General features: G+C 40.2%; 2 protein-coding genes and 1 long non-coding RNA gene across 14 annotated transcripts; 1 reads left to right on the forward strand and 2 right to left on the reverse strand.

Moving 5' to 3' along the window:
* Nucleotides 1–13,681: 13,681 nt before the first annotated feature.
* TFAP2B (transcription factor AP-2 beta) lies at nucleotides 13,682–76,122 on the reverse strand. Of its 11 annotated transcripts, none has more exons than XR_015696794.1 (11): nucleotides 75,992–76,122; nucleotides 74,567–74,828; nucleotides 69,796–70,254; nucleotides 61,880–61,940; nucleotides 46,352–46,571; nucleotides 42,325–42,443; nucleotides 37,060–37,201; nucleotides 22,507–22,766; nucleotides 20,695–20,757; nucleotides 17,814–17,960; nucleotides 13,682–13,871 (listed from the first exon to the last, which is right to left on the reverse strand). XR_015696794.1 is itself a non-coding variant. In XM_087716788.1 (11 exons), exons 3-10 carry the CDS (start codon nucleotides 74,645–74,647, stop codon nucleotides 20,717–20,719), a joined length of 1,383 nt encoding a protein of 460 aa, XP_087572914.1. In that variant the 5' UTR covers nucleotides 74,648–74,703; nucleotides 75,804–75,853; nucleotides 75,992–76,122; the 3' UTR covers nucleotides 13,903–17,960; nucleotides 20,695–20,716. The 11 variants fall into 11 exon arrangements, 9 of the variants coding, with proteins under 9 accessions (XP_087572912.1, XP_087572914.1, XP_087572910.1 ...); XR_015696795.1 differs by lacking the exon at nucleotides 13,682–13,871 and adding an exon at nucleotides 19,995–20,105 and having other exon boundaries at nucleotides 13,903–17,960; XM_087716788.1 differs by lacking the exon at nucleotides 13,682–13,871 and adding an exon at nucleotides 75,804–75,853 and having other exon boundaries at nucleotides 13,903–17,960; nucleotides 74,567–74,703.
* Nucleotides 73,614–81,947, forward strand: LOC148045622 (uncharacterized). Its single transcript, XR_015696796.1, has 3 exons — nucleotides 73,614–74,637; nucleotides 75,429–75,652; nucleotides 79,328–81,947. It is a non-coding gene; the product is annotated as an uncharacterized LOC148045622 (long non-coding RNA).
* An 11,814-nt stretch (nucleotides 81,948–93,761) lies between these two features.
* Nucleotides 93,762–141,874, reverse strand: TFAP2D (transcription factor AP-2 delta). Of its 2 annotated transcripts, none has more exons than XM_087716792.1 (8): nucleotides 141,717–141,874; nucleotides 140,222–140,719; nucleotides 137,034–137,094; nucleotides 115,057–115,222; nucleotides 114,343–114,461; nucleotides 107,255–107,396; nucleotides 104,979–105,092; nucleotides 93,762–97,519 (listed from the first exon to the last, which is right to left on the reverse strand). In XM_087716792.1, exons 1-8 carry the CDS (start codon nucleotides 141,753–141,755, stop codon nucleotides 97,300–97,302), a joined length of 1,359 nt encoding a protein of 452 aa, XP_087572918.1. In that variant the 5' UTR covers nucleotides 141,756–141,874; the 3' UTR covers nucleotides 93,762–97,299. The 2 variants fall into 2 exon arrangements, with proteins under 2 accessions (XP_087572918.1, XP_087572919.1); XM_087716793.1 differs by lacking the exon at nucleotides 141,717–141,874 and adding an exon at nucleotides 141,273–141,527 and having other exon boundaries at nucleotides 93,791–97,519.
* Nucleotides 141,875–144,179: the final 2,305 nt, after the last annotated feature.

Here is a 144,179-nt window from a genome sequence, read left to right on the forward strand (position 1 = left end):
CAGCATGACAGTTATTTGTGTACAACCAGAATTAGGATTCACCTCTGGCACAATATTTCCTAAAGATAAGATTGGCTTCAGCCATTTTCTCCACCACCACCGCTTAAATTATTTTCATCATAAAACACAGGCCATACTGTTCTTCTGGAATTCTTAATTAGAATTTTCAGATTCTTTTTATCATTTGGCATTCTTTGCAACAAATCAAGAGCTTTCCAGTGTGCTGCCCCCAAATAGAACCACTCCATCCCTCTGCTGTAGAAAAGGGTGGGAAGGCCAAGTCATGGAGGTACCTTTTAAACAAATAACTGGTTGAGGCTCTGGGTGTGCAAGAAGGAGGGGAAGGCAGTGGTTACAATCCAAACTTAATTTGTGGAATCAATATTTGTCACAATTTATGACACGTCTTATGGCTGTTCTTGGTCCCTAGCTCATTTGTGAAGCTAAAGAGCAAAAGTCAGGTTTTGTTTATAGTATTTCATCTTGACAGATGAGTATACATAGAAGCCTTATTATCACCAAAGGTGATGTACATAGTTTGCACTAATTTACTATTTGCTATTTTGCTAGGATGTCTCACCAGCTGGATCTTATCCATACTGTCACTAACAAACAAATCTGCTGAATATTATCTGTCTCTCCTACTCATCCTACTTGTTCTTACTTTTTTTTTTGGCTACTGCCATTGTTGCTACTATGTTGCACATTCTATTTTGAAATTTCTACTCCCAAATTCCCAGAGTTTGAATGTTTCCTTGCAAAAAGGAGATGGATTTGATTTTTAGCTACTTGGCTTGGATAAAGCTGTTTCTACAGGTAGAGAGGGGGGAGGGAGGGAAAGGGAGGGAGGGAGGGAAAGGGAGAGGAGGAATCAAAGTACTGTATTAATAGGAAAAAGCTGTGATCTAGACAGTCTTATCACTTGCTTGTTTTCTGTATGTAAGATTTTTTTCCCCCTCATCTCTATGTGATTCTGGAATTTCTTAGAAATTAAGAGGTCCACCAGTGTTCCTCACTGCTGAATTCTAGCAATATGTGCATAGTCAATTGTTCTTTTGAAGGGATTCAGGTGCACAGCAGCTGAGATGCTCAGCTTTTTAACTACAATAATACAATAATTGTCTATTATTTGTTCTTATTTTTAACTGTTAAAGTCTAATTTTATTATATGGAAGTACTGCCTTTTTTTTTGCTGTGACTGTTGATTCATTCACATATTTTGTAAACTGCCTGAAGCACTAGCAAGGAGCTAGAATATTTAAATAAATAATCTGGTCCCAGAAATTGCACCAGGTTACCAGAACAAACCCAGCCCTGGTTTTGATATATCAGAAAATTAAAGTCAGAGGAAAGCTGGTTTTTCTAAACCTTACCACTAGGAATGAATTTTTCTCCCCAGGGTTTTTAAAGGCTTTTAAATAAACATTTGGAACCAACTGACTGGCAAAAACTTGGGATATCTTTTTCACTTTAAAGAAAGTCCTTCATGGTTAGGAAATATAAACCTCTCATCACATTGGCCACAACAAGGATTACAGCTTCATGCAGCAATATATTTTTCCAAAAGTACTTTGTGCAGACCTTAAACAAACCCACACTGAGACCTTTTTGTTGACCTTAACCACAACTTTCTAGACTGACAGCCCAATCCTGAGAGTATATTTAGTCAAGATGTTAAACCTGCTGTGTTGAATAGGATTTGCTCCCAAATTAACTTTAGGATTGTAGTCTAATTCCATTAGTAAGGGTGGTCTTGATCTGAAATTTCAAACTCAACTTTGTGTACATGCACACACAGATTCTTTGTGGCTGCATATTGTCTTCTGGCCTCATAGCAGTTGTCCAAGACTGGAATGCGGAAGATCCAAAGAACTTCTGCTTAGATTGTTAACAGACTAAAGGGAAAAAAAGAAAGAAAAATATATAAAATGAAAATGAAAACAGCCTGGCTTTTAATAAGACCCTAAAGTTCAATCAATAGGAACAAAGTTTTTTCATAGTCTGCAGATAAATTATCTGCTCTTTTGAAGTATTTGGTACTTAAATACTGCACTATATGAAGGGACAAGAATGAATGCATGGATGTAGATACCAACATCTACAGTGACTACTGCTCTTAAAATTTATGTTTGCCTTCAGTCTGTAGCAAATGTGTATGTGTCAAATGTCAGAACAGTCTGTAACACCGTCTATTACCAGTTACTAATATAAAAGATTACTATATTTCCAAAAAATATTTCTGCTTTTAAAGACTACTCAGGTTTCTTTAATCTTGAATATAGTCTTGCAAATGATGCACTTGTCAATTAAAGTTAAAGGGTTTGTTTTCTGAATCTTGAATCATACCATTTTAGTACCAATTTTTGTATGCTTTCATTGAATAGCATCTTCAATTAATTTTACTGTTAACTAAAGGGTGTAATTTAAACATTAAAAGTTTTTTTAATATTCCATGTTATATGGATGATTTCAATCAATGCTGGGATTTTAGATCAATTATTATTCCACAGATTTTTACTATTTCTTGTATTAAAGATAAATATCATTTGTTGTTTGCAACCCATTTGCAATATTTACAATTACAGCTCTTATTGGGCAGATTCAAACGTGATTCTGGGCAGCACATAGAAGAAGAAGAAATAAATCAAAAGAAAAAATCATATCATAACAAACAAATATAAAACATGAATATAAAATGGCAACAGAGCATGTTACAAAACAACAAAAAGTGGGACTTTTGCCCAAGGCAACTGGACCGCATTGTGAATGTATGGAAAAAGAATGTTGAAGATACAGAAAATAATGCTTCACTCATTCAAACAGGTTTTGCATCATCCTAACATTTTTACATCCTGGAAAAAAATTATATAACCCAATTTAGCTTTGGGACAATTTTTAATATTTTAATATAAGTAAATTCCTATGAATTACATATCTGCTACCTAGAAATTGATGGCTGGACTACAGACCTATAGATTCTCTATGCCCATAATATTGTCAACATTAGGAAGATAATTTTATTATTCTAGTTGGTGAATGAACAAAAAATGTTACTTGGAATTTATGAACAAGTTATTTACAGAAATTATCAAAAAATTGTAAGAAAAATCCATCACCCAGAAACTGCAAATTTACTTTGGTAGAAAGTGTACTAAAGATGGGAAATGGATAAAGCAATTATAAGATATGCAAATGTTTGTAGAAAGGGAAAGGGTTTTAGAGAACTATTGCAAGTAATTCATTTTTGTTAAAAGAAAAGAAAATGGCTGTGTATAATGACTATTCCACTTTGTTATATAGAACAGGAAGTGGTATAAGTCAGGTGAAACAGAAGCAGCAATAATGGATTACTTTTAAAAGGTATGTGGTAAAAGTGTCAAGAATGAATGGGTGATGAATGAATCTAAATTAAATACAAAAGGGAATGACTTTTGAATTTGTGCTTTGGATCTCATTGAGAGTTTGATGAAACATATTAATTTCTCATAAAAGTGTAAACATACGAACAAATCTAATTATTTTTAAAATACAGTTGTTAAAATATTTTTAAAAATACAAAATATACATGCTTCCTTATTAAGATTCCCAAGTTGAATTTAAAAGTTTGGGGGGGGGCTCTGTGAGGTGCTTTTGTATCCCACCTTTCCTCTAAGAAGCACAAAGCAGTATATATGATTTATCTCTATCCCCCACTCAAAACATTTTATTCCAACAATGTTTTGTGTTCTATTTGACTGAGAATTTGTGGCTGGCCAATGGTTACCCAATGAATTTTATGGCTGAGTGGGACTTTGAGCCTGCACCCGCTTGAACTAATTCCATTGGTGATCTAGGGATATAGGTCAATGGACTTGTACAGAAATGGTCCAGACACAATCATTTGCTGAGGCTCTATTTTTGTAGCAAGCCTCACTCAGCTGCTACATTTATCTCCCTATAAGTTTGACTACAACTCTCATTAACCCAGCCAGTATAGTTACTGGATTGCTGACATGAAGCCAGCAAACCCATTCGAAATAAAATTTACCTTAATAGTTTAATAAAAACTCATTGATACTGCTTCATAGAGGTTCAGTGAATAGGAACAAGATGCTATGCAAGTATTAACAGGATGACAATACACTGGAGAAGTAAATTGTAAAGTAGATAGATTTGGAGTAGGAATTGCATATGAGATGGAAAGACAAGAGTAGCATCAATAATAGTTCAATCCTGTTTGTGTCATTATTATTCTATTTAGATTCTATTTGCAGTCACGTAGCTATTATAGTATTGGGTTTCTCTGCCTCCGTGTAATGGCTGAGTCATTAAAAATATAGCTAGGAAAGGAAACTGAACAGTAGCTGTTGCAGAATAACAAGAAACGGAAGAGTTGGTGGTTGCTCTTGTGAGATCACGGTGCCCTTTCCTGGCGTCCACAGCTGGGGAGATCCCCAGTACGGGACAGGCCAGCTCGCCTTTCATTTCCGAAGTGCTGTTTTGCCGGCCCGCGCCATGCTTCTCAGTTCAAACACGCTTTGGCTCTTTATTATTCATGGGCCTTTTTCTCAGTCGGTGGTGCTGAATAATAAAACAGCTCAGGATCAAATGGGCCAATTCTCCACGCCTGACACCAACTGCTACTGTTCGCTGGGCTCTGCCAAGCGTTGCCTCTGATAATGAGTGGGATTTGGTTAAACAGTAAATTAATGAATAATGAAATATCCAGGTTGATCAGTTAGAGAGCACGCTTGCTTGGCCCCGGGCGGAACGCCGGGGGCAAAAATTACTTTCAAACGGCGCTTGCCTGTCTGCTGGGCTGGATAACTATTTTACAGCCTATTGCCTGACAGAATAGGCGGGGAGGGAGAAAGGATGGAAATGGTGCGGGGGTGGGGGGAAAGCTAAGTAGCCGAAAGAAAGCAGCCGGGGCGGGGGAATACTGGAGGAAGCCGGCGGGCCCGTCTAGTTATTACTTTGCGGCCTGCCGCAAGAATGAATAGCCTTAACACTGGGAAACTCTACGGCGTTGCGAGGCAGGAAAAGATCTGGATAAAAGCGCAGGAGAGAGGGGGCACCATTCGCCGGAAGAGCTCTCGGAAAGACTAGCTTTGTTTCAAACGCTCATTTCGCCCCAAGTGAACCTTAAAAGGCACCGGGTGGCAGCACCAGGTAAAGAACTAACAAGGCCACACCTGTATAGAAAGAACACCTGAATACCACCTTGCTTCCAATCGAGGGGAGCCGGCGGACACAGGTGCTGTAAAAAGCAAGCAATGGGGCACGAATGGGAGAAGAAGCGGGAGCAGCTGTGAGTTTGAATTCGGCTCCAGCTACCTGAAAAACAGCCTGGAGCTTAAATCTTGACTATTTCAGACCGAGGAGAACGATCTGCTAGTTGTGTCTGTTCCTGCAGGTTTTTTTGTATTATTTTACTACCAGAACGCTATGATTTAAATGCTTTCTCTAAGTCCCTGATCTCATTGAAAGGGAAGGAAGGTGTATAAATATAAATAATTGGAAGCTACAGCAGTCTTCTCAACCTTAGGGGAGTATTTAACTACAATTCCCAGCAAACACGTTCAAAAATCTCCGGGCAACCGCAGCACGCCAGAGCTGGCGTACAGCTGCCGCGTTGGCGCGCCTCTCCGCGTTGACGGCGCGGGACCCAGAAAGACTGGGCGGAAACAGACAACCTCCCATCGTCCCCTTGTTAACTTTCCGCGAAAACACAGCACCTTGAGTAACGGCAGCGGGAGTAATCTTTCCATAGTAATCGACACCCGCAGGTTGCTTTACAAATCAGCAGCACCGGGGAGGGGCGCTCAGAGGCGAGCATAGTCCAAGCAGGTTAGGGGAACGGAAAGGCGGGCTTGGCACCCCAAAGGAACCACCCCACCCCACCCTTTCCCTATGGACGGCACGGCCTGCCGGGGCAGGAAAGGCGGGACCACCGGATAAGCCGTCGAGCTTTGGATTTCCAGGTTTTGGATTTGCTCCAGCTGCTGCCGTTGCGCAGGGTCGAAGGGAGGGGAAAAGGCTGCGCCCTTTCTCGGAGTTCGTGCCAGCCCGGGCGAGAGGCGAGGCCGCCCCGGTTGCCCTCGCTCGGCGTGTTCCAGCTGGAGAGTTTAGGAGGCGTAACTGCTCCTGAATTACAGCAATTCTTGCAAAAGGTTCTCAAGCTCCCGCCTGGGGCTGGCTCCGAGGTTTTGTAAGCCTCGGGCAATGCCGTAAACGTACCCTCCTTCATTCTTGTTATAAAAACATCTTATAAACTAATCGACATAAAGCGAATTCAGATCGATTTAGTAGCGTCTGTTCCTTCGTTTTGAATCGTAGACCGCGAGGCAAAAATTTCCAGGGATTATTGGGAATTCGCAGGCCCCGAGCGCTGTGCTCCTGGGTCAATATAGACCATCCAGCCCTGGTCCCGCTACTATGCAAAGATTGCTGAGGAGATCGGATGGGGTCTTTCCTTTCCTCCTAATCCTTTGGGGCACAACGAGAGACAGGATTATTGTGCTGACATGTCTGCGGGGCAGGACAGCTTCAGGCAAAGCGAGGCCTCCCCTTCTACAATGGCTCCTCATTTAAGATATGATTATTGTTACGCAAAACCTGACGGAAGCAGTGAAAATAAATGCAATAAGAACATTCTGTTTTAGCTAGAGAAATCTTTCCAAGATGAATATTGGGTGTTCCTGATAACATGGTTATTTATTATATTAGTGTCACAGTTTGCCATATATTTCACAACTCTATTGCATCTCCTGTCTTAAAAATCTTAGGGAGATCCCATTGTTAGCATTCCTGAGATTCTGAGCAGGTCACCCAATTCAGTGGCAAGCTGATCCCAGAACTTCTATTTATCCAGGATACTTTTGTTTAAAATGAATAATAAGGATCCTTGACTCTTGCCGACTCCTAAACACTGGATCCAAAATTCAGTTTAATTGCAGTTATTGCACTTTTACTTTTCTCTGAATGAAAAGTAAAATCATGGTACCATGGTCCCAGTGTCATCTAAAGGGCAAAGCAAACATCCCATGCTTGGATGCTCTTCTCTTAGCTTTCCTTTTATTATTTATCATAAATTATTTATTTGCTTGTTTGATTGTATCCCACATTTTGATCAGAAGCTCAGGGCGGTCTACCTACTACTTCCTCCTCTCTTTTCCCCAGCAGCAACAACAATCTTTTTGGGCTGAGGAAGACTGATTAGTCCAAAATCACTCAGTTGGATTTCAGCCAATACATAGCTTCTTTTTCTTAACAAATCTGCCAGTGGAACTAGGCACTAGGGTAATTTCATTTGTAAGACAAGGATATTGGTTATTGTTACTTTTACAGTAGGATTTACATTTTTCCTAGACACACAAAAAGCAACAGCTTTCAAATCTACTAATTTCATGTGTGTGTGTGTGTTTCTCCCTTTCTGCTCATGACACCAACAATAAAAGATGAAAGATTCAAATCTAATACAAACATTAAAAAAAACGATTCAAACTGGAAAGAATGTGGGCTGAACTACAGGCTGTGCAAGTTGGGATTTCAGGTGTTTCCTGGAAATCAAAAAGGAAGCATGTAAAAATCCAAAGATTCACTTAAATTCTCTTGCAAGTAATTTGATGTATCTACATTTGGGTTATTATTAACATTGGGTTGCTTCTCAGTTCCCCATAGAAAAAGCTTTCTAGAAAGCTTATCTGCAAACCTGATAAGAGAAAATCTTAGGTTTAAGGTTTATCCAGAAAGTGGGTGATAAGGCATTTCAACTTACTTTCTTAAGTCACATAAAGAGATCTATGAAAATATAAACCACAAGCTCCCAAAGGAGCATATTAAGCAAACGTGGAAGTTTTCAAAGACCAACCCGTTTGTAGCAATTAGAAACAGAGATTGGTACCTTGCCTTTCTAAACAAAAAAAATTATTCCTGGAGATGAGAAAACAAAACAATCCTGACTGTTTCCTAACTGACAAGGAATTCATATATTTAAAATATTCACCTTTCCAACGCCTAAGCTTCATCTTTGGTAAAGGAGTTTTAGCCATCTGATGATGGTAGGATTCTTCAATAAGAGCTCTTGAAGATTAGATCAGACTTATGACATCACACAGTTTTAAACACCCTGCTTGTACTGTAAATAGGCTTCAAGTGGCAAGTTCTTCCACCTGATAAGATTAGGCTAGACAAACCATTATTTACTAAACTAATAAAATTCTCCAGGATCTTTAGCAATGGGCAAGTTGAAGAGGTGCGATGGGATAGTTACACTTAGGCAAAGGGAATGGATGTGTGTGTAGATGATTGTATGAAATAGGTCAAAGTAAGAATATGTGTCCCTAAGAAACATGATTTTGATTTAAGCTGTGTGGGGCCCTGGATCTAAGTTTGCTTGCCGTTGCTTTGGCCATGATGATTAAGATTTATGAGAGTTGAGGGCCAGTCTGCTGTAGTCATACTTAGCAGCACCAGACCTCTCTAAGTATGTCCCATTGATTTGCACCTGGATATAGAATCCAGTCACCCTCTTATCAAGGACCAATTCCACAGGAAATCTCTAGCAATAGTGCAGGGGTCAGAACAAAACTTTGAGGAATAATGCCATATCTCTACTCAGGAGGAAGAGCATTTTGCAGAGAGATACAGAGGTTTGCATATTGGAGGCAGTAGTTTTTAAAATGAATAGCTGTCTCTTTTAGTTTATAGTTGTAAAATGAGACTCAGGCAGGCTCAGGTATCTTCTTGTCTGGACTTTCATTCAGTTTTCCTTTTTCCTGCTGCTACTCTCCCACCTTTTATATTGTCATGGAAGTAAAATCCCACTGGGTTCCATAAAAGTTGCTATCTAAATTTGCAGCCATTTCTATTGGCAATATGCCAAGTCTTACAGGTTTAAATTGAACAATCCATTTTTAAGACGATACTGGACCCAATAAATATCCAGGAGAGATCATTGGGGGAAGCAGCTGAAAGAGTATGCTAATCCTGGAAACTAGTTTCAGCAGGATGAAAATCAAAAGTGCACCTTCCCTTCTATCTTGCAAGGGAAAGTAGAGTTAAACTGGATTTCATCACCACTTATAAACTTCATAATGGTTGCCTGTACCAACACCTCTGTACTTATCTGTAGCTGAGACCATTATGGCTATGAATTATGGGGGTTATAATCCAAAATATTTGGAGGGTGCTGGTTTGGGAAGATAATTGTGGTGGTGGGAAATTTCTGCATTCTCTCTCTCTCTCTCTCTCTCTCTCTCTCTCTCTCTCTCTCTCTCTCTCTCTCTCTCTCTCTCCCTCCCTCCCTCCCTCCCTCTCTCTCTCTCTCTCTCTTTCTCTCTCTCTCTCTCTGTGTGTCTGCAATAACTGACATATAGAGCTAGAAATAATATAAAAGGTGTTACAGCTTGCAGTTTTATTTGATAGTCTCCACATATTTTTAATGGATTGTTCTAAGGGAAAGGAAAACTTGTTGGTAAAGGTGAATTTTAATGGATGGAGCTGAGGCACACATTTTTAAAGTTTAAGCCTAATTTCAGCCTGTTTAATATACTGTTCTAATTTGATCATCATACAAATCCCAGCAACAATAATTGCTTATTTCCAAGTAAATCTGCATAGCTCTGCAGTCTTAGATTATATATAGTGCAATTTATTCAACATTTTTCATTATCTCAGAAAAGGTGTAGTTTAACTGAACTATTTAAAATCAGTAATAAACAAAATTCATTTCATCAGATTTTTCTAATGAAAATAAGACATTAGCATTTTTCTGAAGTGAATAATTAAGCCACATCATCTTTTCCCTTATTTAAAACAATGGAAATTTTGAATGCTTAATTGATTGATACAGTTCTTCAGATAAGTCTTTTATAATAGTAATAAATATAAGGCTATGTACCAGAGGCACGTATTGTAAGACATTTCAGATAGAACTGAGTAGGACTACTCAAATATAAATTATATGTTACAGCACACATTTGCCTGTGACTGGGGGAGGAGGAGTAGAGGATTGATTTGCTCCACTAAAGTCAGTGATAAAATGAACACTTGGTGAATCCAAGCTTTCAATCTTTTGTCTTTGATTTCAATGGAATGTACATCTTCGAAAATAAGTATAATGAAAGCAGAATTCCTAATTATTTCAAACTGGCTGTTCATCACATCACTCAGTGATACTATTTACAAGGAAACCTTACAAAGCTAAGTTCAAGTTAAGCCTAGAGGAGAGTTCTCCCTGAGGTTTTCAAGGAACAAAATGCTGCTTATAGCTATATACATTAAGGCAAAGCTTTAATGACCAAATTGCCACTTCAAAAAGAGAAAATAACAGTTTAGTGTATGCCTTTTCAGAAATAAACTCATTTCTGGATAAATGTGTTTAAAATTGTAACACTGAGAGCACCACATGTAAATCAAAGTTTTATTCTAATTCTCTTTATATAGTCATTCTCCAATTTAATTAAAGATAATCCTGGCCAGGTTCTCCTTGGAAATCAGTCCTCGATTCCACTTAAGTCAGGATTAAATTTAGCTATATAAGAGTTCTTCTGCTGCCACCACATAGGAGGGCATTTACTGTAAATACAAAAGCTGAATAGTTACTAGAAAAGCTTAAGAGCAGAGTCTTTTTTAGATTTTGAACTCTTGACCCAATTCTGTCATAAGAAGTCAAGACTGTATTTTACTTATTCAAACATCCAAACTGCCTTTGTCTCATCTATGTCAACTTTTCCACTAAAAGTAAAATCTCTGCTGATTGGAACTCAGCTCCTGGCAACGTGGCCCTTGGCAGCAATACTGATGTGGTTTCTCATTGCCTTCTGAGTTTTTTTATGTCAACTTCACAGTATAATCTATAGCCCTGGGGTATCATATGATCTCCCATTCAAATAGTAATTGGGTCCATCTTAGAGATGGAGATGAGCCTCATTCAGCTGGTTGCTGCCACCTGTTTTAGGGTTTCAACAATCCACACTGCAGTCTCTACTGCTTGCTTTGGTGTTCTGGCCATTTCCCCTTTATCGATTTGAAGCCTTTTCTAGACTCACCCAAACAATCCTACACCCTTTCAGAAATGAAGGTGGTTTTATATTGCCACAAGATTGTCAAATAACACTTTAAATCCCCAATATATACTTTATGACCGCACTATGCCAAGGATCACATTCTAAGGGGCAATTAACTGTGGATAAAAAAATATTTTGTTCTTTGGTGTACTTTTGATTCTGTTTCTCCTGTTCTATTTGATACAGTGTCAAAACCTGAATGGGAAAGAGACATTTTCTCCCTGCCTAGTAAGAGATGCTATTGTGCTGCAAGATTAAAAACTTTTTCTCAGTCACAAAAGTAGTCTTCTTTCTATGAAATTCTACACAGGATTAGTTTTCATTAATTAACCATTTAAGAAAGCATCAAGTCTACAAAACTTTACACCTCAAGAAAAGCTTTCCAGCATGACATTATCTTGGTATTGGCCAACCATGTTGGACTTCAATTCTGTGAAGGGATTGTGGATTGTGGATTGTGAGAGTTGTAGTCCAGGGCAGCTGGAGGCCCCAGTTTGGAACACTTTGATTTGGAACACTGGGCTCAGAATGAAAGAATGAAAGAAAGAAAGAGAAAGAAAGAGAGAAAGAAAGAAAGAAAGAAAGAAAGAAAGAAAGAAAGAAAGGGAATGACTGGATTTTGGCACAGTGTCCTACAGATTTACATCTTTCATCATCCTTAACCAGAGGCTATGCTGGGTAAGAATTATAGGAAGGAATTATAACTGAATATTTCAGGGAAGTGGGTTTGGCAAAGATTGCTTAGATGCACCATGGAAGGAACTTTTGCAGAAAATTCATTTGGAACAGGAAGTATAGTTTCTGTTCCTGTTCCAGTGAAATGTTCTGGTTTCTTCCTACTCCCCTTCCATTAGAATAATAAAAAGTGTAGGCATTTAAATATTTGCATATTATTTTGTTTAGAATTGAAACCGTATGTGTACACAATGCAAATTTGTTATTCCAAATATTTGCCCTTCGTTTGGTCATATTTTCATCTTCTTTTCTTTTAAAAGGCTTTCCACCTGATAGTTTTGCAAAGGACCTTTTAATAAACTTCAGTTAACAAAATGCATTTTGTTGGCCCATTCCAAGAACATCAAAGTTGATGACATCAGTCCTATGGTGCACTTTCAAATAAAACTTGATGAATTCCCTCCTCTTCCCCCCCCCCACCCCGATATTTGGGACACTGAGTAATAAAAAGGTAACCCGCGTAACCGGGAGGAGGATTAAAATGAACATCTTGCTTCAAATGAAAACGGAAAGCTTCCTTCAGTCTTTGCCCTCAACTTATCCTCGCCTTGAAATGCAAAAAGCTTTCTTTGGCAGATATCCCGATGCGGCAGTTTACTGGGCTTGGTCTCTTGGGCTTAACCCTCTGCACTATCTGATTGAACCGCCAAACTACAGTCTTAGGGCTGAAGGGGGCTTGGGGGGGGGAGGGGTTCTTTTCTTTTCAAATGAGCAGAGTACGACTTTGTTCACACCCATACGCCCGCACTAATTCATTTCAGTGGAAAATAATACATTGGGACCGTCTTCTTATTGGTAGATCATGTCCATTTAATAATAATTGTATTTACTTGTGAGATTCATATGCCCTCCCCTCGAAAGACGTCTAAAAATGAGTAAGGATTTATTTCACTCTATAGGGGCCATTTCCGTTAGTGAGAAAGTCTCTTACAGTATCACTCGGTGGTATTGCCGAGTTAATCTAAAGGCAGCCGACAATACGACTCAAATCTTTTATTTAACTTCAAGGAAAAGCAAAAAAACGAAGGTTTGAAGCCTCTTGGCGCTGGAGTCAATTTCAGAGAATCCAACTTTAAATTCGAAGGTAGATTGCTTTAAACAAGGTGCTCAATCCTATCCCCGTCTCCTGAAAAAGAAAATCCAAACGATTCCAATTTTGGGAATAAAACTGATCGAATTCAGTTGGAATTACTCCTACATCACCCGTTTCGATTCAAAGCTGGGCTCTGCAGAAGGTAAATAGCGTTAAATTCGGGTTCTTCCTCCCTCCCCCCAAATCGTCCCCACAAGCCCTTCGGCCGGAGGTTTTGTTCCCTTGCTGCAGGCAACTCAGCAAACTGCCGGGCGCTCCAACTGAATTTAAATGACAGGCGTCAAGTCCATTCCCAGAGTTGGGACCAAAATCCAATGTAAATCAAAATGCCTGTCTTTAACTCAACCCCGTTAATATTCCTACTCTCCGTGTTTTTTTCTTCTTCACCATTCCGTCCATAGGCTCAACCATGCAGACACTTGGGGAGGTAGACAGGGCCGAACATAAAACTTGGGGGGGGGGGCAGCAAGCCCTCCTTTACACGAAATAAGGACTCGAGGGACAATCTGCGGTTTTGGCAGCGAGAGGCTGACAACTCTCAGAGCGTTTAACAAAAGGAGCCGGCTGCGTCTGCCTGTAAATGCCGGTTTTGCTGAAAAGGCAACGGGATTGCGGGCTTCGGAGCCCGGACAATCGCCGCCACCGCCCGCCCCCCGTCTTGGTCCTCGCACATCTGGCCGGCAGTGCGGAAGCAGAAACTCGTCAGAAAAAAAAAAGGAAAGGGGAGGCTGCTTGTTTTTTGGGGGGGGAGAGACGGTCAGCAAGTTCAGACAAAGTCAAATGGTCAAACACTTCTGAGAAGCAACGTTTATTATTATTTTTTTGCTTGTTTTTGTTTTCACCGTAGAACCAGGTCCTGAATTTCCCAGAAGCCCAGAATGGGAAAGCTTTTTTGTTTGTTTTCTCGGCTGCAGAAGTAAATCCATCTTCAGCACTGAAGCAGCACCAATGTTTTGTTTTGGTTTTTTGTTAAAAAAGAGAGAGGGAAAAATCTGAAGAGGAAAATACAACAAAACACAACAATCTTTTTATTCTTCTTATTTATGTAAATCAGGTCATCACTGGACAAGAAACCAAGTTCTACCCATTACCATAACAGTTTGTCAATAAAGAATGAAAAAAAAATCAGATTGGGTACTATCTAGTATCAAGCGCTTGTATTTTTTTTGTCTTTTTCTCTATTTGATCTCAACCCTCCCGAGATTTAAATTCCCCGCCCATTCACAGAGGTATAGTCACAGATAAATAATCCCCAAACTACTTGCTTGCTGTATTTACACAATCCCATTAAATTAAGCATAAATAAATATGTACAAACTCATCATTGAATACCTTTCCCATTTTTTAACCCACCCCATTACTTTTCTGGAAGAGACCCTAAAACAATTGATATTTTTTCCACTGTTAATGGAAAGACTATTCAAGAATAGGAGTCAGTTTTATGTTTTGTGATAACATAAAAAGATAATGTAATTGATTTCCCAGTCCTTTTTTTTTTTGTATAAGAATTTGCCTCATTTTAGCTTTACTCTTTGAGTCCTCAGTTCTTAAAAATTCACTGTGAGAGCACAGATTCCCTTCTATGCTCACAAGGGTTTAACTTTCCTCGAATGGGTTTCATAGAACAGGTGGGTGGCAAGGGGTTACACAGACAAAGTTCTTAGCCACCCATTCTTTCTCAGCACACATCATTGTTCATTTTAAATGTTCTTTAAAAAACATAAGATAGAAAATTGGAGAAAACAAATACCAATACTGGAAAACATATACTCACACATATATTTTAATAAACATATGGCCGAGAACATACATCAGTGCAATTAAAGCATTAATTTGTTAACTGCAGATAAGTTGCTTTTAAGACGGGTGGAAAGTTTTAGTCAGAGCTGTCCCACAAAAAAGGGGGGGCATTCAGTGCTGAAGACATATCATCATCATTGGAAAAAGGAGGAGACTCTCTTCCTTAGAGACACTCTTTCTGGGTAACAAAAATCCACTACATGGAAGAAACAGCTAAGAAATCTCTGTTGTATCTCTGCTGCCATCTAGTCATCATCCAGATTTTTTTTTCAGCCAGTTATATATTTGAGTTAACAATATGCTTGTAAGAATCCCCTGCTCCATTATTTCTATTAGCACTCAGCAAAAGAAAGATAAAGGTTTTAATAATACATGGAAATGCCTCTAAGGTAAATCCAGTGGAAGAGCAGGAATCTCACCTAGGTCTAATAAGCAACTCTAGAGCAAGGTGCTTGTAATTGATTTAGCAGCTAGTTTGTTCCACTAGTGGATGGTTATCCCTACCACTTTGGCAGTTTTTCTTTTAATGAAAATTTAAGCAGATAATTGGGCAGAAAAGAGGGGGCAAGGATGGAATGGGAGGATGCCTTTAAATTGTCAACAGAGGACACTTTGTTTCCCCAAAGTGCTATTTAGATCACCAGTGACCATTCAGGGCTTTGTGGGGGCAGGGGATTTAGGGTTGGGTGGTGGTTCATTCCTCCCTCTTCCCCCCCCCCCACTCCCTTTGAAATGTCTTGAATTACTACTGGTCCATTGTCCTTCCCTTCTAGTCATGCTGCCATTGTAGTTCCATTACTATTTCAAGGGTGATGTTTTGCCCCCTCCCTCTGGAAAACTGCTGAGAACTCAATCATCTAACTGGATGAATTGATTGAGCCAAAGGTGAAAAGAGAAGGCTATGAATTCAGAGCTTTCCTTCATTCAGACTGATTGCCAGTTTGGCCATAGGGAAGTTGTGCTTTCCCATTTTCCTTCCCTGTCTATGGGATGTACCTTACAATAACATGTAGTTTTTCCCCAGGTGTACCAAAGTGGTTGCAATAGAGAGCTTGGACAGAAAGCAAAGGGAGGCCATTTCAAAGAGAAACCACCCCAAAGGGAAACAGGCAAAAGAGTCCTTTCTTTCCTGATTGCTGGTTTCATTTAAAGGAAGCCTGATGTGAGAAATTGTCACATACTTGTCCATCCATATACTAAACCTAAAGTGAAAAAGTTTCATTTAAAACAAATTTCAGAAATTCCCTTTCAAACCATTTTCCTTAAGATGCAGATCTTAAATATTCATGACTAATGCAACCTTACTCTCTAAATTACTCTAGAAATCATATAGAATGTTTCCAGTAAGGCGATTGTATTACTATGTGGCTCAGAGACTTTATCTACTGCAAAGCTGGCCAAAAGACAGTAAGAGGAAAAGTTGCACCTGTTGAATGTGAAGCTGCTGACAGCCAGAAGAAACAACAGGTGACAAGAACCTCTGTTATTCATAGCATCAATTCTTCTTACTTCATGTAGCTGAAAAACAGACTGGGAACTATCAGAAATAAGATTCCTGGGTGAGAATAGCAGCTTTGCAGATGGTATTGACCATTCTATCAGCTTTTGCCATTGATTGATGATGCTAACTGTACTTGTCAGAACTGGAGAGCTATGTAAAGGGACATTCCAAATTATCAGAAGATTACACATGGTAGCACACCTGTTTGGCTTCAGAACAACTACCAGTGGTATCTCTTTTAAATTTGGGGGGTAGGGGATGGGTTATAACAAAACTACTCCAGCCATATGTGTATTTATTCATACACAACAGAATATTTAAATAAAGAACAATTCCCAAGCATAGAACGAGATGTGCAGGAAGCACAAGAGCCTGAGCACAGTATTTGTCAGTGTGTTCCAAATTTAGTTTTTAAGTGACACAACCAAGGAGCAGCCAATCTTAATTTTATAATAATGGAGAATAAGGTTGATTTAACAATTGGATTATTAAAGAGGGAGACAATTGCTTTATTTCAAGTGACTTTGGGGGAGCCTTTGGTAAAGCCTCACATCATTTCTATGCCTGGGAGGATCTGTTCCACCAAAGACTATGATCTATTGCAGGTCATAGTCTTTGGTGGAATGGTGTTTAAAATACCAGTAAGTGCAATAGATGAAGCATCATAATGCAGAGAATGGGAAAACGTTACATTCTCATCAAAGAGCAGAAATGAATGGCAAGAGAACCAACAGTATACCTGCTTTTAGCTGTCACAAATGTATATAATTTCAAAACTATATTATTTTTCAACAGAATTTTCTCTGAATTTAGGAATGCTGGTTTTCTCCTACTAGATTCTTTTACAGCAGTTTGATACACAGGAATTTTCAAATAGTTTCTTCTGCTAAAAATTATATTATGAACTACTTTTAATGATATTGCAAATTTGTTTCTTCCTATTTAAGTATTAGCTGAGACAAGAATTTCATTCTTACTCCCCCAATCCTGCAATAATACTGGGAAAATTAAATGAATTAAATGGCAATGCTATGTTTTCCCTGTGTAATCAAAACATTCAGTTTTCCTCAGACATTTTAAAGAGTTTTGATCAAAGATATTTTTTCTACAACTGCAGTCCATGGGGATACCAAACTGTTTCCTCCAGTTATACAATACCACCCTTTAAGCAGGGGACACAGTACAAAAGTGCTGTGTAAGACAAAATTTTGTGCACTGACTTCATGATGTAATTCATCAGTAGTGGAACTGTATATGTAGTGCTGAAATGTCATATGGTTTTACAGGATTTAGAAAAGTGAGAAATACTGTTTTATTTTTATTTCACCAAGGTATAATTGATTCATAAATTAATCTTACCATAAATTTATTTTACTCATAAATTAATCTCATGTGTTTACTCATGAGATTTAAATGGTATCAATTACTTTTAAGACTGTATTGATAACTAATATTTTAATACATTGCTTCAAGAAAAAGGTGGGTCCTGCAGCTGTAATGTAACAGTAGCACGGGCAGCCAATTTTTTATATACTTGAGTAATTTACAAAGCTCTTTAAGAAAAAAAACTTAAAAGTAGATGGGTCAGATTATTAGCTTCTAAGAACACTGATGGGATGAGGAATAAAATTACCAAAAATAAGAGATGGGGGAAGAGTAGGGCTTGGCATAGCAAAGGATGGATTGCACAAAATGTATCTCTGAAAATATGAAGATGCCAATCAGTGTGTAGACAATACTGCTCAATCCATTTGTGCATTCTGCTGCAGGGTCACAGAATCTGTTGGTGATACCAAAAAAAAAAAAAACACCTTGTGAAAGAATATTCTCCTGGAATAGTTAACAAGTTATTGGGGCAGAAGATCCTATCCAGTAAAAAAGCACTTCTTTCTATTTCCTTCTGTCTTTCATATGTATACACAAAATTAGTTTGAGGGTCAGCAAGCTGAGATTGGAACACGCTTACCAAATAATGCCTCCAAACACCTGCTCTTTAAAGCTAAATAATAATTGGTCTTCCCATACCCAAATAATCGTTCAATTTTTATTCTAAAACAGCAAATCAGGTTCCCTGGGATGTTATGCAACAAACTTTAGCAGCATTTAAAAGTAAAAGGCAAGTGATTCAGTAATCGATATCAGTTACATGTCCATTAAGAGCAAAATATCTCCTGATTAGCTGTTCAGCTTTTCAATTCTTCTGCCTCAATGTCTTGTTTAATTTAATGATAATCTGTATGTTAGGCACAAGCAGTTGAATTTTAAGTAATGGAATATTTCCTCAGTAGGCCTTTTTAATGTTAATTAAATTTGGATCTTTCATGTTCATATCAACAGGATGAATAGTAAATTATTTTTATTTTGCAATAGGAAACTTGCTATATTTATAAAATTGGGCAAGAAAGCCTAAATTCAGAGAAAAGATAAAAGCAATCAATACTGCAATTGCCTTCAAGTACCATAAAGTGTCCTCTAAAATAGTATGAACATAAAGATCCATTGTCTTTCCTATCTTCTTTCTTTCTGGATATTGGAATGGACAAGACATACAAACAAGATACAATTTTCAAGTATGTCGTATAAAGGAAGCTATTTTAAAAGAATGCTGTGTAATCCAGTCAATATTAAACACATTTAAATTCCATTGGCTTTAATAGGATCAAGTCAAACACATACTCAATTCTCTGAAAAATAAATATAGCAAACTGGGTAGATGGAACTGCAGTTTTGACTTTACTGTGTTTCATGATGAACACATTTCTTTTTCCTTAGGGACAGTTCCTACTAAACTGCAATATTTAATATATTAATTGTTAATTGCCTATTAATTGCCTTGTTAAATTGGGCAGCTTTTTAAAAAAACACTAGTACTCAAGACAGCAAAAATGAACCAACATTTTTTTCCTCAAGTAGAGTACAATGGCTACACTAAGATATCACTCTCCAAAAAATAAAAAAGTATTTTGACCATAACTATTGTTTTACTACATTCCTAATTAAAATGAATTAATGCCATATGGAAGCTCAGTTAATATTTTTCAAGTTTTGCAATAGCCATGATCACAATCTTATTGTAAAAATACTGTGTTTAATTACTCATCCTCCTAAAACATCACTGAAATTGGACAGATATGAATTAAGATCAGAATTTGCAACTTCTCCCACAACTGAATTTAGTTAGCATTAAATCAATTCCTATTAAAGTCAATAGAACTGCAATTTTAGTAATTAAATGCTATATATGGATGGATGCTTGATAGATTGATGAACTTTCCTGCCTAGATAAATATACTCAGAAATGGTGCCTTAAGATGTCCATAGATAAAAACAAACAAAAAGGTGAATTCATGACACCAAAATCACTTGATGTGAAAGAATAGTTTCAAGTACATCTTAATTGGCTTGGTTGGGAATTAGGAATCACAGGGTCACCTTTTAAATGCACAATGTATAATTTAGCACCTATGGTATATAGCTTGCTATATGGAAAAAGTACTAACAATTATAAATTAAAAATATTTCAAGCATCTGCACATTGATACATTTCTGTATATATGCTGCAAAAGATGCAACTGTCTGGCATATGATATGTGCAGTTGCTTCGAATGAAAAATTAACCACTGCTGTATTATGTGATCGCAGTTTATAGTGTGAAATGATCTAACTTTTATTGAAAACTGCAAGTACCCAAATAGCATTTGAAAACTGCATTTCAAATAAAAAATTGACTTCCGCATGGATGATTAGCCATAGACCCAAGCCTTCAATGTTCCCTTAAGTGGAATTAAATTCCACCAAAATTAATGGAACTTACAGCCATATAATGTGTTAAGGATCAGGGTGGCAGGCATAATACATCTTTATCCTATTCTCATCTTCTAGAATGAATTCAGTATATGAGGCCAAAATGAAGCATAGACACAAGCTGTTGTGACAAAGGGAAACAATCTTTCAAAATGCATGAAATACCATAGCCACTGTCAAATCAACAAAACTTTTGCAAAGTGATAACATGCAGGGTAACATTCATTTTCCCCTTAAGGATGGTTTATTTTCCTACCTACTCCAAAATAGGAGTTAATTTTTTTAATGTAATTCATACTTAATCACTGCAAGTTATTGGGAAATGGCCAATTCCTCCTCTTCCACCCCAGGGTCAAGACAACTATTTGTCTTCCAAGGCAACACTCCTTTGATAACGAGGGGAAACTGATTTCCTTAAATTTAGATAGTAATTTAATAATGAACCATGATTCTTATATTTCCTCTTTTAGAGAAGGTAATATCTGCTTTTACTCTGTGCATCAAACACTATTGCCCCACCATATATTATATATATATAAAATTTGGAGGACATAGTATTTCCTTCTAAATCAGCATCACTTGTTCAGTTAGTGAAGCCTTAATCTATTCCCTTTGAGCTTCTTTAAAGAAGTACACCTACAGAATTCCAAAACAACTGACTTTGATTTGAAAAGGAAAAGTGTCAGAATTGTGGATTTTCATCTCAGTACCTGATGAAATGTGTACGGAGCTCTAGTCCTCTTTGAAGAAGCTCATAAGCCAAGCGGGCAAAGCTTTGGGAAACAGAAGAAAATTAAAAAGGTGCATACTTCTGAGAAGGTTTAACATACTTATCAAGACATTCTTCTTATTAACATTTCTTTAAAAGAACAAAGAGTGTGTCTGTGATCTGAGACATTTTAAAGAGAGGCAGTCATTGCTCAAATTTTAGTATAAAAATGTGACATTATCTGTACCATTACTGTTCCCAGACTAGGAGGCCTAACTGCACTCCAATGCATACATGAGTCTCTTCCATACATGGATTTTCACTTTTGTAGCACACATCTGTGGCTCTTGTTGGGGCACTGCCAACCCTCCCCTTCAATAGGACAAGTTATTTCATAGAAATGTAAAAGGTAGTGTTCCAGGTGAGAGCTCCATGTGTATTTTAGAATTTTTTTTATCAAACAAACTAGGAATAAAGATTACCAGTTTCAGGCACAGGGCCATTTCAGTAGTAACATTTGCCCTCCATACAACAGTAGTTATGAAAAAAGTTGCAATTGAAAAGAAAAGGCATGTTGATCTTTATATCTATCCACAAAAAGAAATGTTCCTTTTCCCTTTCCTGTTCTTCACAGTTGTTGCATCCCCGTGCAACTTGTTTTTCCACAGGTACAACTTCATGAAAATGTTTACTTCATGATAGGCATATATTATTATGAAACAAAGGTTTGACTCATGGTCAGTTATTTGGTTTCAGACTTAGTCATGCTGAGTTGTAGGTCTAGAGTTATAATGGCTAATTTTGATTACAACAGATCTCCTCCAAATATGACCAAGTCTGGATCCAATCCAATACCTCAATGGAGCATATATACACAAATTATACACATCCTTATGGATAGAAAAAAATGATTATTTGCAGCCCCCAAGTTTCAGGATTAAATATGTTAAGTGGGTAGTTTTTGATTAACACTTTAGGTAGGTATCCAGAGCAAGCAGAAGCACCTGGGAGCAATCCATTAGCTCTTCCACTTACTTATCCATATACTGTAGTTGGTTACATTTTAACATTTTCACAGCCAGAACCCATCCCCTCTGTGTGTAGTTACTAACAATTCTTCTTAAGGACTCATGGTTTGGACAGACCCATATTTCCCCCTTTTTCCTCACTATTAGGAAATACTTTGGCCAAATGCTACTGACCAATTTGAGGCCCAGCTATTCAGACCACACAGAGAGAGAACAGCAAAAATTTTGCACAAAATCAGGAAACTTGCTCTGGATGGGACAGTCCAATATAAAATATATCCATCCCTTAGGGGTTTTTTTCTACTTTAGATAGGTTTTTTTAAAAATAGTAATAATACAGAAACAGACTGTGTACCTCGGCCAACATAGCAACATTATCAAAATGATTCTTCCAATAAATTATTGATTGCTTTTATCTGTTATAATTTCATCCCCACCAAAAATTATTTTAAAAAAGTATTGTGGGATGATAGAAGTGAAAAATCCTGGATGTTATCTTCAAAAGTTCCTTTGCCAGAGCCACTCTTCCTGTTCCACTGTGCGCCTCTGAACCTTATTTTCTTTTAAAAATTACTTGCAGATGTGACCTACCTAGTGTAATTCTTCCAAAACCCAATCCAATATTTTAAAGCTAAAATTAAATGTTTTTCCTCCCAAAGGATCGCTCTCAATCTCTCCTTTTCTTTCTGTTTTACCCCCTATTTTCATTAGCTTGTTTTCTGATTTCTCTCTCTCTCTCTCTTTTCATTTTCTGTGCTTTTCTTCCTTGTCTCCGGTTTTACTACCTGGTCCTTCCCCAGAAGTGTGCCTGTTAGCAGAGTTGTTGTTCAAGAACATCTTGTCCATGCCTTTGAGAGCTTCCGTCAGGTAATTCTGGAGAGCAGTCAGGGCAGCACAGATGGCTGGGGAACCAAAGCCATGAGTGATGAGACTGAAGTGAGTCAAGCAGCTCTGGATCCCTGGCTCCAAGATGGGTGTTGGTCGGCTATTGCCAATGGGTGTCCGGTCTTGGGCCAAAAGATCAGTAAATTCTTTACACATTTGCCTGGAGATGAAGAAAGCAGATGACAAGAGGATTAGATCAGTCAGGATTAGAGAACTCTGATGACTATCAATATTTTGGGGGAGGGGGGTGAATCTATCAAAATCTGACAATTAAAGCATTCTTTCAATTTGGTGAAGATATTTCCTTTGAATTCTATTATTTTAGAAATTGTTCTTGTGTAACAAAGTATCTCACTTCAAATATCCTTTGCATTCAGAACAATGAAAGCTAATTAATGATCAAGACCAGGGCTGTCAAACTCACAGCCCACCGGCTGGATGTGTCATGTGCCTACACCTAGTTTAGCAAAGGGGGAAAAGGTTCCGATATGTCATGTGAGGCTGCTGTGACAACATGAGTTTGACACCCCTGATTTAGACTGTAAAAATCAGGACAGTCATCAGACAATGGGGTAGAGCATTCTGTATCTCTGCTCTTTCTAGTAATCGTCTGGTTTTCTGCAGCTCAGATCTGGTACCTGTAATAATGTAATAAGGAGAAACGTCCTTATGAAGTTTGACATTTCAGGTAATCTATAGATCACAGAGATAACACAAGCGGACTTGTTCAAGTGAACCAGTGTATAACAGAATGGTTAAAGAGGCATGATGGACATGTCTACAATTCTTTTATCAGCATAACCTGTACAAAGTTTAAAGAAAAAAGTAAAAACTCCTTCAAGATGAGCTGAACTCAGCTTGATACAGACACAGTTTTCTGGAAACAGTACAGAAATGGTTTGGTATTGCCTTCTTTTGGGCCATTTTTTTAAAACTTCCAGGTCAGTATACAGTCCTATTAGTATCTCCGAGATTTAACCAGAATGGCCATTCTTAGTTTCATAACTCAATGTCAACATTATGGTTCCATCAGCCAAGGCAGACTTGTTTTACACTTTCCATAGCTTCTTTAATTGATATTAGTTAAATAAAGTATTAGTGTCTGGCTCTTCACCATAAACCATGTTTCACAAACTATAATGGCTTGGTTCACAAAACTTCTTGGCCCAAAATTAAACAAACCAGTTCTTAAACTGCAACTAACAGGTATTTTTTTTTCTTTTTATGGCAACCTGTGTCTGAACCATCAATTTTAGCAGGGATGATATTAGAGTTAGAATCCTGTATCGCCTTCCTCAACAATAAATAAGTATTTATAAGGAGAGTTGAAAAACAATAATGTCAGAGATACCAGAAGTTGAATCTTCAGTGTGCTTTCTGGATTTGGAATCATTATGAGAATAGAAACTTTAAACAGAAAGAGCTTTTTATAATCTCAAATATATATTAAACACTCATACATACAATATGACACTGAAAGCTATGCAGGTTGAATTCATGCAATTGTTTCAATTTTGTTAATTTATTTAGTATCTCTCACTGATGTCAATAATCCATAGGGGGACTTGGATTTCACAGTTATGCATACATATTTTATTGATATTGCTGTACAGCTACCTATTAGTCCTAAACAAAATACAACAGCATGCACACATACCCATATAACATACATTCAGATTAAAAGAAGTACAATGATTGCTGGTTACCACTTTTAAAACATTACAAGGCTTGGTGCTAGGGGTTTGAAGGACTGCCTCTCCCCTATTATATCCATCTGACCCACCAGGACAAGAGGGCAGAGTATCTTCTGAGTTCCATCGATTAGGGATGTACGCCTAGTGGGACCATGAAAAAGGGTCTTCCCAATGACCGCCTGTTCTCTATGGAGCATCATTTCCTCCTAGGTAAACTTAGCCTCCACCTGTTGCTTTTCAAAAAGGCCATAAAAATCTGATTTTGTCAGTGGGCCTGGGGGCCATGAATGGAGATGGAGCTGATCAAGTGGCTGATTTGATTGTGTTGCTGAGGCCATGGGGTCAGTAGGGTGAGATTTTTATCTGTGGATTTTTAAATGTTGTATGCCACCCAAGTAATGTATGTGTGAACTAGCTGACCATATGCCATGAATTCTATCTCTTTAAGGGAGAAATATAATTAATAAATAAATAAATAAATAAAGAAAGAAAGAAAGAAAGAAAGAAAGAAAGAAAGAAAGAAAGAAAGAAAGAAAGAAAGAAAGAAAGAAAGATCAGTAGTAGGCACCAGAGGTCATTCAACTGTTGGATTCAATTCCTTACAATCTTTTTTTATTTTAATTTATTTGATTAGCCTTAGAACGATTTTTGTCCCAATTTCTGTACTAAATGAAAAACTAATTACCAGGAATGTTAAATTCCATTGACTAATCGATACATAACTATTTTGACCTTGTTCTTAGTTCTGATGCATAGAAAAATTCAGACAGAATGTTAGTCATGCCTGCTCATTAACGTCCCACTGGTAACACTCTAGTAGTTCCTTCCAAGTTGTTCAAGACTTCAATTAGACAAACGCAGTGCCAAAGTAAATAATAAGTAGGGTAAAATGTGTCACATTTTCTAAATTCAATGATTTATGCTGACTATAGAAAGTTGATTAAAATTGACAAATTGATGCAATCCAGAAGCTGAGATGACAGATGTGCCAGTGAGATGGATGCACGCCAGTGTAATCCATCCATTATACAAACATTTAGAAATATGGAGCAAGGCAATTGATTGCAACATCCATTTTCTACACAGAGGAAAGTGATTTACAGGAAAGCACTGTATATAAATAGTAATTCAGCATGAAATGAAGTTATAAATAAAGCTGTATTACAGTATGATGGCTCAGTTGTGATACTTTGAAAGTGATAGCAGGTGACAGTGAAAATTTAAAGAATCTTATTTGTGGATCTCAACTGTTAGAAATATTAAAATGGTAAAAAATTAAAAATGGAAATGTTGAAGTTACGTGCCAAATGATAACACATTTGCATCTTCAAAAACCAAAGGCAGGAGTTGGGGGTTTGCAAGCAGTTGAAGTTTTGAGACATTAATATTGCCTGGCCTTGCAGACAAGGGCAATGTAATTCCAATCATGTCTAAAAAACATCTGGCCAAATTTGGGCAAATGATTTCTCAGTCATCCATATATCTCTTTAAATTATGCTGTCAACAAAGCAACCACATTCTAAGGCACAAAATAAATGAGATCTCTTTGGGACTTGCCTGCAAGATAGGACAAGTGGGGAAACAGGCAGTGCATACTGCAAAAGGCCTAAGTCTGATGTAAAGCACCAAACAATATGGGCATGGGAGCCAAAGGGAGGCATAAATCAAATAAACAGAAAAGCTATTGTAAAAGTTTCAATAGACTAGGGAAAAACATCTAAATATAGCCACAGATTTAATATTCCCCCCTGCCAGCTCCCAGCTGCTGTAGTAAAAGCATCAGATCTATGGATGATTAAATATTGGGAAACATGCATTAAAATTTATTTTGTCATCTTGAATGGATAGCTACAAGCCAGGAAGTTTACGGAAATGTAGATTTTTATGTGAAAGGGAATTAGGCCCAAGATCAACCTTCCTAAGGAAAAATGGGGCAGAGAAGGTAGCATATTCTTCTAGGTCTACACAATACATTTGGGGTGATAGCAGTACACTTAACAATACCTCAACTGTTATGGAAGAATGGCAGAGTAGCTAAAGCCACATTTGTCACCACTTTATTTAGAAATATCCATGTAATAAGGTAGAGTTGTGATACATTTTTGTCCCAGATGCATGGGACTCTGACTCAAACTCTCATAGTTTCAACAAATATGTCCTCCATGATGGCAGCTGGCATGCTGAAATGTGTTAAAACTGGCTTGTGTGGTTGTTCCAATGTCCAAGAACAACCACTGTAGAATATTTATATGCCCGATACTAAATTTGAACATGTTTTTTGCTTCCTCATTATCCTGCCTCATTACCTCAGGGCAGTGGAGGGTTTCAAAATTTTTTAGAACCTCTTCTGTAGGTGTGGCCTGCTTTGTGGAAGTGGCTTGCCAGCCATGTGACTGGGTGGGAGTGGCTTGCTGGCCATGTGACTGGGTGGGAGTGGCTTGCTGGCCATGTGACTGGGTGGGAGTGGCTTGCTGGCCATGTGACTGGGTGGGAGTGGCCAACTTGTAAAATGTGGTGAAACTCACTTAACAACGCTCTTGCTTAGCAACCAAAATGTTGGCTCAGAAACTCTGACATTTGAAGCACGCAAGTCTTAATGCTGTCCAGTTACAAGACCCTTGCACCCCTAACCCTTTAGAAAAAAAAAACCCAGGGGTATTCAAACTTGACAGCTTTAAGACTTGTGGACTTCAACACCCAGAATTCCTCCTCTTGCTCTTCATCTTGATGATGTGCGGACAGGCGGGGAGAGGGAGCTGGAACCGGTTCTAAACGGCAGTATAGATTTGTGGAACCTCTTCTATAGAAGAGGTTAGAACTGGCAGGAACCCACTCCTGCCTCAGGGTAACATTTCAGTGCAGTAATAGTATAAGGCAGTGAAGGATTACATATTTTCTTGCCACATCCATATCTGGATGAGACAGCAGTGATCAGAAACTTTGGGTCAAAGGTTACTTCAGCAGTAATAGAAATAGGATGCTGTCTGCCACCATACAATAGGACTACTCAACCTTTTTGCCTGAGGTGTTGAAAAGGTTAAAGTCAGTTCTGACACACTCATTTTGCAGTGCCTACAAAACAAGCAGGTCTACTTAGCTACAATTCCACAATTTCACTATATTTGTGTTGATCTCATCCATACAAGAGGCAGGTTACTCACAGCTCAAACCATGGGAATTAACACACTCAAGCAGAAAAGAGGGGAAACTGCAATAATGTTCACAAAGAATGAAGTCTATGTAACATACAGTACATGGAATAGAAAGTTATTCATATGAATAAAACATTTAATTAAGAAACATCAGTCATAATTCAAGAACAAGGTAACACCGTGGGATAAATTATCATATTATCAAAATTGTCAAAATTGTAATTGATTTTATAATTCTTCAGTACATCAGGAAAGAATAACAAACCAAAGCACCAGTTAGAACTGGAATAATATAGCCATCCAGAAAAAAATCAAAATATCAGAGTGACTAAAGAATTATTGTAGAAGTGGTGTAGATGATTATAAAACTCCAAATTAAAATGTGGACTTTGTTCACATCTTGCCAAATCATTTTTATAGAACAAGTTGTAATTAGGGGTTGAACAACACACAATAATCCACAGTCACATATCACATTTTTTACACACCACACTGATCCAATATCTGATTGGGTTGGTTTTGGTGTAGCATATTATTTAAATTGAACCAATTCACAGACAACTGTGTAGGTAGTCCTCAGTAATTAAGAATGGTAATTCAATGGTAGCTCTATTGCTAAGCAACCCATCATAAAGTACAATGTCATGTGACCAAACTGACTGACAATGACAATTCCAATTGTCCCAAATTCTGTTCGGTCATTAGATATGAAATCAGATAATCACCATTTGCAAGCTCCGGCCAACTTCCCAATTGACTTTACTTTGAAGGTGGAGGTGAAGGTTGCAAATGGAGATCATGTGATCACAGGATGTTGCAATGTCATAATTGCAAACTGGTTGCCAAACACCCAAGTCACAATCATGATTGTGGGAATGCTGCAATGGCCACAAGAACCAGTCATAAGGCCTCCTCACCCCGTTGTTGTAACTTTGAACATCATGAGCCATAGCATCTACAGTTCCTAGACAAGATATAGAGAAGTTCAGTCACCAGGCCAAAAACAGTTATTATTGTTACTTTACTTCCTAAATACATGCCTCAAGAGATTCCCCCCCCCAAAAAAGTTTTGTATAACACATTGAATAATCCAAGCTTTTCATGTTTATTATTTCCATAGCCAATATTAGAAGACTTTTATTAAGTTTATCTATATATTATCTTCCCTGAAAATAATATGTTTTGCTTCCAAGTATAAGTACAGAAAGGAAGGAGGGAGAGACAATTTCTTCTGGCTTTTATTTCACCAGCATTGTAGAAGAGTTCTTAGTACTAAGGTATGGCCACCATATGCAGGCCCCTATTAAATTCTAGCAGCTGTCTTCATAAAAGCAGAAATGAAGTATGCATAGCACCCCAAGTAATCTACCTAATATCTTTAAATAGGTCCACAAAAATAATGCCTAGAACTTTGCGATGAGCCTGTACTTAAAAATTTTAAACATGTTAGAATATATATAATCTACTGTTAGAATATATATAATCTACTGTAAGAGTGAAACCAAAGATTTTGTTAGATTTTGTTTGTCCTCAATTTATGACCATAACTCAGCCCAGAATTATGGTTATAAGTTGTGCTGGTTGTTAAGTAGGCCATCACATGAGTGACCCAATCTTATGATATTTGTTGCAGCAGTCTTTAAGCAAATCACCATGGTTGTTAAATAAATGCATGGTCATTAAGTGAAACATTGTCCACAATGGGATTATTATTTTTTTTTATTTTTTTTTTGCAGGAAACAAGTTTCTGGTAAAAAAAAACATGATTCACAATCTTATGACTGTGGAATACTGCAAACTCATAAGTGCAGGCCAGTTGCCAAACACCCAAAATACATTAACATGAACACATGGGGAAGCTGTTGCAAGTTCAAATCTGGGGCATAAATACTTTTTTTTTTTGGGGGGGGGGGTCTATTGAAATTTTTAAATCACTGTGGTTGTTAAGCAAAACATCACATGACTTTGATTTATGATTTTAATTTCACATTCTCCATTAACTCTGCTTCTCACAACCCACTCACAAAGCACACAAACGACAATCATGTGACTGTTGTTGGATGTAATGATTGCAAATGCGAGAACTGGTCACAAAGCTGCTTTTTTTCACTATTGTAATATCAAATTGTCATTAAACGAGGCAATTGGTAAGCAAAACTGAACTCTAGCCCTTTGTTCTTCCAGCTGTAGTTTTTCCTCTTAAGACGATTCCCACTGATCTCCTAATTTCTCCAGAGCATTTCTTCTTATTCAAGCTCTTACTTTTATTTGCTAAACCTCTTTGTTTTGTACATGCATTCCTTTATTTTATTTACTCATTTACTTATTTGTGGACTCTTGGCAACTGCCTGAATTAGTCCCTATTGTTTTCTTGTCAAGGTTTCCAGAAGCAGCTTATCATTGCCTTCTTCCTATGGCTAAAATGGGTGACAGGCCCAGGGTCACCCAGCTGGTTTTGTGCCTAAAACATGATTGGTAGCTGGTCTCCTGGCTTCTTGCCTGGTACCTTAACCACAATAATAAGTTGGTTCTCTTCTACTTCCATAAACCAGTGTTTTGTTTTGTTGTTTTGGTCTTCTAGGCTATTTTTTTCTGCTTCTTTTTTAGAATCTGAGCTACAAAACAATGACTCACTAGATAGAACTTGTTTGCTAGTGCATTTGACCCTAGAAAGTAATGTTGAAAGATATGACAAGTGTAATATTGTATTATGTATTTCATTTGTAATATCTGAACTCTACTTTTTTAGAATTAAAAGCAAGTCTCTAAGAGGGAACATTAAAAACTCACTGTTTATAAATGTCAATTCAGTAAAAATACAGTAAAAACAGTACACTTAAAACTGCAATACAAGACCAAAACAGGTGATATAGCATTACCAAATATGTGGGTTAACAGATTCACTATAAAACCCAGGACTAACACTAGAAGACAATTTTCAAAGGCTAAATATATCTTCAGAGTAACTCTTTATTACTTGTTTGCTACTAGAATTAGCATAGCAAATTATTCTGTTCAGGATTCACCCTGCCCCCCTTAAATCAACAGTTTAATTTGATACTGATTTTCGCTATCATACAAAGATCCAGAATGGATAAATATTCTCTTTTTCAAATAGTGAATTCTCATAATTGCCTGATCTCATAACAAAAGAACTACAGTGTTTTATCAGCATCATGAGTGCACTGTAGCATGTTAAGAACATGGATTGAAAGTGCATAATACAATCTAAATTCAGAAACTAATCAAGTGTGATCTGTAAACATATACTGAGCAGTACATGTAAACCTTTTTGAAGATCAAGTAAGCAAAATACATTTAACATTTCAGTTATTGGATATGTGAATGCTACAAAACTGTATTAACTGTAAAGCTATAATAAATTTGTAATAGCTTACATTCTATTATTCCATAAAAAGGTACAGCATTTAAATCTAACGTGCAACTCGACAATTTGTAAAGTATCCAAAACTATGTTTTCAGTATGAAGAATATTTTTGCACACAGAGGTATTTGAGATTTAATAAGGCATTTATCAATTTCAAGAAATAAGGAAAAGCACTGGAAACTCATTTTAACAGTCTCATTGGATGATTGGTTCTATTGTTTGGAAAATCTCTCAAATCAAGGAATATTTCATGGCAACAATGCAAAATATGTCATTTGTCTAATGACATCATTATGAAAGTGATGCAAATCAGATCAAAGTTTAATGATGCCAAATTATGTATTTTGCATCATATGCATAAGAATGAAGATATGCAAGTACTGCAAATCAAAGTGGGGTTTGTTGCATGCATAATCTGTTCTATCAAGCTTTCACAGTATTACGAAGAAAGAGAATTGAATATATTGTCCATATTCACTTTTTCTTCATAACTATCATACATGATAGAAGTTACGAGTAACATGCATTTGTTGACTATCACTAAACTTCACATAGCTATATATTATATAGCTTTGATGGAACCCTTTCACCTACTTTATTGTTTGATCATCAACTCCAGAAGTATTTAGACCTGTTTATGCAGAGGACAGTCACATAGCCATCTAAGCATTATTGTGTTAAAAAAAACTGAAACTATATCCTCCATTATCTAACATGGGGGGAAAATCTATCTAAATGGATTGCCAAATACATTGCCAAAATGCAATCTTGGCAAGGATATTTAGGATATGTAGGGAACAATCTGTTGAGTGTCCCTCACTTTGTGATATCAATGGATTATGGGCCAGACAACAGAATTTCCTAGGGATGACCCCCTTTTTATGGTCCTCACCTCCAATCCTTTAGCTTTAGATGTCTTAGGTCTAACAGTGACTGGTTAGTATGAACTATTTTCTTAAAAGTCTCTGTAAAAGTATTCTTAAACATTTCTGATCTCTCAATATCTTTGCAACTGGGTCTCATTTTTGTAATCCATATGATCACTGATGCTTTAGGACCATTTTTAAGAATAATAATATAAGTATGATATAGAAAGCTTCTGTTTTCTACTCAACAAAGTCTACTTCTACGGATTGACTTCAACCTAATGCATAATTTTGCTGATGAATTTCCACTGAATACCAAAGATTTTAACTTAACAATAGTACTGTCAGACTTTGCTACCAGAAAATCTTGATGAACACTGTCACATTTTTGTATATACCACATAATGCAAGGTACTTAATTAAATGGGAGAATGTCATCATCTGAACATTAATGATGTTGTCAAAGTGAAGTTGCTTCCCAAAAATGTTATTAAAAGCCTGTCAGACTAGAGTTAATCTCTTCTCATCTGAGAAGAATATATTCTTTTGACATTTAAAAATGTATGTTTAAATTAAATTAAAACCCACTCATTCCATTCCAGTGTGCTACAGTCCAAAATTAAGTTTATTGTTTTATAAGAACAACAACCTAAATAGATTGATGCATAATACAGCAGAAATGCAAATGAAGATCTTTCAATTCACAACAGATGTTGGTTTCACAGAAAGATGAGATGATGAAATAGTAGGTAGAACATCAAGAATGTATGGAATGATACGGTTAAAAGAGTTGTGATTTCAGCTGCTCTAAGAGCCCCAATGCCTGATGATCAGATCTTCTAATTCCTCAGACATCTGGTCCCTTGAGGGAATTCTATGATCTCTTTGAACAGGTTGCACCCATGCTTGATTAGGCATCAGGGGATGTTAGGATTTAAGAGGCTATGAAGTAAGTAGCTACTGCCATTAACATGAATTGAGCAATCAATAGAAGACAGATTAAAGGGCTACAGGGGTATCCAGAAGGCACTTGGGGTAAAACAGAGGGTTTGAATTGCTTCTAGTTGTGTAACTAGAAACAGAACCACATGAATCATTTAGGATATCGAGTCCAATCCAATGCTAAGTGCAAGAATCCAAATTAAAGCTTCCCAGAGACTGTTGTCTTTACCCACTTGAATAAATCAGTAAAGAAGAACCTGCCAACTCTCCTGGTAAATGGTACCACTTGTGAATTGCTTTTAATATTAACAAGTATGCAAATGCTTCACTAAAGTAAAAATTAACATCTCTTTGGTCAAATACACATTGGCAGTGTTCTTTGTATTGTCAATTACATTTTTTCTGAGATGAATTCCTTTTAACATCTTTGTTGTATCACAAAAATACTGGCTTTTCTATACTGTAGTTTTAGTATGTATGTGTGGTCAGCTTCTCTATGTCAGCAATAGTAATGTCATGTCTTAAAGCTATTTTAGTGCTTTATTTGCCAATTTAGACCATTAATAAATCAGCTTCAAAGGATGCAAAGAAGAATAAGGAAAATCAAGGAGGAAAACATAAAAATTCTTTGTTGAAAAAAAAGAATTCACTAGTGAGGAGGGAATCAAAATTACTACTGGCTTCTACAATATCTCAAAGTCCTCTGAATCTGAGGTCTGATTTGTGGAAATGTGCTAAACTAAGCTCTACAAATGATACTTTGTGATTCAAATTCATTCACCACATTATTTGTCAACTCTCATATACTGATCAAATTATTTGTTAACAACTTGGTTCCAATTCAGCTCTTCAGTTGATGGATAGAATGTTCTTAGCCATATTATTTTTCCCCCTCTCTCTTTTGGTTGGAGGTTGTGAGATTGGAGAGTCCCCAAACCAAATATTTCACTTATGCTGATGACTGTCCAATTTGTAATCAGGGAAGAGGTCTTCAGGAAGATATACCTGATTTTCTTGGAGCCAACTTGTCTAATTGTGAACCATATCTCTTTTGCTCTGTAGCCATAAAATTCTCTACCAAGACAGTTATTATCCAGTTTTCTGATGACTTTTGCCATTGTAAATATATTGATTTTTGTCCAGCCTACAGTGTTGTCATATCTCAAGGACAATGTATTTTATGTCTTCAGTAAGAGCCTCTCTCTATGATTGACTTCATAAACATATCATGAGCATATGGATTCAAATATTAAACATCCGTGTTTAATATTAAACAAATATGTGCGGTTAAATGAAAGAGCAAATATCGGTTGTGGCCCGCTGGTGGCCAGCGAAACTGGTTTCAGACTCAGACAGTGAGGAGGTTGGGGAAGAACATGGGCCAGTCCCGGAGTCTGGGGAAGACTCTGATGAGTGCTCTGCATCAGAGGCAGAGATGGGGCCAGGGCCGTCTGACAGTTATCAGTTGCCGTCAGAGATCAGTGGGGCAGAAGAACAGCTGGAGTCTGTTCCCGATGTGCACATGCACAGAACTGCCAGGAGAAGGGAACAATTAACAAACAATGGTCAACTCGAGAGTAAAGGTGAATGGCATCTCCTATAGGGAATAAAGAGGAGCAAAAGGGGAGTGCAGTTTGCAGGAGACAATTAGTTCGCTTAATTAGTGTGAAGATTTGTTTGTGACTCTCAGAGACTCTTTGCCAAGTATTTTCTTGTACAGCTTTGCGTTTGAAAGATACGGCCTGGCAGCTCTCCAAGTCTGATAAGGTCTGTGGTTATAAGTTCACCCTTGAAAGACTGTTTGCCAGGACTTTGCTGGATGTGAATGAGAGGAATTCACATTAGCTTAATAAAAAGGGGTTATGTCAGGACAAGGAGTCTGCTTCGTGATTTTGTGAAGCCTAGGTCAGAACAATACCCTACACAGTGAGAATCAGTTTCTATAGGTTTGCATCATCCTGCAGAAAAGCGCCACCTTAGTGGGGCTTTCTTTTTCTCTGGTTTTAGGTATTGCTTTTCACTTCTAAGAAGTCTAAATATAGTAATTTCCACAAGTCTCAAGACTAGTAATAAGAATGCTGGAACACTTCAACTGCAGTTTTTGGTTCCCACACCTGAAAATAGTGCCATATTCTATTGATATTACCAATTTAGGAATTGTTACTTTCAAATTACTTTAACTATTACTTATACAGCTAACATAATTTTGATCATTTTATAAAAATGATATTTTTAGGCTTTTTAGGACCATGTTCAAGGAAATTAGATGTGGTCTTTCAGACCTGTACATTTTGAAACTTCACATTTGATTGACTTACAAGCAATATTCTCAGCAAAGGTTCTCCAGCTTCTTTTTGATAATGGTGGGAGGAATCATAGATTATCTGACTGGCAGAACGGTCTGCATCTGTAGATTTATAACATTTATAAGCAGGTAGATAGCTGCATAAGCTCAGTTGGCAGTTGTGGCTTATTGGCTAGCATCATCGTTGCAGGTAGTGATTGAGCCATGGTGGCACAATGGTTAGAGTGCAGTACTTCAGGCTACTTCTGCTGACTGCCGGCTGCCTGCAATTTGGCAGTTCAAATCTCATCAGGCTCGAAGTTGACTCAGCCTTCCATCCTTCCATGGTGGGTAAAATGAGAACCAAGACTGTTGGGGGCAATAGGCTGACTCTGTAAACCACTTAGAGAGGGCTGTAAAGCTCTCTGAAATGGTATATAAGTCTAAGTGCTCTTGCTATAATTAGAAACACAGAACATTTGCTTTGGTACATAATTTTTGTTATTTGTGGTTTGGGTTTGAGTTTTTATTTTTATTTTTAAGAGTGGATCAAAATGACATATATTGATTTGTAAACGTAATTTTTCCCCTCTTGTAAGAAGGATATACAAACAGCAAGCATCAAAATGACAATTTAAAATAACTTACATGAAAGCAGAACTACTTTGTCTCTTTATCTGTGTCTTATTTTTATTTTTTGTCTAACCAAAAAAGTAGTGTGCAATATTTAGTTTGGCAGCTTGTGATGCAAAAGCATTTTCAACAGTCACAGTGTTTCTCCTTGAACTGAGGGCTTCATGCTCATCTATTTAGTAGGATTTCATTTCAGCTTGCAGCCTATCACAGGACAAGGACAAGAGCCCTATCTCCTTTTCATAAATACTCTGGAATTCCTTTATTTTCTGTAAAATAGTTATAGTATGCTGTTGTGACTCAGCAGAAACCTCCTGTGAGTTGTTTCGGGATGCAGGGCTGAGTCACAGGAGAGGATAATGAGCAGCTGTGGCTCATTAGGATCTCCTCCTGCGAATAAAAGACTGATGGTGCCACACCCTAGTTGCAGAAGTCAATGTTCGTTCCATTCCATTCCTGTTCTAGTCAAATCTCTGTTTGTTTGCAATCATCAAGAAAAAGCATTTGGATAAGTGATTTGATTTATATAAACCTGTTTTGCTGTAGTTTACTTTTGCCAGAGAATTTATCTGTGTTTATTTTGGGCTCGCAGCCAGCAAGAGCCGGGACTGATAAAAACATTCCTTTGCAAGCTGTGTGTGGCTGTAGTTTCTGAACGGGCAAGGTGGGGGTCAGAACAGTATGCTATAGGCTCCAGACTGACTCCCACCATATTTCCCAGGATTGTTTCAAAATTATTTCCTAATTATCAAATCTGTCCTAGCATATTTTATCTTTGAAGATGATGTTTATTAGATTGCTACAACTCTGGAGAGTTCCAAGATGGCGAAGCAACATCTCAAAGGCATTCCAAAAACTAAAACAGGACTTTATCCAGACCCAGTTGGCTGAAGTTTTACATATTTATTTGATAGGCACTAGATTCAGTAGACCAAATGAAGGACAATCAGATACAATAATAAATGTTATCCCTGGGATGCAGAAAATTGCTAATATCGGGGAACCACAATTTAGTTTTGACAAGTCATTTTACACTAAATCTCCATTTATCTCCTTAATATGTTGTAATCATAACTTGAAATAGAAACACATTTTTTTCTTTAAAATCAATTTACCAGATTGTTTTTATTCAGTTATACTCTTTGGGGAGGGATTTTCAGTACCTAGACACAGAATAGAATTGGAAGAGTAATTGAGGGAAACTTATTTTCTTACACTTCTGTTCATTCTTTTTACATCTCACTTTCTCTTTGACAAATCTTTCTATCTGTCTTTTCTCTCTTTGTTCACATTTATTCTTATTTTTCCTGTTCTTCTTTTTTCAGTTTGAAATAGATTTGGGTCAGTACTGGCTAGCTACTTGTGATATATGAAAAAGAAAACATTTATATTGAACCTTGAAATGAAACCAGATGGATTGCTAATGCAAGAGAAAATAAAATAAGGCCAGGGCCTTGAAAATAAAGCATGTTCAAGGATTGTATTTCTACTCACTTAGTGGCAAGCAGCATATTTTTTCGGGAGTGGAGATCAGTAGGGTCTGTGTGCTGTCTGTTCAGGTATTCAGAAACTGCTTTGGCTGGGAATTCAGTTTCACAGATGTATCCAAAATCCCGAGCTAAATGTACAGCTTCTCCTAGGAAAAAACAAGCAGCTTTGGTCATCATAACCAGCTCAGGATGATTTGCAATACACCTGAAAGCCAGCAGTAATGCTTACTATCTCAATCAAACTTTTACCTTGAAAAAAATACCTCAAAACTTTTATTTTGTCCCAGTTCAGATTTGGAGATTTTTAAAGCAACAATTCCAGTTAGGATGTGGCCTCAAAATACAGTTTGTGAAAAACAAAGGAATAGTGCTTCTGAACACATATTGTACATATTTGTACATTTGTCTTTTGGGGCACAATTCAAGTAATTTATATTCTGAATTATTCAAGTCAGGCCATAGAGTATATAACAAATCAAAGGACTTGTTCCAAGCACTGCTCCCCCTCAGTTCCCAGCAGCTCAATAATTAGAAGCAAGGTGCAATGAAATGCAATGATAGAACAACATAAATGCACACAACAGTATATTTATCCATTAGAAATAAAGTTGGTGATACATTAATCCATGTTATCTATCTCAATGAGTTACTACAGACCTGGGTCACATGAATTATTAAGTAATACAGTACTGTGGCTTGGCTTAACATGCCATCTTAACTCAAACCTTGAATCAAATGATGGTTAATTAGAACATCTTGGCCATAATGTATAATCATGGCCTGGTTATCATTAGCAAAGAAGTCTTCCTATCTGATGCAAGAGAAGCTACATAGCAGAACATCTAGTGATCCTCCTTTATTAATCTCCCATTGGTTAATTGGAAATGGGGGAAGTGAAAAGAGAACAGAAGCAGAATGGGAGAAAACACATGGTGCCTCTCACTTCTGCCAGCACAGGCTTATTGCTGTTGTATAACCAAATAAACACACACACACACACACACACACACACACACACACAAGCACACACAGATATGTGCACGCGCATGCACCCACACGCGTCTAGAATAGAAGCCTTCCTGTGTATGTTCACTGGATAACCATCTTATCCATGATTAATTCCAAAGCAAATACAGAGATCAATGCAATCTTACAGCCAGGTTACTCATGTGAAGTCTAAATATACAATACATGTCTGAATTTGCTGACATTGGCCTCTTGTTATTTTTGCCTCTTGTCTGTTTCCTCTTCCTCTTGCCATCTTCCTCTCACAAATATTAAGGGTATAATCTGAAACATACTTGGCATCATCTTTTTAGAAACATTCTTATATTTCAATGGACTGGATAAATTATAAACAAATACAACTGAAGTTATTTCTATTCCATTCTCTTTGCCTCTGTAGACTGCAAATACACATCTTCTGCCAATTCTTCAAAACTAATCTAAAAGCCATGCTCCCAGACATACTTACTCCAAAGTTCTACCCTTGCTGGTAGGAATTACTTTGACATACAAAGGATGGGATAAGTATAAAATTAAAAAAACCTACATTACAACTTATTTTCATATTTCTTTGCTCTGTCAAGCTATAACAGTATATTGCAATTTAAACTCCAAGGAAGAAGATAAACAGAATATACTCCCCTGAATTTTAATCTATAAAAGCAAATATATTTAAGTAACTTACTCAAGTAACTAACTTACTATTTAGTAAATATTCTATTTCTCATGAATATTTAATTATTGTCGTAAAATGTACAAAAGAGATATGAATTCCATTACCTCTGATGAATCCTTGACATAGGGAAAGAAAAAGATCTCTATCATCTTTCATGTTCTTGGCTAACTTTCTCTCTTTCTATAATTCATACAATATATAGGTTGCAAATATTTGGGGACTATTAGAAGCAGATACAATAGTACTGATGGAAAGTACCAATTTCTGACAGATGGATTAAGATTTAGCTTTATAGTGAAAAAACTGGTCAGCCCAGATGAGAAATTACATTGTTATAAAATATATATTAACAATCATAATAGAGCTAGTCTGCTCTAGTGGTTAAGACATCAGCTATAAGCCAGAAGAATGTGAGTTCTAGTTCTGCTTTAGGCATAAAATCCATCTGGGTGACTTTGGGCCACTCACTGTAATCTCTTTCTGGAGTTGAGACTCTAGGAAGAATGCAGAGAAAAGCAACAAAGGTGATTAGGACTGGAGGCTAAAACATAAAGAAGGGTTGCTGAAATGGGTATGTCTACTTTAATGAACAAGGACTAGGGGTGACATGATAGCAGTGCTCCAATATCTAAGGTGTTGCCACAAAGAAGAGGGAGCCAATCTATTATCCAAAGCACCTAAAGGCAGGACAAGAAGCAATGGATGGAAATTAATCAAGGAGAGGCGCAAGCTAAAATTAAGGAGAAATTTCTTAACAGTGAGAACAATTAAACTGTGGAACGTCTTGCCTCCAGAAGTTGTGGATGTTCAAACACTGGGAGTTTTTAAGAAGAGATTGGACAACCATTTGTCTGAAATGGTATAAGGTTTCCTGCTTGAGCAGGGGGTTGGATTAGAAGAACTCCAAGGCGCCTTCCAACTCTGTAATTCTGTTACTCTGTTATTCTCTCACTCATACCAACTCACCTTCACAGGGTTGTTATTGTGAGGAAAATAGGAGAATTACAGTATGTAGTATGGTTTATTCTTCGCCTTGAATTATTTTAAAAAATAATAAATGTGGGATATAAATACATAAAGTAAAAATAAATCATCATAGTATTTACTAGCAATTATCTTTTCCCATTAAGTTTAAAGTGATTACACTGGAGATTACACTCCATAAAATCAATGCCTGCTTTTTAGAAATTTGTTTGACTGGAATGACAAAGATTTGCTAGGAATGTATTGAAACTATGCTTTTGGCCCTCAGCCAGAGGTGGGTTCCTAACAGTTCACAGCAGTTCGGTAGAATCGGTTCATCAAATCTACCGAACCAGTTAGAAGAGGTTCCACCAGTGGACCCAGAAAGCAGGCCACACCTATAGAAGAGGTTCCAAAAAAATTTGAAACCCACCACTGATACACACACAGAAACACACCCACACAGTCTCACACAGAGAGAGAAAGAGAAAGAAAGGAAGAAATAAATAAAAAATAAAAAATAAAAAGTATGAGAGAGAGATGAAAGAAAAAAAGGAAAAAGGGACAGAGACAAAAGGAAAGAGAGAGAGAGAGAGAGAGAAAGAAAACACATGGCCGGCAAGCCACTCCCACCAGGTCACATGGCCGGCAAGCCACTCCCACAAAGGAGGCCACACCCACAGAGTAGGTTCGAAATTTTTTTGAAACCCACCACTGCCCTCAGCACAGCACAAACAGCTCTAAGTAACTATTATTCAGTGGTGGTGATGAAGATGATGACGTTATCCATTCAGTCATGCCTGACTCTTGGTGAATCTATGAGTCTGGCCTCTCTGCATCTTCTGATCTTGCACTGCTTCTTTGAGTTTTTCGATTCTCTGGCTGACTTCAGCTTTGATAGTGTTCAGCCATCATGCTCTTTGGCGGCCTGGTTTCCTTTAACCTTTAACTCTTCCCAACATAATTTCTATTTATCTCTATCAAAAAGGGCTTATTTTTTTTTTACTTTTACCTTATTTTTAACAGGCATTTTATTTGCTCAAAAATAGCACAATTGCTCATTAAATGACTGCTTGAAAATCACAATTAAAATTGTGATATTACTTGAAATCTTTATACAATAGTCAGATCCTAATAGATTACTAAAAGTGGTCTTGTTTCTATGGTGGTGCCAAGTCCTTTATTTATTACTGGAGTAACCACACTATCTACGCTTTGGATTTCTACAACTTCTCAATTTCTGCTAGTTCAGTTCAGTTTAATTCAGGCCACCTTGAATTCCATTGACTCTTACCTAAAGCCTATTTGCTTTGACCATTAGTAAGTAGTTCAGATTCTTGTAGAGAGCTTTAGGTTACAATAAACCTATATATTAATTTGAACTGATGGATTCCTGTTTTTCTGCACTGGACAGTCTGCCTCTGTATGCAACCTAATATATTTTTTACAATTTCCAGGAAGGTGTCTATGTTGGTCTGTTGCAGCAAAAACATTACAAAATGTTGTTGCCTATAATGATTACTGAATTAATTATGCATAGGTTTTTGTAAACTAAGTTCACATCCTCAAATGGAGTGTGTGTGTGTGTGTGTGTGTGTGTGTGTGTGTGTGTGTGTGTGTGTGTGTGTGTGTACACTCTTCTGTTGTTTTGAAAATAGTTGCTATTGATAAAAAAATATTCTGGTCTCACCTCTATTTCACTGCCTTATATTTTCGCTTGTTATTACTCCTCTTTAACCCCTGGTATATTCAGTATTTAACTATTAATCTGATGAAATGTTCTGTTGTCCAAGAAAATATATGACATAAACATTTATTTCTTTTCTAAGTATTACATGACAGTTTATTTTATTGGGGACCCGAAGGGGGAATACCACACTGGAGATGGTTACTGAATTGATAGCAAATCCCACCTTGCCTCCCCCCCCCTGACCCATCTTAATCTCATGTTCCTGATTTTCATTATTTATTTCATTGTTTATTTTATACTTTTATTATCTTGCTACTGTTATATTTACATTTCTTTTCATTTCTGGTTTTAAGCTGCCTAAAGTAACCCCATTTGTGAGATAAACAGCAAATAAATTTAAATATAAACAAATATTTCCCAGAACTCTTTAGTTCTATGTATATTTATTTGAGAATCTATACTGTGGCACTTCCTTTTTATGCTGTATATAAATTTCAGTATGGTGGAGAAGTTAGTTTGGAGTGAGTGTTATTCCCCCCCTCCTCAAAATGTTTCAATTAAAGTATCTTCCTCTTTCAAGAGGACAGATATCATAACCACTCCTTAGTATATCCTAACAAGTATAAATGACATCAGTGTTTGATTTTAGAAGTACCGTTTAAACATGAATAAAATTTAGCTGGCAATTGCAGAATTCATGTAACACTGTTACTTAAAAGGAAATGCCAATCTTGCTGAATCTTAAACACAGCCCCAGTTGGGATATGTAATGAGCCTTGATTTTCTGCATGGCAGATTTTTCATGCCACAGCAACAACGATTCGATGCAACTTTACAAAATGTCAAACCTTTCCTCGCCCAGAAGTGTCGCCAGAGGAGGTTGGGGATGGGGATGGGGGTGAGAAGAAATCGAAATGGACAGAAAGTCTGCTTACCTTCCACCAGGGAGGTGAGTAAAGTGACATTTGCCGCTTTGCGCCTGCCGGCTGGTAAATTCAAACCAATTTTTTCTAGCCGCTCTCGCAACGATCGCCCCCCGTTTTTCGATTTGGCTCTGCAGTGACGAAAAAAGGAACGCGGGGATTTAAACCTCCGACGAATGTCCCCGGGAGAGAGAGGGGGGAGGGGGCTGAGAGGCACCAGAGTCCTGGCTTTGGGCACCAGGATTGGCGTGCAAGCAACGAGCACAGTGGAGGTTTCGTGGTGCCACAGGACGGGAAAGAAACGCCGCCCTTGGCAAGAGCTCGCTGGGCCCGTTGCAACCTGAACCCATGTTGTTTTTTGGGCTTTCGCGACGCTCGGGTTTGCTGGCTGCAAGTGAACGAGGAGGGAGGGTTATGTCAGCTTGGGCCCTGCTATTACCAGGAACAAACTGGCTGTTCTTGGGAAGCTGCGTCACCAGCAGCCTTGCCATAAGGGTGGTGATTTGTGGTTGTTCCTATTGTAATTCTACTTACAAAACATTCAAAAGAGGCTAAGAAGTGCAAAGACTAGGATTGGAGCTGAAGAATGGCCTGGTGTGGAAAGGGAGATTATGCCATCACCCCCAGCAATATAGGGCACATTTGTGAAAGTATGTATGAATGGTGTGCAATAACAAAACCCAGTAGATTTTCTGCATGCTTTTGTATAGGAAGTATTTTGTATAATAATAATCATTTCAAAGCAGCAACGGAATAATGCAAGGCAACAAATGCAACTTCAGAAATGAGGGTTTAGCACTGCCTGAAAAGATGCACTCCTATTGTAGCAGTTGCCTGGCACAGTCAGGAAGGATTTCAAAGGCAACATGGCTATTAGGCCTTCATCAGGAGAGAAGTTTGGGCAGCAGGAAGTGCCTTTTAGGGTTCCATATATGTATTGTTTTTCAAATAATCATTACCCCCTTCCCCTCTGTTTGCATATTTTTATGGTAAATGAATGATATAATCACAAATATATGTAGGAGACCACTGGGGATGGGGGCGGGGGCGGAAATACATCAGCAATATATTTTGTTTTTGTGAAGAACTCATTTCCAAAGCAGGGATTCAATGAAATCTAGTGAGGTGGTCAGTGGTTGATCAATTTGGAAGCATAAGATTGATCACTGACTTGGCTGACCATTGCCTGTTAGCTAAAGACAGGATCTCCACTAGCATCTTCTAGACTAGAGCAGTGGTTCTCAAAGGGTGGTCGGGGGCCCTCTCAGGGGTCCTCAAAGTCCAATATTTTAACATTCCCCAGTTTTAATTTCTAATAGTCAAAATCAATAGATACAATAGATTGGGGTCTTCACTGTGAGTTGTATTGTGTTGGGGGGGGTGCACTGCAGGAGCTCAAAGAATCTCATTGTACATATATTGTGCACTGACAAATAATTCTAATTCTAATCCTCATCGTTTTTAAGAATGTAAAGGGAGCTTAATGTTTATGAATCACAGATGAACACACACACACCCAGCCCTGTTCCAACCATCATTGGCCCAATGTAGCAGTTATGACAGGTTTTATATTGCCTGAGTGATGCCAGAAAAATACTAGAAGTCACTGGTGGGGAAATGATCGTAACCTTGCAAAACTAGGGAGATATGCTCATGCTCACAGCATGTAGATTTGCAAATGGTCCAAACAGTTAAGTAGCATAGCCCCAGGTATACTAGATAACATAGATTTGGAAATTTGTGATTAGAGTCTGGTTGTTTCTGCAAGACCTTACAGTTTTTCTAAAAATGGATGTGTTGATTTTAGGACAACCTTTTTCTGACCTTGTGCCTTCAAATGCCACACTGAGAATTTCCAGCCAGTATATAAGAGCAAAGGCTTCTCTTATTATTGTTCTCAATGCTGTTGATCTTGGAGATAACTACTATCATGACTAATAGCCAAAGTATTGTGGTTGAGGTGCTGGATTAGGACCAGGGAGATTCAGTTTCACTAAGTGACTTGGGACCAATCAGTCCTTTAGCCCAACCTATGTAGCAGGTTGTTGTTGTTGTTTGGAGAAAATGGAGGAAAGAGAGTTGTGTATACTATCTGAAGGAAATGTCTCTGGCTAATCTAATTGTATTATTGCTGCCAGGGGAGATAAGGTAGATGTTTGTTGTTTTTAGAAGTTTTGTTATATGATGGATGTTTGTAAAAAAAATTAAATATTCTAAGCCAACTGGAGTCACCTGTGTTTGGTTTTGCAGCAATATATGCTTGTTTAATAAAGAATAAAATTTCCAGGATAAAAATTTAAGAAATAAATATTTTTCTAATCTTTTCAAGCCACCCGTGCTAATAATCCTATGATAGATAATTCCATACTTCAGCTACGGTAGGCATTGTGAAAAGCAAATCCATTTTATTTCTGCTGCATATTCTATCATTCCACTATATTGATGATTCCAAGTTCTGGCATTCTGAGAAAGATAAAAGAATTCCTCTCTATCAATTTCTTTCCTATCATGTGTAATTTTATATTTCTGTTATATCTGCTTTACTCTCTTTTTTTTTAACCCAAGTTGATATTTCACAATAACGCTATTAGATCCTTCACTTATTCTGGTTCTCTTTTTCCAATATTTTCTCCAACATTACAATATGGTTTCGTGAAACTGAATGATAAGAACTATGCAGTTTTCAAAATATAATTGTATTAAAGATTGTCAGTGAACTGATATTGGACATTTTATTTTCAGAATCCTTCCCAATGAATGTCTATTCAGCCTTTTCACATTAAATTGATATTTTCTTTAAATTGTTCACCACAGAAACAGGACAGTATTCTTATTCTGATTTTCTATACAAAAATAATTTTCCTCACTCTCATGTGCATCACTATACCATTACTTACAAATGAATAACATTTTATAGTCATTTTTCCAGTTTAAAAATATCCATTCAGAGTTTTTATTAATCCCTTTTTGTTTTAATACCTTCATCAGTTTTGGGTCTTCTGGTTTGGTCACATATCTATAAGTTATTTTTAAACTAACTGGGAAGTACTAGTCCTCATTGTTTACTCTTTTCCATTGTGGAACTGTTCATCCCTATTTTATCCATTCTTTTTGATGTTTAAGACAAATACTGTGTCTATGTTTACTCAAGGGCTTTTCATGAAAGACTTGCATTCTATAAGTCCCAATAATAACATTTTGCCAATAATGCTATCATTAAAACTAAGGGAGTGCTAAAATAATTAGGAACTTATTCCTTCTTCATAGTTTCCAATCATATTCATAAATTATTATAATAATTATGTAAAAGAAATAAATATTAGAAATTTATACTGCGAAGAGGAACAGAATTCTAAACAATTGCTTAAGACATTTCATGCATTTGAAACCTCATCTGCTCCTTTATTCTCCACTAATGCAATATTCCGAACTAAATGATAAATTATGAAATTCATAACGATTAATTATTTAAAACTGATTCAATTGTAACATTCAGTTAAAATTTTCTGACAATTTGCCGCATATCTTATAACAATATTCAGAAATGCAAACAGAAACAGCCCTAAAGTGAGGAAGAATGTAATGAAGCACATCCACCTCCATCTAAGGCAGATATACATCCAGTTGACCTAAGAGACTCCATTCACAACTCAGCTACCCTGGGTGAGCAGTAAAGATAGGGCATTCGTGAAAGAGCTTTTTTGCCATTTGTTACCTATATCTGCTTAACATCTAGGCAGCTCCAAGTGGGAATACTCTTGAAGCTGCAAGATACTTTAAAAGATAAACTCCAGGATATTGATCTGAACTCTAACATACAGAAATAACCAGATTATTTAAAGAAAGTGGCCAGTCTTACAGAATTAATGAACCATGTAACATGATTGGCCTAATATATTGGGTGCTAGTGGCAATGACCTCCAGACTGTTATGTATATCTCATATGCATTCACACTTAAACCTCAATGGCTACTTGTAGTAATCTTAATGCAGTTTTAATCCCATCAGAAAGTACAGATTGGCCTGCCTCATGACTTACCTTCTAAGGACACCGCCAAGGAGGGAAGCGTTTAAGCACTCAGGAGGTGAAAGGCGCCGTTGAACTTCTCCAACAGTGACTTTGTACTTGGACGTTGAACTGAGCAAGGAGAGCCTCCCAGGGACCGAACAAAACACTTCACCTGTGTTTACAGACACACCACCAAGGAAGCCATCTTTGTTCATCATCAGAGAAGTAACAGATTTTGGAGGAACTGGAACTAGGAAGAGAGGAAAGCAGTATGGGGCAAGATCAGCTTGTCAAGACAGCCCACAAAGCTCATAATTGCATTCATCCTGAAGAGTTTCCTACTGGTTAATAAAAAGGATTTCAAACTATTTTTAGAGAAGTGGCTGTTATTCATTTCATGTTTCATTTATTTATATGTTGCCTCTCATGAAAACATCTTCAGGTATCATACAACATCAAAATAAATTCAGTACATTATTTAAAGAAATAGTTACAAATAGAAATACATTAAAAAGCAATTGCTGGTTTAGAATAGTAGAACAAAATCATCATGGAAGTCAAATGATTAGAGAGTGTAAGCATTTTCCTTATGTGTTTAAAGTATACAGGTAGTTCTTGACTTATGATCACCATTACTAACCTTATTTTGCGACCTTTTTGCTGTAGTCATTAAGCAAATCACTCAGACAGATTCATTTTAATCCAGCTTCCCCTGTTAATTTTGCTTGTTGGAAGCCATTTGTCACCTGGCAAGGTGACAAATGGCATTCAAGTGACCCCAGAAGGCTGCAATCATTGTAAATAAATGCCAAAGGCCAGAATTTTACAATGGAGATATTGTAATGATTGTAAGTGCAAGGACTGGTTCTAAGTCATTTTTTCAGTGATTTCATAACTTTAAACAGTTGTTAAGCAAGTGGTCATAAGTCAAGGACTACTTGTAATAAAAAAGACTGAAATGCTGATTCAGCTTTTTAATTCTCCCAGCAGACTAGATAACCTCAGAAAACACACATTTGGAAAAGTAATTTTCTCTTTATGTATGAGGGACCAAAGCACTTACTCTTATTGAAGACTTTACCTTACTCAGGAAGAACAGTATACAGGTAAAGTAGATGTGATCATGTTCTACTAATGTAATAGTATGTGGAAATGATCTTGGGAGACCAATAAAGAGATACTGTCTAGGGAATAGTCAAATAAGAGAGAAGATAGCATGCATAGCGGGCAGAGCAAGCTCTCGGGGGGGGGGGGGCATCCCTAAATTATCAGGCTATAAAGTGATGGGGGGGATTTTACTTCAGACTTACAAGATACCGTTAATGTAAAGGAGAATTAGCTTATCTGGTTATGTTTCTCATCTGGTCTGATAAAATTAATTCAGTAGCACTTGATAAGAAAAAAAAAAGAAAACTTATGATTTTGCCATGGAGAAATAGGGGAAATCACAGCGATGATGGGCCCCAGATTTAGATATTTATTTTTGCATTTTGAATTCCATGCTTGCATGTTTGAAATTAGCAGATGTGCATATACAGGCCCATACCCCACAGACTAAGTTACATACCATAACATTAAAAATATATGCTATGTTGTATATCTTAGTGGATTCTAACCTCTTGCATGTTTTTCTTATAGCAATCTTTTTAGCTTAACAGTGAAAGTAATGTATACTGTGGCCCTTTTATTAGTCATATTAGAATATATTCCATATATTAGAATATTGCAGAGAAAAGGTGATTCTGTTTTAAAAGTGTTTGCACTTTTTCAGCATCATGAATAATACTGTAGGCCAAATTGATCGATACTTTCCTCAGCAAATGCTGAGGAAACCCCATCTTTCAACTTATAACATAATTGCTAGTTTTTCTGTGCCAGAACTAACCTTAATTATATTGTATTTTTAATCAGACATTTGAATATATATATTTATCAGGCATGTACTTATTTATATTGCATCTGGTAATGTTTTCACAACATTACAAGTAATAAATAGAAAAACCATAAACATCTAGTTCACGACAAATAGCCCTCAACTTACAAACACAGTTTGGAGTGCAACTTCTGTCACTAAACAATGCAGACATTAAGTGAGACATATCCAATTTTACAACCTTTTTGCTGCAGAGGTTAAGTATATCATATGGTCATTTAGCAAATTCAACTTCCCCCATTGACTTTGCTTTTCGGAAGTCTCCTGTGAAGGTTGGAAATAGCAATCATGCGCTACAACCCTCATAAATACATGATGACTCAAATTTTGATCATATGACTGCAGGGATACTGAGTGCAAGGACCATTTTCCAACTCCATTGTAATTTCCAGCAGTCATTAAATGAATGGTCATAAGTTGAGGGGATACCTGTATTTTGCTTTAGACTATAATGTTCAGAACAAATGCAAAAAAGAAAAAAAATTAAGATACTAAGTATTACCGGTAAACTCAAAAGCTGTAATCGGTACAGTATAGTAGCTGAAGTGTTGCTCTTAGACCAGGAGAGCCATTTTAAGTTCACAAATAACCACAATGCATCCTGGGCAACTTCATTCTTTTTCAAATCAGCCCTCCTCAGAAGAGATTGTTTTTGTAAGAAAAAAATTAGGGGAAAACTTATTGTGCATTGAGCTACCAGAGAAAAGTAAGGGTGTGAAATATTATTATTATTATTATACAATTGTATCACAGCGGCCAGTTGTTTCGCCGGATTTGGCATTGGTTACTAGTTGGACCCCACCCAGGGGCCTAGGACGTCGTAACGTATTTTCGTAATATGTGTGCAGATCCAAGCAGTGCGGCTTTTTGCATTTGACTGATGGTGATTTTGTCAATTTTTAACTGTTTTAAATGTAATTCCAGTGCTTTTGGAATAGCACCCAGTGTGCCAATTACCACTGGAATTATCACTGCTGGTTTGTGCCATAGTCGTTGAATTTCAATTTTTAAGTCCTGGTATTTTGCGATTTTTTCATGTTCCTTCTCGGCGACCCTGCTATCACCTGGTATTGCGATGTCTATGATTGTGACCTTATTTTTCTCAACCAGTGTGATGTCTGGTGTATTATGCGCTAGTATTTTGTCTGTTTGTATGCGAAAATCCCACAAGATCTTGACCATTTGATTTTCGGTGACTTTTTCAGGCTGATGTTCCCACCAGTTTGTTGCTGTTTTAATATTATAATTTTTGCACAAATTCCAATGGATCATTTGTGCTACTGAATTGTGCCGCAATTTATAATCAGTCTGTGCGATTATTATTATTCTTATTATTATTATTATTACTACAATCGTGTCTAAATAGGGATCTCTGCTGATGATATTGGCTGTAAAGGTTAATGTGCACTGGAAAAAAAACACATTTTGTTGTAAGCTGTTTATTATTCCACTAACAGGAAAAATAACCCAAAGAGCTTGTAATTTAAATTTGAGAAAGAGAATGACCCAGCTAGATCATTTTTCATTGAATACTGACTTAATATGCCTTAAAATATATTTTTTTATTTAACAAACCAACAAAAGCCAATATATCTCCTTTGAAAACGTACTTTTTTATGTATCTATTTAACTGGGAAGGAGAAGAAAGAGAATAAATTTAATTATACAAAATGAATAAAAACTGTTTGTGGCATATGTGAAATTGTAAAATATACTGTTCATACTCCTTAAGATCCTCTTGTTTTGTCAACATGTTTCTTGCAAGAACAATGGATGCTAAGACAATTACATTAAAACAAACGTATTTCTTCAAAGATGATTTAGATATAAAGCTGTATGTGGCCCTCTCCTTCCCCTTCAAAAAAGAACCCACCAAAAACAAATATAAGCAATTTGTTTCTGACGTGAATTTTATTTACAATTGAATCTTTAAAAACCCTATCATATTTGGGAGGTGTATGTATAGTTTAACAGCAAGTATGCCAATCAACCAACAAATCACTTTAATTTATGTAAAGGCTCCCTGAATATCTCCACTCTCCTTATTTCTTTTTCTGCCAGTCATTGATAACAAAGTATTCAGTTCTTGGTATATTTGTGTATCTTTGGTAGAGTCCCAATCTATACAGAACAAAGACTTATTTAATTGGGACTATTGACTCTTAAGAATGTGTTTAATAAACGAAATAATGAAAGTACTGTAAGATAAGTAGTCAAATATCTGCATACAAGAATCATCACCTCCTGGGTATTCATGCCAGAAGACAAAGTAATTTAAACATTATCAGGTGCAAGTAGTGTGGAATAGCAGTACTAGGACCTCTAAGCACAAAATAAACTTTCTATTGTTTTATACAAATTCTATGTAATTACCATGACAGAAGCCCTCAATATACCCTGTGACAATTGCAGAAATCCCAGCTCTGAAAGAAATGTCCTAAATCTGAGTTCAGTGTAAGCAAATGACCAAATGGGCCTTCTTCAAAGAAAATTGTTTCTGATGTTGGTTTTCTCATTGCTGTTGATTGTGATCTCATACTTAAGTAGATGAACTTTGAGTCTTCTAGGGTGAAACTTTGAAACTTCAGCAAATTCATTCTCCACCCTAAACTGTTTCGAGGCCAACCTCTCTGATCTCCACCAAGCATTCACTTTCAAATCAAGTTCTAGGAAAAGGCACCAATATCTAGACAGGTAAGCTTTGTCCAGTTTCACTAACATATGGCAGAGGGAGTCATGGGATGAAGGACAAGGGAGCTCTCAAAATGCTTCTTGCAATCTCTCCTCCACTCTCTGCTCCTGTCAACTGGACTATTTTTATCCACCATCCTCAATACCATATTCTTCAATAGACCAGGGTAATGGGAATAGAAAGAAGTGTGAAATGAATAGGAGCTTCCTCAATGCCCCTGCTAAGTCCAGTCCTTTCTTTGCATCTGTTACCTGCCAGTCAGGCTATTTCAGGACACGGGTGCAGCACTAAACCTATGTTCAGAAATAGCCCAACTGCCAGATAACTCCTTGGTAAGGAAGGAGAAGCAAGACAGGAAGAAGAAGGATCACTGAAGGTACAATCCATAGCATGAAAGCACGGTCTTCAACTAATGTTGGAAAGCAAAGGTGATAGTGGCAATGAGTGACCAATGACTCCAATTCTGATATTGTGCCTAGCTGCATCCTGATGGAGCCAAGCAATGGCTAAAAATATTTCTGGAATTAGGCAACAGGTTGCTACATATAGTTGGAATACAATGCGTAAAATGGTTCCCGCATATCAAGAACAGAAGTAATTGCCGTTTGTTACAGAAAGAGGGATAGGAACCAAGATCGGACCAGGGAAATTCAATGGTTAATTAACAGGTCATAGTAATAGGTATAGCAGTCTTCCATGAGTCTTTGGAGTTTTTTTAAAAAAATAATAAAAACTGTAGTTTTATGAAACTTTTTGGGAAGAGGCAGTTGAAAACTTATAATGTACTTAGGATGGCAGAAATGGCAACATGCACTTGGCAGAAATTAGCTTCTTTCACATCTTAAATTGACCACCTGAACATTATGGAACTAGTAATATCCTTTCTGAACAGCACGATTGGTAGCCTGTGCCTGACCTGTCAAAGTGGTTGTTGAAATATGGCTTTTGCTGTGGTTTTAATCCCTAGTCAATGTATTCTGAATTGTGGCAGTCCTGGCCAAAGTTCTTGGAAACTGTGAAAGGTCATATTTGATTAAATATTCAGAACATTAGCAGACTAGATGGAACATTTTTTCTATATAAAAAGATAATATCTGAAGAACTAAATGGCAAACTACTTCTGTATTGATGTGAAGAAAACCGACATAGTTGTATCTATGTAGGTAGCTGACATTGAGTTCAGTCTGAGGCCATCTTTACCTTCATTCTCCATACTACCTAGGTGAACTTAATAGCAAAGGATTTCCCCATCGCAAGATTATTTAATCATTGTTAAAATAGGCACTGAAATCATTATGAAATCAAAATAGGCATTGATCATTGAAATCATTATGAAACTGTTCCTTCTGGATTTGCTAATTGCCCTTGGCAGCTGCAATTGTGGGAGAGGAGGCCAGCTTAAAGAAGCTGCCTATTTCTAATGAAAGAACCTCATTGCCTTCAACAAGATTTACAAGGGAATCCGGATAAAGTCTTAGCTACTAACACTTCTACTATAGGATTGCTATTACAACAAAATACACTCCTGCAGCCTGATTCTGCCCAGACTGACTCATAATTGTGCTATGTGGGTCTTCCTATCAAATAAGCACAAGCTTATCTGCAGCCATGTAAAGGGAATCAGTCTTATTGAATCAATAAGACCTACATCCCATCCTGCTTAAGCTACAGGCCAAAATTAAAATATAGCAAGACTAACAGCTATCAGTCCATGTTTTCTTTCCCCCAGACAAATGTTTCTAGCAGATGCCTCTTATTGGTAGGGCAGCAAACAAAAAAGTTAACTTCTATTTGTTTTTACATCAGTCTTCTCCAATGTGGTGCTCTGCCTCTGATCTCAAATAATCATGAAATTTTGGGAGTTACAGTATATGATACTCTAACAAATCTGGCGTGAGCTCTAGATGTTGGAGTTCCAAGTTCTTTTAAAGCAAATAACTGGTTCGCATTTTAAAAATGTGGTTAGTGTAAGATAGGATAGGTGTCCTTAGTCCCACCCCTGACTCCCAAACCATTCTACTGACTGAATCAGGAGTTTATCTGAATCAGAGGTTATGATCCAAACCAGTTAATGGCTTTGGGTTGACAGGACAAGGGAAAATTCAGTACTGCAGACACCGCTTATTGGTTTTGAATATTTACAGGCTGCATTTAATTTTTGTCAAATATATATCTTTATCGAATAGTTTCCACAGAGACAGATGAGATTGTGTTTGCCTGCTTCCTGCTTTATGCACCTTGGGAGAAAAGAAAACCCAAAAACCGTCAGTTCTTTTGTAAACAGCTTGATAACTTGTGCAAATATACCAAGAGTTCCTCTAAGTCTCTGCCTCATATCTACTGCTACTTCATAGCACCAGGGATACAAGCTCTAATCTGTATTCCATCTTTTGTGCATTACTTAACGCTTCTTAAAAGAAAAAGGGAAAATGCAAGTTTCCCATGGAAGAAACAAGGGGGGGGATCAAATTCTATAGATCTGTGTAATTATTTTAATATTAAAGCTGTTGCCAGAGGTAATGCAATTTTGGTGATTTCAGTTACTCAAGATACATGCATTAGGTATACACATCAGAGCAAGGGTGTGTGTATAATAGAATAAAGCTATTTAAAAAGGTTCATTTGGTAATTGATGCTTCATTTTAATTTACATGTGTCTCTTGCCATTTTTTTTAAGATCAAGGGACATTTATTTTGTTACTTATTTCAATATGCAGTAAATATTCCAGACAGACCCAATTTAAAATTCGAGAATTACGCCCCAGAACATGGGAAATAATGACAATTGTTTCAGAGGCTAAGTAGGGTAAGCTCCTGTCCTAAAATTGTAAGGTCACACAAATGCACCCATATACACATGAGATTAAAATCCCACTCAAAGAAATATGGTTTATTAAGATTTGTTCTTTGCATTATACCAAAAAAAGCAACAGCATTCAGAAGTGTTCAGCTTCAAAACTGCAGAATTCCACAATGCTTTCTCCAACAACCCTTGAAAAGGCACAGCAGACAAAAAAGTAGATCATCCCTTCTCTCCCCAATGAATGTGTGGTGTGATGATTGCCAGGAATCTCAAAACCCCTCGTGTACCGGTCACATTCAAAAATACCAGCCACATCCACAATCTAGACTGATCTCAGCTCATTTTGCAAGGCATTGATGTTCCCCTAGCTGCACGTCCATAAGTCCGTCCTTTAGACAAAGCCTATGACTTGTAGCCCCACTAATCCCGGAATAAACTCAAGGCTAGGCTTGTTCCGCAACGCTTTTATGCGTGTAAGAAATCGTTACAAATATTTACACCCGATAATTGGGGTTTTGTGCGGGATGCAACCGCAGCTCTCCCTCCCTCCCGTCAACACTGCAAATAATTCACGCTGGAGGGAAGGGCGGGTCGATCCCATAACTTCATTTGTACTGCGCATCAATCCTCACCGCCTCCGCTCTCATGCCAAGATTCAAACTTTCGTTCACTTTGGAAATGCTTGCTTTGCTTCTTCTCCACTCCGTTCCCCCTTTTAAATGGCACATTTGTGAAGAGGATGGCTACTTTGAATTTCTTCGTTTGTTAGGGACCGTCCCCGTTCTTGTTCCGCCGCCTTGCCCCAACACCCCCCCCCCACCGCCCATTTCTCTTGAGCTTCTCCATAAAAGTGAGAAAGCAAAGTTAACCACAGTCGCCGCTTGGTTTGTTAGTAATTACGAAGAATGCTGTTTCCGACAACGGGAGCTGGTCGTCGAGCGAAGCTGGCTTTACAACGACAGCAGCAGGATACAGCGAGGAAATGGAGCATGAAGCAACCCAGCGTGACACTTTTCGCTCCATGACATGTTTACCATTTCCCGCTTATATATTACAGCTAGGTTGGAAGGCGGCGGCGAAAAGGCAAAAAACGAAGCTCTCTTGGTGGGGCTTCCCCAATGGCAGAGCAGAAATCCAGGAAGCAGTTGCGCCTCAGAGGATCGCTGTGTGTCTCTGGCTCCGTGAATCGCGAGGGGAGGGGTTTGGGTGAGGGAGGGGCGTTGGCTTGCTCTTTGACTCGTACATTAAACGTTTAATCTACCCAAGTAAATACCTTCACGTCTGCAATAGTGAAATAGTTTCCTATACGGGTTCCCCCCCTCCGCAAGAATGGCATTCTGACAGATTGTCTTTATAGGGCTGGCTCTGGGACATGTAGATTCATTATTTTTTCCCCTCTCAAGGAAATATATTTTGAAACACTCGTTGAAGCAGCACCCCTCCCTCATATGAAACCGCCTAATCTCATTCACAGGTAGGCAAGATTAAGGCTCCGTTAATTTAATTGCCTCCCATTTATTTATTAAATTTCTATGCCACCCACCTCACAAAGACAGCGACTTTGGTCGGGTTACTATATAATAAAAAGTTTAAAAGTGCTAAAAGAAAAATGAAAAGATTAAAAGAACCAAATTTCGGATATTTGATTAGGCAACTACCCCCCATCCCTCAGCTGTCTTTGACATGATCTAGTCTGTCCTCTCAGCACACAGACAATTTGGGGAAGTGTAGAAGATGTTCTAAGTTCTCAGCACATCTCCACTACCATTTTTAAAAGCTTCTTCCTCTCACCCTCCCCTCCAGCCACAAACACTGCAAATAGCATCTAAGTTTTATCTATAATTCTAGATTATAAAGAATTCGATTTGGTTAATAAACCTGGTGGGAGAGGTAGGGAAGTAACAGGCAGAAATGTGCATGGTTTAGCTTGATGTCTCGGGCTTGCAAACTCCATATTTACTCGAGTTACGTCCTTGGTCACAAAATGAGCCTTCTTTGCCCATCCCTTGGTACTTCTGACTAGCTGGAAGAAACTCAGCTCAGCCACTTTCACCAAGCAACCAAACCAGGGGGAATTACCGAATGCTGGATGGGCGATCCTAAATCCTATATGGATACACGACCTGAAATGTGGGTGAAAAACCACAGCTGCAATCCTATATCAGCTCCTTTCAGAATAAATCCCATTAAAGGAATTAGACTGCAATTTATTTTTTTGAGGACATAAGTATCTCAGTGTGTCTGCTCCTTTTCACATGGAGTGGATGGAAGATAAAATGCTCGAGTTTCCAGAGTCACCTGTAGTACAAAAAAGGCAGATTTAACTAAACTTCCGTCTCAACAGCTTTAGGTTTAAACGGTTCCGAACACGATGGTTACTAAGGCGATTATATCCAGGCTACAGAATACCGGAACTCTAACGTGAAAAGAAAACGCGAACTCTAGGCTGCCCACTAGCGATCATTCAGATTTTGACAACACAGATAATGTAGCTCTAGAGTCTAGAATTAACAATTTCTTATTGAACCGGAAGGTGCCAACCTTCGTATTGGCAGCAGAGGGCAATTACGTCCTCGGGCTGTTAATGCCATCCTAGCACTATGCTTCTCATCCACTTGTGCCGAGGTCATCACCGTCCCGTATTCGAACACTAGTTTCAGGAGCTTTCTTTAAAACCCCGGGGGGAGTGAAGAATGGCAAGCCTTCCCACCCCACCCCATATCCTCTTAAGACACTCGGATTCCCCAGGCGTGTTGATTTGCCCGCGGCCTCGGGATGAGTAGCTGGAATTCTTTTAAAGCTTCTCTGCCTCCCCCCTGTCAGTCATCCGCATAATATTATTTCCCCCTAAAGCCAGTTCCAGCGATAACTCCACTTAGCCGGGAATAATTGCACCCTTGCCGCATCCAGAACGATCAAACCGTCCAGCCTATTGTTATTGCTTACGAGAGTAAGGGCGATATGGCACTACCGTCAAAGCTCCCTGCACTGTCCAAAGGAACCCATCTGGTTCGGGGCGAATATTCAGGGTCACCCTCCATTCTTGAAGCAGAGACCCCTTCCTCGCCCACAGACCGGGTAAGGGGCATCACCAAAGCGGATCTCTCCAAATCATATTGCACCTTGTTAAGTATGGGGTTGCAGCCTAGGTAACTCGCCCCAATCCAAGACTGGAAGGGCTGCCCCATCTACTCCATTCCGTGAAGTGGGATCCCGTTCTACAGTTCCATGTAATCAATGTAGAAGCTGAGCTGGGGAAGGGGGAGGAGGTGGATAAATTATCCCAGGATAGAAGCAGCACATGACCTGGCAGAGATAATTGCAAGGAAAAAAAAAGCTTGAGTGGAGAACCAATTCTGCCGCTTAACTCAGATTAGTTCTTCCTTAAACACACACAATTAGTTTAAGGGGATTAGTTACTTATTAACGACTCGTGAGGGTGCAGGGCTGGAAAACATGCTTACTCAGAAGTAAGCTCCATTGGAAACTATGTGAAGCCAAGTCAGGTAAAGGCTGGCAGGAGTCTCTTTTCCCCCCCTCTGAATGGGTGAAGCAACTAATACCCCTTTTTCTCTCTCGGCGAGAAAGTCATGCAAATTAAAATATCTGCGATCGGGGTCTGGCATCACACCGAGCCGGGGCTTTCTTAGCTTACCGACTAAAGCAAGGTTGTCTGAGTTCACACAATATCTAAACCAGCAGCTATGATTATTATTTTTTTGTACAGGCCACCAAGACGGGATTTGCATAAACTATTACACCCAAAGGAAATACCCCCGCTCCCTTCCATCTTCCGGCAGGGGGAAACCGCCCTAGAACCTCCCGCTCCGCCGCCCCGTCGCGGTCAGCTTTGGCTCAGGAGTTTGGGTGCCTCTCTTTCTGGGGACAGCCGTTAGCCCCTCGCCGAGCCGCTCGCCTTAATACGGTAGCGAGAGTTCCGAATGATTCTTTAATGTCTCGTTGGATTTCTAGCCTGCTAATGTAGCGCGTCCCTCTCATTATTACTTTATTGATTGCTCATTGACCAGCCCCCTCCAAATCGTATTAACCCCCCTTCGCCACTTTAGATTAAGAGAAGGGTGGGTGTTTTCCTCCCCCAAGACAGAGCCGTTCGCTCTTCTCCTCCAGTCCGGTGGCCAGGGATCAGCTCAGATGCTCTGCGGGGGCTTTCCTGGCGGAGCCGCCCCGAGCCGAGGAGCCACGCTCGCCGCCTGGTGCCTTAATAGCTCAAAGGGGGCTAATACAGAAAATGAGCCTTAAACGAGCTCTGGAGATCTCCAAATGAAAGCGCCGTTTATCACGCTGGCTACTCCCCTTCATTCGTTTGCTCTCTCTACTGGGAACAACTCATTTCCCCTTAACTAAATTACTTCAGAAATGTCAAGGAAGCCCGAATCGCAAACATCACCAGACCGGGAGGGGGCATGGGGGTGGTGGTGAAGAGAGGGCTGCGCAGCCGCGCCATATTGCATCTCAACCCGGCAGCGATACAGAAAATAGTCAACGAAACCATCTTTTTTTGAGAGAGAGAGAGAGACAGACAGACAGACACTCAGCAAGACCAAACCTTAAAACAGGGAAAAATCAGTGTCATTTAGCATGGATTTATTAGGAAAGAGGCCCTGTATCTTAAGTGTCTGCTATAAAGTCTGACCAAGGCCAGGAAGGAATAAACTTCCAGGCAGCTAAATTTTGGATGCCACGGAAAAGCCAATTTTTATTTTGAAACACAATGCAGAAAATTCTGCAGAAATTTCAATCCGGATCGCCTGTTCTTCATGTGTAAGGCCATCTCTCAAGTGTCCTGCCGTACTTGGTGGCTGGGTTCACTAAGCCGTGGTTTACAAACCGGATTGGCTAAACTAAAACCCAACGATTAAATGTTTGGAAAACAAATTACCATGTTGTTTATCGTGGCTTAGCAAATTGAGCAAACCGAGTTAAAACAATTATTATTACTGGTAGAAGATATTAGATTGACTGGGGAGATCTCAGCCATGGAAGCCCCCTAGCTGATTTTGGACCAGTCACATTTTCTGAGCTGTCTACCTCGCAGGGCTGTTGTGTGAGGCAACATAGATCTTGTACTGGGCTCAGATATAAGAGCAAGCTAAATGAAAACAGTACAGTACTAAACACCACCACTGAGGTTTGTTAACCATGATTAATAGAGCACTTTGTGCCAAGGCAGCCACGAGTGAGCTGTCCCTCTTGAAATGGAGCTGTGCTCGAAAGATGTTGGTGTGTGATGGCTGGTAGAATGTAACGCAGTGTTTCTCAACCTTGGCCACTTGAAGATGTCTGGACTTCAACTCCCAGAATTCCCCAGCCAGCATTCGCTGGCTGGGGACTTCTGGGAGTTGAAGTCCAGATATCTTCAAGTGGCCAAGGTTGAGAAACACTGATGTATCATGTAACATATGAACTATTATTGCTCCGGTTACAGGACAGGTTGCTATCTTAAACTTTTACTTGGATTTTAACCCGGTTAGCTGTATATTTTTAATCTGGGAGACAAGGGAAGACGTGGATAACTGTAGAGAAGTTTTAATTTCTATTAAAATGTAGAAAAAGCGACCTGGGAGAAAAAGGAGGGCCACACATTCCGAGGCCAATATTTTTGTGCTAGGTAGGAAAACCGGGAGAGGTCTGGGTAAGAGAGGAGTCAGCAGCCCCATTTCCCATGGATTCCGCGGATGGAAGAGAAAGGAGCCATTCCAACAGGGACGCTTCCCTTCGTTGTAGCAAACGCCCAAAACAACGAAACAGAAGAGCCATAAATTAGCCGAGGTATTTTAGCCAAATGTGTTGTGCGAACCTGGACATAGTTAATTAATTGAACGAGTAACTGCTCAGTTAACCAAGTTAAAGCCCCACGACCCGAGATTTAGTGGACAATAGAGGCTAGTAGGTGATATCTAGCGTCGAGTGACGGACTTTCTCAAGCTAGAGAAGGAGTTACCTTCCCAGGAGGTATTTATAAAGAATAGTTAATACATTTCAAGACGAGGATAATAAACTTATTCACCTGGAAATTAAACCCAGAGGCTTTTGGGGAAACAGATGTCCAATAAACACTCTATTCCTAGACTATTTATTCCAAAGTAAGCCCCACCAAGGCCATTGCTTCACTCGTGATTTACAGCGTTATCCACCCATCGCGGGGCCGACATAATAATGAAGGCAGGCTTCTGTGGCCACCACAGCGATAGTTAGGGCGATGCTATCAATCACTTCTAAGAAAATGCCTCAAGGCCTATTTTCCAACCCTAAACACCCTTAACGTTCATGGGTGAAGATACTTCGGATTGCGTTCTCTGTTCAAGCAACAGTATCTAGATTGAGTTATTGAAGTAGATGAGCAGAAATCAGTTTCAAGCTGATTTCTGAAGGCTGCATCAGGATAGCAAGCAGCATCTAGGTGACATCACCGCTGCTTCTCCATATTCTGCTTGTTGCCCAACTCCCATTTACTTAAGGATCTGAAAAGAATGGAGTTACTTAGGTCAAGCGTTCCTGAACGGATGTTTATTTTCCAAATTCTGCCTCGCCATTCCAGAACAACGCCTCTTATTAAACTCTCTTGGAAGGTTGATTTCAAAATTGACTGGCGAGAAAACTAGATCCCAAGTTAAACCTGGGGAGATCAGTGGGATCTTACGACAGGTGGCCCGTAGCAGAGCGAGTTGCCTGCGCGACTTTGGACCGGGCTAAACCCAGTCGGATCCCAAGCCTCTGGAGCATCCAAGTCAGCCTGCGGAGCACGCAGACGCCCCACGCGTGAGACAAGACCAGGTCCTAATTCCACCTGAGAGCCGGAAGGGCGGGGAAAGCACTCGAACTGGCCTAAACCCCGAGATCGGCTTAATTTGTTCACAAACAAGAATTCTAGGTGAGGGGGAAAATCCCATTAGTTCGGATAAGGTTGTTCCCATTGGGGTAAGCACAGAGATAACAAGGAATACCCTTTCCCCACTTCTCGGGGAGACCAGCTGAATTTCAGCGCGCCTTTCCGCTGCTAATTAAAGCTCGCTCCTTCCCTCCTCCCGCAGCTTTGCGCAGGGAGGAGGCGTGTCTCTCCCCGAGCCTGCCTGTCAAAGAAATTCAAAACGGGAAGGAGGGGGTGGGCATGAAGCAGCTGCAATACGCCCAAAATGAGTTATTGTAATTACATTTAATTAGTTTAATTAGTTAATTATTTTGCTTACAGCTGTACAAGAGATTGCAAACATTTGTTAAGATCACGTTCCCTCTACTAGAGTGGGGCGAAGCCGCACACTTACACTAAATCACGTATGCCTGTGTAGACAAATGGAGTGCGGGGGGAATCCTCCTCTCCTCGCCTTTTCCTCCTGAACAGAGAGACTCGGTCCCCGCATTCTGGCCCACAAGTACCGGGAGGCTAAAAAAAGCCCCAACGTATCGCCAAGGAAGACCAACGCCCCGCCCCCCACCAATCCCCCTGACATAGAAGAGATTGTGCCCGTGCTGTCATCCCAAGTGCAGCCTTCTGCTCTGGGCGATGGATCAAATCTTTCCTATCTAGATATACCGTAGGTACATGCCCACAAAAAAGGTGGAATCCCCATCTCCCCCGCTTCCCAGGAGCTAAACTTAAACAATAGGACAGATATTGCATCCATCTTGGAAAATTATACTTCCTCTGTGGAAGCAGATTCTGCTCTTATTCACACAACCCTAAATATTGCTTGGAAAGAAGCTCCAGTGAAACCAAAAGCACCCTGGTCAAGAATTTGGCCTCTTGCAGGTTATGCTAATTCCCACAACGACAATGAGCAACGAGGGAAAGTTATTTCCTAGAACTAGAGAAAAAGCTTCACACAAGCAGGGTGGGTAAGATTCCAGCCAATGGGCTGCTTCGTTTAGTATGTCCCCCATACTTTAGAATGGTACCGTCATGTTGCAAATATTGAATCAAATCAGGATACAAGGGCTTCCTTTCTGGAACTTGAATAGCTTTCTCTGTATACAAAGCACATAATCCCATCCTCAACGCTACCTGGAAGAAAGCCCCTCGTGAAGCTTACTTCCAAGTAGGCCTGAAATTGCCTCTGTACAGTGCCCACAAATACTCAACAAACTGTGCAACAATTGAAAAGTTACCCATACCTTTTTTGATGACCGACTGGTCCAGCAGGTTCATGCCGCTGTTATTAGCATCTTCTACTGCCTAAGGACAGAGGGGGAGAAAGAAGGGGAAAATCACTGTTCAAATTTCCCAGCACTTAGCAAAAGAACAAAGAGGTGCATAGAGCTGGACAAAGTCCCACACTATCTCAAATTCATTAATGAACGCTCATTATTTCCACGAAGAACAATTAATTAAGGAAATATACTTTTTCTCCATGTTAAAATGGTATGAAAATGAAGCTTCCTTTTCTTAGGGGATTTAGGGTGAACAGAAAATGTAAGGTGTATCCTTCTAATGATTTAAGAGGCCAAAGTAAGTCACCAATGGTGCTCAGCCTTTACTCCCTGGAGCCTTACAATTTTGGCTTTGGTATCTGTGCAGCCCATTGACACCTGCAACTAAACTTTCGACGGGCGACAAGAAATTAGCAGTGGGTGCAAGAAAACTCTTGCTGTTTATCCACTTTCCTTCTGACCTAGATTTTATTGGAATTCCGTTTGCTCAATAGGGCTTGTCCCAAGAAAATAGGCACAAATAGGCAAAAATAGAGTTTTGCTCTGGGAGAAAATAAAAGAGGGACTCTTTGCATTCCTCCTTATAAAGATAATAATTAAGGGGTTTGCTGTTGATTTATTGCACAATTTATGCCGCTGTCTCTCTGATAGGTGTTGGAAATAGATCTTGAAATCAACCAAATTAGCACAAACTTACATAAAAGTTACCCAACTCCCTCCAGTCCACCAACTTCAAGGATTTCTGACTGGAGGAGGGGCACCACCCCAAACACAGTTCAGTATTTAACGTGATCAAGCATTTAAGATTTTTTTTCATTCAAAGCAAATAACTGAACAAATAAAATATTATTTCAAGAGTTATTTCAGTGTTTTGAGTTTATTGCCACACTCCCTTTTGTGGGACAATTGACTTCAATGGATGAGAAGAGGGAGAGGAAGAGAAATTATAATGACATAGAAGGCAATGCAAAGAAAATGAACTGTGGCAGGTCTCAAATATACATTATGACACTGAGTCGTGGGAGTAAAGAGGTGATTTCAGCTTTTATTTATTTCTGTACAGTTGGACTCCAGCCTTCCTGGAATTTGAGAGGGAACGAAGAATAGATGGGGTGGGAGTAGTAACTGATTGGCATAATTATCCTTCTCCCTATAAGGGCAACTTTTACTTTTGACGCAGGAGTTTCCTTACTGCCTTGTGGCTGCTACCTATGGACAAGGAAGCAAGAGGCCCTCAACTTTTACAGGGAACCGCCATGTATACAAAAAATGAATTAGAGCTCCAATGAGGATTAATTTTAATATTGGTTCAAGTAGCCTGAGCTTTGTTATTTACCAAAGGCTGATAAATTTGTATCTGGTGTGCTTAGAATGCAAATCAAAGAATGGTAAACTTTGATTAATCAGTAGTCAGTAGGGATGGTAGGAGACCAACACTTTTGGACATTGTAAGGGGAGAGCCATGTTAGCGTAAGGTGGCAAAAAGAAATCAAGACTGACAGCCAAACAGCCAATGTATTTCTGACCAATACATTTCATTAGAAGTAATTAGCTTTCATGACATGCAGCTCATGTAAACCTCATGCCTTTTGCTGAAATGTTTTCAAGCACTTCAGAAGAGCATCATTTTGGGGAGGTGCCCTTTCCATATTGGCAGAGGCAGCATTCCTTCTCTTGGGAACCAGTCCTATGGAATGAAGGGGCTTCTGCTGCTAAGCAATGGAACTGTGCTCTTAACATTCTCCTGAATGATAATTGCAGCTCCTTACATGTAGCAACTAGCAGTGGACAGAAGCATCTTGAAAGGAGCAGGGGATGCCCCCTTCAATCAATTAAGTCCCTCCCATTTGTATCAGAAACATTTCCTGCTACAATTGTATGAACACAGCCCGCCTGAATCTGCCTCAGTTTATCAACACAGATTCTTAATTTCAGAAGTAGGTTCCCTGTTTTCTCTGCCATTAAATAGACAAATTAGCTATCATGGCTCAGTGATAAAGAAGAATAGAGAGGCCAAATGTAACTAGAATATATCATTCCCCACTTTCTTATACATAGCAAGAACCTGATATTCTTGCTCTTTCTTGTTCTTTCTCTTTTGCTTCTCAGCTCAACTTAAATATTAAGTTCCCTTAAGTTTACATCAATTTAGCTTGTTGTTTTATAAAAGTTATAGGCTGTCTCACACTGCCCATTATCTCAGAAATAGTTAATATATTTTAGATCAAGGCATTGTGTGAAGCCAACCATGGTAATTAATTCAGTACATCCCAGAAATTCAGAAAATAGTGTTGAGCAAACCATTGTTCAATTAACCATAAATGTAACCACAGTCATATTTCAGAAAAGGACAGCTGAAATCCAAGGAATTAACTTTGTTCCTCCAAGGCCCTAGGCTCATTCAGAGCTTCAGAGAGCATAAGCAAGCTTTGAGCAGGACTCCCAATAATTATGCATGATAGTCAAGGAACAAGATTCAACATAGAACTGTAAATTGAACATATGTGTATGAAAACAACCCACTCCAGAGTTTTGGGGCTGAGCCACTAAGAGGCCAAGTATGGTTCTAGACACCTCTAAACCAAGGCCTACATTTCTGACTCTCCATTTGGCTGACAGCCGCCATTCCATGCCATTCAAGGTTTTCTGCATCACCCAGGTCCAGTCACTTATAATTTGGTCCTAAATACATTGACCTGGAAGCAGGCATGACAGATTGAACAGACAGAATTGCAAGCAGCCTTCTTCCAGTTCCAATGTCAAAGACTCAATTGCACCATCTGGAAATTTCCCTGCCTTCAGAGAGGTTGTGATCTTGGGCCACATTTTACTTTGTGGCTTTTTTTTGGCAGTGGCACATTGGCATGAATGCATCACAAACTTCCTTCCATTTATATAGCTGCTCATCACAAAAGGGGTTTGCATCCTACACTGACCCCAAGGTGGCGCAGTGGTTAAATGCAGCACTGCAGGCTACTGCTAGATCAGCAGGTCAGCGGTTCAAATCTCACCGGCTCAGGGTTGACTCAGCCTTCCATCCTTCCGAGGTGGGTAAAATGAGGACCCAGATTGTTGGGGGCAATATGCTGACTCTCTGTAAACCGCTTAGAGAGGCCTGAAAGGCCTATGAAGCGGTATATAAGTCTACTGCTATTGCTATTGCTAAACTCAGCCAGAACACCATATCCCATCCCCAGCACTCAGTCAGTGTGTGATGGGTGAACCACATCAGTAGTTCTTGCATCTGCAGTGCTATTAAATCTGGGGTGGGGGACTTGCCCACCGCAACCTCTCAGCTGGGAGGAAGTTAGTAGCTCCCATAAAGTGATTAAAGTTAAAGTGATAAAGTGTTGCCTTGCTCCTTCTCCCTCTTCCCTTTTATGGTTTCAGGTGAACTTTAAGAATGTAAAAAGAGTTTCACTGGCTCAGAAGTCCTAGAGCGGCTCTCCGAAGACCCACAGTTGTCTAAACAAGATCCCACTCTCTTCATTGGTAGGTTTACTACCAATGTGTTTGAGGAAGAGGATGGGTTTTCAACTGCATGGGTCCTTTTCTTCCAGGATAGAATGAAACGCGAACCTGCCAATTTGGCATTATTCTGGGTTCTCTATACTAACAACCTTCCATCTTCGCGGAAGTGGAAGGCGGATGAGTGGTGCTAATTTCGGACAAGGGTTTCACACGACCTCCGCTCCTTCCCGACTCCCCTCTCCCCCACTCCACAATGTGGTTGAGCTGTTGTAGTTAATGAGAAGAGTCTTGTCTGATTTTCTATCTAATTACGGCCGCCTGCTGGGTTTTTGTACAAGATATTCGTGCAGCATGCTGGCAGTTAATAGTCACAGAGAGAATCGTAAAGATTTAATTAGGACTGGGCGCGGAAACGTGGAAAGAAGCATGCACGTGCACGGATACCCACCCACCCACCCATCTAACACAAACTCCCACACACCCCTCACACTTTCAATTGTCAGGTTTCTTTAATTGCAGGGTTCACTTCCAGAATTCCTTTGCAGAGGCACTTCAGTTCCCAGAATTCCCTGGGCCTTTCCGGCTAGGGAAGATGGGAGCTGAAGTCCAAGCTGAATTGGGCAGTGGATTAGGGAAAGATTCGGATATTTCGCCCGCCACAAAACTTGATCTCTTCGACTCCCGGTAGGAGACGCGGCAAGACAGAGGAGAAAGGTTGGAGCTGAGAAGAAGAGAGATCAGTAATGACCCATCACCAATTGAAGACATTTATCCCCAGTCGACTTAATAAAATCAGGGTGAAAGAGGGTGGGGACTGGGCGCGAGGGAAGAATCTCTAGCCCTTCGCTTCCTCTTGAACGCTTGCTCGGAGGTCAGCCTCTTGCAATGCCAAGGGATTCGTTTCCCCATCAATTTGCAAAAGTGGGGTTGCAATCTGATGCACGCTCCTTGAGCTCCGCGGGAGACACGTGCATGAGAACGCCCCATCAAGGGATTTCTGTCAGAGGAAATTCCTGGGAAACCCTTCCCTGCTCGAAGCTCCATCCAATTGGACGGCGAACCTGTCTCTGAAACAAAATTGACCCACAACGAGAGAAGCCGAAACGCACGCTTGGCAAACTTGCAACACCATCTACTTGGGAAGCAGCAAGGCCCACGGCTGAAACTGTGGCGTGGGGAGTAAGCATCCTGGTTTCCCTTTCATCTTCTTCCAGGTAATAAAAATTGCAACGGAAGTGATAAGCGAAGCAAAACCAGTGCACGGCTCACACGGAACTGTGAACGGCGATGTGCGCCTGAGAGAACTATCCGATGTTTCTAATAATAATCTCATACATATTTACCTTAATCTCTCTCCCACACAGACGGACACGCTGTCATGTAGACAGCACTCTGCCTGAGTGTATATCAAACTCGATATCATAGATAAGTTGACCTTCATATTTTAATTAAAGGCCAGCCAAAATTGCAAGCATCTTCCTGGCCTTCGCACGTGGGTATGTTGTAACATTCTATCGATCCTGTTCTCTCTTCTAATTTTAAATTATAAATTATGGAATACCAAGCTTCCGGTATAGGTATATATAGAGTCCAATCCTATATCTATTTAGAAATAAGTCTCACTGAACTTCGAAGTGAAATTACAAGAATTCCACCTAATAACCGAAATTGTTAACCATTCGTGAATTCCTGCCACGGAATTCTGCACCTTTCTGTAAAGAATCCGACGTAGAATGGACAGGTCATAGTATATATCTATGATGCAGCAAATTTAATCCGTTTAACTATGGCACCTGTCAGTCTCACTTCAGCCAGCGTTATTTACAGCAGAATAAATGGAATGGACTCATCAAACCCATTAACACCAACATATTTTTTTAAAAAAAATTGTCTAAAACAACTTAAAATTGGATCTCTTGAGGGGATAACGGAATGTTTGGACAATCTTATTCTCCGCTCTTTCAACAGTGTTTTACCCTTAACAGGCATTGTTAGAGGAACCCAACTCCCACCGAATTGATGGGAAAGATCCTAGTCTATGATCTCAAACGGGAATTAACTTTTCCCGAGATTACATAGTTTTTGAGCCGATCCATGACTTAAATAGCTTCTTGCCACTATTTCTCACAGAGAAATCTAATTTCTTAAAAGAGAGAGAGAGACAGAGAAACATACAGAGAGAGACAGCATGACTGGGGCGATGTGTGGAGGACCCAATCTTATTGACCCAAGACCCTGCAACTTCTGCCTTCCCCGTCTTGATTACAGCAACCCACAGGCCCTGTTGGATCAACTTTGGGGCACTCTCTCCGCTCTGCCGCTCTAGGCACCTTTGGCTTAGAAGCCAGTAGCTTGGAACGCAATTAAATTCTCTTTAGAATAAGCCTGCAAAAGCCTGGGCTGCACGTGGCCAGGGGCAGAAATCGACACACCGGAAGATCCGCCTTTCTTTCAGAAAAACAGAAAGTGATGGGGCGCGGGATGCGTATTTCTCCTTAATTTCTCTCTCCTTAATTTCTCCCATCTCTACTTGCCTGATTTCTTTTGGTGACAGTCAGGCACATTCCAATTTCGCCGACTTTAAGTGAAGGGGAACAAGATGTATTTTCTTTTAGCTTTCTCTCAAACCCCCCCCCCCGCCCCCAGAAGTCAAATAAAGTCGTGTATTATAATATGGGAGACACCCCAGGTTCTCCTTATCTCGATTCAGCTAAATTCTAAATAAACAAACACTCGACTTAGAAAGATGAGAAGAACTATTAGGAGGGAAAACAAGGTATATAACTTAATCTGGAAAACTTCCTTGAAAATGTAACATATCGCAGGGCCTTCCCTTTCTCTGCTTTTACTCCCTAAGCGGACGGGTTGATTTTCTACGACAATTCCTGCTAAGTAGTTTCTTGTCTGCAAAGGCATCGTTTCAGAAATTTTATAAGTGCATTTCAAAATTAAATTGCCTTCCTTTGCAAAGACACTTACCCCTAATCGGGAAATAAGGGAATAATTGGTTATTATAATATCGATCCTCGATTAGAGCCCTCTGGGACTCCAGGTTTGGAATAGAGTAGGGGGTAAATCTATGATCAAAGTGGTTCTTTTTCAAGATCTTATGATCTGGCTCAGTTCATTGCTTTTTCTCATTCACTCTGGCAGTTTTAAGAAAAAGAAAGTCTCGGTTTTGCCTAGCTGAGGTTACCCTTCAGGGAAAAAGGCAGGATCATGTCTGATAAATCGGAGGAGCTTGCCTCAGGCAATTGTACGCCGAAATCCGGAGAGGGTTAGCGGAAAACGCAGCAGAAAACCACCCCGATTGCGGGGAAAAGCAAAATCTTCGTGCTCCCCCCGCGTCCCACTTCCTATCCGTTGAACTACAAAACATGCGGTTTTCTCCATACTGTTCGCTTCTCTGCTTTTCACAGCTCCAGTTTTGCTTCGGAAGGTTATTTACAAACACACACACACACACACACACACATACACACACACAGCCGGCCACGGGCAACCAAACGCAGGAGATGCGCTGACTCTAAGGCATTCAGCCGCCAGAAAGCACACCAGAGAGAGTGAGGGGAGATGCCCAGGGTCCGGCTTCAAGGCCAGAATCCATCGAAGCTCAGTAGCTAAGAAGAAGCCACACAATATAGGTTGAAGGCGACATCCTTTTCTTCTCCCTTCCCCACCAAAACACACCACATAAACACTGCCAGCTTCTTTGGTCAGGTTAACCTGTCAGGTTCTTCAGACTTGTTTATCTAAATTGGAAAGGGGGAAAGCTGACTAAAACTGAGCCAGGCCCCCGGTGTTGCAAGGGACTGGGACACTAAGTCCTGGACTTTCCCAAGCTGGCCTGGTATGTTAATCTTCCTGCCCAGCCTTTTTCTTCGAAGGCCCGGCGGTTCTAAGCCACCTAGGAGGGTAGGGAAGAATAGCATGGTAGGAATTGGGATCTCGCCATTTCTTTGACCATCCTCGAGAGTCCAGAGTCGGCCCAGCTGGGTGCTCGCCCCTTCTTTGAGAGCCGCTTCTACTTAGAAATGAGTCCCTTGTGGTTAGGGAAAATGTGACAGGGCCAGGCCTTCTAGAGTTGGGCAGAAACTTTGCCGCCGCTGGCTGGGTCTGGGACTGTAACAAGGCAGCCCAGCAGTTCCAGTGGAACCCAGTCATCGCCGCACGAAGGCGGCGGACTCGCCTCTTGCAAACGCCAGGCCTGCTCCGGAGCCTGGCCCGTCACAGTTGCCTGCGGCAGAAGAGCCCTTTTAGGCCACTTGGCCGGACTGATGGATCGTGGCATCCAACCCAGGCTGCACTGGTATCAGGGTGGCTTTCTAGCCTCAAAGGGCTCCCGGGATTCCAAGAAACCCTGGCGGGGCAATGAGCCTCGCCTTAGCTGGTTCCGGAGCGCGACTTACCTGCACATCCTCCATGCCGGGATGCCCGATGCCGTGGAGGGAAAGCGCGTCGCCCATGCCGGAGTCCAGGCCATGGTGAGCCGAATGGAGAAGGACGTCTGGCCGCCTGACGGAGTGGTAGTCCCGTCGCGGGTCGAGGCCCGAGAGCTGCGGCAAAGAAGCCCGTGGCTGGGGCAGCAGCGAGCCGGCGTCGGAGCCCACTTCTTGCCGCTGTCGCTGCCCCCAGGGATGCTGCTGGGGCTGATGCAGCGGGTTTAGGGCGTAGGGGTCATTAACGTGGGAGTAAGGGTCCTGGCTCTGGTGGTAAGGAAGAGGCTGGTAGGGCGGCGGGAAGTAGGGCGGCTGGAAGTCCGAGGAGGGCGTGTGAGAGAGCGGAGGGGCGCTGGAGTAAGGGCCTTGCGAGACCGAGCCCAGCTGGGACAGCCGGGAACTGTGGCTGGGGACTCCATCGTGCCGGTCCTGGAGGGAGCAGTTAGGCCCCAGACAGAGATACAAACAAAAGAAGCAGAGAGAAAGAGAGGCGTTTTAAAAAAGTCATCCTCTATGATTAAAAAGAAACACCCATCCTAAAGTGCTCCTATTTCTCCCAATGTAGTGATGGTGATGGCCGCCATGTGCCACCATTCGAGTCAATGTGGGATTAATAACCGTTTGTTTCTTATCTTCTCCCCATACATTCAACTATAATCATAACATCCTAAATGGTATTTTAAAGCCCAACGCTCAATGGGGATTATCAGCATGAGGTTGAGGATGATGATAAAATCGATTATTTTAAAAAAAAAAGTTCACCAAAAGGCTTAAATTGCACCAGTAAGAATGATGATAACAATAATAACACTATAATGCTGCTTGAGCAACTAGATAACTTATGAATAAATATGAATGTATATATAAAACCATCAATTGCTTCAGGGGAAAAAAAAATCTTTAAAACGTGAGAAGAAATGAACAAAGGGGCCATCCACTCATGTTTTGGATGGCAGGACATATGACCAAGAGGCTATAATTCTAAGGGCAGGAAGATATGAAAACAGTATTAACCAAAACGATTCTCAAAGAAACTCAACTTCAAACAAATAAAAAATGGTTGCATGGACAAATAAGTCTATTTCTGGTTCAAAATAAATGTATTGGTCTTGGACTCTTTACACTCTCCCCCAAATTACATTTGTGTCTGACAGAAAAAATACTATATGACTATAAAAAGAGTATATATTAACGATTATTCCTAACAACCCGAAAAAAAGTAATTAAAAAGTCAACGAATATTCTTATAATACTGATACATACTATAACAGAAACAAAGCTGCAATTTTAGACACCCCCACAACACACATACACCAGAAAATGTAGATCCTCTTCTTAACAGCAATATCTCCTTCCTCCCCTGAAAAAGTTTCCCCCCATTGATCCCCCTCCCCATTCCCAGATCAAATGAAGAACACACAATACAAAATGGAGAAGCAGCTGCAAGCGCCTTCCAATTATTGTGCTAAATTACCAAGCCAAAGGCGTTAAGAGAGAGGGAGAGAGGGAGGGAGGGAGAGAGGGAGGGAGGCAAGCTAAAAGAGAAAGAAGGAGAGAGGGTCTAGAGACAAGGCACGGAGGGGCAAAGAGAAGAGGGCAATTTTAAATTATAACACAGACCCAACTCACCATAGCGGAATAGGTGTGGACTAACATCTGGAAATTTGTTTAAAAAATCTTGAAACAGGTAAAAATAAAATAGCAGTAGAATACTACTACTACTATTACTACTACTAATAATAATAATAAATTAATATTAATAATTCTAGTAACAAGGAGAGGGGCGGTATCAAGAAAATCTGCAAAGGACCTTGGTGCACCCAGGAGAACAGCTGGAGGTATTTCCGAGTCTATCCATCAAAACCAAAATTTGGAGGAAAATATGTATGGAGAGAGTCTACGGTCGGCGAGGAGCGTCCTCGTGTTGCCCCCCCTCCCCGCCCGTTGCGCTTCCAAAAGCAATCCTCTTCAACCCAAGGCAAGCTTCAGACTGCTCCAGTGCCCCTTTCTCCTTTCCCTTCCCTACGCCGCCTCATAATAATTGATATTCATGACTATTAATATTACACGACTACTTTAAAGGGAGAATGCAAGACCAAATGGAGCGTGAAGGCTTTGCAGGCAGCTCGAGAGCTCCCCTCGTATTGTAAATGACGTTCATTCAGTGGAGAATTACTAGATGTAATCAGACGAGGGGGCTGGCGGAGGCAGAGCTGGGGGAGAGCGAGAGGGAAGGGACAAAAAGTTGAGCGGGCAAGAGGCAGAACTTCTATTAATTTGAACAGGGGAAGACGTGTAAACGAGGCACTACTGATCTGAAACAAGGAAGTGATCTGGAGCAACGCTAGAGGCAAAAAGAAAGGAGGGAGAAAATCATATTTCCCTTCTCTCCCCCCCCCCGTTTTTTTACATTTAATTATAGATTCCAAATACGAAGGAAAATCGATTGCCCTCGGTGCTTTTGTTCTGATTTTTAAAGCAAATAAGAGCTTCTCCAATCTTGTCATTTTTTAAACATTTAAAGACAGCCAAAGCGATTTGTTTACAGAAGCAATTAAGCTTATGAAAAGAAAGGGAAAAAGAAAAAAGAAAGGGAGGTCAACCGAACCCTGCTATAGATTGGGGAGGTTTTGCAACAGGCTACCGAAAGCCAGCCAGAATACCTGACCGAGTGTGCGCCCGCCCAAGATTCACTTACTTTGATTCTGGCAGCTGCTGTGGCAAAAAGGCGCCCAGCAGACACCTGGTCAGAACAGGTATGCAATGATTCCAAAGAAAGAAAAAAACAAAGTTATAGTTCTCTCGCAAAGCCAGAGGCTACAGAAAACCTTTCTCACGTTACAAGAGCTGCTGTCCTACCTGGTAAACCTCACCAGTGAACGTTCAACCCCGAACACCGTTTCCTAAACGCCTTCTCGGTCGGCAAAGCCCCAAATCAGTTTCAGGAGAAACTTGAATGCCTGAGTTCCGAAAAATTATCATTACTTTGCCACGATTTAATCTTGCCTTTTAAAGCTTGGCCGATTTGATCTTCGCAAGGAAAGCGGAAGGATTCCCTACACGGGGGTGGGTGGGTGCGTTTACACGCCCGGGCGGGCGCACACCCATGCACACCTGTCTTAAGAGTAAATTGATGGCATAGTTAGAAAACTCGAAAGAGAGCGGTTTTAGAGTCCTTCCGGTATTTCGGTCCCCTTTCTAGAATTTGCAAGGATCTTTCGATCCTTTCAGAGCCAGTTCAACGTTATTCGGGTGAGGAAAAAGAACGAGAAGTTGACCAAAGGAAATACCTCGGCGTACTTAGAAACCTTCGCTAGCCGGCTGAAGGATCCATAATCTGATCTTGAAATCGAGAGGCAGAAAGAATCTTTGCTTCCCTGGCTCACCTGCCCTCTTAGAGACGCAGCTCACTTTGAACCTTGCCTTTAAGTGAGTCGATGGGAAGTGGGATGCCGAGGGGAAGACCACAGAGAGCGGCGGGGATGGGAGAGAAGTCTGCAGTGGGGAAATGAAACAGAACTGAGCATCGTTGCCGGCGCTCCGTTGATCCCTGTCTTGAAGGGCGCTTTTGGAAATCTGGAGAGCTGTCCCGGGGCTGCAAGACAAGGCTACACGAGGAGTACCTCAGCCTAGCGCCTTGGAGGGAGACATGGCGAGGCGGTCTCACTTCTCCCACAAGTTTAAGCTTTGAAACATTAACTGGTAGGGGCAAGCCGGAGGCAGACTTTGGGTTCATTCAGAACTTAATCCGCCGGAGGAGAATCCTCCTGTTGCCTCCGGCGCGGTGCTTTCTCCAAGGGCGCCAGCTGGTCGCCCACCCGAAAGAAAAGGGTCAGGGGGAGAAAAAAAAACCCGAAACTATCCGGAGTCCAAACGTTGGAAATTAGAGAGAAAACTCTTTTTTCATCACCCCGGAATAGACGTTGCAGTCTAACCTGACGTGTGGAACCTGAGCGCTTAGGGCCAATGGGTTTATTTCCAGGCAGGGCAAATGGAACGGGATTGCAATGTTTGCCCGGTTCGGAGAAAGCCGGGTAGTGCCTGGCAATTTAGAGGAGCGGTTCGAGATAAGAGAGCCAAAGGTGGGAAGTAAGTGAGCCGGCTCTCGCCGCCTCTCGGGCGCGGAAGATGCCTGCAAAGCCAAAGGGAAAGAGCCGAGATCATAGCGAGGGCTCTTCTGGCGGGCGGGGGTCTCCAGGGCACGTCTGGACTTGTGCCTTTCCGCCCTGCTTCGCGCTGCCTCACAAAGAAAAGCGAGCCGAGCAAAGCGAGCCCCTTCGGTTCCGCAGGAAGCTGCCTTTGTGAAAATAGTCGGAAAAGGAAAGGCGGCTGCGGTTCTAATCGAATTCCGGTGGATCTAAAGCGAGCGCGGCGTGCCAGAGAATCTCTGCTTTACCTGCCAGCTGAGTGCAGAGCGCCTGCCTCTTTCATTTCTTGAGAGGGAGAAGGAAACGAAAGGGGGGAAAAAACCAAACCGAAAAAATAAAGTTCCTCTTTGGATCTAAGGCGCTGGTTAAAGAAAGCCTCCGAAATCCCTTCCTGCTTGTCCCCCTCCGCCCCGTTTCCCTTTCCCCTCCACGAGGCAGGCAAACTGCGCCGGGACTCCTGGAGTCGAGTGCCCGGCTCGCCTCGGACCCCTCTCTGGTTTGCCTTCCCGAGATCTCAACGCCTGTCCGAGACTCTTGCCCGGTTCTGTAAATCTTCTTTGCCCCGCCAAGGTGCCTCTTCTCTCCATACTGACCTCGTAGATGTCTTCGTATTTCACATTTTCCACCAGTTTCCAGAGCATGATGGCGGGCTGTCCTCTAGGAGGTGAGTGCATTCATGTGAAGAGCAGATGTCTGGATTCTCAGGACTTCTCTGTCTGTAATGATCCATCTATAATTGGAAATGGGGGACAGACACCAAATCCGACGTTCCTCTCCCATCGCAACTTATATCTGTTGTCTGAAACAATAGGCTGGAGAAGGAAGCCTCAGACAGAGAGGAAAAATCATTCCCATCTGTGGAGTTTATATAGAACATATAGACATATTGAACACACATAGATTATGCATATAATTACTCACCCACCCTTGATACGGCTATATGTTCATACACACACGCGCGCGCACACAGGCAAGTTATGAAAAAGAACGCTGGAGATATTTCTGTAGGTAAACATTCCGATTTGTGCATATGTTTGCACACACATACATACATGTAAGGGACACACTCAAGGAAAGGAGCAAACGTGGATCTCAACTTTCTGACCACAAGGAATGTGTATTGCACACATTTCCTTTTACAGATCGATTTGTTTATGCAGTACATCCAGGCACTCTTTCAAATAATTTAAAGATATAAGTTTATATTATCTGTAATACGCACACACAGGTATTTCATATGTGTGAAATTTACAACTAAAAAACTCACGCGCGCGCACCTAGGCACATACAACACAGAGGATTATTTGCGATGTAAATAGACATTTTCCTCCTTTTGGGTGAGATGGGAAAGAAACACAGAGTTTTATAAATTCTGATTGACTGACAAATGCAAAGACCAGGGGCAGCAACGACAAAACGCTGCGTAAGTTTACACCCCGTGTCCTTTCATTTCAGGCAATTTGCTCTCTTTCCTCGGTTGAAAGCCAAGGCAGTCCAAAGACCAGGACCATCCTACTCCGGCCGTATTTAACCCAGGGAAGCTCATCTGAAAGATTCCCTCTCATGAAGCGGTTTCTCTTTGTTTTATTTTGTTTCCACACTTGCCTGGTTTTTTTTTTGAGCGGACGTTTAACGAACTGCGCGTTTTAAAACGAGACCCATCTCAGCGAGACGAGCTGGTAAGCTTTCGCCCCTTGCGGAGGGGACAAAATCACCCTGGGCTGGGTGCGGAAACAGGCCTTTTCCCGCTCGGATTTCAGAGAGACTTTTCGAGAGGTCTGCGAATTTCGCAAAGTGACTTAGGAGGAGAAAAGCTGCCTTAAAACGCACCCTTTCAGGAGGTCTTTACAAGAGTGGGCAAGCCATCGAGGTTTCGCCTTCTAGGAAGGGGGGAGGGGTGAGTTGCTCAGCGAAGAGTCCAGGGGTCCTTGCCCGCCCCAATAACAGTGGGAAATCCAACTTTTTTCTCTCTCTTTCTCTCTCTCCCCCCTCCCGGTGCCCGTAACCTCAGAATGCACCTTTCCAGCAGGAGCTGTCGGAAAGGGCAGGAGGAGGGAGCAGGTCAGACGCTCTCGCAGCCAGCAGGTAGCTGGAATAAGAGGAGTAAGGCAGGTTGGCCTTTGCACGGAAGTGATGAAAGCTGGGAAGAGGGAGCCGCGGCAGCAAAGCTTGTCGTCTTATAAGCGGGTCTGGGCGGGAGGAGGAGGAGTGGGAGGAAGAAGAGGCGGCGGCGTTAAGACGGGAGCGGCGCAGCCCTGAATACGCCGCGCACAGCTTTGGGGACAGAGAGAGAGGCAGCCGAAACGGTTACAGGGTTCCAAGCAGAGCGCATTAATTGGTGAGGGATGGAGGTGAGGAAGGAGAGAATTCTCTCTCCCTCTCCCCTCCCTCCCTCCTTCCCCCCTCTCTCCCCCTCCCTCTCTCCCTCCCTTTCCCTTTTCCTCTCTCTCACACACACGGAGGAATGCGTATTTTTCCAAAGCTGGCAGTATTACAATAAGTGAAAATCTTCATCCCCAGCTCCAAGTTTGGGTTCTGGCCGCTTCAGCTCCTACTTACTGGGGAGTTAGTCCTGCCGCTTTCAATGGGGCCAACCCCAAATAAGTGTGAGTCGCTCCTTGGCACCGGGAACGGACTCCCCATTTTTCGAGCTGAGGATCATGACCTTGACACCGGGTAGAGGACAAATTGCAAAACGATTTGTGTACCCTGTGTCCTCCCACTCCACCTGCCTCCCCCCCCCCTCCTCCCCGGTTCCGAATCGTTAGCGCGGCTTCTCCTTCGGTTGCGACAGGAGCCGATCCCTTTGGGCTGTGTTGGGGTGGAAGCGATCCCTCTTGTCCTCGCGGCGGTGAGGTCAGGTTGGTCCCGTTGGGAAAACCCACGTGCATAAAAATACTACAAATGGTAAACAGGATTTGTAACCTTATTGGCTGGTTGGCCAACAAAAGATATTATTGCTTTCCTACACGAAACTGTGCCCCGGAGGTGCTAAACTTAAGCGTGCGAGCTTCTGGCTCCCAGCCTTCCTCTAGAGCCTGGGGCGCGCGGGGGGGGGGGGGCAGGCCCAATTTGCACTGAAGCAGACAGTTAGTAGTTAGGTCGAACTTCCCCTACAGCTCAACTAGACTTGCAGTGCGGTCGAATAGGAAATACGAGCGTTTAACGCTTCAGCACAGCAGGATAGAAAAAAAAACATACTTAATTTAGGAATGGTTCCGATTCCTCTTCCTTACCCGCCCGGATCAGCCTGTAATCTTACGATCCCGAATGTGGGAATAAATGCCTTGAACGAATCGGGGCTTCCTTCGGACTGAACGTGGGGAAGATTGCTCAGGCAATGCTTTACTGGACCCAGGTAGCGATTTCACTCGCCTCCAGGTGTTTCCAGCTGAATTGGCTGTTGGGCGGGCCCGAGAACACTGCACGAACCAATTCAGGTGAAGACACCAGAAAAATTGACTCCCCGTGAAATGTTTCTCCAGGTATTGGGTTGGAGGGGGGGTCGAATAAAAACTGGGATTTAAACACATTAAGACCGTAGAGTCACGTTCCTTGGGACTTCTACCGCGCTGTATATGCCAATGCGCCGCCTCTAAAATGCCAAAATGTGGGAAACGCCAACACACCGTTGAAGGCAATTTACTCGCGTAGGTTTAATATGTCAAGAGAACTTGGCACGGAAGAAAAATTACAGTTGGGGAACCTGCCTTTCTACGGGAAGCTTGTGTGTGAAACGAGCGGCGGCGGCTGAAAGGGGGGGGGGGCGCGGAAAGACCTGTAATTCAACAGGACAACAGCGCCCTCTATGGGCTCTTGCAAGCAGTTGAAATCAACCTTTCGGGTTTTTTAAATGCTCACGGGGTGGGGATGGCAGGAAGCTGTCCTCTCCTTTATGAGAAGAAAGATGAAAGCGAACGTGGTGTTTTAACAACGCTTTGGTGTCAGGTGTTTGGCTAGGTTGGGAAGGTTTAGATTCAAACCCATTGTCAGCAACAGAAGAAGCCTATCTACCTTTATCGAGTGGTTTGTGTGTGGGGGGGGGGAGGTAGGGGGGTGGGAGCGGGTGGGAGCGTTGTGCACGTTGGACTTGCGCTCCTGGGGGATAGAAATCTGATAAAGGACATAATTCTACCGTGGTTCGAGCTGCAGCCATGGATGTGGCTGAAGACATTCGTGCGTGCAAACGTTCGAAGGACAGCTCGTTATTCAGCTGCGCTAACCCAAGACACCTGTGGCCACTCCGCAATTCAGCAGCGTCTCTAACGCTCTTTCCTCCGCCCTGCTGCCCCTATCCCATTTTTACTTTGGGAGGGGGGTGGGATGGAAAGATATTTCCTCCCGTTTGCCGTTTCCAGTGCAGTGATATGTTTGGTTCCAGCAAAGATCTGCTGGGAGTTTTCTATTCTTTCGTTTTGAGCAAGAGGATCCCCTCTGTAGAGTCGACGAACGCAACCCGGGAACGCCGAGTTCATCCGAGAGCGGGCATTTAATTCGGCCTCGGTTTTGAAACGGTTTCTTTTCGCGCCCTCTGCTGGAGGTCGTGGGCGTTTTTCCGCGCTGCTCTTTAAAACTGTGCGACTCGATTTCAGTCTCTCACAAGATAATGAGAGGATTTAGAATAATTGTATTCTTCCGTTGTCTAGAAACTGCATATTCCCATTTAGCACGATGGTCCAATTTTGGCTTTACGGAATTATTTTACGGCATTATTGGAACTAATCCGAATTAACAGAACCTAATTTCGAAATTAGTGCTGGACCTCCGTCCCATTTTAAAAATAACATATTTTATTTCAAACATCTTAACTAATAAAAATTCCAGAAAATGTAGGAAATAGTGACATTGAAATGTTCGCGTACTTTTATATGTGGAGTGCAAAAATCTGCCACTGGATGTAAAAGAATAATACACGTACAATTATTTCATTAAACGTGTATGTCTCGCAATCTTAAACAACTCAGAGATATTCTTTACCTCTCATATTTCTATATGTCCTATGACAGAAGCATAAAATTCATCTGCAAAGTTGATTTTCAGATACAAAATGTAAAAAAGCATCGTTTTAGCAGAAGACATTTTTTTTAAAGGGATGCTGAGGTTTATGATTAAATGTGTGAGATTGTATAAAATATAGCTTCAAACTCCAGAATGTTCTCTTTCTATTTCAGGTAGCAATTCATTAGATTAAGAATATATTCTCACTTTGTTGTATACAATTGAGAAGGGGGTGAATTAGAAATGTGACCCCAGGGGTGGTGGTGATGGGGAACCGAACGCAGTGGGAATGGGCTACTTAAGAATGGGATCTGATGTTGGCATACAATAAATTTTCTCATGTCTTACTTTTTCAGGAGCTGTCCCACATAAATCTAGGAAAATAATTCAAGGTGGATATAACTAAAGCACCAGACTGGCTTAAGTATACCAAGAACAGATGTGTGTGGGCCACTAGCCCAAACTCTTAATACCAGTCAATGGCTGAGCATCTAAAAGAACTTTCCAGTTATGAGTCTGATTGCTTCAAGGAGGTGCATTCCACAGAACAACAGTTGCCATTGCTGCTTTGTACATTTCCTATTCAGTATGCCCCTTTCTTACCAGGATTAAATTTCAATTTGTTTACTCCTGTCCAAGTATCCACCACATTTCAAATGCTGACTCAGAACCTCCATGGAATACAATGGAATTGAAATAGTTTTCAGTAGAATGAAAATTCAGTGCCTGTCACTGGTAGAGCTCCCCCCCCCCCCCCGGAGATCATAGCAGGTATTGAAAAACAAAAGAGGCCAAAAGCACAGACCAAAGATTAGGTGTGCACCCCTTAGAACCATTTTAATATGTATTTCTATAGAGGAAAAGATTTCTGAATGATTATATTCCATCAAGTGGCTTTAAACCCCTAGGGATCACATAACAAGCTATCATAAAATTGTGCAATCCCTCCAAAAAGCTGATTCAGAGGATACCATGGGCAATATTTGAAAGTCAGATCATAAATCAAGGCAGTGCCTTAATCCTGCTCCCACTTTGTAAACCCAGGACAAGATTTTCTGTCCATACACCTTTCCACCACCAAAGCAAACATGTCAACATTCTGGCACAAGAGCTTATGGAATTCATCCATTTTAAATCACTGAGCTGTTTCTGCAAAGGACACCTGTTGGAGATCGGCCTGTTGGAGATTGGCCTGGAGTTTTCTCCAAAAACCCAATAGAGTTATAAGACACTGTAACCTATTCAGTTTGGCAGTTTTTGCTATCTTCTCAAAGCAATTTTGACTGGCACTGGTAATGGCCAAAGAAACTCCTGTACAAAGAAATAAAGCCTCTGTGAGCTGTTGCAAATGCTAGTCAAGACTGGAAAGCCATGTCAAATATCCTTTGAAGCAAATTAAGTTTCTTCTTTGCTTCCATATTGAGAACTGCAATGTCCTGTTCTCTGCAATGAAGCAAATTTGGGTTAGTGTGTATATCCCTAGTATTTATTTTGAAACACGCATAATTATTATGGTTATTATTGTGCACAGTCAGCCAGATACTTAGACTAGACCTGGCATTGAGATCTTCCTATGGATATAGGATAGGCAGGTATTGTTTAATAATAGTAAAGGTATTGTCACATGATGTAAACTGTTTCAAATACAGTTGCTTTTGCAATCAATTCGCCATTTTATCACTGTCGAGGTTACTCAAGTGATGCTTCATGGTGGTGATATTTTGGCATTGCACCCAAGGCCCATCTATTTTTGCTTTCTTTTGCCCCATTCTATTTCTAATTGCAGATTCTTGTGACTCTTTCACCCCCCCCCCCCAATACTTTGTTTTTCTCCTGTTGTGTCCAAGTTCTGCAATGTCCATTATCCAGACATATCGTTTGGTCTTTCTTATCAATAATTAAGTCTGAGGTGTTATATGGCGGGTGCTTGCCTGTTTGAATACTAAAGTCCCAGAGCATTTTAGATTTTTCGTATTCTATTACTTTCTCTATTTTGTGGTCTTGCCATTTCTTGCTTGCAGGCAAGTGGTATTTCTTGCATCCATTAAATGCACCATATCGGCTATTTTGCCATGTTATTGTTTGTATCAAACTATATGATTTTCTTGCAGCAGCTAAGTATGTGGCTCACTGTTCCTTTGCCTTTTTTTTTGCAGAGGCAGCAGTTGCTATCAGTTCTGGCTTTGTCTATATGTGTTCTAAAAGCAACATCCAAAAGAAAAAAATAACAGGACAATGACCAGCACATCAGCGTCAATTTATAATACAAAATAAAGTATTCAGAGAAATAGAAATGGGAGAACTGCAGCAATCTATTCAGAGCTAAGAATAGCAATAGCAATAGCAGTTAGACTTATATACCGCTTCATAGGGCTTTCAGCCCTCTCTAAGCGGTTTACAGAGTCAGCATATTGCCGCCAACAACAATCCAGGTCCTCATTTTACCCACCTCGGAAGGATGGAAGGCTGAGTCAACCCTGAGCCGGTGAGATTTGAACAGCTAAACTGCAGAACTGCAGTCAGCTGAAGTAGCCTGCAGTGCTGCATTTAACCACTGCGCCACCTCGGCTCTTGAAGCCTTGTCAGAAGTAACTCAAAAGCAAACCAGGGGAGTTGGTAATTGAGGAAGCCAGCATAGCTGTTAAATCATTTTCATTTCTAAACCAGGCACCCTCTCCTCTGACTTTTCTTCAAAAAGAACAACACCATCTACCTAAATAAGCAAAAGAAATGGAATCAAAGAATAACTGAGCATCTGAAATAGAAACAAAACAATTGAATAAGGTTTCCTGCACTGACATGTGTTACAAAGACACATTAACGAGGCCAACGCTGTAATATCAAAAAATAAGTGCTTTGTCAGAAACAAACCATGGCTGCAGTTATAGTTGAATACCTTGGCTGCCAAGTCAAAGGAACAGGGTAATTCTGGGCACAGCTATGGGACAACCCAAAGAAATACCACAAAAATGCAGCTTAGATAAAGGAAATGAAAAAAGTACAAAAAAAAGAAAAGAAGCTGAACTTGCAATAACAGCAGAAATGGCAGTGAAAACAGCACAGAAGATGATTTTTGGTTGAAACATCTGACTGGTCTACAGACATTCATTGTTAAGCAGTTTAATATACTACAAGGAGATGTAATTGAAGATTGATTAACATCTAGTAAAACATATCTTATAATGGAAGATCCAGCAAAAAGAGGCAGCACCAGGCAACTACAAATCAATTATCTGCTTGCTAACAACTTTGAAATTGCTAACTGGTGCAGTATATTAATATATGTGTGTGTGTGTGTTTATTTGTGCTGATAAATAAATAAAGGGAGACTAGTATAGATCTATTTCAAGCTATTTAGCTCCCATCAGCTAGCCATACCCTTACTGGGATTTGAAGCTAGCTGATGAGAGCTAAATAGCTTGAAATAGATCTATACTAGTCTCCCTTTATTTATTTATCAGCACAAATAAAAAACAAAAAAAAACACAAATATAACAAAGGCAACAGTAAAAAATATTGGGTTTCTGTCATGATGGACTCTTGTGATGAGCTGATTACCAGGGGTTGTAAAAATCTTATATATATATATATATATATATATATATATATATATATATATATATATATATATATATATATATATATATATATATATATATATATATATATATATATATATTTACAACCCCTGGTAAGCCCCAATTATGGGAGGAAGCTAACTGCTTCCAACATCTGTCAATCGGCTCGTCACAAGAGTCCATCACGACAGAAACCCAATATTTTTACTGTTGCCTTTGTTATTTATCAGCACAAATAAAACACACACACACACACACACACACACACACACACATATAACACACACACACACACACACACACAACTATCTCTCCATCTCCAACTCTCTCTCTCTCTCTCTCTCTCTCTATCTCTATCTATCTATCTATCTATATATCTATCTATCTATCTATCTATCTATCTATCTATCTATCTATCTATCTGTTTGCATGCATACATACACACACAAACACACAAATGTATGCATATATACATACATGCTCATGACTCATGGCATCAAAAATACCTACTAACTCAAGGCAGTAAACCTACTTAATACTCCTCCTATTTTCCCCACAACCACCATGAACTGGATTCGGCTGTGAGAGAGAGAGACGGAGAGCCTGGCCCAAAGTCACTCATCCAGCTTTTGTATGTAAAGTGGGACTAGAATTCAAAATCTCCTGTTTCTAGGTCAGCACCTTCAACACGATACCAAACTAGCTCTGAACATATGATCACATTTCTGCTATGTGGTAGAAAGGATTCTCTCCATCTACAGACAACCAAATTTCACACACACACACACACACACACACACACACACACACACACACACACACACACACACACACACACACGCTATCTTCAACCTGTGCATAATCAGTTAAAAGTAAGCTTCATTGCTGAGGTTACACGTTATAGATTAATTCAGAGATGGAAAACATGCCATTTCCCCACTCTCAAACAGTTGGAAGGCCAAAGGTGACAACTGGAGGTGAGGGGGGGAGGGGGAGGGAAGTATCTAGCATTCAAATTTTTAATAGTGAGAATGGCCAGAAATGAGAAATTTGTGGGAAGAAATTTGCTTTCCCCCTTCCCGGAAAACTTAGGCTGTTCCTCAACTCTCCAAAAGTTCTCAAAAATTGCATTGTTGAAATTTGGTGTTAAAATGGTCAAATTTTGGTGATGCCTTTAATCTGCTGAGGGAAGAGGGGATTGTATCTTTTGAGCATGGGAATTGGAGCCACGTATATTTCAAATTCAATTATTGATTTTAGGATGCAGACAATGAGTACTTAGTGCCATGGTTTGACTCTTAATGGTTTGGAACAAAATCTTACTGTTTAGGTCAGTGGTTCCCAAACTTGGCAACTTTAAGACTTGTGGACTTCAACTCCCAGAATTCTCCAGCCAGCAGGTTTAGGTTATGCCATTTTACAGAGGACATGGTTTTGCTTGTTTGTTTTGTCCTTTTATTGTCCTTCAAATAATACTCCAAATACTCTATTTGTATCCTGTTATGTATCTTCCCTGGTTGTTTTTTAAAAAGGTTAGAATGATTTAAAATGAAATGCACAATCAAACACATTCGCAGTTGTATTCCTGAATCATCCATTAATATGTTCTTAGAATGTCTTTGCTTAGGTCCCTCAGCTGCAATAAAAACAAACAGTTTTTTGACAACTCAAAGAGCGCCTCCTTTTTATACTGTAAACTGAAGTGCCCCGTAATCCATTTAATCCAAAGCATTCAAGAAAGGAGACTTTAATCTACAAAATGAAATGTTATAATATGGAGCAGTACCTCCAGCCTCGCCTGAAGAATCCAACCCTGTTTGTATCATAATGTAAGAACTGCTTCTCTGTTGCTGCTGTTTGGTAAAAAAAAAAAAAAAAATAGGTCTTCTTATAGCTTTCATAGACTCACTAGTACAATGCTTGTCTTCTGTATGGGAATATTATTTCATTTCATGAATATTTTAACCACTAGGGGGCACTGAAAATCTCCCAAATAATATTTTGAGTGCAAGAAAAGATATCATCACAGTTTTGGTTAAGGAAATAGAAAAAAAAATGAAATCATAGAAGGAGAATGTAGGTACAACTGTAAAAGTAGATAATGTAATACCGGTATAACTTGAAGAGGATGGATATATGTGTATGTATGTGTGTGTGTGTGTGTGTGTGTGTGTATGTATGTATGTATGTATGTATATATATATATATGATTTGCATGTACACACACACACACACACACACACACACACACACACACACACACTGTGGAAGAAACTTGATAACTTGATAGTAATTTATCAGGATCCAGGAAAACATTTTCCCTTGCCCCCTGCTGTCAACTGCTAGCATCTTCCCATGATATTTTAGAATAGAAATCTCAGATCTTTATGATATCAGGCATGTGATCTTTCCCTAGGAAAGACGTAAGGCTACATTTATCAAAGCAGACATCATTTTAGAAATGACCTTGATGTCCCCTGTCTCTTATTCATACCTTTTTAAAAAAATAAATAAATAAATACACACATATACACACAAAAGAATAAGCCATTTCACAAGAAAAAAATCTAAATGTATTTAATGATTAAAATAAACTGAAATAACAAACACCAACATAGGACTCATGTAATAACTATAGATTGCAATGTAAAGTCAATTCAATCCTGAAAGTTATGATTAAATCTAGAAAGATATTTCACCTTTCCCCCCTCTTTTTCAGAACACAGAAACTTTTCACAAATAGGTAATGAAATGATATCCTAGATCCATCCCTCAAAATCAGGGAAGTAAGTTCTTTTCCCAGTAAATTCCATGTTTTACAAATACAGTTCAACAACACATTGAGATTATCATAATATTTATTTTAAAAATTGTACTGGTGTACAGTATGTAGCTATTTAAAATCAAACAAGACTATAGCTCAAGACTGAAGCATACAAGTTTCAAAGATCCATGCATCTTGCTTACAGTCCCAACATTTAAAAAAATGTAATGCCTACTCCTTTTTAAGCATTATTTGAGCGGTTCAATAAATTACCCAATAGTAAAACTTTGGAGGCTGCTAGATGAACCATATTAATTAAATTAGTATATGTTTCAATTGTATGCAGTATTAAATGACTATTGCAGGTAATTGGTACTCTACATGCAATCTTTCAAAAACCTTTAAAACAACCATTAGAAATAAACCAATGTAAAATGTTGATCAATCTTTAGCCCAAACATACAAAAAAAAATTCCATCTTCCAACTATTTGTTCTCCAATGTCAATTTCCTTTGTGATTCTGAATCAAAAAGTGGCCTCTACTTATTAATAAACCAAATAAACCAGTGCCTGCCAGGTTTCAAAACTAAAAATGATCATCCCTGTTTAATATACCTGGACAATAAATTTGAAAAATGTTACACCTTTGCTTTTCATATGATTCCCAAAGAAGAAAATAATACAAGTTTAACTCCAAAGGGGGAAAAGACATTTCAATAATATCCCTATAATATAGTTGAAAATCTGGAAGGTTAAATCTGCCAATCATCATAAAATAACCTGGATTTGGCCAAAGGTATTTGAGTGAATTTAGCTTGTCATAAAATTTTTCTCATTAGCTTACTTATCTGAGTAAGATATCGAATAGGAAGTAACGTAGGAACCTCTTTTTAGATTGATGTAATGTTCATTTTGATAACATTACATTTGCCCCAAAGGATGGATTTTTTTTTTACCATTGGGTTATAGCTACTGAAATTGCATTTATACTTTTAGAAATATTTAATTCAACATATAGTGCTGAGTACTTTGGAACACCCAATTTAAGCTTTACTATTATAAATGCTTGATATGGCTCATCGGTGGGTTTCTAACAGAATCTTTAACCATCTTTTCCATCTGAATAAGATTATAGTCTCAGAGTCTCTCCTTTGCTAAGGCACAAGTGATAATGGATCCCTTGGTGCCTCCATCAGGGGATCCCTTAAATGCATTCCAGAGAGTTAACAAGTTAGTTGTGCCTGGTTTATTTTTCAAAAAAAGAATACATTTCCTTCTTAATATATTCCACAAATTGACAATCTCTTAGGAGGGAAATATTCTGGTACCATCTGGAATTGACTGATTTATGATGATTAAATTTTATTATTAAGAGTCACTGGAACATGATAGGGCCTTTTGTAGAGTCCATAACTTGATTTACCAAAAATAGAAAAAAAAGGTAAATCTTAAGGCTGAAACATTTTAATGTGCATGTGATAACATCAGTCATGGGTGTCAAACTTGCAGTGTCACGTTGCCGTAACATGACATTTTACGATGTTTCTCCCATTTGCGGAATTGGAGTGGACGTGACTTGTGTGTGACGCAGTGACGTGCGGTCAGCTTTAGCCCTGGTGAGGCTGTTTTTAGACTTGTGGACTTCAACTCCCAGAATTCCACAGCAGGCATGCTCAGTTCCAATTTAAAGCGACAGCATTTTTCCCCCTTGCAAAATAAGTTTTCCCATTCTTTTTCTTCTCCCTCCCCCTCCTCCCTCCCTCTCTCCTTCCCCCCCTCTCTCAAACAGACACACGCACACAGAGAATTTCGATCCTTCTCTCATTCACTCACTCTCAAACACAAACACAGAAGTTGGATTGGATATATTTTCCAAAGTCTTGAAAGCAGCTCCTCTGCCATACCCCCCCTTTCCCTGCTGCCTTCCGATCAAACTTTTGGAATTCCTCCCCCCTCCCCACACACGGACCTTTTCCAGCTTTTTCAGAGACGATTTCAACTCTGCTTCTCCCTGCCCTGCCCTCCCCTCTTGAAAAGCCAGAGCTCTGAAGTCAGACTGAGCTAGTCGCTCCTAGAAAACTCTAAAAAGCCTCTAAAAATGCCCTCTACAGGAGGTGAGAGAATACGTGCCTCATTTGCATAAGAAATTCTTCACTTGTTAACCCATGCTTAACTCTTAAAAGGCGAAAAAATCCTTATGCAAAAGAGGCCCCTAGTTCTCTGGCCTCCTCCTAGTTAATACTGAGAGCAGACACCAAGCCACTGTGACTTGAAATCTGGTAGCAACTATCCTGGTTTTAATTATTTTAAGAAAATTATTTAAAATCCTTTCCTTTCCCTGAGGAGACTGGTGAGGCCCCGCCTCCCTTGCCTCTAGTGACTGCATGTCCCTGGTGTGACGCATTGGGCCTACGGGCTGCCAATTTGACACCCCTGATATACGTTGTCCATGTTTAATGACTATTTGTTCAGCAATTGTTAAAAGTTCCGTGGCAATGAATAAGTGGTATTTAAGACTGGTTCTTGATGTCCTTTCCTTCCCAGAATTCGCGGAGTCATGAGATTGCAGTATGAGTGTTTGGCAACCAACTTGCACTTATGGCAGTTGCAGTGTCCCATGGTCACAGATTGCCAATTGCAGCCTTCTCTGCCAGTTTTTCACAAAGTCAATGAGTAAGGTGGCAAGGAATGTTGGAAGTTCCTCCAATAAGTCGCTCGCATCCTTTGCCACTAAAGCAGCCAGGCCCACCTCTGCCACACTCAATCATTTTCATATGTATATTTGGGTTACTCCCCCATATCTATTAATTCCAAAATCATTATTCTCCCTGTGGGTGTAGTTTATATTTTGAATAGAATGCCCTTATCTCTCCCCACTAAGGTTTCTCATGGGGATGCATTGAACCATGCTAGCATTAGAGTGTTCCTGAGTTTAGGGATAGTAATTTGACTTAGATATCTTCCAGGTCTGGAAATATTGTAGGAACTACTTTTAAAAATAAGTGAGGAATATAATATTTGATTAAATTTGAATGTTTTTAAGACCTTCTTTGATTGCCTCTGTTCCATGCCCATGCCCTAACACAATACTAGATTTTAAAAAGCTAATACTTTTGTTCCTTGTGAACTGTCTTAGTCAGTGGTGGGATTTTAATTACCAGTTTGTGCGTGTGTGCGCTCGCGTGCACGTACGATGCTTCTGCGCATGTGCAGAAGTGTCCGGGCGGGTGGGCAGAGCTTCCTGCTTCCGCTACTACTGGTTCACCCAATCCAGGCCGAACCGGGAGCAATCCATCTCTAGTCTTAGTCTAGAGGACTAGGAAATTATATATGCTGGGACAAAAATGACTTGGTCCAGCATGTAAAGATATATAAAGGTAAAGGTAAAGGTTCCCCGCGCACATATGAGCTAGTCGTTCCCAACTCTAGGGGGAGGTGCTCATCTCCATTTCAAAGCTGAAGAGCCAGTGCTGTCTGAAGACATCTCCGTGGTCATGTGGCCGGCATGACTAAATGCCAAAGGCACACAGAACACTGTTACCTTCCGACCAAAGGTGGTTCCTATTTTTTTACTTGCATTTTTACGTGCTTTCAAATTGCTAGGTTGGCAGAAGGTGGGACAAGTAAAGGGAGCTCACTCCATTATACGGCACGGTGGCTCAGTGGCTCAAAGATATGTATCTAGGCATTAGATTCATCTTACTAATGCCAACCTTGAGATGTACAGTTTCATCTGAAGTGTAACATGGAATTTCCAAAATGTTCCTAAGAAACTTAACTTGGACCTTTTGCAAGGGGTCAAAAGAGGTTTATAGAGCTAACTGGCCATCTTATAATTGCGCCTGAAGTTGAACTGAACGTACTGCAAGTACAGCAGGAACATGTGATACAAAGAAGTGTTTTCCTAGCTGTGGCAGATCTTCAGACTTTTGGAACTGCATGTTCCCTATGCGTCCAATCCAATGTTTGGTTGTGATATGGTATATGATACTGAGATGCTTAAAAACCACATCACTTGCCTGAATCTTGATAGAATCAAATTAAAGGGGAAACACATTGGCTTTATTATAATTAATTACTACTGCCTCTACATTATAATATACAGCTGGGGTCTACAATATTCTTTTCAGGCCTGATGAACTCTGAACAACTCTGCATATAACTGTTTCTGTGCAAATTCTGGGGATGATGAGAGAGATCAATTATTCTAGCAACTAAAGGATGGATATAATAATTAAACAGTGTTAGTGGTAGAATGTATCACTTCCAGACTCCACTATTGACAGGGAATCCTTAGTATAATGTCTCTTGGCACTGAAGGTGAATTGTATAGTTGAATTATCATATAATTTATAAATAAAAAGAAGGAGCTTAGGCTGGGAAATTAAATCAAAGACCACTCTGAAATCTCTAAAAGGTACATGTAGCTTATCACATGGTTCGCAAATGTATTTTTGGGCCAAGTGGTCATGCGTGCACAATTCCAATTCACATAGTAAGAGAAGGAGGAGATGAAAGGGAAACAAAACTGTTATTCATCATCCAGAGCATATGAAACTTCCATAGCAGCCTATGAACTTGTTCATATGGACCACCTGGATCTCATCCTCAAGAAAGACAGAAGATTGAGGGATGCAGAAAAAACATTCCATGCTCTTAGTTCTTGCAAGCATAAGCACCAAATATAAGCCTTGCTGTAATTGGAACACTGTAAAAAAAAAGATCTGGGTAAATCACAATTTTTCATCTGTGGTATTTCAGTTTGGTGAACTTGAACTTGAAAGTTGCAAGAGCTGATCTCTAGTACGTACTAGATGTTAGAAATTTAACAATTATAGGGGCAGGTCTCTGTGAGGGATTGCCTATTGCCCTTAATCTGTAAGCATCCATTATTTCAAGTTTAAAATCAGCCAGCAGTGAGAAGATTTCCTGAAGGCATCCTTCTATGTAATTTAACAACTGCTTCTGCTGTTCGGCATCTAAAGGTTGGTTAATTATTTTTAAATTATTTCTGGTGAGTTGCCCCTGCATTGTATGTATGCAGTTTGTAAATTTGAAATGAGTTTATCAGGGGATTGATTATTTTTTTTCCCCTTTAAGGTTTTAATTATAATTTCAAGAGAAATAGCAATAATTCTCTTCAAGGCTTCCAGATATTTATCGAATTTAAAGGCTTGGGATTTCATGATAAGGGTTTCATGGATCCCAGATATGCCACTTTCCAAACATACTGTAAATTTACCATCTATATCAATAAAATCAATTGTAGTTTTAGGATTAATTGATCTTGATCTTGGTGCTTGGTGAGATGGGGATTCACTGGAAGTTAATAAAGTTTTGCAAGTTTTCTAATCCACCAAAGATTGGCAAGAGAACATCACTCCTTTTCTGAAATTTCAACGGAGTGCATTGGCTCCTTCAGCTTTTCTCCCTTGCCACTGTCCAGAATTGAACTGTTAGTTTGAAATGTTGAAGGAGGAGCCCTTTCAATGTTATGAGGCATATTGTAAAATAACATTGCATCCATGCTATAAAGACAAGCTGAGAGAGTTAAATAGCAATAGTAGCAGTGTGAATATCTGTGAAAAGAAATCTAAAGTCCTAGTGGACAACCACTTAAATATGAGCCAACAGTGTGGGGCAGACACCAAAAAAGTCAATGCTGCCCTAGGCTACATCAACAGAGAGATACCATCAAGAACATGGGAAGTGATAGTACCAATGGTAAGACCACACTTGGAATATTGCATCCAATTTTGGCACTGCAATATAAAAAAGATGTTGGGGTTCTAGAAAAAATGCAGAGAAGAGCAACTAAAATGTTTAGGGGACCAGAGACTCCAACATATGAAACACAGTTGCAGGGATTGGGTATGTATAGTTTAAAGAAAATAAGGACTATGGTGACATGATAGCAGTCTTCCAATATCTGAGGGACTGCCACAAAGAAGAGGGAGTCAGCTTATTTTCCAAAACACCTGAAGGCAGAACAAGAAGCAATGGATGGAAACTAACCAAGGAGAAAAGCAACCTAGAACTAAGGAGAAATTTCCTGATGGTGAGAACAATAACTAGTGGAATGGCTTGCCTTCAGAAGTTATGGGGGATCCATCACTGGAGGTTTTTAAGAAGAGATTAGACATTTGTCTGAAATGGCATAGGGTCTCTGGCCTCCTGAGCAGGGGGTTGCATGAGAAGACCTCCAAGGTCCCTTCCAACGCTGTTATTCTGTTTGGGGATATATAACTCACTATTCAGCTATCAGTATGAGTAATTCCATTCATAATTTCATCTCAGAATAAAGAAAGGCAGCCAGCCAACAAGGCAACTATAAAAAGTAGAACTCTGTCTCATTCATGTCAGTGAGTGCACTTGGAATGCTGGCCAGTTCCAGACAAGAGTGGGATATGCTCTACCCCCAAATATATACATGTTAAATGTTATTCTTTATTTCATTTTGCACTGTCAGCATTTACAAATGCAGGAATTGATCACTATATCCAGAACAGATTTCAATTTATTGAATTCAATTTATTGAACTTGTATGCCGCCCTATTCCTGGAGGGACTTATCATAAGGGCTACTAAATCTCTAGGGCAGCTGGGTTGTATGAGAATTACACAAAAGAAATGTGACTCTGTGGTCCATGATAGACTGGAAGCACAAGGGGATGTCCCTTTGTCAGCTGCACCCATGGAGGAACTTGGCCCACTGAGCATCCTAAAGGACCATTCGAAAATTTAGGGAACCTTCATGGAAGATTATTTCTTATAGAAAGAAGAGCAGGATTTAACTACTATCAGTTAAGCTTAGTCACTACACCAGCACTACTAGAATGTTTCATTTTGGCATTCATTCATTCATTCATTCATTCATTCATTCATTCATTCATCCATTCTTTCTTTCATTCCAGACTACACTATCTGCATCCAGTTTTGTTTTACAGACAACTGTCTTCATAAAAGGTAAGACTATCTGTTCTTCAGGACCCTTCCCAGATTCCAGTTTGGGGAGGGGTCAGTTTGCTGCAAATATCCCTGAATCATTCTTACTGACATGAATCACTAGAGAGAACAGTGTATGTGATGTAGCACAGCAGAGTGCAAAACCTTTGTCTGTCCTTTTGGATATTGCTGAAATATAATCAGGCCAACATAGTGACTGAAAATGTGGGGCATTGTTATTCCAATACAGCTAGAAAACACTAAATGGGGGGGGGGGTGTCTTTTCCTCTGTTATTTTCCTGCAGCCAATTTTGTATTAGAATAATAACATTTTCACTAAAGTTCCACCAGTACTAATAGCAAATGGGCCAAATTAAATCCCTGACATGGTCTTTTGCTTAAAGACAATGGCATAGGGGGTACAAGTGAACATGAAATGGTTTTGCACTCTTCCTTGCTTCTATCTGAAATATCTCTAAAGTACCTTTCTCTCCCTCCAGCTTGCGATGCTATGTGATGTGATGCTACATAGGGCAAAAAGACTTTCCTGACTCAGTTTATACTCAGGAATTAAATGGACTTTTTGTTTCTGGATGGATGTCAACCTTCCTGAGTGGTAATTTAGAGAGATGGGCTGAACTACTGGGAAAAAGAAGAAGAAGATGAAATTTGAACATCAATATATGGTAGGTTATGTTAACACAACTATTAAGTGATGTGGTTAAATTTATTGTTCTGCCCAGAGGTATATCTTCAAACTGTCTTGTAAATACACATATTCCCCTCCCCAAGTTTCATTATTTTGTCTTCTCAGTTTCCTGATCGTGAAAGTTATCCGATCCAATAGGTGGTTAATGTCTTAGAAAGCTTTCAAGTCTTCCAAGGATTCCTATTACTATTTTTGGTATCTGTAACAGGGACTTCAGGGCTGGAAGTAGTCAAGAGACCCTTTGCCTTTATGCCTAAGTACAGTTACTTGGAAGTAAGACTTGCTACATTTAGTGGAACTCTTGAATACAGAATAATAAGATTATTCTACTTGGTACTGTTGTGCAAGCTGTTCTAGCTAGATTAATACATCCCACTGATTACTTTGAAGCATGGTTTGCTCACTAAGCCATAGTAATTGAATTCACATGTCTTGCTAAGTTATATTGAAATATATCACATACCAGTTTAATAAATATGAACTGCATGTCCTTACATTGCTTGGATTCTCACAACTTGCTAAACCAACCAAAATGTGTTTCCCCCCCTCTTTGTTGTATTACTGTGGTTTTCAAACACTAATTTACAACGTTTGGCAAATTTTGCTTAGATGATTTCACAAACCCTGGTTTCATATGTTGTGTGAACACAGCCATTATATAAAAGGAAGCAATTTAACCTATCAGGAAGATTGATTGATTGATTGATTGAACACAATTCTACCTGCATTTCTCTTACCCAGAAAGAGGGTGGTAAAGGCAGCACCTCTGCCATTCACATGTTATTGCTGCTTAGAAATTATTTTCAAGTACATAAATCAGCATTGATTTTATTGCTGTGAAATGTTCACTTAAATGTGGTCATATTTTCTTAGGGTCATGTCTAATAGACAAGTCATATAAGAAACAGAAAAAGAACTATGCATTTCATTGCCAAATTATAAAGGATCCCATCAAAATGGGAGGAGAAATCACGAAGTCTTGCTTGTGTCCATGTGCTCACTCACATTTAAATACAAGTACAATGATTGCTATACAGAGTCCATCAATAAAAAGGAAAGCCATGGGTTCAAATTACAATCATTTTAAATTGGAACTGAAATCAGACCTTTATCTGATGTGGGAAGACCATCTGCTCTTCTCAGCCTCTTGATCTGCAGTCCAGCCAGGAGAAAAATGATTTGGAAATCACCTCTCAGAGCATTGCTATTGGCCTGAAATCTCTTGCTGCCAGTTTCTCTTGCCCTTTTTATAAGTCAACTGTTGGGGCATGATCTCTTTGAAGATCAATTGATGGAGAACAATCCTCATCCCTTTCTGGTGGATTAGTGTCCAGAGCAAAGAGGGGTTTCCCCCTTTTCTTTTATTAAAATCACCAAGAATAGAGAAGAATACAAGTAAAAAAACCCAAAACAAAACAGGGTGCCATCAGATTAGTGCTTCTACAAAACAATCATGCTTGTGAGGAAATCTTGAAAGTAGGGTATGATAAGGATGCCATATATACACAGAGGTTTGAGCGAGATCATTCACTAGATCCCTTTGTGTTTGATAGATCATCAAGTTATAGGTGAAACAGTCATACTACACATCAGACAGCAACAAATAATTTTTTCCTTTGATATGAAACCTCAGGCTATATTATATTCAGCTGCAGCTTACCTCCTAGTCTCAGACAAGTGGTTTCCACACTACTTGTTTTTTAGATATGCATTTTATAAACATGTATTATGTGAAGGACGTCCTAAGTATGGTTGCATGTCAGACAGAGAAAAGAGATCTTTGGATACTGAGCTTACTTATTAATCAACAACAGCAGAAAAAACCAAATTGGTCATTAAAGACCAAGTGAGATATTTAAATATGAACTGAACAAGGAAAGGACTGAAAAGCTGCAATAAAGTTTTTAACACAATTAGAAAAAGGCCTTGATTGTTACCATCTAAAATAGGCAATCTTTTAACAACAAATAGACTCCTGAATGTTGAATATACAATCTCAAGAGACCTACACTGTAGCCATTCTGATTGAAAACATCTTCTCATTCTTGAATGTAGAATAACATTTCTTAGTAAAAGCCGTTGTTGACAGATCTTATTATCATTGTTTGTTGGTTGCTGCCAGAAACTGACAAGTGACAGATCAGACTAGAGACTAGTGCCTCTTACCCATATCAGAGACATGCAATTCTACCTAACAAAGTTAAGCTTATTCATTTCATTTTTGAATCCAAAGGTACGAAATAATACATTCATATGGCCTACCGGACATGACTACAATACTTAAACTATCATATGCTTAGCCATATTTTAGTGAAATTACAATTATTGCCTAGTGTGTAGATTCTACTATAGCATCGACTTTGATGGAACTACATTTGTACCTTTTTAATTTTGATTGTGTGGTTGCTTTTTTTGGACGGGGGGGGGATGACAAATGTCTCCTTTTGAAATGATATGTTCACTATATGGCAGCATATTGGTCCTATAATTGCTTTGTATAAGAGGGCAGTAATATGCTTAGGCAGATCAAGGGCTTTGAGTGAACTATGCCAGGATACTAGATGAGATTTCAATGCAGTTAGTCCTTGTTTAATTGCTGCCTTGTTCAGCAACCATTCATAGTTATGGCAGTGATGAAAAAGTAATTTTACAATCAATCCTTGCATTTGTGACCTTCACAGATCTATAAAGCAAAGGAAAACTGAAGTAAGATCTTAAGCCCAGTAGCAGTTTCACATAGTGACTGCTTTGCTTAATTATTGAGTTGCTGATCCCAATTGTGTCTGCTAAATGAGGATTGCCTATACTGCTAATTTGTGACTCAGTCCTGACAAGTAAATCTAACCAATCTTAGCTGATCTCAAAAAGTTAATGGGAGTAGGTTAGGTTAGGTAGGAAACCCCAGGCCTTTAGACTAGAGTAAATTAGAGAGTTACAAGCTGCCACAAACAGGAAGCTGGGCATTAATTTCCTGATAAATATAATATTAAAAAACCTTGAAAAAGGGCAATGGCAACCGAGTTTTATATTATTATCATATAAATTTCATGGGTGACTTGAATGGGCATATTTTACTTTTGAAGTTTTACTCCCCTCCTGGATTAAAAAGAACTCTTCGCTGCTTTTGTAAGCATATCACTACTCATATCCCCATGACAGTATGAGAGGCAGGAACCCGTACATGAATATCTCTTCTAAGGATGGTCACCTTAGTTTATTTTTAGAACATCCTTAGTTTGTCTATTGCAGGACAACATCTGCAGCAATGGACACTCTTTAGGCAAACTGTGCTAGGAGAATCTTGCCTGTTCAACGATGCCCAGAGCCTACCTACTTACAACTTACTCAGCATATACTCTTATTCTTTCAGGCATTCCTGTAGATATGCCCCAGAGAACTAGAACAAGGTGAATAACCTGGGCCTGTTCTCTACCGCCACTTGGAGAACATCTGGTGTTGAATCAGAGCTGTTATGAAAAAAATATCAAAATAATACAATAATCCTCTCCACTCCCTTCTTTTGAACCAGAGGAATACGTGACTGTATATCATTTCTTGCTGAGATGAAAATGGGCTATAAGTGGAAACGCAAATTTAAAAAAAGACTCATTGAATGTATGATTTGACTTCTACTAAGCAGAGATAAAAAGGTGATAGATTAAAGTCCAGGCTCATTCATTCTACTCTGTGATGTCATCCTGAGGCTGATCCTTGAATGAGAAGGACTCGACCTTGGTGGACTTTGACATAGCTTTGATGAGGATTATTTATGAATTCCCAGGCCTCAAATCAGCAGTCCTGGTAATGCGATGGTTTACTCTTAAGAGTTCTGAGTTTTTCATTTTTCAGTCAGGGGTCTTTCATATGGTGTTAGAAGTGAAAAGAGGAGTTCTTTCGTGTTTCATCCATCAGATGGGTGGTGCAATACTATTTTCCCCACAAGCACAAGTGAATCCCATGATCATGTATTTTTGTGATCCTGAATGGCATTCTTGAGTCTGGAAATGCCAAGAAAATGTGTATTGATGTAATGTTTGGAATGATTGAATGAATGTGTGTACACGCACATGCGTACACACACACACACAGCAGTTTCAAGAGCAACACTTAAAAATGGGTAGTCTCATCACATGGTTGATGTCCGTAGAGTTGTTCGGGTTGATAGATTTTTACAACTTTTTTCTCCCCCCTCCCCTTCAGTTTGGTCCAGAGGAGCGAGATCACCTTCAAGGAGATATACAGGCATATATAGATATAGTTAGATAGATATATGTTCTCTTAAAAAAAAATAACAGCAGCAAAATTCTCTGGAAATAGATTCTGTCTGATGTTTCTAGTCTGTCTTTTCTGTTTTTCCCTCTTTCACTGCTGCCTCTGACGTTTTCCTCAGTGGGACTTTCTCTGAGTTGCTGTGTCCTTGGCCAGATTCTGCTGCTCCACCATTTTTGTGTGCTGTGTGTTTTTCCAAGTAGTTCAGCATTTCACTTAGAACAGTTTGGAAAGTGCTTAGGGCAGCACAAATCGCAGGAGTTCCAAAGCCATGAGTAATCAAACTGTAAAGCAGGCAAAAAAGAGAGAAATATTGAAGAGTTTACTATATGTCTATGTATGTGCGTGTTTCATATATACATATATGTACATGCTACCAAAATCAAACAAATACATCCAGGTAGATACGATATCAAAGGTGCATTTTTCTAAATGGAGGTGCTGTGAACTCCCATGGATGCAAATCTGCATAAATGCATGCTCTCTAAGAAATTCATCCTAAATTGCTTATGGTTACCAATTGGACTTGCCTCCTTGGGTGATAAATGGTATGTTTCCATGAAATAAATAATCCCCACCCTCAAAGTGAATGTGTTTCATTTATTTTAGACATAAAGGGTGCAAGGGGTAAGTATTTGTGAAATGTGTATTGGCCACAGCAGGGGCACAATCTTCAGGCAGGGGCTGTGAGTCCAAGAGAAATCCCAGCTGTGCAGCAACTCTAATTTGGGGGAGTATAATCTCAGTCAGAGGTAAAGATAACAAAGCACTAGAGCCAAGGTGGCGTAGTGCTTAGAGTGCAGTACTGCAGGCTACTTCAGCTGACTGCTAGCTGCAGTTCAGCAGTTCAAATCTCACTGGCTCAAGGTTGACTCAGCCTTCCATCCTTCCAAGGTGGGTAAACTGAGGACCCAGATTGTTGGGGGCAATATTCTTAGAGATGGCTGTAAAAGCACTATGAAGTGGTATAAAAGTCTAAGTGCTAATGTTAGTGCTAGTGCAGGGAGTAGAGATCAGGCTCCTACTACCCAGAGCCAGTCAGTCTTCTCGGGTGGGTGGGTGGGTGGGGAGGAGCAATCTTCTTTAAGCCAAAGCTTCTTCTTCCCCGTTCACCCTCCAGGTACTGGGAAAGCATTTTCACAGGAGCACTGAGATAGTCAAACTGAGATGTAATCATTTAACTATGGTCAGCATAGTGATGACACTTGATTCCAAGCAAATGGATAAAGATATAGTTTTGTACCATATTTTCTGATGCATCACCCTAGTCTTATGGAATAACTTCCTCTTAGAAGTGAAGTTTGCCCCTTCTCTTACAACATTCTAGAACTTAGTTAAGACTAAGATTAGTTGTTACCATCAATTAATTAGTTACTTTGGTTTACAAGCTGTTTCAAATGTAGGCAGGGACCACATGGTGGTGGTACAATTAAGAGCTTCTTCCAGACGGACTAATTCTGCTTAGAGAATGCAAATACATAGGCATCGCACCATATAGGCTTTCATATGTCAAAATGAGCTTGTTGAATTGCACCAGAAATTTAGTGTAAACAATGGAAAGCCCATAACATCATAGGCTCTTTGCAGGGAGCACCTGCCAATAAATGGGCTGCTTTCAAGACTGCTTTATGCAGAATGCACTGCAGTAGTCCAGTCATGTAATAAAGTTTCTCCATTTAACCATAAAGTAATATTTGTAAACACCCAGAATTACCTCTAGACAACATGGGCAGCAAATCAAATCAAATCAATCAATCAATCAAATAAAAAAGGTATTTTGTGAGATCTTTTTGCTCCAGGTATTACTATTGGCACAAACTGGCACCTGGCCAAAGCCTCCACCTTTCTATCCAGTAGTAGGTCTGATTCCAAGAACCTGAAGTAATTGATCTAATCCCTCAGTGCTATCTGAACCCCTTCAGGCAGGAGCTGATTGAGAATCTTGATAAACAAACAGTAGCTCCATCTTACCTGGGCCCAATTTCAGTCAATTTTGTCCTATACAGAACAGTTACAGCCTCCAGGCAAAATTCTCATAGCATCAACCATAAGGCCCAGAGTGGTGATGCTATTAGTGCTATTAGTACAATGATAATATAGAACTGATGGATGACTCCCCTCATTGGTTTTATGTAGATGTTAAAAAATAGGATGAAAAGAGTAAATGTTTTGTCACTCTACAAGTGATGCACACAATGCATCACAGGGATGCACAAAATAGTCATAATGGCCAGGTGAGATATCTGCCTATTTATTTCTCCTTGAGAAAGAGCTGAAAACCCTATTGGCTGCAACCCAGCCTAGATGTCTGCATTGCCGTCTACAGGGAATGGATTGAAGGTACCTCAAATGTTGCAGTTTCCCAAGAGTCTTTTCAATTGTGATGGAGTAGAAATATGTTAAATAATAAATCACATTCTTCTTAAATTTTGCAGGGAGAATATATGGAACATTTTTGTAGTATTCAATGGCTATTCCCTTAAAGATTTGTGGCCTCTTTTTTAGGAAATCAGTTGACAAGCCAACAAAAAGCCTATGGTCTTCAACCATACATGACTCTGCATTGCAGCCAGTCCTTTGTGGATGAATCTAGGGAAAACTTTCTAGACTGGAATTCTTAAGTCTATTAGATCAGAGCTACAAACTGCCAGGTGGCCATTTGCACTTAGTAAGAATTTGTGTTTTCCACATCTCCAATGATGATCCATATTCATGTAACCAAAATCTAGGAGCCCTAGGCTTTCTCCATTCAGAATTGTTTTGGAAATTCCTGCCAGAATTTTTTGAAATTGTCTGTGTTGATGGGCCTTATTGGCTGATATACTGTATGATCCAGTATGCCCAGATCACACTGGGCTAATATCAGAGGTGGTATTCAGCGGGTTCTGACCAGTTCTGGAGAACTGGTAGCAGACATTTTGAGTAGTTCAGAGAACCGATAAATACCACCTCTGACTGGCCTCGCTCCCATCTATTCTCTGCCTCCCGAGCCCTAGCTGATCTAGAGGAAATGGGGATTTTGCAGGAACCTTCTCCTGCCGTGCCCACCAGGCCATGCCCACCAAGTCATGCCACACCCACCAAGCCACGCCCACAGAACCGGTAGTAAAAAAAAATTGAATCCCACCACTGGCCAATATCATTCCTTTGCTAGAAATAGCAAACTGATCATCACCTGATTTACTATAACATTTCAATTATTTGATTATACTGAAAGGGTTCAATGAACCTGGCAAGTTCTCAGCATAGGTTAGAAGTCTACTCTTCCTCTTGGATAAAACTGAGATTAATTATAGAGAAGGTCCTGAACATCATGAACTCAGTTTGTTCACATTTGTCAAGAATTTTCAGAGATCTTAAAAGAGGAAAGGAGAGGTGGCCAGCTTTACTGCTAGTCTTTTCTAGTCATTATGCAGTTTTCTCAGAGCTTGATGGAAGGGATGCCTCAGTTATGTTTTAATGATATTCTTTCAATGTATGTCAAAGCAGCCAAAGTGCCCTCAAGACTAGGACTCTTCTTTGACAGCATCCACAAGGTACCTCACATCCTACCCGACCCTTCCACCCCCACCCCTCAAGGCTGACACAATTTAGACTTTCTGCAAAGGAAATACTTTCATTTTCTACTGAGAAGGGGGAGAAGAAGAGGAGAATGCCATCTGTCTATCTCCAGTTTCCAACAATGGCCAAGTCTGGGTATCGTTAGCAGCAGAAGTTGCTATCAAATATTTACAACATACTGTGGCTGGTGGATGATACTCAAAGAGAGTCACTTTTTTTTTTTTTTGCTATGCCTTGCTCATGTGAAAAACATCTGGCCCCAGGGATGGAGCATGTGATTTCAACAGAGTCTACCTGCACACCATAGAATATCTTAAAGGATAATTGTAGCATTTTATCTCAGGCCTCAACTTCAGAGAAACTACCAGCATTCCATGGAGTTGATAAAATGGTGACCTGCAGTAAACCACTCCATTCCTTACAGTAATCCACACCTTCAGATTTTTTTTAAGATTACAAATGCCTTTTTAACCAGCCATGCTTATGCATGGCTATCACTAGTCCTCAGTTTAGTCCTTATGATTAATTATAATTAAACCAACATAAAAGTTATCGTATCTAGTGGATAGATATAGCATAATCACAAAAAAGGGCAACCTAAATGATCAAGCAGCTTCAACGGCTCGTCCTTGCTTAGACAAATGATGGGTAAAAAGAGAGATGATACAGGTACATGAAATCATGCACGAATTACCCAGGGCTAAAAGTAAGAAAAATAATGCAATATAGAAGGAATTAAGTTTTAATCCTACAACGTTTAGGCGTTTCCTCTGAAATTAAAGGCAGACAATTTCAATATTGAAAAAAGGAAGTCAGCATGTAAACAATATGCTTTAGAAATATGAAAACTGATTCCAATGCCTGGTAATGGCTATTAATTAGGATTATTTCAAAAGGGGGAACTGTAAAATATAATGGAGGGATTTCAGAGAGCATACCTTAAATATAAGCTCCTAGGAAATCAAAGCAGAGAAGGGCTATCATCCCTTCATCAATGCTTATCAGCTCCTTGAAAACAGTTAATGGGCCATGATGTGATGCAGAATGACCAATAACTTGACCTAGTTGGAGTCTACTTTGGTTTTTAGTTAGATAGTCTCGTATTTATAGCAGGCAACATAGACCTTTGAGGACAAAAATAGTTACTGCGAAAGCCTATGTGTTTAGAGAACAAAGGATAGGTATATTTTTTTCAGACATTTACCTTGATGTTGGGAGTAAAGTCACAGTAAACTGTGTAACCTGGTCCTGTGGCTATTAATAGGAATCCTTTCCTCTTGACATTCTTTTTGGCAGAAGTCATACAAAATTATTTACTTAATTGTTTATTTAGTACTTTTGTGTCAGTCTTGACTCTTGCAACTAGACTAGTCTGTGAAATTTCTAAACTAGTCTGTGAAATTTCTCAGCAGCATTTTGGAAGAAATTTACCAGTGCCTCCCTCCTAGGCTGAGAGAGTGACTGGTCCAAGGTCACCCAGCAAACTTTGTGCTGAAGGTAGTAGTAGAACTCAAATACCTTAACCATTAGACAAAACCAGCTCTGAAGACAAAAAGAGAGCCACTTTAACCCCAAATACTGTTCTGGAGGTTATATGGATGTTGACCTGATCCAATGCATAAACATTATGTATTTTAATAGTGTCACTATTACAAACATGATATTAGAAGGATGAAGAAATTACTAGGGAGATTTGGCAACTGGAGCTCATAATTACCATATTTTTCAGAGTATAAGATGCACCAGAGTATAAGATGCACCAAGGTTTTGAAGAGGCAATTTTTTAAAAAAAAGTAGGTAGGTAGGTAGAGGGATAGACAGGGAGAGAAAGAGAGAGAAATACAGTAGGTAGATAGGGAGAGAGAGAGTAGTTACGTAGGTAGCTAGATAAAGGGATAGAAAGAGAGAGAGAGAGAAAAAGAGTGAGTGAGTGTAGGTAGGTAGAGGGATAGAGAGAGAGAAATATATATAGAGAGAAATACAGTAGATAGGTAGGGAGAGAGAGAGAGTTGTTAGTTAGTTAGTTAGTTAGTTAGATAAAGGAATATATATATATATATAGAGAGAGAGAGAAATAGAGAGAGATAGAGAAATACAGTAGGTAGGTAGGTATGGAGAGAGTGTGTGTAGGTAGGTAGGTAGGTAGGTAGGTAGGTAGGTAGGGGGATAGAGAGAAATAGAGATAGATTAAAAATAGAGTAGATAGGGAGAGAGAGAGAGAGTAGTTATGTAGGTAGGTAGATAAAGGGATAGAGAGAAAGAGAGAGAAATACAACATGTAGGTAGGGAGAGTGAGTGAGTATGTAGCTAGGTAGCTAGGTAGGTAGGTAGGTAGGGGATAGAGAGAGAGAAATAGAGAGAGAGAGAGAAATACAGTAGATAGGTAAGTGTTTCTGCTGGCACAGCACTTGATCAATGTAATTCTCACCAATCAGTTAAAGAGCTTTCCAAAAGGGAAAAAAAAAGTTTTTGCACTCTGCAAACCTCCCGAAAATGGCCCATTTTTCACAAAAACAGGCCCGTTCCCCCCCAAAAAAGGTATGAATAGCCTTGGGGAGGCTTGCAGAGTGTTCGGTGGGGGGCAAAAATGAGCAAAAAACACCCCATTTTTTGTGAAAATGGGCCCATTTTTGGTAAAACAAAATTGCATGTATAGGCTTATGTAGGCTTATAGAGTGCTGTTGGGGCCTGGGGGCAAAAAAGGCCTATTTTATGCTCATTTCTGCCCTCCCCAGCCCCCAGGAGCTCTCTGAAAGCCTTCATAAGACTATGCAAGGCCATTTTGGTGAAGGAGGCGGGGCATCGGGAGACAAATAATGCTGTATTCGGTGTATAAGACGCACCCAGATTTTCAGCCTCTTTTTTGAGGAAAAAAGGTGCATCTTATTCTCCGTAAAATACAGTATTCTTATACCACACATCTTAGCCAAAAATTCTATTGGCTGTTATTAGAATAAACACATGAAATTCAATTAAATCAAGAAAAATATGGGAGTTCTAAGAGTAGTGCTTATTTTTCTATTTGTTTTGAAGACGACATAGAACATAATTGGGGGGAAACTTACATGCTATGATAGGATAGGGAGACCGTCTATGTGGACTAAATAAAAAATTGTACAAAATCAAGCCCATCTTTGCATTATAGAAATAAGATAATGTTTCATATGTATTTGTTCCAACCATGGTACTGTTCCACCATATTTATATAACTGATACCTGGGGGAAAACTAAGCAATTTTCTTCACATTGTTCTACTTAGATAAGAATGGAACTGTGCTTGAAATAGAATACTCTTTTAGAGGCAACAGTGAAAGTGTAAGTTGATATTCCTTCCCTTCATGCTTCCTTAGGATGTGACACCAACTCTACTTCCTTTGAGCAAGAAACATTTAGTTCTTTCAAGGATCACTAGAGGGCACCTGACCTCTTATTTATAGCAAAACGGCAGTCTGGGATTAAATGAATAATATGAACAATCTATTCTGTTGCTGTAGCTTTCCTCAGTTGTGTATTCTTCAGATGCGCCATAATCCCATGCATTTTTGGGTGCTTCATCTTTGAGTGGACCAGCTTGAGGAAAGCTTCTCTATGGAATCTTAGCCTGTGTGAATTGAGTGCAAAGTTCCCTGGATGTGGGCTTTGTGTTCTCTGACAAACAAAACCCTGTTTGTACTCAGCTAGACAGTTTTTCATCAAAAATCCATGCAAATTATATAAAAATACATATTGATTACTCAGTTGAGATAAACGAAGAATCAATTTCTTTTGATTGACTGACAATACTAATTTAAGAGAAATATAATAGAATGACTTGACACATAAACACAATTTTATTATTAAACCAAAAGAGTACCTTCAAGCAGTAACAGCACTCCACCAGAGGAGTTTAAAAAGCATTCAGGGTCCCAACCATTGTAAGCCAAAAGATTTGCTATAAGATGTTGGAGAGGTCCCGAACAATATTAGCTTTCCCCTGGATCGCTAGTCTCTGGAGTATTCTGACATTTGCTCATCTTTGTCTTGGAAAAGGACATGTGCAAGAAGGGCCAAAATATCAGTTTTGGGCAAGACCTCCATATATAGAACACATTGAATACTTCTGCACAGAGGAAGTACTTAACACTTCAGAACTGTTTTTTAAAAAATAAAGTTATTCCATTCCATAGATTTTGGACGTCATACCTGAAATGTGTTAAATGTCTCTGAATATCCAGATCTAATATTGGAGTAGGTCTTGAGGAACCCAAAGGTGACCTGTCTTGGCTTAGGAGATCCTGGAATTCTTTACATATTTGCCTAGAATCAAAATAGATGCATACTCATTAAGGTTACTTACCATATTCATTGAATAAATGCTTTATTCATACCACATATGCTTCCCTCAGCACAATTATATCAATATAATATATAACTAACACCACTTTACGTAAATTTCTACTAGAAGAATGGATTGCGCAAGAGGCAAATGAATGCTGTTTACATAGCAGAATAGCTTACTTTCTTCCTTTGTCAGTGGTCAATAGAAAAAAACAACACTGGTTGACCTAAATGTTAAGATTATGAAGAACAAATATGCATCCTTAAAAATTTGGCAGATCCCTCTGAACCCTTCCAAAAGTGGCCACTAGGTTTGTCAGTTTTTTAATGTGCCAGAAGGCAGACATTATGAAAGAGGTGGGAAGGGATCATATCAATTGTGTAAATTTAAAGAAAAAGTTAATTCATGTTATGGCATTGCTCATTCCTTATCCTGGTTCCATTCATTTTTCAGTACGCATTCGTCTTCTCGTCTCCGCTCCAACCCCCGCACCCTTGCTTCTGAACCTGCTATGTGAAAGCCACATAGTGGGACTCTTGTCTTGAGAAACATCATTCATACATTATAGGTTACTGGGTAGGATGTACCAGAAAAGATTATCTAACTATCACCATGCATACCCACACCATCAAATGGAAATATTATTCAGTCAGAAGCCACGAAGACTTCTTGGCCCTCTTCTCCTGGACACATTTGGATGGCATCCCATAGATACCAGACAAAGGTCTTTCCTTGTTTTTTTTTCATTACTACCTCCTTAGCTATATATTAAAAATTCAAATTAAATAGGCCTGGTACTATTTTAAAATGAAAGTAGAATGCAGATAAGTTGTATTATTTGAACTGTACAGCCTGAAAAGCTGTAATGAAAACCATTAGAGTGAGTGAGCTTCCGTCGGAGGTAGCAGATTAAGCAAAAGCTATGGATCTCTTGGCAGAAAAGTCTCACTTTGAAAGGGTAGGCTGCCACATATGCAGATACACCAATTGGCTTGCTTTTGTCTTAGTAAATGTTTTAAGATTCTGTTTGGTCATGGCAGCATAATTGTTTTTTATGGTTCCTTTGGGAAGCTACAGAGCCCTTTATAATAAGGCCAGCTTGCCTCTGGTATGTTTGTGCATTTTAGAACTTCTGATTGTAATGCCTGCATGTGGCCTAATAAAAGGGGAGGCTTGTTTTCTGCCACTTTAAGTCAGTTTGGTGATTTTTTTTGGATCGTGGCATGCTGATATAGCCAAAGGGGATTCTTTGAAGAGGGGTTACACATCAAGTAGGAAAGAGGTTTCCCTTTCAAAGGAAACAGGAAGCTTGCTACTTTTATGAAACCCTTTGATACTGTATGTATTCTTTTCAGTAACCTCCTTCTTCTCACCAGGTTTCAAGTCGTGGCCATGCAGAAATACAAAGACACACCTTAGTGGACATGGCTGTCCTTGGCTATAAGCACCTGCTTAAAACTTGTGCAATATAATGTGGGCAGCCTGATTGATAAACACATTTGGCTGGATTCTTATAAATGAAACCCTATACAGTCCATAAGACCACTTAAATCTGGTTTATGTCATATACCTTGAATGGTTTGTGGATCAAATTATAATCCTACAATGAACCACAGAGTTGTAAAGAAACCACGCTAAAGTCCTGCTGCAGTCAATGGAACTACCTGAGTCTTTTGTTTATATGCCAACAGCATGACTTTATTCAATGCAACCAATATACTTTGTCCACTGTGCTATAAAAATGATGAATTAGGAGATCAAATACACCTTATTATGTTCCATGAGTTAGTACAAATTTGAAATAAAAAAATAATATGAAGCAGACCTGGGCATATTTGTTTGAGTAAGTTCTCGCTGAACAATTTGATAACCTCTAGAATTGGCCTGAGAATTATCAGTAGAATTTGATTATTATATTACTACAGAAAGTATGTATGAATGCTTTTTTCCCCAAGAATGTCTTCTTAAATCCATAACACCTGTGCACAGTTTATCAGCATTTCTTAAACTGTTTGACAAATGCTTAATTTATATAATAACATAAGAATTCCATAGATAAAGAATAATTGATTTCTATGTTTCATTGCCGTAGTTAGCTTCTAGACTCACAGGTGAACAAGGTAGCATTTAAACAACCTACTTCGTTGCTAGGATCATTTTTTTCCTTGCTGTCTGTTCCTTCTGTTCCATGTGTTGCCTGGCAAGATGTTCTCCAACTGCCTTGGCTGGGAATTCAGTTTCACATGTATAGCCAAAGTCCCTGGCCAAGTGCAAAGCTTCTCCTGTGACCAGACAAAACACCAGTGAATTATACAAGCAGTGTTTTTTTTAAAGTGGACTCTTTTAAAGTTTTGATTAGTTAAAAAGACTCTTCTTTTTTGCCAGAGATGAATCATTCAGGAATATCACTGCCCATGAGAAGACACCACCACCTTATCCTTTTAAAATCCATAAACAGCAAGGAGAAAAACCAACAGCAGCTTTTAACATTAGGAGGTTTCACTTGAATAGAAAGAAATGGGATTAAATTCTCAGCTGAATTATTGCTGCCATTCCAGTGCTATCGTTGGATGGAATGAAAGCTGCTAGGTAAAAGCTAAGAGTGGGATCTAATGGAAGTTGCCCAAAGAGGGGAGTGAACCTCCCTCAATCCCTCCCAAAATGAATATTGTAATCCTTGTTTAGTACTCTCCAACTAGAGAATTAGAAACAATTACCTCCTCCCCAGGTCTTACCATATTTCTACAGGATTTTCCTACTACTTTCTATTACTTTTCAGCACTTACAAGCACTTTGTGAGTCTGTGTATTTTGTCACTGTTTTGTTTCCTTTGGATCTTTCATGTAGTATTCATTTGAAGGGTCTCTACACTGTGCCATAGGCCAATGGGACTGAGATGCTGGATGGTTTGCTCAAGGTTGTCCCTGTGGCTTGACCAAAAATAAATCCTCACCTCTGAAGCCAACCTTGAGCTACATAGATGTCAATACAGCCAGAAAACAGGACTCTTAACACACTTGGGGCCTTAGGCCTGGACACAAAACCAGGTCTTCTTATAAAAGGCCAAGAGGATTGGGGCCATCCTCAACTCTGAATGGAGACTGTTCCAGAAGGCTATGGAAGAGAAGGCACATCAACTAGTGTCCACCATTGGACATTCCTTGGCTGATGGGACACACAGCATGCACAGCCTAATGTCAGCATTTTGCCTAATATACCCTATTCTTCTAAAATATTTTCTACCACTGTCTATGTGTTGATGCATTTGATTTCTATCTTACATATATTTTTAATTGGAAAATTTCATGGAAAAATTAAGAAATGTGTGCATTTTAAAGTCTAAAAAAGCTCAGGAACTTAATCATAAAAGTGAAAGTAGAAAACTCTGTATCTCAATGCCAGACAAAGACATTTGATGTTATCTTAACATAGTCACAGATCACAGCCTTGTGATCCATTGACATATAAATAACATGTGAAAGAACTTGTATCTTGTCTTTTTATGTACACTAAGAGCATATGTACCAAAGACAAATTCCTTGTATGTCCAATCACACTTGGCCAATAAATAATAAATAAATAAGCCGAGGTGGCGCAGTGGTTAGAGTGCAGTACTGCAGCCACTTCAGCTGACTGCTAAGCTGCAGTTCAGCGGTTCAAATCTCACCGGCTCAAGGTTGACTCAGCCTTCCATCCTTCCGAGGTGGGTAAAATGAGGACCCAGACTGTGGGGGCAATATGCTGACTCTGTAAACCGCTTAGAGAGGGCTGAAAGCCCTATGAAGCGGTATATAAGTCTAACTGCTATTGCTATTGCTATAATTCTATTCTATTTTATTCTATTCTAACTTTATTCAAGAAAAAAAACTGTTGACAGAACATTTAAACAACATTTGCTATTTTTAATACTTGCTGGCTTGGGCTTATTTGATAAAATGGTGGTAATTTTGAGGAAGTGCCAGTTCACAATCACCCTCTTCTCCTTCTCTATTGTTATAGGTCTGTAAGTAAATATGGGCTTTGTATGTATGCATAAGTACATGGGTGAACATAGCGGGCTTATTTCCTTGTTTGCTATATTAATCAGGAACACCTCTGTTGTATCATGAAACTCATGTTGTTTTCAATAGACTGCAATCTTACTTGAGAAAAGGATGATTCAACCCAAAGTACTAGAAGAATAAATGTTGGCTATAATGCCTGGAAAGAAAGTTTATAATAAATAGTTACAAGAACGAGAAAAACAATGAGGAGCAGAATTCTCTTCTGATGTATTGCTATCCTAGCCACATCTTTGATCCAGAGAAGCAGCCACATAAAGAAAGACTGATAGATGAACAGGCACAAAACCTAGTCTTTAAAGCACAAATGGAAGGTAGATATTAGACCTCTCCAAGAAAAAAGACCCTTCTTTGATAAGTTGTAGGAAGGCAGTGGTTGAAAATGGAGATGAGCGAGTAGCATATCCTGATTTGCGGAGAGAAATTGGGTTCTTCTTATAGTTAGGGGAGACCCCCAAGGAAGGACAAGACAAGAGACGCATGGAAAAAAAATCCTTTCGTCCCCCTTTCTATTTTCTAGAATTGCTATGGACATTGCTGGTCCCTTGCCAAAGTCAGCCAAAAGAAATCAGTCTAGCCTTGTAATTTCTGATTATGCTATGAGATGCCCTGCAGCAATTCCCTTCTGCAGTTACCACAAAAGTCATTGCCAATGAGTTGCTTAAACTGTTCAGTAGAGTGGGTGTACCTAATGAGATTTTCACAGATCAAGCCCCAAACTTCCAATCTGCTTTGCTAAAGCATTTATATATAGCACTGGGGATATCTGGCAGGAGAACCTACGGACAGATGGATTAAATGAATGATTAAATCAGACTCTGAAAATCATGTAAAAGAAACCTGCCCAGGACGATTCAAACACTGGAACGTCTGCCTTCCTTATATAGAGAAGAGTCACAGGCTTTCCACTGGAAGCAGCCCTTTTAAGTCATGCTGTGTGGAAGATAACCAAGAAAAGTCATAGATGGGGTGAAGGACAGTTGGACTAATAAAGTTCCGAATAAAGTTCTCAGTCAAGGAGAAAAACTGCAGAAACTAGGTGACAAGGCAAGGAACACCCAAAACTACTGCCAAATATACGAAATGCAGGTATGATATAAAAGCCAGAAACAAATCACTAGAAGGGGGCAGAGAGAGTGTTGCCTGCCAGGAATGCAAAATGCAATCCACAAAGCAGAACCTGCCAACTGCAAAATAGACTTGAGGTTGAAGAAACCACAGCCTGTCATGTCAACCAGCGGATTGAAAGAAAACAGCCAAGTCTAGAATTGGATTATTCAGCAAAGCAGTTGTAAACCTGCTTGTCACATATACTCATACCGAATGCATTGAGACATGGGTAGAATTCAGCTTATCTTCACAACAAAAAGCAGATCTAAGAAGTCTTCAGTGATATTTTTACAAATAAGCCAAGCACTACTACATTAGTAGAGCACAGAAACAGAGATCATATTGCATATCATATTACAGAGATGCCTGAAGAAAGAAGAAAAAAATCTGTTCTTGACTAGTAAAATGGTCTTCACATATAGAGTTAGTTCCTGAGACAAAAAAGAAGTTAAATTTTGTATAAACCTAAGACTACTTAAGCAAGCAATTGTTTGATAATTAGCCTGGCCTAAGAATAGATAATCTAATAAACACATATGGAAAATACTTATTTACTTTGGATTTAAGTAAGGGCTATTGACAAATTTCTTCCAAGAAAACTCTACCAGAAAGTTCAGTTGCCTCTTGAAAAAAAGCATCTTTGGGACAAGCATGACATGGATGACTGGGAATCTCCATAGACTCTCCCAAAGTGAAAGCTTCTCCTGTACAGGCAGCCCTCATTTAGGATTCACAACTGGGAGCCACAACTCAGTCATTAAGCAAATTGGTTACGATGTGAATCCATGACTTTACATGTGAACTTGAGCTTTCCTTTGCTTTACGGATCAGCAAAGCTTATAAATGTGAGGATTCTTTGCAAAGGCATATATTTGGCTGGTAGGGTGCTGCAGAAGATTGTCCAGGCTGAAAAAGGGGCATGTATGCATTAAGGGACTGCACATGCCCCCCGCTCTGCACCCCATTTTTGCTAGCAGAAGCATCGTGGGCTGGTCCTCTGCTATTTCCAGGCTGGCCCCATGGGCCAGATCTAAACACCCTATTGGCTGCATCCAGCCCATGGGCCTTAAGTTTGAAATCCCTGAGATAGTTGGTGTGACTGAATGTGGGGTTTGCTTCCCCTTGATATACAATAGCTTGCCCTATCAGTTTTGGTGGGGTCAGTGGTGGGTTGCAGATGGTACGCCCCGGTACGGGTATACTGGAACCTGCCTGGGGCACGTGGTACCTGGTGCTCCAGAGGGCCCATCCGCCCACCCAAGCTGTCCTTTAAGCCTTTGGCACATATGGCACCTGTGCGACGCTCCGCCGAGCAGCTGGAGCGTTGCGGAGGCTTGCAGAGGCATCGCAGGCAGGTATGATGCATGCACAGACCACACATGTGTGCCCGCGTGCTGCGTGCGTCCATGTGGGCAAGGTCGGGCCCGTTCCAACCATACCGGTTGGAATGGGATCTGGAACCCACCACTGGTGGGGGTGTTGTTTTCTCTTTGACAGTTCCTTGATTAGGGTATTATTTTCTGCTTGTAATGTCATCAATCACCCAGTTGCATCCACCATTTTGATGCTGGATATCCCTGCTGCAATGCAAAACCTGTCTACGTGTAACCAGGAGGCAGCTCAATAAAGTTCACTAAACTCCCAAGTGTAAACAGGCATTTCAAGATTTAAAAGAGAGCTTTGTGTAGGCATCCTGTGTTAAGAGGGAACCTTTCTTTTTTTTCTGTGCATTGATGCTTCTGATGTGAGGGTGAGAGCAGTGTTAATGCAATAATTTTTAAATGAGGTATATCGAACCTTTTATCTTTCAAAAAGTTCTTACCAAGGGAAAAGAGGTATGTGGGATCAAAAATTCACAGCAATCACAGTTCACAAACTTCAACTTTGGTTAGAAAGACTGAAATACTCTTAACAGAGGAGTGGCAAACTGGTATTTGACACTGTAATCGTACAAATTTGTTCTGTTGCATTGTTCAGGAAAACAGCACCACTTTGCTCATTTCCTACCTTGATAGGGAACTGAGTGACCTAGAGATTGCTATCTGTGACAGAACTACAAATGAACCATTGTGAAGGCCTCAGAAAAATAAATCTTCCCCAGGAGGAAGTAATATGATGTGCCTCTAGCTGTTAATAATTATTTGCTGGCTCATCATACTTGTTTGTAGCTACCAGGGCTGGGTTATAGCCGGCATTGGTGCCGGTTTACTTGTGTGCGTGCTTTGCGTGCGTGCTTGATGTGCATGCACAGTTCAATAGAAATTGTTCTGCGCACATGCAATACTCCAAAACAAGATGGCAGCAGCGACTGCAGCGATCAGGGAACCAGTTTGGAGGTGTGGCCAGCCTGGGTTGCTGCCGGTTCTGCGACCCAGGCCAGCATACCACTATTGGTTCAGCCGAACTTGGCCAAACCAGTAGGAGCCCACCACTGGTAGCTACCATATCACTTTGTTCCGGAATGGAAGTAGTGGCTGGCAACCCAGATGAACTATTGATTTATGGTTAAAGTTATAAAAACAATGTGCAGGAGGTTTGTTACTTAACAAGGAAAATCTGAAGAAGGTTGCTGAAGATAGTTGATGTGGAGAAAAATGCTAGAGTTCTACAGAGGATGATAATGGCAATAAATGATCTATTCTGTCAAGATGGATAAAGATAAAGGATAAAAGTCAAACTATTTTATCACCCCAAGAAAAGCCAGATAATAACCTGACAAATGGCCTTGCTTTGCAGTATAAAATGCAAATGGCATCTCTGTATTATCAAGACTTGAGAGAAAGGAGGAATTCACAATGGAACCCCAGTATAATTAGTTAAGTTTATCAAGTGAGGCTAAGAGAAAAAGACTGTTGTTGTTGCTTACGAATATTTTGGAGAGTTGTGCACTGAATTTTTTTTTAAATAAAGTCTTAAGAGCCCACATTAACCATAATCTGATTTGTGGAGAAGGCTAAAATATTAAAACACCTCCTAAACCGTGGATTTATTTTATATTCTCCTGTCCTCTATGAGGAAAATATAAACAGTGATGGAGAAACACAAGACTCCCTTCTCTACTCTCTATCCATCCTCCTGCAAAATTAAAGTTGCAAAAGTGCTGTACATTATTTCTAGCTTACAAACACTTTATTTCTTATCAGTTCACCCAACTGAGACTGTGGTGAGGGACTGAAAAAAATGCATGCTATCTTAATGAAACAAAAGCTAGCCATATTGCTAGGACATCATCCTTGAATTTTTTTTCTCAATTGCTCTTATAAGAACAGCACATTGGTGCCTAAACAGTGTCTCTCATGCATAGGTTAACTGATAATCCCACTAATAAAAGTGGATAACATTCTTTAAACTGCTAAAACATCATCTCTGTGTTAATTTTGTGTGTGTTCTAAGACCTATTTTGGAGGCTGATCATTGGTATATTCCTACATATTGCTTGATACTATAAATGTAGCCAAGTATCAACAAAAACATCCATGTGCCACACCAACTATTTTGTCAATTAATAGCAATAGCAGTAGACTTATATACCGCTTCATAGGGCTTTCAGCCCTCTCTAAGCGGTTTACAGAGAGTCAGCATATTGCCCCCAACAATCTGGGTCCTCATTTTACCCACCTCGGAAGGATGGAAGGCTGAGTCAACCCTGAGCCGGTGAGATTTGAACCGCTGAACTGCTGATCTAGCAGTAGCCTGCAGTGCTGCATTTAACCACTGCGCCACCTTGGCTCTTAAATTAACGTTTGTACTTGAGTGCATCCTGCTAAGGATTTACAATAAACATTAGCATGACTCTATTAATTTTTTTAAAAATTCTCTTTCCACCTCCCTCCCCTGCTCCATTCTCTCTCCAATTATTTCTCCACCTGACATAAAATGTACATAAAACCATGGGAATGTTCACGAATCATGCTACTTATACTAAATTCCTGATTTTACAGTCTTTGTTTAATGATTTTTAAAAATCTTCTCGTTTGTTTCCGAGAACTCAGAAATGTAAGTGTAGCCTAGGAACAGAAGCCAAAAAGTCTAACACCACAGTTAGAACAAATCTTACCTTCCACCAAGGATGTCAAGAGGGTGACATTGGCTGCTTTTCTCCTTCCAGCAGGCAGATTGAGGCCCAGTCTGTCCAATTTCTCTCTTAAACACCGCCCACCATTTTTGGATTTTGCTCTATTAGGAAAGAAATGTGGAGGAAGGTGAAGACAATCTTCTCTTTAGCTTTGCTGGCATTTGTTTTCAATTACTTGATTATTTACAAATATCCCCAATCTCTGCCTAAGAGCTAGATATTCTTAGTTTGCAACTTAATAACTTTTCTTCTACAATAATAAATAAAATGAAACAATAAGCAAGGATATGGATCAGTGGTGGGTTGCAGGTGGTACGCCCTGGTACGGGAGTACCGGAGCTTGCCCGAAGTACCGGGTACCGTTCCGGTATGATGCTCCCCCCTGCCTGAGCTCCTTACCTGTCCTTTAAAGCCTTTGATGCTTCCATGCACGCACATGGCGCATACAGCCCTTGTGTGACACTCAGCCAAGCAGCTGGAGCGTTGTGGAGGCTTGCGGAGGCATCACTAGAAGGTACGACGCATGAGTGTGACATGCGTGTGTGTGCGCGCGCCACATTCATTCATGTGGAGGACGCTGGGCCCCGTTGCAATCTACCGGTTGCAATTGGATCCGGAACCCACCACTGATATGCATGCTCTTCTTCCCTTTTCTATTTTTATTTGCCCTTGTGCACTTTGCTTTTAGTTTCTCACCTTCTCAAAATCCCTCCCAAAAGAGAGGCATTGAGACATTCTGGTGGAGACAATCGGCGTTTCACTTCTGCAATGGTCACTTTGTATTTGGAAGTGGAGCTGAGTAAGGACAAGCGACCGGGAACTGAGCAAAAGAGATCCGTGGGGTTAACGACACACGTACCACCTGAAATGTAAATTAAAGTACATTGTAAGAAGTTCAGCCCAAGAGCTTGTCAGCTGAAATGATACCGATGACACTGAAATCTTTGCCAGTTTTATCACTTTCAAAAGCACATCTCAATAGGCAGAACAATTGAGACATTTTAAAAGTACAAAAGTAATTCATAAATAGAGATACAATTTAGATTTTTGGTGCAGATCTTTATTTCTTTTATAGTGAGTCCCTGAAAAGGAAAACCACGCATGTGGGCTTCCATTTAAAACAACTGCTGGTATCAGAAGAAGGGAGAAATGCTGGGTGGGAAGACATGCCTAGCGCACTGCAATAGCCACAATAAATTGCAATTAAGCCCACATAATGACATATGCACAATGATGCCATAATCCAAATTATAATTATAACTCCATTATAATTCTTGTGCCCCAGTGTCTGGTGAAAGCCCCTGAATTGTAGGATGCTGTCACTACACTGTTTTTGCTTCCCCCTTACTTCCTGTGTGGATCTAAATTTCCATATGCCTGTTTAAAGGTTGTGGCACCCAAATCCATGGCCCTTTAGGTTAAAAACAGACAATCAGTACCCCGATCTGTATATCCATCCCAGTTCTGCCTTAGCCAGCTGCTGACCTTGGCCCTGCGTGACCTTGGGACCTCTCTCTTTCAGCCCTAGGAAGAAGGCCAAAGCAAACCACTTCTTAAAATCTTGTCCAGGAAGTTGCCAGGAGTTAAAACTGAATTAAAGGTCCATCTTTATTTATGCCATCTCTATCTATTATGCTTTTGCACTCAGGCATAAGCCTCCTTTTAAAAAATCAATTAGGATTGTTGGCTGTCAGAACCTCTCCATTAGATAATTAGGAAAGAAGACCACGAGACTCCATGAGTAGAAATCAAGTGTACTTTTACTAATTATAAATGATTAAAGGCATAGCGTAGCAAAGTCTGATTATTTAGGCGCAAAAGCGATTGATATATAGAATAACCCATTCCCCACCCCTTGGCATCACGGTTATAGTCCAATCATAATTCTCCCAAGTGTCAGGTGTGAGATCTTCAAAAGGCATCACGAAGATGGAATGTCGGTGCCGTTAGTCCTGGCGGGAATCTCCTACACATGCGTAGTCCGACAGGCAGCTGAGCTCCAGAACCTTCCTCCAGCACAATTAGTAACTCCTCCCAAATACCATGCCCCCCCTCCCCGTTTCATGGCAGTCGAAGCAACAGCAAAGCAGAGGCTGACAGTTGGCATTCTGACATTAGTTATTTCAGGAAACCTCTGAGATATGAAATGACTCCACTTTTTACTTGTTTGGATGTGTATGGTGTTGGTCGGATCAATTTTATCTTTTTTTAGTTTATTTTGATGTGTTATATATGGCTATCTCAATGCTGCTAAGTCTTTTTTATTGTGTTGGGTATAAATCTAATAAATAAAGAAATACAATTTGCCATCATTAACTTCAGATATTTGCCCCAATGTAGCTGTAAATAATAACAGTTATATACTAAAATTCCAATATGGTGAGAAAGATCACCATATGATGGCTGCTTCCTCTCTTTCCATTTCATCACTGATTTAAAAGAAGAAAAGCAATTGCATTATTGTTTATTGGTTCATTTCATTTCGCATTAAAAAGGTGACAAAGCAAATTAAAAACTAAAAGTATTATGAAAGATAGTTTTTTAAAAAATGTATTAAAATGAGCACCAAACAGTGAAACCAAAACCACATTTGCTATCATAGTTTTTAATGAATCATGAAAGCTGAATCAAAGATTAGTTCAACATCATGTCAATGGAATCAATAACTTATGTATTTCTTCACAGAAAGAGTTCAACATTTGGGACATCACCACAGAAAGGGCCTTGTTATATGTCACTTACTTTATATATTTTCTTTATTTTCTTTCATATCCTTTAAAAAATTTAAATATATATTTTAACTCCTTTAACCTAATGTTTTAATTGCAGCCTGATCTGAGATTTCTTTTAACAGGAAGTGATATTGAACTGCTTCATATAAATCCATAATGCTATTCCCTTTTGGAATAAGCACTATTTTGCAAAGCAGAGAAAAAGTGTTACAAGTAATAAGATAAAGAAGTTAAAGGCAAAAGAGAAGAGAAAATGAAATTTACCTAAATCCAATCTACATGAACATCACTCATCACACCTCTTCATATATAACCATAACTCTGCATAGCTTTCTATTCCTGGAAGTCATCTATACATTCAACCAATCAATTCCTACAGTGTCTTTTCTTTTCTTAATTCATCTCTCTCTTTTTTTAATCCCTTCAACATCTACTCTTGGATGTTCCCCCACTTCCTTCCTTGTCTCTTACTCTTGACAATTCAACTGGTGCAGAATGCAGCAGCGGCACAAATAAAAAATAGCACTGAATACTCAGCACACGAGGCACAATGTTTGTTGCTGTGCTTCCAGGTGCAATTCTAAGTGCAATTTGTCTCCTTTAGGGCCAATCTTGGGTTGGAATTGGTTATTTGAGGGACTGTCTTTCCCCAGTTGTTCCTTCTTGTCCAATCCAATCCATTAGGATGGGCATTCCTTGGGTGCCATTAACTAAGGAACTTTGCCTGGTAAGATCCAAAAGTGAGCCTTGCCTGCCCCAGAACCTGCCTTATTGAAATCATCTCTCTGGAGATTGGGATCAGAACCCTACAGGCCTTTCAGGAGGCCCTAAAGATCTGGCTTTGTGACCGAATCTGAAACCCTGAGTATGTGCAAGTTTTTCATTGTATTCGTAATTATGGAATATGATGTTTTCTTAGCTGCTATTTATTTTCATTCATTATTGTTATAATTGTTTTTATACCAGATTTATATTTAACACACCACCATTTGTTGAGAGGGGCAGCTATAGAAATTGAACAAGCAAATCCAAACTTCATTATTTATTTGTGACACAATCCTCATTTATTTTCACTATATGGTCAAATCACTAGAGCATTTTTATTTACCGTATTTTTCAGAGTATAAGATGCACCCCCCCCCAAAAAAAGTGGGTGGAAATGTCTGGGCATCTTATACAGCTAATATTGCAACCGGGGTGGTGGTGTTTGGTGCGGCGCCAATCAGCTGTTCTAGAACATGCTATGGCGGCAATGGGTAGTGGCGAATGGGCAGTGGCGGTGAATGGGCGGTGGTGAACAGGCAGCAGAGAATTGGCCAGATGAATACTGGATGGGTGCTGGGAGGCAGAGGCAGATTTTTTTTCTTGTTTTCCTTTCCAAAAGCTAGATGCGACTTATAGTCCAAAGTGTCTTATAGTTCGAAAAATACAGTATTTATTTATTTTATCTGGACCACAATCATTCTCACACATTCATTCTCTACCTATCTCTTCTTTTTGTATCATTCATACTTAAGCAACTCATTCCCACTGCACTCAATTTACATTTATTTATGTTTTGACTGCCCTGTCTAGTTCTCCAGGTTATATAGTAAAGTGAGAAGAAGCACAATTATACAAACGATCTTTTTGCTTCTCTTGATAAACATTCATTCTCCTGTCTGCCTAGCTCAACATATTCACTTCTTCAAATTTCTTCATTCTTCCAACAAACATTTTGTCAAGAAGTATGACTTTAGTTATTTTATCTATTTTTCCAGTTTTTTCTTTATCTTTCAAATGCTCATTTTTTATCTCTGTCAACACAATTATATTGGGTATCAATATATTACTTTCCAGATCTATATGTCTTATTGCATCATACTGCCTATCTAACATTTGCTGCAAAGGGCATCATCTCCAAACAAAGTGACATGTACCTTCACATCTCAAAACAACACACCTCTAATATCACCACACCATTCCTTATACTTTATTCATGAATAGATTCAACAAACAAAGAGGTACAGTACTTTCTTAGCACCCTTCCTGCTACATAAGGTTCCACTTATTTTTACAAATGCTATATTTCCATTACATACTGCTCTTTTTACGTATGGCAACCAACCTTCAACTCCATATTCAAATGGAATATTTTATAATTCAAGCTATTCAATTTTGTTGTGGGAAAATGCTCACTTTAAAAAAAGGAACCAAAATGTTTAGAGATACATGGCATAAAAACTATAATAATCACTGAGCTACTCAGTAATTTGTAAGGGGCCCAAAGAATGCAAAACAGCCCCCAACCAACTAATGTAAATGTTAGGGTTAAGGTTAGGCACTATTTCACAGGAATAAAGAAAACAATGTAAATTATTCTATGACCTTTGTAGCTAGATTTATGGTCTGACCCAATGCCTTTAAAAAAGGTTCCAAGCCCATCTGCTTTTACTGATATTAGCACCTTCTAACATGCACAATGTCCTTTATTGTACCCATATCTTTTTATATCAGGAAAAATCCAGTTTCTCTTATCAGTTTCCTTCCCCACCAGAGTCATCTGCCAGTTTCATTGCATGTGTTCTATTAATATATACCTCAGAAACATAAGGAAAGGGTAAGATATTATTTATTTCCCACACTTTACGTAAAAAAACCTAAACTGAACTTTCTCTCATTTACACATTTTCAGTACAGGTAGTTCTTGACTTATGACCAATCGCTTAGCAATTATTTAAAGATATGACAGACCCCCCAAAAGCCACTTATGACCCAATTTTGAAGTTATGACAGTCATATTGTCAGAGTCACATGATTGCATGGTCTCTGGTTCATCTTTACAGCCATTTGCAGCATCCCATGGTCATGTGACCATGATTTTTTGTTTTTGTTTTCTGACATTTACTTCTGGTTTCTGGCAAAAACATTGGATAAAATGGATTTGGTTGATGACTGTGGCAGTCACTTTACTTCCACAAAAATGTCATAAAATTGCATCTGATCACATGTTGACTTACTTAATGACCCCAACAACATAAGACCATAATTCAGAGCCCAATGACATTCACAAGTTGGGGACTACATGTAACTTAGTGAAGAACAAAAATCTGCTCTGCGTACCCAGCTCTGCTCTCATACATTGTTAACCAGAATTCTGCTCAATGGTTTCCAGGCATACCTCAGAACCAGCAGCCTTAGAAATAACTGGCAGTGAAGATATTGCTGTGGTGGACGGATTCTGCCTTTTAGGATCAACTAACAATTATTTGATAGTTGATAGGAACGCAGTGGCTAAGATGCTGAGCTTGTCAATCAGAAAGGTCAGCAGTTCAGCGGTTCGAATCCCTAGCGCTGCATAATGGAGTGAGCTCCCTTTACTTGTCCCAGCTTCTGCTAACAATTTGAAAGCACGTAAAAATGCAAGTAGAAAAATAGGGACCACTTTAGTGGGAAGGTAACAGCGTTCCGTGCTCCTTCAGCGTTTAGTCATTCTGGCCACATGACCACAGAGACGTCTTCGGACAGCACTGGATTTTTGGCTTTGAAATGGGGATGAGCACCACCCCCTAGAGTCAGGAACAACTAGTACATATGTGCAAGTGGAACTTTTACCTTTACCTTATCAATTATTTTTTATTATTTTTATTTATTGACATATTTTAACTTTTGGAAGATAGCAATTCTCTAATTGTTCTCAGATCTACCAAAAGATGCAAGGAATGGAACCAAAAAACATTTTCATACAAAGCAGGCATTCAATTGTTGCACTACAACAAGGCAGTATCATAGGAGTGTGGAATTGGTGGTCTCCAGAGGTTGCTAAGCCACAAATCCCAACACTCCTCATGGTTTTGGCCATGCTCGGTGAAGCTATTTTAACACTTCTTTTTTTATATGAGTTGCCACTGAAAAATTGCATGGACATTATTTGAGGCCAAACTATGGCCATACCGAGGATGATTCCCCTGGTCTCACCTAACTTACTTTATCATAATAATGGTGTTACAATCTCTAACAGATATAATGGTTATAACAGATATAACACACATAATGAGTGTGAAGGACTTTAAAGAACAGACTCCCAATCAGATATAGTCTTTTTTTAAGGGAAAGGATTCTGTTCTCTATTATACTTGCCCATGATAAATAGATGGGACTTCTTTGTTTAGGAATGTCTTTCTCAAAGGATAAATTTTGACAAATGTCAGGTGTGCTACCTGAAAATCCCTGAATTGGCCTTCCCCAACCTAATTTTCCCTATCATTTCCACTTAAGTGATTGTTTTCAAGTATTTAGTCTATACCTATGTAGTTTATACTTACTTCTACCTTGTTTTACTCTAGACTCACTTTGTGGTCATTGTAAATGTTCCAGGAATTTCTATAATGAGAAGCAGCATAAGAAAACTTCTTATATAATTTCAAGATATATTATAAATAAACAATCACACAGAATGATCAAAAAGATATTTCCTAGAACGGAACACCTCTTGCATTATGTGATAAATAAAAACAATTTATTTTGGATTTATTTGGATTTCTGAAATCTAATTTTCTTAATAAATGTAAGAATTTACAAAGGGATACAAATGTTAGTTCCAGACTAAGTTAGTTGAATGTACATCCCAGTAAAACCAACAAGTTAGTAAAACATATCATTCCAATGACTTTAAAACAGTGTAAATGCAACAAACATATCTCATTGATGTGTGTTTGATTCACCTGCAACAGAAATTGGCATTTCAGAGAAAACCATTGGATCAGCGGGGAGTGGCTGAGGCAGCTGGCATGGATATTGATGCCAGCAGAAGATGGCTTAGGTAGTTGGAATGGCATGGTTGGAGTGGGGGGGAGTCCTTCGTTGTGGCCCCCTCTGGTATCACTGCCATTGCCTGGGCCACCGTACTGTGTCATTTGGCCATTTGGCCCCTCCTCTTATGACATTATGGACTGTGTCAACGGAGTGTGGCCCTGGCGATGGATATGAATGCAGCTGATGTGGACAGAGCTTAGCTGTTGGAGTTGTTGAAGTTGGAGCAGCGCTGCTGCCACCGATGTCCTCACCGCTGCCATTATGGGCCGCTTCATCCTCGCAATTCATCATATGCTGCGATTTTGACATCTGGCCATTACTCTTACATATTGTCCTTAACACCGACTATTGTTATGATGGACATAACAATAGTCCCCCTTGAACACTGTTGGCTGCACACACCCCCATGGACTTGTCATCTCCTCATTCCATCTCCCCGTGATGTCACCCTGTTTGGTTGATACCACACTCTCCTCTATGTTATACTGCGACAGAACTTTATTCCCTTCGGGAACTCCCCCTTTCCCGGGGATGGCCTTCTTGCCTATCAAGATGCTTTGTTAATGATGGATCTTGGTATCCTGAGAGGTGGCATGCGAAGAAGAGACTTCTTAGGGGTTTTTTACGGGGTTTTTTAAATCAAATTTTAAGGGGGTGGGGAGGTTGATTCAGATGGCTCAGACAGGCTTGGGGAGGGGAGTCTGCCAGGGCACAGGCCAGAGCTAACTAATAGGCAGCTAACTAATAGAGCTGTTGCCCCCATCTCGAATGGTATGACTGTTGTGTGTTTTAAATTATGCAATTGTTATGCTTTGTTTTTTTAAATTTTTTGTCTGTATCCCCCTTCCTTGGTTTGAGTTGTGAGCCACCCTGAGTCCCCTTCGGGGGAAAGGGGCAGCATATAAATATAATAAACTGAACTGAACTGAACTGAACTTAGTGGCAATAAAAGCGGCAAAACGGCAACATTTTTCCGCTCTTATTGCATCCGCAGATAACTGCCCAGACACCCTGTTTAGGGTGACCCACTCCTTACTTAACCAAGGAACTGGGAAAGACCCCTTGGAGGGTAGGGCTGAAGAATTTGTTAAGTATCTGCAGGATAAAATTGCTCAGATCCGGACAGGCTTGGACCCTGACTGGGTAGATTTGGGCAAGTCGATGGGGATGAATCTTGTGGAGACTATCTGGGATGAGTTTGACCCTGTGACCCCTGAGGGAATGGACAGGATTATGGGGAGACTCAGTGCTGCCACTTGTGTGCTGGACCAGTGTCCCTCTTGGTTAGTCTTGGCTTCCCGGGAGATAACACAAGGCTGGCTCCAGGCGATTACCAATCCTTTGTTGAGAGAGGGGTTCTTTCCCACCGCCTTGAAGGAGGTGGTGGCGAGGCCCCTCCTTAAGAAGCCTTCCCTGGACCCAGCTTCTTTAGCCAACTATCATCCGGTCTCCAACCTTCGCTTTGTAGCGAAGGTTGTCGAGAGTTTCATTTTTTTTTCATTTATACTTTATTTGTATGCTGCCCTTTTCCCTGAGGGGACTCAGGGCAGCTCACAGTTGAAGGGGGGGGGGAAGACAGACAAGTTACAAACATAGAGTCATACACCGTTAAAAACACAACAGTCACACCATTCGAGTGGGGTTACAAGTCGTTAGCCCCAGGCCTGTTGGAACAGCCAGCTTTTAAGGGCTATGCGGAAGGTCTGGAGGGTGGTGAGGGTACGAATCTCCACGGGGAGTTCGTTCCAGAGGGTCGGAGCAGCCACCGAGAAGGCTCTCCTCCGGGTAGTTGCCAGTCAACATTGGCTGGCTGATGGAATTCGGAGGAGGCCTAATCTATGCGATCTTATTGGTCTTATTGGTCTAGAGGAGGTAATTGGCAGTAGGCGGTCTCTCAAGTGTGGTATCACATCAGCTTCCCCGGTACCTGGTCTACCTGGATCCATTTCAGTCTGGTTTCAGGCCCAGGTACAGCATGGAGATGGCATTGGTCGATGATCTCTGGCTGGCCCAGGACAGGGGCTGCTCCTCTGTCCTGGTCCTATTAGACCTCTTGGCGGCTTTCTATACCATCGACCATGGTATCCTACTGCGACGACTTGGGGGGTTGGGAGTGGGGGGCACCGTTTATGGTGGTTCTCCTCCTACCTGTTGGATCGGTCGCAGTTGGTGTTGACTGGAGGGCAGGGATCGACCCCGAGGCGCATCACTTGCGGGGTGCTCCAGGGGTCAGTTCTATCACCCCTCCTGTTCAACATATATATGAAACCGCTGGGTGAGATCATCTGTGGTTTTGGGGTACGGTATCATCAATATGCTGATGATACCCAACTTTTCATCTCTACCCCAAACCACCCAAACGATGCCCTCAACGTTATGTCCCGATGCCTGGAGGCTGTGCAGATCTGGATGGGAAGGAACAGGCTCAAGCTCAATCCCTCCAAGATTGAGTGGCTGTGGTTTCCGTCATCCTGATTGTTCCATCTTTGATGATAGGGGGATAAATTTTAGCCCCCTCAGAGAGGGCCAGCAATCTGGGAGTCCTCCTGGATACGTGGCTTAGTTTAGAAGAACACCTGGTGGCCGTGACCGGGGGGGGGGCTTTTACTAGGTTCGCCTGGTACGTCAGTTGCGCCCCTTCCTGGATCAGGATGCTCTGTGCACAGTCACTCATGCCCTTGTCCTTTCTCACCTAGACTACTGTAATAGTCTCTACATGGGGCTGCCCTTGAAGAGCACCCGGAGGCTTCAACTGGTCCAGAATGCAGCTGCGCGGGTTATCATGGGGGCACCTAGGTGCTCCCATGTTATGCCCCTTTTAGGCGGCCTGCACTGGTTGCCGGTTGTCTTCCGGGTGCGATTCAAGGTACTAATTATGACCTTTAAAGTGCTCCATGGCTTAGGCCCAGGATACCTGTGAGACCACCTTCTGTCACTGGTAGCTTCCCACTATCCAGTGTGATCCCACACAGTTGGCCTCCTCAGGGTGCCGTCGGCCAGACAGTGTCTGCTAGCGACCCCCAGGGGGAGAGCCTTCTCTGTGGGAGCGCCTTCCCTTTGGAATGAGCTGCCCCCGGAGCTTCATATAATCCCCGACCTCCGGTCCTTCCCACGCGCCCTAAAAAGTTGGCTTTTGCCTACTTACTAGATTTCATTCATTCAAAAAGTAATGAACTTAGTTGAAGGCATAATATAGTTGACAGTACAGTTTATTTGTATACTTGCATGCAAGTAGAATATTACCTGCAGCATGGTTCCTTCTATTGCAATGTCAAATAAAGTCAGATTTTACAGACAAGGTAGAATCAATGAAATATTAATATTTGTTTTCTATAGTCCAGCCTTATTTGTACAAACAATGTGGGCTGAATTCATAATAGTACCATTTATTAACAACTTTTTGTTCCAACGTTTTTCATTGAAAACTTCGTCAGTTGGTAAAATGCAACCAATTGCACAAAGTTTTAAAGCACAACTGACTCATAAAGTGGTATCATTTGAAATGGTACAAGTAGTGAAGATTAAAAAGAAAATAAAGGTTTGAAATCGCAAAGGTTGTACTAAATACACTTCCAGAATTTAGTGGGCTTATGGATCATCTTTTGGACTGTCCTCTTACATGACTTATTCTGCACTTCTCTCTTTCTCTCTCTCACATCCCCCCCCCCCGTCCCCAGCTGTAGGAGCCAAACTTCTTTTGAAAGCCCCCTCATATTCTAAAGGCAGTTCCCTTATGGAATGTCCACTACTGCTATTTGACCAGCTCAAGGTCAAATCTGCCTTGGGCATGAAGAACTAGCTGTGCATTTCCTTGGATCTCAGCCAGAGAGAATAAAGGCACATCTTGAAATAGAGGGGAATCTTCTTCATTTTGGCAATTCACCAGTTGTTGGTAAACTGGAATCTGAAGTTCTAAGCAGCATTTTTGGTTGCTGGTACCATGCAGCTGTTACTCAGCAACCAGGGGGAAAATGCCTCTGGAAGGAAAAACTGGCAGTTCTTGAGCACACCCACCATAAGGGCCTTCAAAATATTGCTGTTTCCCTCCGTATATGGTGGTAATAGTCCCAGTTCTCAGTTTCTCTTTTTTCATTTTCCTTAACCAGACATTTTTTATTTGACTACTATGTGTTCCATGTCAAGATATAGAAGATGTTGGATTGACCTGTTTTGCAGTTATGAGCAGACATGTTTCCAAATGCAGTTCTAGCCTTGCAAAATTGGCAATGCACCATTTCCCTTTCTTTTCCCACCTCCCCCCACCCCCGTTAACAGCAAAAGCACAACTGCTGTTGTAATATAGTTCCTTGTGTAGGTGTGGGTCACCCATGGCCCAGTTCATACCAGGGCATGCAGAGCCACGCTGAACCACAGGAAACAAACTTCATAACATCCTGATATCCTGATAGTGCATAACATAACATCCTGATAGTTCACTCTAGATGTGCCTTACCCAACGACTCCAGGATTTGACCATGTATAGACAGAATTTCCCTGAGCAGTAGATTAGAAATTGTACTTTTACAGGCTGTCTTTAATCACATGCTATTGCTCCTCCTGCTTTTGTCCTATCTCAATAAAAGGGGCTCTCAGACCCCCAATCTGGGTCGTCGCTCCATCCTGAGAAAGATCGTGTCCTGTCTTTTCTCCACATTGGCCTCATGGACGAACCACGGGAACATCACAATCTGCCCCAGGTGGACATGTCCTATTTTTTTGTCCTATTTTTCTGTATGACTAAGGAGAGCGAGCAAATTCTACAGTGTTTGAAATACTACAACAATGCCCAATCTATTTGCAACAACTGACCACGGATGGAAAATGCTAACTTACATCATAATCTTACTAGCTCCAGCTGTCTGCCAAACAACTCTAATTCATCTCTAGTATTTTCTTTAGCCTTATCCAGTTCCAAATCTTAAAGTAGCAGCTGCTATAATGGATACCCAGCTGAATAGTTTTCAGTCTAATAGGGATTTAATATGTCACCCAAATAAAATATGATTTTTAAAATATTTTATATATTCAAAACTAGGAAAAACCAATTATTTTTTGGTTCTTTCTTTCCTGAAACTTTGATTTTTTTCTTGTTTATAACAATTTATTAATTTATGATATTACATACAAAAAAAAACCCCTTTGATGATGCTAATGGTACTTTTGCATTTTGCATATCTGACTCATGGCTTGAACTCCAGCCGTTTTTTTTTCCTGCCACATTTTTCTCTTTGTCATTTTTTTATTAGAAATTTTGAACATAATACAATATACAAAATAAATCAGAACAAAGACATGCAAGGAAGAAACTGGGGGGGGGGGAACATTCAGTTGTGCCTTCCATCCTATGGAGTAATTCTCGCCATAAACCTTTCTCCAAACTCTTGGTCTCCTTCTGGATTTTAATTGTGACAAAGACCATTAATTGTAATCAGTACCGTTTGGAAATTCAAAAGGTTATAGCTATTTTCTAAATTTTCTGTTTGTCTGCTAAAATATTTTGGATTTTTTTCCACTGATGGTCAATGCATTAACTTTTGTTTATTATGTTGCAATACATTTTTATTTCATTCCCTAATCTTAAATAGCCAAATTCAACTGAAACACATTTTCTAAATGCTTAATTATGTTTCTTATTAACATAGGTTCCAATTCTTTCAATTCTTTATTATAATCGACTAAAGTATCACCAAATAGTATTTTTGAATTCGCTAGAAACCTTCATCATAGATTATGCTAAAAAAAACAGTGGAGGAAGACAAAAATAAAACTAAATTTACACATATTTAATCAAATGTTGTAGCTCTACATTCCCAAGAAGAATTGTGAAGTGTTGGAGGGAAGGAAACAGAAAAAAGGAATGGGACATTCAGTTTTATTGTTATCTAAATTACAATTCCATTTACTTCTTACAGTGTTTTGAGCTCTAGTAAATGACTGTTTCTTAATAATGTATAGTGGCCTTATTTTAAAAGCATACAGACTTTTCTATAAAGATATTTCTATGGGGATCTTTTTTTACAGCTTCTTAATTTTGTTTTCCTCCCTACCTCCCTGATTCACATAGGGGTTTCTTATCAGAGTTTTGATATGCTCACTCCATTAGGCAGCTTCATCACTTTCAATTTTGGCCTTGCCTCGAGTCTACAGAGAAAAATGAAAGAAGGAACAAGAATTCTTTTTTGAGTTTCTTAGAATTCCAGGACTTTTGTCAAGCTGCCCTCAATGGCATCTGATTTATCCTTTCCAAATGCTGCAGCCAATTCTGTGGAACACTTCCAAATCCTGCTTAATTGTGCAGTAGGCTCAACTACAAATTCCTCCACCAGCTGTGATTGGATTCATACAATACCCCCAACACATAGAATATCAGCAATGTCTAATAGCCAACAACAACCTCCTCCATTGCCTAACACGTCTGACCTTTCATATATTTTGATCAAAAGTCCATTATGTCTGCTCTCAGGTGTCTGAATTAAGCAGGAAGTTTCTAAGCAACTACTATGACAGAAGCAACTTTTCGTTTGAAACCATTTGCCATCATCTCCTGCCCAATGGAGCGGCTCACCCTTCCACAAGACAGAATTAATCCCTGCTGGATACTGCTTGGTACCAGTGATGGAAAGGCAGTGTCCAACCCCAGATCCAGTCCTCTGTAATCAAGAGTTACCTTCTGCTCTACATCCAGTTGGTAGATATGTAAAGAGGAGAAGTAAAGAAAAAGATAACTTCTTCATGAAAACAGATACTATTTTTGTTAGTTCACTGGTTTAAAAGAAGGAGTCAGTTTGATATAGTGATTAAGACACTACGCTAGAAACCAGGAGTCCATGAGTTCTAATCCCACCTAAGGCACAAAACCAACTGGGTGACGTTGGATCAGATCCTCTCTTTCATCCCTAAGAAGGCAGCAGTGGCAAACCATTTCTAAGAAAATTGCATGGATTTGTCCAAGCAGTTGCAAGGATCAACACTGATTCTAAGACACACAGTCACATTAGCTTAAACGATGAATAGAAGTTAAATTACATAGTCTCACCGAGTGATTACAGTCATTTAATTTACTTTAATTAAAAGATTTGTAAGGCCACCCATTTAAGAGTAAAATCCTTGGCAACCATACAAATCTAATAAATGTAATTAAGGAATTCTTGAAATAAATTACTATAATTAAAGTTACTCTAAAGGAAAGTATATTTAGGAGGGCAGTACATTTTAAGAAATTAGAGAAGTGTTTTTCTATATTCTATAATATATTCTATAATAAATCAATTGGGTGAATTATAATGTGATATTAAGGCTACAAATGTATTTTTATTTATTTGGCAACAGTTCTCAATCAGTTCTTTTAAGAGTATTTTTTTTAGTTTTATGTTTTGGTGCATAGCATTACAAACAATAAAAAAGATGAATGAGGAAAAGGTTGTGCCAGAAATCTCTAAAAGTGATATCGTTGCTTTCTACATTCACCATCATGTGTCCCAGACTTCTTTTCTGCCAATAAGAATGCCCAGAAATGGATAAACACACATTATAAAACTTTATTCATAGTCGGGGCAGCAGCATTACTTTCAAATCCATGCAAATTTCTGCCCCTTGAAATTTTCTCTACCATCAGCAAATTTTCTTCTTGGAGGCTGCCATTAAATGGAAACATGCCATTCAATGCCAGATCACCTCGATCAGGTACAAAGATGATCCTGCATTGCTCAAAAAGATGCTTCCAAAACTTTTATCCCGGTTATCAGGATTTGCATGTGTTTGCTCTCACTTTATTGTCTCCCTTTGGTCCAGGGGACATAAGGGCATTGTGGTTATAACGAAACAGTTGTAATAACAAAACAGTTCAATAAAGACTGAGATCATTCTTGTGTGTGAGAGAGAGGTGGGGAGAGAGAGGGGGAGAGGGGATGTTGCAGGATGAAGTCTAACTCCCATCAGTTTCAACCAACTCTGGCAATACTGCAGGATATTGGAAACTCAACATTCAACAATGTCAAATTCAACAATGTCTGGAAGGTCACAAATCCTCATCTCTATTCTAAATAAAAAGCATTGACCTTTTGATTTTCCTTTATAAGGGAGAGCTCAGTGCTCTGATCAGTTAAAAAGTTGTCTCCTTCTGACTCGTTCTTTGCCTGTGATATCCCTATTTCTTTTTTTTTTAAAGTAAAGATCACCTTAAATGGACTTAGCCTGTGGGGTGTAATATCATATATCCCTTCCAGCTATATACTGGCAAACAGGAATGAAATACTGTCTGGAACAGTCTTGATATGATCTTTTTGTGATGGCACTGGAGGTTCTTTTTATGCTGTGACCTGCTGGTACACATCATACATAGTTGAATGCCATGAATATTATTTCTTGCAGTGCTTCATCAATATGCACACGTGCAATGAAAATACATGCCAAGATAAAGATATATGGGAACTGAAGGACTGGAAACCTGTTAAAAATTGTGGAACACTCTTTTGAATTCTCAAATACAAGCAGTAGTTCATCTAATTCCAAACTTTTACATCTGAAGAAAAAAAAATCAGATGAGAATTTTGGAAGCACTTCAGTACCTTATGTAAATCTGGGTTTGATATGCAAATTTATATGTGCAGGTATTCACTGCTACCTAATATGACCTGATCTGCACAGAGGGTCATCCATCTCAGTTGCACTTTGGTTCAGAATAACAATGCATAGACTTAAATATTAATGTTGCATATTTCTGTCTCAAAATAAATCCTACCTTCCTCAAATTAGGTTGAATGTGTTATCAATTACTTCATATCTTGCCTCTTGATAACGTTTGTAACCCCTCCATGTTAAATGCAGTTAAATGCATTAATTAAATTCTATTGACTTTGAAGACTTTATTGGGCAACATTTAGAGAAGGTTCAGTCCTATGGAAATCAATCGCTTAGAATTACAGTTTCCTGTACTTTGGGGGTGGAAGTAGAGAGAATAGTGATCTCTCTGAGTATGCCCCCCCCCCCGCCCTTTATGTATTTTATTTTACTGAATTTAACATAAATTTAACTGGACATTTCCTCTGAATTCCTCTCAGACAAGAGAATATACTGTAGATAACACGCATTCATCTTACTTTCCATTTTTTATCTATAGCTATATACACATACTATATATGTACCTATTAACACACATACACAAAATCACACACACTATATAGTATGCACTATATAGTATGTTTCCTCGACAACCAGCTCACACCAAATGTGAATGAAGTGGTTCCTGTCTGTACAGAAAGTCATTTATCAAAGCACTTGGCTATAATTCTGATAGACATTTGTGTTCGCTTCAGGTTGCAATCCTCCAACGGTGGGCTTGCATGCATAAGGCGATTCAGAGGCGAGAGCTCTGTGCCCCTGGGCTCGAAAGGGGAAAGCCTCTCTCAAAATGCTGTTTGCCAAGGGATCCAACGAATTAATAGTAGCCACAGCCGCCTCTACTCAGAAGGCCCAGGTGACCCACCAACCCAGCCTGATCTGCCAGCCCAACCGCCCCAGAAACCACAGCAAGCGGCGTCGCGGCCGGCCACCCGCTCCCTTCGCAAGGGTTTTTCTCGTCCTTCCCCCGACCAGCCGGTCGGTTCCCCGCACGCTTCTCTTTTTCTGCGCCCCCTCCCCCCACGCCTGCCTTGTTGTGAGTCCATTTGAAATCTGCTCGACTGGAGCTATTAATTAACCTAGCGCATTAGGCTTTTTCATGGGACGCAGATTAATAGCTTCTTGAAAAAGAGGCAGCCGCGTTAAGGACAATACAGTACGGGCAAATTATACGTATTATGGGATTATCAAGATGCGGGCAGCCAAGAGCTGAAAAGAGGGGAAGGAATTGGGATGACAGGCACAAAGGCTACAGTTTAAGCCTGGCGCTAGCGGGGCCGGGGGTCGGAAGGTTCTTTTCTCCTGGCCTCGCGCCGAGCTCCAGTCGTAACTAAATCTTCCAGGCAGCGCAGGAAAAGGTGGGCAGCGATCCTCCTTGAGCCCTGGATCCTACGGCGACAGGGGAGAAGGCTCCGGACCCTGCCACTAAAGATGGCGGAGGCTTTCTCAGTGGAAGTCCGGCCATGCATCGGAGCTGTTTCCCGTGTGGCTTTTAGGTTAACTGCTGGGTATAGGGGGCTAAATTGGGAGGCGAGGGAATGGAAAGAAGGGGCGCGACGGGGCAATAAGAGAAAGCGCGCAAGGGAGAGAAAGAGAGAGCAAGAAAGAGGGAGGGAGAGAGGGAGAGAGAGAGAGATTCTTTACAAAACGTTCAGTAAGCGGGCAATAAAAGGCCGGCTCGTACAGCTTGTGTGTAGTATCTTGAGAGTAAAAGGGCTCCGAAATCTGGGGGAAAGAAACAAAAGCACAAAACAAGAGAGGCGGCAGGCGGCGCATGGGTGTGCCTGCGCGAATTGACCCCGTCAGCCTTACTCGCGAGGAACTAGACATAGACTACCGAGCAAATAGGCCTAGGATCACTTCGAACCTCAGCTCTGCCAACCGCTGTTCTCTCTCTTTCCGGCCCTGGTTTGGAGGAAAAACCGCGCTCAAATTTATTTTAAGTTTCGGCGAAAACCCACGAATTGCTACCCCTTCATGACCCCCTTGCGTCCTTTTCTTAATCCTCTCTTCTACACGCCAGGGTTTCGAGGGGGCGGCGGGGAGGAGAGGCTGAGTTTTTCCCAATGCGGCAGATGCGATGCGCCGTTGCACTATATCCTATCAGAATGAACGCATAAGCAAAAAAACAAAAAACGTTGATAAAATGCTTGGTCTGAGATATTGACCCCTGGAGCTGTAGTCCACCCCATGCTGGAAAAAATCCCTTAGTTCCCTTTCCTCTCCCCCTCTTCCACCCTGTCCCCGCCACCCTGAATAACCATTAGGCTTAGTTTTCATAATTAAGCGCCTCAAATTAAAATTGCAGATCAAAGGTATACAATCAAAACCGAATAGGCTGCGCCTTAAGTAAACACATCAAAGGCAGGAAAGGGGGCTGTCCAAAGAGGTGCTTTATTGGGTAGACTGCTTTTGGGTGACTGATGCGCAGCCCTTTTCTACGCCTTTTTTTTTTTTTTTTAAGATATTTTTAATCAAATAAGATCTGACAATGTTCCTAGCTCTGCATTAATACCTCGGCTTTTTCATGTCAGTCACCTCTAAGCGATTTGACAAACTCAAGATCTCTTAAAACGGGAAGAGTTCAGATCATATTAATTTCTCCAAAATGTTTTGATTCAAAGTAGTTTGTATTTCGCGTTGCCAAGGGCAATCTGGGAAAGAGACAGTGTGGATAGCCCCGGTCCCCTTTTTCTTTTTATGGCCCAGAGGCGATAGCAGTATTTAAGCTGCTGAAATTAGCCTGGGGCAGGGAAAAATAGAGGATCACAAAGTGAAACAAGAGGCAGGTTTTTTCCCCCTTTCTTTTTTGGGGAGGGAGAGAGGGAGGGAGATTGCCATTTCATACAACGATATAGGAGGGCTAAGTATCACCATTGGCCTGTCTTCCCCTCCTCTCCCCTCCTCTTTCTCTCTCTCTCTTCTTTCTTTCTTTCTTTCTTTCTTTCTTTCTTTCTTTCTTTCTTTCTTTCTTTCTTTCGACTACTTGTTTGGTTCATTTGGTTGCCCATTCCTAGACTGGCTCCACAGAAGTAAAACAGAACCGAGGAAAAGGTTAAGGAAAACAGACAGACAAACACACACAAACAAACACACACACACACACACACACACACTACAGCCCTAGATTTATAATTAGAGGGTTTTTTTAAAAAAAAAGAGAGAGAAAAGGAAGAGAAAGAGAAGAGAAAGGGGGAAATGGCTGTGATTAAAAAGCTCAGGCATCTTCTATAAATAGGAAATTCGTATCTTTGCAAGTGATTCCTTTTGAAACAACCGATCTGAATATTCAACTTTTAAAGCAAAGCTGCGCCAGTCTGTATGTACAACATTAATATGATCTCTGCAGAATTTGGGTCCTCAGAAAGATTACCATATCAAAGCTTGATGCCTGAGGCTAGAGAAGCTATCGATAGGCCCGCAGCAGGTAAAGTAAAGATTATTGGTTGCGATGGTGCAAGGAGCGGAGCTCCAGGCGAAATCCTGCACGTCATTAGCTGGAAGTGATAGCGGTGGGAGCTGGGCCACCTAATCAGTGGCTACTGTTGGCGCTGACTGGTAATTAGCTCGCCAACATTGAAGCCCTGCCGTCCCAATCGCCCCTCCCCCACTGCAATCTTCAAAAAGAAAACGTCCTCCTGTCCCGACTCTCATGAAAGCAACAGACTGGCCAAGCCGGGGCCAGCCAAGTCAGAGGAAGAGACGGGCAGGAGGCATCTTCTTGGGTGGGATGGAGGTGCTGGAGCCCCGGAAAGTGGGTTTCCAAGAACACAGGAAAATCCTATGTGCAGCAGCCCAGAGCCAAGATAAATCCGGGGTAAAATCGTCTCCACTCTATCTATCATATCCCACCATTTTATTTCGCATGAGTAGCTTATGCTTCACTCTTGTCAGTTCCCCCATCTGTTTAATAATTATTCATTTCTAAAGCCAAGTCTTTGTATCCTTCTTTCCTCTCTCCCCACCACCACTCAAATTGGGAATTCAAATTACTTGTTTTTCTTAAACCAAACAAGATTTTTCTCTCCCTCTCTTTTCCTCCGGATAGTTTCTAAGTGAAAGCATTGCCTTCTTTCTTTTCTTTCTACCACGTGCGTTCTAAAATCTACAGTACCTTCCTTCTTTCAAATGATTCTAACCTGCCTTTGAGAGTTTTAACAAAGAGTTCAAAATATAAGGTGACCCCCCCACCCTAGCTATATGTTTTAACGTATTAAGTGGCCAGAGTGGAGACAAGCTGGATGATTCCATACTGAAAATTTCATAATCAGTCTAAATGTTATGATTATTTCTATCATGTTTTTTAAAAGATATACAGTATTTATTATGCATTTTAGGCACATATTTAAAACAGACAGCGCTGTCTTTCTTAGGAAGGCAGATGGGTGGCTCATGGAGCCAGAGCATGATGGGTTTTTTTTAAGATTAGTCAAGAAACAGCTTTCCATTTTCAGACAGGATTTTTTCATTATCATTTTTACATCATTGAATAATTCAGTTACATTTTAAAAGGAAGAGGGAGTAGAGAGGAAAAGAAAGAGGGACTCGTTTTTTTCTTTCCTGCAACCAGTAGCTCCAGTAATTACCAGGAAAGAGTTTAAAGAAGTTGCATCGGTACTATCTGAAGGACTCAATGGGAAAAATCTTCAAATGGGAGATTGGATTGCAATCAAGCGCTACAAGCCAAGCACAGTACCTCAGTTGAAGGCAACAGAACTTCTTTCTCTCTTGGCAGTACTGATCTAGCCCAAAAGACAAAAGCATTTGTTTATCTCTGATATATTAAGTTCTTAGAAACTTTAAATCTCTCCCTCCTGTGGTGGGAAATAGCTATTTCACTGAGAACAAAGAAGTCGTTTTTAATTATAAGTGTCTTATGCCAGAAAAATGATCATTTCATTCATATCTAAACTGCAACTAACCCTTGGAAAAAGTATTTTATTCTTAAGCCACTCCCTTTCCTATTGATTTCCAATGTTCATGTAGTTTTACCGCAGGATGCCACAAATAAAATTATTTGTGGATCTCCAAACATAAAAACAAAATCTTTGGATACAGAGGATCAAAAGTCGGAAGGGTCAAAAGTCAGAAAAGAAGGAAGGAATTTACAATTGAGATTGTGTTTTAGAATGGATAGTTCCATCGGCCTATAGTTAGGGAAATATAACATGCAAGCCATAACATACTTAAAAATAAGCCTTGTAGATTCCCACTGTTCCAAGGACTAAAGCAATGAGATCTGAGAGACCCATAAAACCTCGACTTTGAAGGCGTCAACCGAATTGTCTTCGACGGAGAATGTCTTGTCAAGGCGCTGTCCATTTCAGCACCAAAAAGCTATCCCGATTGTCTTTCCCCAATTAATGCGATTTTGGAACACTCGAAGTTTGATGGTTTTAAAGGAGATTTTATTGCCAGCCTCAGCTTGTGCTTCTTTTAGAATAACATAGTTCATATTATTTTTATGAACAATCATTATTTCATAGATCTAAACCTATACATTAAATGAATATTCCCCTTGTTCATTTTGGCCCACTCTTCTTAGAAGTTAAAATTTAATCCACTAATTTCTTCCACAATGACATTAAACTGAATGCATACTATATATAGTACAAAAGCAAATCTGGAATTCGCTTATTTGTATGCACGAGCCAAATGGAGGACACGATAAAGCAACATATGTATTTTTGTTAATTTACTTTCAGTTTAGTCTACCCATTAATATATTTCACAGCATGATAAGGTTGAATAAGGTTCTGCCCTGATATTTTCCTCATCTTAATTCCAATTTTGACAAAGTAATTCTTGTGCCTATTAAAATAATGGTGACATAAGAGCACAAACTGGCATCTCCTATTCAATCAAATATATATCCATACACTTAAATCATTATGATAGGAATATAGAATTTGGACTGCAAAAACTCTCCAACTTGTTACGGTTGCTGCACTTTTCCTGCACCTGCCAGTGTTTTCATTTGCAAATACTGCCTTCGATTTTAAATAGAATTGATTGAATTGCTAACAATCATCATGTTCCTTCCTCTGGCTTCCTTCGTTTTCTGGTGCAAATTGTTCCAGCCAGAAGCATGACTGGAAGGCTACAAGACACTTACCAAACAGTGAAATGGAACCAACAGGCAAGAAAAGGTTCACACAACATCATTATTAAGTCGCAAAGAGAGCATGTCTTTCGTTCCTGAACTTTCCACTTCAATATGGCCATATCTGAATTCAAAAGCCCTCCAAGCAGCAGAGACCACTTAAACCTGCTTCTTCCCTCAGTATGATTTCTGAGATTTCTTACAAGATTCCATCGATGGGGATCAGAGGGGAAGAGAGTTACATGAATATAAAAGACAGTCAAGATCTCCAAATGTTTTTTTTTAAACTACATTTTGGGCACATGGCTTGTCCCACAAAACTTGCCCCAAATTTCAGGTGATAGGCAAACAACTTCATTTTTTTAGTGGGAGGGGAAGAGGAGATATATGCCTACATATTTTAATATATATTAAAAAGTGCTTACCTCTCCTTATCACCCCACCTTGTCCATTCAATACTAGCCCACACTGGGCCTCCACCGAACCCTTGAATAAAGAAGAGAAAAACCAGATTCAAAAATCCACACAGGTAAAATGCATAGTAGCTGCAAGGCTGAAATGGTTAGGATTTTAGTAGAGACTGCAATCGTTGCAATGGATATAATAACTCTCCTTTGGAATTGTGAGATGGGAAGGAGAAACCTTAGAAAAGCACAGCTTGTGCTCAAAACAAATAAGCCCTTTCTTTTTCTTCTTCTTTTTTTTCCTGTTCTCAAATATGACAGTTCTTTGACGGACTGATTGATTGGCAGGCAGACAAAGAGGAAGTGAGTAGCATGGACACAGACAGAATTTGCCAAAGGGATATTTGGCACATGGAAAAAAAAAGAAACAATAAAAATGAAAGTGTCTCTCTGCCTATTTGTGCATTTGAAATATGCACGGCCTCTGGAAATGTAACATCTCTGTGTCACAAAATTGCCACCAGTGAATCAAATTAGAGAAAGACAATGGGCAGATCTAAGGATGGAGTTAAGTTGGAGGGATGTACCCATATAAAAACGGATGCTTCTAACTAAACAATATAGTTGTAGTCTAAGCTGAATAGGAAAATGACCAAGATAGGTTAGGTACTGCCCATAGAAGTACATAAAGTGAGTATCACTGCCTGTCTTAAGATGCAAGGGAGAACTCTGATTTTTTTTTTTAAAAAAACAACCTTTCCTTATGTGTGTGCATGGTGTGTTCTTATATGCTCTGTCCAACTACATCTCCCAATTCTTTTTCCGTACTGCAAATTTCAACAAAGAGACACACTTTCCTCCACAAACAAATAAGGTTTTAAATATGGAGTAAGCCTTTAAAGGTGTTTCACCTACACAGCCGTCTATGATGAATTAGTTAATGTAGAGAAAAAGTTGGTACATAATAACCGTAATACCCCCTCCCCAGAAAAACCCCTTTACAAAAGCAATCTTTATGGTTCTTCTTCAACCCCCACCCCACCCCCCCTTTCACCATCTTGATACTGGCCTAAAACCCCCTCCTTTTACAAGGCCTCTTTTGAGTTTAAATGTTCTGCCTTAAAGTGATTATGAAATCAATATGGACAAAACTGGGCGACTGAGCATAAATTAAAGCAATGATGGGAAAAGGTGTGACAGTTTCTTTTGTTCCCCATGGAAAATCTTTTTAGGGGACTGAAAGATGTCCACTGTGGTTCCAAGTATCCTTGCATCTGTTAGGCTGACTTAAACAGCCTTCCAAACTATTGGACTTTCACTTAACATTCTGAGCAGAGGAAAGTATATTTACATTTGTTGCATTAGAAATGAGACATATGTTGATGAGGAAAGTGGAAAAGAAGGGGGAGGAGGAGATGAAAAAAAGAAAAGAAAGAGACTGAAAGACTTGAGAGTAACACTCTTCGAGAGTGGTCCTTTCACTTCGGGTCATAAATCTGATTATTTGCTCCTGTAAAACCTGGAAGTAAAATGAACAAAGCACCAATAAGCTTATAAGCTACATAAATAAGTTACAGGAGTCCCGTCTCTCTTTGTATAGTTCTATTCCTGATTTGCAAATAAGGAAGTAGCCATGGTGGCATGGTCCAAACAAACCAGCATTTCTGTATCCTGATTAGAAAGTTGGCCAGGCTGCAAGTATAATTGAAGAACGTTTTGTTGAGCTGAGCTTTTTAACAATCTTGCATAGGTCAAATACCCAATGAGCACACATGCACGCACGGCCACGCACACACAGTATACCGATTTAAGGGATCTTATTTTCTCCTTTCTTACCTAGAAACAATTTTTAATTTTTTTTAAAATGGAAATGTTTCTTCCAAATGGATCTGCTGTCTCCAGGCTGGAGAGGGAAAAGGGAGGGTCCAAGGGGGAAAACGTTGTTTGGTCGGATGACATTGCACAAGTGACCAGTTGAATGGCACTAAGTCGAAAATTGGATAAACTATGGTGCTTTCTCGCACAGGATTTACGCATTGTGGGTTTCCTTGCAAACGACGCTAATCCCTTCTTTTGAAAAAAAGATACAAGGCTTTGTGCTTGGGCATAGAAAAAAAATGTACAGCTAAAAAATCAGCAGCAGACGTGGTTATAAAAAAGGGGAGTAAATAGGTCTTAGTGAAGCTAAACAGTGAATGGCAGATTTGGGAGAAGGAGGAACATAAGGGAAGCTCTTGTTGAAAACGGAACGGGGGTGGGTGGGAAGGGGGCAACAGACGCGTAGAAAATTATTGAGTGAGTTTCAGCGCGGAAAGTCAGGTTTTAAGGAGTTGGTGGCCCCTGAGGATTTTATTCTTGTGGAGATTCCGCCGTGTATGAGTGTGGGAGGCTCTCATTTAGTTACATTTAGTTAACCCGTCGGTTTTCACTTTCGGCTTAAAAATTCTTTTCTCTTTTTCACTGAAAATAGAAAACCACTTTTAAACATTTTAGAAGGAATAATTTAAAAGTGTTATAATCTATATAGTTTGAGGGAGGAAATAGTGACAAAAACTTGCTTTTTTAAACTATGGCGGGGCCAAGCGCGGTAACCAGTACCCACTTAATCAGATGTAGCCGGGAAAATTCTCTCTCCCCCCCTCCCCGCGCCTCTTTCTCTCTCTCAATAACCATTTTACGACGGAAAAATATGTTTGTGTAAGCAAGAGATAGGCAGAGCTGAGAGGTAAGCCGAAATGTAGGGAGGTTTTTATTGTTTACATTTCTAAAGCACCCATGGAAAAAAAAGTCCTGGCCTTAAGCCCAGGAAGAGAGTAAGCAAGAGAAATTGGCTGGATTCGTGATGGATGGAAGTTCAGATATAGTCACACCCAGTACTACTTTCAGAGCTACTTCACCTACTAACACCTCTGGTTTTATTCTGTAATCTTTCGGGACTTAGTAGGAAATCCACCTTCCTGGGTTGAAGGTTCCCTGGAGGAGGGCGGATTTTCCTTTTCCCCCTTCTGGGAAAGGCTGACATTCGGTCGCGACGCGTCCTGCCTGACTCTTAGACCGAGTTCTCTGTAGGAGCTGCAGACGAGGGACTACTAGTCTGGCTGGGCAGGGCAGGGCTAGAACGTCCAGGGCAGGAAAGGCGAGGCGTCGTGGAAAGTTAGTGGAGAAGAATCGGGGCGATTCCGCGCGCCCAGGAAGCGCATGCCGTTTACCTGCAAATCGTCCGCTCCCGAGCCCGCCAGCCCAAGGCTTGGTCCCGGCAGAAGCCTTTGATCTGGATGCATCCCATATTGGGTGCCATGGCCCATAAGAGAGAGGTCGTGCCGGCGGTAAGCGTCTAAACACCCAAGTTCGCGCCTCTGCTCGTCCAAGCAGGAGGATTTGAGCGCCCGGGCGTTGTGCAAATTGATGAAGTCGGCGGGTTCTCCATGGTGGATCTGCTGGTAGTATTGCTGCGAGTGGTGGAGCGAATTCAAGGAGTAGGCGTCGGGGTTAACCGCCGGGTGGCTGTGTTGGAACTCGTAGTGGAAGGACTGGTGGTGTAGGGGAGCGTATTGGTGGTTGGCAGAGAAATAGGGGGTGGCGAACTCAGTGCCGGTGCCGGAATAGGTGAGCGGCGACGAGGAAGAGTAGGCGACGGTGGAGTTGGCCACAGACTCCAAGCATCCCAGCTGCATCAAACGGTAACTGTTTGATCCATCGTGACGTATCTGTAAAGGCAGAATGGTGGAAAAAGGTAACCAAGGGATGGCAGGCCGGGCATGGGGAAAAAGCGGGGCCGCCTGAAGTACCCAGTCCTGTCTAGCGCTCTCCCCGCCTCCAGCCCGGTTTTCTTAGCCTTGGCCCTTGCCTACACCTTGGGCTGATGCCGGCAGCTCTGAGCTACTCTTTGCTTTGGTTTCTTTTCATTTGTTTTAAACGAGAGAGACAAAATCCAAGTGTGAGTATGATTTTTTTGGGGGGGTGGGGGGGAGTAAAACCTGCGCCTGAAAGCTAGAATCAACACCGACTGCCCAAAAAGTCGCTCTTTCCCCGTATTCGCCGTAGTTGCTTTGGCGAAATCGCCCAACGTAAAAGCCGCTCCGTTCCCCGTTGGTGTCAGGCGCAAACCGGCGGCTTTTCGGATCCTGACTCCTTGACTAAAGGCGCAGGCCCCCTTACTTTGGAGCGCAGATTCCACTGCTCCGTATCGAGGCTCTCGACACGCCTTTACCCCTTTCTGGTTTAAAAAGATATCCGTCCCGTCCCGTAACAAGCCCCTACCCAAACCTCCCCTTCCGACAATCTGAAGGGGAGTTGTGGGTTGCTGGGCTCCCAAGTTCCCAGCTGTCTCTCTGGCTACTTTTTCCAGCGTTGCCAACATTTCAGAGTACATTCTCGCGCCGCTCAGTCTGTTTTGGTCCGGGCAACCGTTTGAATGCGGCAGCGGTTTGCCCCTTGCCTGTTCCCGGCGACAGATGTCATAACGAATTTTCGCCCTTTACTTCCCCGAGTTCTTTCTGAAGCCGGATTATAATTAAATGTAACGGTCCAATGTGGATTAACATACATACACAAAAAGGAAAGCGTGCGCAAGAGAAAGAGAAGAAAACCCAGCCGTACACACGCGCGCACATAGAGGCTCATTCGAACACACACATGCATAAGCATACACGCACACACACACTCACACGCGCACACACACGCGCGCCCACACACACAAAATACCTCCGCATCGTGGACGAGTCCTGGAAAGGTAGTTGACATTTTGCGTTCTTCGAACGAGGCGTAAAATTAAATCCCTTCTCCAAATTTAAAAGGAAAGAAAAGAACCAAAGCCACCATCAAACCAAGAATAATTTCTTTAAAAAAAAAAAAAATTAGAAAAACTGCCGTCGTCTCCCGTTTCCCCCAAATGTGGAAAAAAAATAGAGACACACATATATATTCTGTCTAAATGCAAAAGTGTTCCCCAGTCTGCTTGTCGAGATCGCCAGCCCTTTTTCCGCCATACAAGCCTTTTAAAAACCTGTAGGAACAATTTTCCCCTCTGCACAAAAGCGGCTCCCCGGATCAGATTTTGTACTTGCTGGGTATTTCTTTGGCTGATGTCGTAGGTCCCTTGGTAATATAGAAGTTTTGAAAATTAAGCATCAGCACTGAGAACTGGGAGGACAATAGATAGAGCAGCTTCATCCCAGGAGACAAGGAATAAATATTGTATCTTCGCCTAATAAGGAACTGGAGGTTCTTTCAACGTTTTTATACATTTTCCCCTTCGCTCTTTCAGAACGCTTTTTTCTCACCCGTACTTAGGCAAATGTGGGATCCCCGCATTCAGCACTTCCACGCCGACCTTTTAAAATTCATATTATTGGGAAGATCTAATCTATTACATCAAACAATATAGATGAGTTTAAGCTAAACTACCCTTTTCGATTGGTAAGTTGCTTCTTTTAGCGCACTGTTTTTGCTTTGTGTTTGGGTGCCTCCCCCCCACACTTTTGACCAGGGCGGAAATTTGTTTTGTATGTAATTGAATTTCTCTCCACCACCCCAAATTAGGGAAAACCAATTAGCCTAGTTGTTGTTTTTTAAAGACCAGAATCGAAATTAGGCCCCCACCACAGCCTAATTCTTTAATGTGGGACATCCTACATGAAATCACATTTTGTTTTGTTTTTAAGAAAGCGTTTCAAAGAAAGAACTTATCTGAAACCTGGGTGCTGTTGCGGTACGTTTTATTTATTTACTGCACATGCAGTCTCACACACGCTGACATATAGTGGAAATAATATTGAACGTGGAACATCTGTAAGAGAATGGTGGTCATTTTCCACTGGACAAATATACCGGCAGTGCCACAGACTTTATATTGTTTGGTGGAACACTAATCAAAGCTCCCCCCCCCCAAATCCCCCTATTGATTCACTACAATCGGCCAAGTTCCTTTCGGGAGGTGGCCCGGCAGAAACACCCTAGCCCCGCTGCCTGCGCCGAAGCGCCTGTCAGCCTGGTCTTGCGCTGCGCGCTGTCGCCGCGCCTGGGTGAAGGCAGGGCGCGTGGGCACCTGGCATCTCCCTTCTGTTTCCGGCGAGCTGATACTGCCAGCAGTCGCGATAAGGAGCGGGTGGTACTGGCTTTTAATTGCCATTTAATTTGCTTGGCTTTTAAGTATTTAAACCGCGAAGGGTTTTTCGGAAGAAGCCGCGGGCGAAGAGACAGGTGGGCTCTGTTTGAAGGTCCGAGATAGGGGAGGGTTTCTTGCTATCTGTTTGCGCCGGCTAACAGGAGCTGTCAGTCAAGCCGCTTTTCTTTCTACAAATGGACCCGGGCACACGACCGGAATGGCAATGCGTTGTCGGGAAACGGCCAAGGCGAGTTTCCAGACGGGCCCTTCCCAGGGCTCAGTAGCAAACCCCTTTAGCTTCGCCAGCCTTCTCCGAAGGAAGATTCTGGCGACAGGAGTTCTCGCTTAAGTCGTTCGTGAGAAAGGAAATGGGACAATGAGACCGCCTCACATTTTGATCTTGAAAAGCTATTTATTAATTAGACTCCGGTGACCGTTTGTCAGCCTTCGGGCGCCGTTCGAGTTTCGCCTAATAAAGATGGGCGAAGAAATCGGGGCATCGACCAGGCTGCCCTACAATTATTTTAGGACGCTTCCAGTTGTGCGTTCTGCAAGCAGAGCCACCTTCTGCACATTTTTCCAGCGGACAATCCCTCTGTCCGCTTGCTTGCTCCCGAGTAAAGATCCTTGGCTCCCTCCCTCCCTCCCCGTCCCAAACTGCAGCCCTCCTCCCGACCTGGCGCCGACTCCTTTCGAATTACCTCCTCTTTTAAACGTCTGGTGGCCCACCCAGACCTGGACAGCCACCTGCTTCTTAGGATAATGGCAATGATTCAACAGTCCAATTCGGAAACCTGAAGGGGCCCCAACTCCAACCGCAGCCTCCTATGATTCCTCTCCTTCCTCAGCCCCGTCCCTGCACAGTCTGGATTTTTAAGCATTTTCTCCGTGTAGGAATTCATGGAAACTCCAAACTTTGTATATAGTTTTGTAAACCCTTCCTTGGCTAAATAGAGGTGCTGCCTTATATGGATTTATAATCCCAGACGCCTCGCTGTTCCCCTTTGGAAAGAAGCCCCATCTACCTCAATGGAACTTCCTTCCTCTCCCCCCCTCCCCAT

The sequence above is a fragment of the Thamnophis sirtalis genome, unplaced genomic scaffold, assembly GCF_051295495.1.
Source record: "Thamnophis sirtalis isolate CommonGarterSnake01/CBP01778 unplaced genomic scaffold, rThaSir2_p1.2 scaffold_5, whole genome shotgun sequence".
Classification (NCBI taxonomy): Eukaryota; Metazoa; Chordata; class Lepidosauria; order Squamata; family Natricidae; genus Thamnophis; species Thamnophis sirtalis.

What these genes read in the sequence shown, in the direction of transcription:
- TFAP2B (XM_087716786.1), bottom strand. Translation starts at nt 74,647, where the DNA reads ATGCACTCACCTCCTAGAGGACAGCCCGCCATCATGCTCTGGAAACTG. An exon ending in CCGGCATGGAGGATGTGCAG is followed by an intron (nt 61,941 to 69,795) that starts GTAAGTCGCGCT and finishes CTCTGTCCTTAG; the next exon opens with GCAGTAGAAGATGCTAATAA. An exon ending in CCAGTCGGTCATCAAAAAAG is followed by an intron (nt 46,572 to 61,879) that starts GTATGGGTAACT and finishes CTCTCTTCCTAG; the next exon opens with TTCCAGTTCCTCCAAAATCT.
- TFAP2D (XM_087716792.1), bottom strand. Translation starts at nt 141,755, where the DNA reads ATGTCAACTACCTTTCCAGGACTCGTCCACGATGCGGAG. An exon ending in AGGTGGGGTGATAAGGAGAG is followed by an intron (nt 115,223 to 137,033) that starts GTAAGCACTTTT and finishes TTTACATTTCAG; the next exon opens with GTGGTACGTGTGTCGTTAAC. An exon ending in CTTGACATCCTTGGTGGAAG is followed by an intron (nt 107,397 to 114,342) that starts GTAAGATTTGTT and finishes GTCTGGTCACAG; the next exon opens with GAGAAGCTTTGCACTTGGCC.